The sequence below is a fragment of the Copadichromis virginalis genome, linkage group LG12, assembly GCF_057382275.1.
Source record: "Copadichromis virginalis isolate Kocher_CV1m ecotype Utaka linkage group LG12, C_Virginalis_male_GT1.1, whole genome shotgun sequence".
NCBI classification, from domain to species: Eukaryota; Metazoa; Chordata; class Actinopteri; order Cichliformes; family Cichlidae; genus Copadichromis; species Copadichromis virginalis.
The window spans coordinates 30,895,297-31,039,475 of NC_140629.1; the positions used below are offsets into that span (position 1 = coordinate 30,895,297).

At 38.4% G+C, this 144,179-nt stretch overlaps 3 protein-coding genes across 6 annotated transcripts; all 3 read left to right on the forward strand.

Moving 5' to 3' along the window:
- The first annotated feature begins 7,118 nt into the window (after window positions 1–7,118).
- Window positions 7,119–50,802, forward strand: LOC146697346 (transducin-like enhancer protein 4). Of its 2 annotated transcripts, none has more exons than XM_085476038.1 (20): window positions 7,119–7,623; window positions 7,954–8,051; window positions 10,185–10,248; window positions 10,421–10,465; window positions 24,316–24,378; window positions 29,109–29,183; window positions 29,688–29,889; window positions 34,460–34,476; window positions 39,134–39,256; window positions 41,091–41,144; window positions 41,234–41,386; window positions 41,728–41,860; window positions 42,101–42,288; window positions 43,627–43,703; window positions 43,849–44,098; window positions 44,210–44,457; window positions 44,664–44,811; window positions 45,690–45,840; window positions 46,058–46,134; window positions 46,936–50,802. In XM_085476038.1, exons 1-20 carry the CDS (start codon window positions 7,579–7,581, stop codon window positions 47,041–47,043), a joined length of 2,319 nt encoding a protein of 772 aa, XP_085332164.1. In that variant the 5' UTR covers window positions 7,119–7,578; the 3' UTR covers window positions 47,044–50,802. The 2 variants fall into 2 exon arrangements, with proteins under 2 accessions (XP_085332164.1, XP_085332165.1); XM_085476039.1 differs by having other exon boundaries at window positions 29,691–29,889.
- A 7,566-nt stretch (window positions 50,803–58,368) lies between these two features.
- On the forward strand, window positions 58,369–76,596 carry mccc2 (methylcrotonyl-CoA carboxylase subunit 2). 2 transcript variants are annotated; one of them, XM_085476040.1, is made up of 17 exons: window positions 58,369–58,603; window positions 60,504–60,570; window positions 61,630–61,714; window positions 62,000–62,101; window positions 62,359–62,486; window positions 63,290–63,402; window positions 64,773–64,886; window positions 65,066–65,130; window positions 66,368–66,467; window positions 66,561–66,656; window positions 68,661–68,733; window positions 68,850–68,926; window positions 72,059–72,125; window positions 72,422–72,578; window positions 73,494–73,608; window positions 74,944–75,029; window positions 76,185–76,596. In XM_085476040.1, the coding sequence occupies exons 1-17, from the start codon at window positions 58,472–58,474 to the stop codon at window positions 76,300–76,302; spliced, it is 1,695 nt and encodes a 564-aa protein (XP_085332166.1). In that variant the 5' UTR covers window positions 58,369–58,471; the 3' UTR covers window positions 76,303–76,596. The 2 variants fall into 2 exon arrangements, with proteins under 2 accessions (XP_085332166.1, XP_085332168.1); XM_085476042.1 differs by lacking the exon at window positions 58,369–58,603 and adding an exon at window positions 58,715–58,835.
- A 4,728-nt stretch (window positions 76,597–81,324) lies between these two features.
- Window positions 81,325–117,194, forward strand: tmem8b (transmembrane protein 8B). 2 transcript variants are annotated; one of them, XM_085476043.1, is made up of 13 exons: window positions 81,325–81,515; window positions 85,964–86,153; window positions 86,889–87,096; window positions 90,368–90,501; window positions 91,097–91,365; window positions 95,993–96,375; window positions 102,286–102,382; window positions 102,574–102,697; window positions 105,127–105,269; window positions 106,595–106,773; window positions 109,762–109,908; window positions 113,116–113,232; window positions 116,083–117,194. In XM_085476043.1, exons 1-13 carry the CDS (start codon window positions 81,431–81,433, stop codon window positions 116,416–116,418), a joined length of 2,412 nt encoding a protein of 803 aa, XP_085332169.1. In that variant the 5' UTR covers window positions 81,325–81,430; the 3' UTR covers window positions 116,419–117,194. The 2 variants fall into 2 exon arrangements, with proteins under 2 accessions (XP_085332169.1, XP_085332170.1); XM_085476044.1 differs by lacking the exon at window positions 81,325–81,515 and adding an exon at window positions 81,559–81,957.
- The last annotated feature ends 26,985 nt before the right edge of the window (window positions 117,195–144,179 follow it).

The following is a 144,179-nucleotide window of genomic DNA, read 5'->3' on the forward strand; positions in this document are numbered from 1 at the left end:
ACAGGCCCCTGCACGGTATGTACCACCGGCAGATAGAGGAGGTGGCTGATATCCAGAAATCCTACCAGTGGCTGGACAAAGCTGGACTGAAAGACAGCACAGAGGCACTAATCATGGCAGCACAAGAACAAGCTCTGAGTACAAGATCCATAGAGGCTGGGGTCTATCACACCAGGCAAGACCCCAGGTGCAGGCTGTGTAAAGATGCCCCAGAGACAATCCAGCACATAACAGCAGGGTGCAAGATGCTAGCAGGCAAGGCATACATGGAACGCCATAACCAAGTGGCCGGCATAGTGTACAGGAACATCTGTGCCGAGTATAACCTAGAAGTCCCGAGGTCAAAATGGGAGATGCCCCCAAGGGTGGTGGAGAATGACCGAGCTAAGATCCTGTGGGACTTCCAGATACAGACGGACAAAATGGTGGTGGCTAACCAACCGGACATAGTGGTGGTAGACAAACAGAAGAAGACGGCCGTAGTGATCGATGTAGCGGTTCCGAATGACAGCAATATCAGGAAGAAGGAACACGAGAAGCTGGAGAAATACCAAGGGCTCAGAGAAGAGCTCGAGAGGATGTGGAGGGTGAAGGTAACGGTGGTCCCCGTGGTAATCGGAGCACTAGGTGCGGTGACTCCCAAGCTAGGCGAGTGGCTCCAGCAGATCCCGGGAATAACATCGGAGATCTCTGTCCAGAAGAGCGCAGTCCTGGGAACAGCTAAGATACTGCGCAGGACCCTCAAGCTCCCAGGCCTCTGGTAGAGGACCCGAGCTTGAAGGATAAACCGCCCGCAGGGGCGCGCTGGGTGTTTTTTTTTTTATATATATATATGTGTATATATATATATATATATATGTGTATATATATATATATGTATATATATATATATACACATATATATATATGTATATATATATATGTGTATATATGTGTGTATATACACCCACACACTTGTTTACAGTTACTATGCTGCATGTAAATACTAAATGGTTATCCACTCCTACAATGTCTGCCACAATCTACTGTTATGCACGTTTTGGGATGCTGTAGCTCTGATGAGCCCTGTGCATTGTCTGGACCCTCAGGATTTCTGTTTCAGATGTTCTCGATGTCACCACTTCCCAGTAATTAATTATTCTTCATCTACGTCTGCCTCTTTTTTTTTTTCCTGCTTTCACTGTCTTGGTCTGTTTGTCATCTGGTCGCTCCGTGCCATTTCAGTTTTTATCAGCACAAACACTTGCATCCATCCATTTGTAATCTAATAAAGAAATGGCAGCAATCTGTATGTTCCTTTCGGGGGACTGGATGACTTTGAGCACCAGATGCTGATGTTCCCCCAGAGTCGTTACCGAGATGGAGCCGATCTTTAACTGTCTCCAATAAAGACACGCACACACACATACAGACACACTCACACACACTGCCTCCAGTCACTCACTCAGCGTGGAGGCAGGATTAACCTGCTGGTAGCAGAGTAAATCCAGCTCCGCGTTGCCTCTGCCTTGTTCTCTCTCTGTCTGAGGAGGCCTGGTTATCCCTCCCTGTTCAAAGGGGCGGCCGCCGGGGATTAATGACGTGTTAAAGGGGCAACCATGGGGGATTTAGACACGGCTTGTTGTAAGGACAGGAGATTTGAGAACACGGACCAGTGGTTAGTGCTTATTGAAGTATGATTAGTTAGACTCTGGAACCCCAACATACACATACACCAATGAGAAGCGAGATACCATATTAACCTTCTATGGACCTAGAGGATGCCATTGTGGTGGCGAGACAATGTGCTTGTCTAATAGTAAATATACCTAGATAGCCCCGATGACCTGTGGGATAAGAGCAGGTTGTTGTTAGAGGCATGGCCACAATTAAAAGTCAGCCGTGAATGTATAAGATTAATTTTTTAGTTTTATGATTAGATAAAAAATTATTACCATGCTATTTATTACCAGGTGAAGAGCTTTTAATTCCCTTGTCATGAGCTTTATAAACATCTTCCCTTGTTGTCTGTCTGTGAAATCAATTCCTTGGATATTTGAAGTGTTTCAAACTTTAACTGGCACGTCATGATGTAAGCGACATTACCGCCTGCCTGGACTCACTTCTTCACCTCTCTTCTGCACTGTCTGTTGCTTTGGATGGTTGTAATGTTGACCCCTGGTATTTATTTAAATTCATCCACCTCTATCTCTGCTCTTTGGATCTTCAGGAGTAAACTTGCCGTCCTCTCATTCACATACATTCACACGCTGTCTTTCTTCTGCTGATTTTCATTCCTCTTCTCTCCATCAGATTCCTCCACCTGCCATTGCTCCCATCTTCCATCTGCTCCCTACTCTCACTACAGATCACAATGTCAGCTGCCAACATCATACTCCACAGACCCCTGCCTGACCTTTATCAGCCAATTTGTCCATCATCACAGCCAACAAGAAGTGGCTCAGAGCAGATCCCTGATGTAATCCCACCCCCATCTTGAATACATCTGTCACTTCTATCACACACATCACCACTGTCTGGCTGTCCTGATACATGTACTGCACCAGCCTCACATACTTTTCTGCTCTCTTGACATCCTCATGCAGTACCACAGTTCTTCTCTTGGCACTCTATCATGTGCGCGCTCTCGATCCACAGAGAGACAGAGCAACTCCTTCTGACCTTCTCTGTACTTCTCCATCAACACTCTCCAAGCAGACATCGTTTCTGTAGTGCTTTTTATCACCTCTCTTCTCAGCCTAACTTCAACAACTCTTTACCATATATTCATGTCATGGCTCATCAGCTTTATCCCTCTGTAGTTACTGATGAGTGATAAAGCTTGTTTTTGAAAATTGGTACCAGTACTCTTCCTCCTCAGACATCCTGTCACTCTCCAAGATTGCATTAAACAATCTGGTCAAAAACTCCTCTCTCCTAGACATCTCCATATCTCCACAGGTATGTCATCTTGACCAACTTCCTTTCTACTCTTTAGCCTCTTCACAACTGCCTTCACTTACTCCTTACAAATATTCTGCTCTTCCTGATTCATTTTCTATTTGCATATCCACAATGTTAACCAAACAAGTTAGGAATAAAAGTATAACTAAAAGCGAACAAATTCAGCTGACCATTGAACACACCCGGAGGCTTTGTGACAGCTATTTCAGTTTAAAAAACAAATAAAATTGCAAAAAAAAGTAACAAACAGGACATGAGAATAAAAAACAAAATACAAATATAATAGAAAGACATGAAGATAAATCAAAACTGGAACAGCTCCATACATCTTTGTTCTTCTTGGGGGAACATTTAGAGACCAAAATTACAAGTTCGTGCAAATCTAGAACTAATGAACAAACCAGATAAATAGTTAGGAGATAGTCCATTAGGCTTTTGTATATGAGCACTAAAATAAGCCCACATTTCCTTAGCACCAATGACGAGTATACATCGTTTTCTTCTCTGCTGAGCTAGAAAATATTTTGTGACTTTTACTTGTTAATTTCATTGATGCAACAAAACACTATTAGTCGTATATAACATTAAATCATTAGCTCGGGTATGAAAATCTGTGTTGTTTGTGTTTTAATTTGCAGTTGCACAAAACTTTGGTGTCCAGAGAAACACACTGAAGCAGCTATCATAATGAGCCCATGCTGGTGCTGCCATGTTATGTGGAGTTTACAGCAATCGATGTAGCCTGACTGATAATTAGTTTTTTAATGCGCTTGCTGAGGAGTCTCGCCTAAACGACACCTTCTGCACCATTTAAAGTTGATGTGGCACACATTATTAAACGTAAATAGCAGTAAAGTGAAAACCAATTTCTGTCCCTATGGGAAGATTTTCCTGTTTCTTTAAGTTAAATTAAAAGCATTCAATAAATTCTTACATTTGCCATTCTGTATCTTTCTTGTATCTTGTATTGAGCTTTGTTCTATTTGTGCCTGTTTAGTTTTCTCTGGCTTCCTCACACAGGCAACCACCTTAATTAGCGATTATTTGTCTACAATAACTTCATGGACAACCGTGTCAGGGTTATTGATGGATCAGCCCGAGGACGTATAAAATTAAAGATGCACCCTTTTTAAACGTTCCGTTTTTGTACCCTGATATAAAAGATTGGTTTCCTTAAGGTACAAACTACAAGCTTACAATGGCAGTACTTTAAAGGGTAAAGCTATGGTGATCAGCTGGTATATTCCCAAATGTAGTGGAAGATACTTTATTTTCTGAGTGTACACAAAGATCTCATCTAGTCTTTATATGCTGCATGGAAAGCTAAACAAGGATATGCTATCCTCGGCCAGTGGTCTGTGTTTGTAAGAGCACGATGTTGAAAAGTAATAGTGAGGGAGTATAATATTAAAGATAAGCAGAAGCAGTAGGCAGTGATGTGTGTGCATCTGCGTGTGTGCAACAGTGAGAAGGAGGGAGGGACATATGTACAGGTACTGATAGTTGGGATCAGTGCACTGAGCAAGATGTTAAGGTCGGGTTTCCTCGCCACCCACTCCCCACCACAGACCACGTCAAGCCTCCCCCTTAATCCCCCCTCCCTGTATAAGCCACTCTCCATACACACACAGACATCCAGCATCCAGCTTGCTACCCATCTACGCTCAAAATCCGTTCCTGTGCAATCTCCTGTGAATCAGCTGCCAAATGAAGTTCCTCTTTAGAAAAAAAAAAAAGAGAGAGCCTTGGCTGTCGAATCGTCTGAGGCATCGTGCCTGGCGGCATAGGCAGCCCTTGTGTTGAAGCCAATAATCCGGCGTCAGAGCTTCAGGTGCGCAGAGGGTCGTGATTGACAGGACTCGATATGAGGCCCTCGCCTCACTTGACATTTGGGTTTCATAAGGTCTGGAACAAAAGGCAGGGGCAAAATAATCAGAGAGGGGCACAGGCAAATAAATCTGTTTATTCCTCCTCACCCGCTCCCCTCCCTCACCTCTGCACCTCCTCTGCTCGTCCACATCATGGCTCAACCCTTGGAGGAGAAAAGAGGGAGGGCATGATATTACCTTTTCACAGCCTTGGTGGATTCACGCACCGCGACAGCAGGTCACTTTAGGCTCTGTGCTTACCTGAGATATTAGTTTGTATGTGTGGTAGATAGAGATGTGTATTTGAATGGCTGAGGCGATGTGTGTGTGTCTCTGTGCGCACAATCCCATGTATGTTTGAGGGAGGGGCAGAGACAACAGACAAGACAGAAGCAGACAGACTGACAAGGAAAGTGGATTGATGTGGTGTCACATTGTGGATAGTAATTCATACACCTGTTAGTATGTTTGAACAAATATTATTATTATTAATCATAGAAGTAACATTACAACATATACTACTGAAGCACTGAAATGTATTTTATTGTGTCGTGTGAAGCAGACACACAGATTATAACAAACGTGATCCTAAATAGCTTTAATGGGTAATGATAAATTCAGAGAAAGGGACATGAAATATAAAGTGTAATGCAGCACAAAATGATTAAGATTTCTGGACACAGTCAGTTAGTTGTGCTAAATGACCGAAGGCAGCAGTGAAGAGAGCTGCTGACCCAGCAACAGTGTGTTTCATCTACCCACACTGAACATCTTCTCACAGCCACAAATGCAGGCTGACAGACTATATGCACTTGTTCGCTCAAAATGAATGGTGTCAACTCTGTGTGTGTGTGTGTGTGTGTGTGTGTGTGTGTGTGTGTGTGTGTGTGCGTGCGTGCGTGCGTGCGTGCGTGCGTGCGTGTGTGTGTGTGTGTGTGTGAGAAAGAGAGTCTTAGTCATAATATTTCAATTTACTTAGCAAGAGGTGTTCCATTTGGGTTGTACTACGTAAAGGGCAGAGAAATTAGGCAAATGATTCAAGCTCTTTTAGGCGGCATTTATCTGAGCAGTGCACACGTATGGAATACATAAAATGCATTCACCCTGCTTGTACTTATAAAAAAAGGATAATGTCACATGTGTGCTGTATATTAGAGTGTATGCTGAAATATGAACAGCAGGATTAGCATTTAGGATTAGGAATTTGTCTGAGACATGAGATCACAAAAAAGAGACTGAGAAAACGAAAGAATGGTGGGAGCCTAAATGTGTATTAGCAGCATTTTCCAGCCATAATCAGAAGCCAAAGACAACTTAAGTACATAAAGTACTGACATCATAATTTCACTTCACCAGATTTCGTTTGCCTGCGGTATATTTTAGCTGGCAGTCACAGATGCTACTCACTTTTCAAGTTGAGATCTGAGGGATTTCTAAAATTTGTTAAATGTTTAAATGCAGAAGAAGTTAAAAACAGCCCGACCATAACCAACCAGATTGTTATTATGTCGTTAAAAACTTAATTTAAAAGAAAAAAACATAAAATTAGAAATTTGTGTAAATGTTTTTCCAACTAGACATGAATAAATAGAACTGGCTGAATCGCTAATTGACATCCAGCCTGATATTGATGCCACCTTTGTGGCTCTAACATAATCAGTTTTTTATTTGTCCACCCTCTGTATGATTTACATAATGTGAAGTGAGAGATGAGGGGGCTGCATGAGAATTTAATTGCAGGGTTATAGGTGCAATCTGCGGACATGATAGCAGACTGTTTAATAGGTGATTCAATTAGGAAACAGGAGAAAAACATGAGACCAAGGGGCCATATGTTCACTTCTGCCCCAAAGTCTCTGGAAAAAAAGAAAGAAAAAAAAGAACACATAAGTCAACAGATAGTTTTCAGATTAATCCCTGTGACATCCTTTTGTACCAGAGCAGCCCCCACGTGGGGGTCTGCATAAATCGCGTCTTGCTGGATGTGATTGGATAGTTTATAGATGATTGGCAGGGGGGTGCAACGGAGCGTGTATACTTTTCTGTCGCTATTGGCTGGCTTTAATGGCCGCTCCTCCCTCGGACCACACACCATTGGCTTTGGGGGTTTCGCGAAGGAGCTGGGAAGTTGTAGTTCTTTACAGCAGACGCACATCTGTAGGGCTTATTATCGACTAATATGAATTAAACTACACGTCCCGACGTCGTGCTACGGGTCCTTATAATTGTAGTGAATATGTAATTGAGCTCGTACGACTGGTTGCTTCTAAATTTGGCGTCGCGGAGGCAGGCTGCTGTAGTCGGAGAGGTGGTCGGTCGGCGGGTGCTGAATGAGGATGCAAACCTTTAACGGAGACTGTAGGAAATAAACCAATGAACGCGTGACAACGGGACGCTGTGGAGAAGCGTACTCGCAGACAAGTAGGGTCATGGTGTGCGAGATTTTAATGTTTTCTGTGAGAAATCTGAGAAGATAGAGGATTTGTTGTTAGTTCAGAAGGAGAGCGTTAAGCGCTTAGAATAAGGTGCTGAAGATTTTGGAAAAGACTGAGAAAATTTTTGCTTTTATTATTACGCTGAATGGACTTTTGAATTACTGTCTTGCTGTCTCTGGTCAGCCAAAGGTCCGAGGATGTCTCCACTCTTCGCGGAACCTGCATTTAGCCCGCAAACCAGCCACTGACTGACTTTTTACGCACGGAGAAAGCTCGGTTCTCACACACTTTGTTTTCGTGTTTTTCTGGATGAACATTGCAATACATTTTCAATGATTCGAGATCTGAGCAAGATGTACCCCCCGGCGCGGCATCCGGTAAGTACAGAACAGTAGCGGTAAGAGCAGTGTGTCAAAACAGCGCAGATTAACAGTCGCGCCTGATGCGTAATCAGTTTAGATCAAGTTTCCGTGCCACTGCGCGCTCTCACGGACAATTGCGCTCATTGTCAAACTGCCACAGCTGCATGTGTGTCTCTGAGTGTGCGTGAGTTAACGTGTAAGGAGACTGAGTGAAACCAAAAAGGCCATCCTTATCACAGAGGCCTATTGTCAGCTACAGTCCTGCCTGTGTGTGTGTCGTGACGCTGAACTTTGGTGGCTCAGTTCTTCCTTTCTTCCTTCGCACGCTGTTTGCTTTGGATTGAGGTCCCTCATCAGCCGGGACAGCCGTTCAAGTTCACTGTCACCGAGTCCTGCGACCGGATCAAGGAGGAGTTCCAGTTCCTGCAGGCGCAGTATCACAGGTAGGATTTCCGATACGAGCATGACATTTGGGCTGCACTGAAACATCAGCTCGTCAGCCAGAACGGCAGTAAACTTACGAACCGTTCTGCATTCCCCACAATAGAAGCGATTGCGAATTTGATCCCTGTTGTTCTGAGTGCGCATTAGAAGTAATTAGTGGGTTAATTAATCACTTTAATAGCTGGAATTAAAAAAAAAATTAAATGTTAAAAAATGTTTACATGTAAAATGCACAATTAATAATTAATACATACGTTTGGTTTTAGATTATTAAATGTTACCTATAATATTTTTTTTCTTCGTAATTACCTTTTGGTTCTTGCACTTTTGGTCAGTTGAAACCAGTTTTCCTAAGTCACCTTGGATATCAGGAGCTTATACTAGTGACCCCCCCCCCCATCCACACACAGAAAATGCTAACTAAAGAAATAATAAATCTAAAAGAATTAATTGATTGATTGACTGTGGATTGACTCACTGTAAAACGAAAAACCCGAGATAGTGTTAAAGAAATGGTCGAGTTCTGTGCTGCTGTGTACTAGTCATGTATGAGTCACGAAGTATGACCAAATTATTAGGGAAATGTGTGATGCAAGAACATGAAATACAAGACAGAAATGTATTTTTTTAATTTAAGTTTCTATTAAGAAATACAGTATGTTGAGTTTGACATTTATATTCAGGGATGTTATATTGCTATTCCTCTCAAATGCACCATATGCAGCTAAAACAGTGGTAGCCTCTATTTGTCCAAGGTCCATCTATTACTAGTGACTAACCACGGGTAAACCCCCATCAACCTTTGCATGCATGCACATCTCTCTCTCTCTCTCTCTCTCTCTCTCTCTCTCTCTCTGCAAGTGCAAGTGGTGTGAAATACTTTTTTACCTGACATGATGAAGTGTGAAATACATTGCTCAGGGCTGAACCACAGGCACAATACCAATGCATAATAATCACCCACTTCTGGCCACCTCATAATTATTACCCAATCACCTGGTGAGATGAACCAGTGGTCCAGTTTGTTGGCCAGTCCTGAGGCTGAACTGGCTGAATGGTGCGCTGCATGCTTAATGCTACAGCCGCACAGATCAAACTCTTTCGTTCCACTGAAATCCAAAACGAGGGTGGCGCTGATCAGATTTTATTTATTCATTTTTTAAAATAGCAGTGAGTCAGACATACTCTGGGAATACGCTACAATAAGAATTACTGTGGTCCCACATGTTTCATGTTTTTTAAGGATGAATTTATTAGTATTTATTATTACGGTAGTTCTTATTTAGAAGAAATGTAAACATGTTATGGACCTTACTAAAACAATGAATCTCTTTGAGAATATTCCCCAACCTTAGAGTACAAATAAAGAAGAGGACACCGTCATCATCAAACTTAAATAAAGTTGAGGTATTAAACATTTAAAGTCTGGCAATGCCCCAGATTTTCAGCTGATTTCAGCATTTATATTTAAGCAAATGTTGAAATTTCTCATTTCTTTTCATGTTTTACATTGCTGTGATTGACGTGTACACGCAAAGGTTTTGATGATGATATAAACCCGATGAGTTCCTTCTTAAAAGATGCACAAAAACTTCATGAGGAGCGACACACTGGCAGACACAAAAGAGTTAAGCTTTTCCGCAAAATGGATCCTAATGTTATGGTTGCTTTTTTTTGTTGATGTTGCAGTTTAGGCTTTTACTCGCACTATAAGAATATATGATGAGGTTTGTGTGGTTGTCCATCGATCCATTAATTACTGCACTACACCTGCTGAGTAAGTGCCTGTGTCTGCAGAGGAAATTGCTGCATTCCAAACAACTTATTTGTCTTTCTTTTGTAGCTCTCATATTTAGAAATGCAAATTTAAAGTGGCAGGATGCAGTGACTTGCCTGCGCAGTATAGTGCAAGTATCATCTCTGCTTTCAGTTTGCTAAAGTCTTGTTTCATTCTCGCTCATCCTCTTTTATCCACTCCCTACAAAATAAGTCAGTTAGAAGTCAGAAGTCAGAAAAGATTTTTGGTCTTTTGGTTTTACTTTTGATCATGTGTTTGCGTGTGGCATGGATGCAGCTTGCTGTGTGTTTGATGGTGACACGTGCTAACAAAACATTTTCTATCTGTCTCGCAGTCTGAAATTGGAATGTGAGAAACTGGCCAGTGAGAAAACTGAGATGCAGAGGCACTATGTCATGGTGAGACAGCTTACTTCATGTGTTGCCATTAGTATTTTATTAGTGTGTGTGTGTGTGTGTGTGTGTGTGTGTGTGTGTGTGTGTGTGTGTGTGTGTGTCTGTGTGTGTGTGTGAGAGAGAAAAAAGAGGAACAGAGAAGACATGTTTGATCGACCTTGCTTTTATCTTTCAGTACTACGAAATGTCATACGGGCTGAACATCGAGATGCACAAGCAGGTAAGAGATGTTTTTACTCAAATGATGAAAAGGAAAAAAAACCCCAACAAAACAAAACATCTGATGTAAACCACGCTGTACTGTGTGACAAAAGGAATGCAAATGGAAATGGGACTTTTATTCCAATTTGTAAGTGCTTTTAAATTCTAAATATCTCACTGGGCAAAGTCCAGGAAACTTGGAGGCACTTTAATTTATTCACGCCATTACATAGGACGGCTTTTAAGCAAGGGACTGACATATCTCAGTTTTCAAAATGTCCCAGCATGCTGGTAATATTCTGGAAGAATATTTTTGAGGTCTTTACCTTTTCTCTTTCACCATTTTCTTTGACAGCGAAGGGTCATGTGCTTCCATAATACAGATAACGCAGCTGATTTTCCGAAGTATAGTTATTGCTTTTTCTGGATGTCAAAGACTGCTATCAGTTTACAAAGTGCTCTGAAAAAGTGGCATTTCCAACATAAAACAAGTTACATTATCAATATGTTGATATTTACACACAAAATGATGTTATTCTTATTGCTTGGGATTTTCTAAAATAGGATTAGAATTCCCAACTTGAGAAATGAGTTACACATTAAAAAAAACTCCCTTCACGGCACACATTTAGCAACTTTCTGAATCATTGTAAAGAGTCATAGTGAAACGGGAGCAGCCCAGGATGAGGCCAGAACATCAGCCACCAACATTTAAGAATTTGATCCATTTGTCCCCTGTTCTATTTTCGAGCGGTCGGTTGCCTCGTGAGGTTGAATAGTCATGTCACATGCGAATAATAATTTCATCAGTTTAATTGAACAAGAAAATGGGCTGAAAAATGACTCAAGCGAACGAGGATTTGGCCTTTAACGAGCCTTTACATTATTGCTGCCTTTTTTAAACACGGAAGGTCATTAGCATAAATGTCTCTGTTAACCACACATCAGCTGCCAGGATAAATGAACCACAGCTAACCAGCTACACATTCATTTCCAGACAAATGGTGTGTGTAGTGTGTGTGGCTGTGTGTGCGTGCGTATGTGTGTGTGTGAGAGAGAATGGAAGTGATAAATTGTTGGCCTTTGTCTTTCTGTGTGTGTGTGTGTGTTTTCTGTATCTATACCATGTGTTTGCTTTGCTGTGTGTGTGTGTGCATGCGCGCGTGTGTGTGTATGTTTAACAGCCTGTACATACTGTACATGTTTACTCTGTGTGTGTGTGTGTGTGTGCACACGTGTGTGATTGTGTGTGTTGGTCTGTGTTTGTCTGTAGGCACACTTTCGTTGTTTATTTAGTTTTGTGTGCACTATTTGTGTATTTGTTCACATTGTGCGTGTGCTCCTACAATGTAGACATTTACTTGTGTGTGCTCTAGTGTTTGTTTCTGTCAGTACGCGTGTGTATTTCTGCGTGCAAATGTTGGACACACGTGCAGCTTTTTACTGCCACACTAATCAGACTCGTCTGATAAAATATGGGATCCCTACTATAAATTCCTGCTGGCTGCTGCTGTTTGTGTGTGCGTGTGCTGTGTTTATATGGGCAAGGCAGGCAAAATAAAAAGCGGTTAAATGTGGCCTGTAGCTCCGTGTGGTGCCCAATGATTTCTCTCAGAAGAGTGAATCCCTCATCTCTGCCAGCAGTGTGCGGTGCACGTTTTGTCCTTGTGTGAGGGAGAGACTTTTGGAAGCAAATGATTTTGAGTATTACACCAACATGCCCAGGCTTAAATATGTGTTTTCTATCCATGGCATTCAATATGATGATACAAAGTATGTGGCTTGTTGAGTGGATGCTGAGATTGAAGAGAGGGGGGCTGGTGGTGGTGATGCTGAGGGTCGGAAGGGGAGGGCGGAGGACATTAAGGCCTCCACCACCAAGCGAGTCGCTAATTTTGCTTGTTTAGCATTTTCGGAGGGTAATAGGCCCATTGATTTTTGACTCTGCTCTGTGTTTTATTTACACAGAAGGGCCCCGGTGCCCGGGGAGTGAAATGTACCAATGCTTGTTAAAGAGAAATTGACTCGCGGATGGAAGAGAGGATAGGCTGTGAGGCAAGGGGAAGGGGGGCGAGGGATAAGGAGGGAGGAGGGTACGAGGGATGTCGAGCATGGGACTGAGCTGACTGAGAGGACAGCTAATCAATTGCAAATTAACAAAGCTGAAAGAGAAATAAAGAAAGTGAAGGACGAGGAGAAAATGGGTAGGAGAAGGGATGAGAAAGTGGTAAAAGAAGGAAGTAATAAGACGTTTTGATACTGAAGACTGGCAGCGATTTCAATGAGGTCTGACAGCTCATTTTACTGGTGCAGACAGGGAGCCATTTATTTCGATTTGAGGATTTTGGTCACATAGTGTTCCAGTGGTACTTTGAATTTGGGATTTTAGAAATGCATTGAGAACAACATTAAGTTAGTAATATAAAACTACAGTAAAGCTACTCCCTTATTCACAAGGTGTTGCCACAGCAGGTTGTTCCACGTGTTTGATTTTGCAGATTTTCATGCCAGGTTGTGTCAGAAAGGACATCGAGCCTGGCTCAAACCAGGGATCTTTTGCCTTATTAGACAAATGTGTAAACCACTACAGGATGGCAGCACTGTAATACAAAGTGACAGTATTTGCAATTTAAATCAGTAAGTATTTATAAAGTGTAAAACTTTCATATACATAGTTAAAAAGATCATCTGTTCAATCCTCAATTTCACTATGTAACAGTATTTTTACAGTAAAATTCATATTTGATGGTGAAAAAGTGTAGTACCACAGTAACCACAGGAGCTGCACAAGATGCAAAGTTGGGTTTCAACCAGAAAAGCAGGAAGACCTGGTGTTGGTGAGGTTAACAGTTCACTTCAGGTTCATGTCATGACATTATCTGCTGCTAGTGTGAGGAGAGAGGAGAGGCAAATGATTTAGTCTGCCATGCTTAAGTAACATAAACACAAGTTAAATTAAACTCTTTTCTTTACCTTTTTAATCTTTACTAATGCTGTGGGGATGGTTTTTCAATTGTGAAAAATAATTAATGATAATAGTTGATTTATTACATGCATTAGCTAAAAACTTATTAAAAATACAACAGTCCCTAGTGCATGGGTCCCAGGGTGGGAGGGTGTCGAATTTAAGGCCTAGAAACAATAACTGTGTGGTAATAACAGCAGAGAGTTCACAATCCAAGTCAGCTCCAGAATAAGCCATTTTCACTTCCATTCCCTCTTTTATGTTGAGGAATGAACGATTGTTGTTCCATGTTTTTCAGTATATAGCTTGTTCAGGGCTTCCATTCTGTAAAAGTTGACCTGAATTTTTTTGTGTGAGTATTTTTATTATGTGTAGGTATGTCAATCTTATAACACCTACACAATTCATCTGAAACTAGGCTGCATGTAGACATTATTTTACGGCAACAGAGAAAGCCACGTAATTGGGGGGAACAAAAAGATTTATACATGTGGCAATGAGCCTTGTCAGTATTGGTCTGGTGAAAATTAATCAGGCTTTTGAATGTTTGGTTCTCTTCTCTATTGTAAGGCAGGGTCTTAGTTTGTGTGTATGAAAGAAACCTGTATCCCACCACCACTGCCATAATCTCTGAGAGAGAGAGAGGTTGCTCTACAAAATCATAAATGTCTCAAACGAATTGCACTTAAGAAATTAAGTTTTTTAGTTATGTTATCACACACGTGCTGCTGCTATTCGGGACATTCTGCAAAACAGGCATGCATTTAGTGAGCTGGACAAAATACAGTCAGGCAGAGACATGCACTGCTGTGAGTTTGTGCATATCCTGATTTCACGCAGTTCAGACTTGAAAGTAATATGTAAATGTTAATTGGCCAAACCCAGTAAGTAAAGCAAATATGACCGGGGTGCTCATTCAAACATGAAGCTGAGACATTTTTATGCTGTCAGTTAAAGGGAGGAGTGCACGAAAGGGGCGCACATGTCAGACTGAAAGATGGAAGGAAAACTTTACATTAAGTGCTCCTTTCCTTTGAACTGTTTGTAACCTGTCTGTATAGCACCCTTTGTTTTTCTTCTCTGTTTTTCTCCACTGATCTAGCTGTTTCTTACACACACCCACCCACCCACATACACACACATACAGAGTCACAAGAGAGAGTAGCCTTTATATGGTGGGGTCCATTAGGTGTATTAGCTGGTGGTGAAAAGTGGTGCTGATGTGGTGCTTACAAAGCTCCACAGGGGAGATGGACATTTGATCTTCTTTCTGACCCAATCTGACTCCAGGGCTCTTGCCTGATCTAATTTCTTTTTTGTTAGGAGTTAAAGTGGGGCTTATGGGGCTGTTTTTCCTCTCATATTCTTCTTCTTCTTATTACTCTTTTGGATAACAATTCAACTAAAAAAACAAAACAGAACACGTTTTCTCTGTCACGAGCTTAGTTACCACCCCATTATCACAAAGAGATTTTTTTTAAAGAAAACCGATAACAAGTGGATTATTTCTGGCAAATAATGAAATAATAAGTAAGAATTTCTGCAGAAGTCAATTTTTGTGGTCATGAAATTCAATAGCTCAGGAAGATCACACCATTAGTTGCATTTTCTCTGTATTGTTGAAGTTTGATGTTGCAAAGCTACTGATGAAAGATATTTTCTCTTTTTTTTTTTAACTGGTAGAACATTTCTGCAGCGACTCACATACAGGTTCAAAGAAAAATCCAGTACCCATGATCTCAGGGGTTGCTGCTGTTTTATGTGACTGCAGACTCTTAACTAGCAAAAGGCTCCATAGATTGACTTAGTTTGAGTCCCAACCTCAGTGCAATCTCTGGCCAGTTGTTTCTTATTTTTGTCAACAAGGTGAATACTGCGTGTTAGAGCTGGGCCCTGATCATTGCAGAAACAAATTCTCCAGGTTTGCACGAACTGCAGGACATTTTTTTGGGGAAAAAAGGGAGCCTTGCTTTTTTTGCTTTGGTCTCTTCAGGGTGAAAAGACGTGTTGGCCGAACGGCCTGACATCCCTGCACTCTGGCCGGCAGACACAATATTTTGCCATTGATGTAAAATGTCACCTGAAATTGGTTGTGTTGCCTCATGGAAAAACACCTCCATTTCCTTTTCCGCTCTGGTGCTTTTGTTTCTGTTCGGATGCCAATATCTTTGGGTCAGTTCTTCCAGATGTTGCTTGGAGTTGTTAGGGAAGATCTGCATCTTTACAAGTGATGTTGTAACTTTGAAATCTTTCAAAATAAATGCTTATACACAGTTACATCTATAAGCTTTTGGACAGTGGCATTTTTTTGTGTCATTTTTGCATCTCTACATCACCACATTGGATTCTAAATCAGACAATGTATTTACAGTGCAGCGCTTCAGCTTTAAGTCGTGGAATTGACTAAATTCCACTTTTTGTAGCTTTGCACGAATTGAGGTCCAAACGGTTGTGATGGAGGTAAAGGTGACCATAATTAGGGTGAAAAAACAAAATAAACCTATTAGAGAGATAATAATGTTATGAGTGTCAAAAGAACAATCTGGTACTTTCTTAAAAAGCAGAAATCCACTGGCCAGCTTAGCAACATCAAAAAGCCCCAGAGTCCTCGTAAGCCAGTTAAAATGGATGATCACAGATTCTTTGCTTGGTTGAGAAAAACCCCTAATAACATCTCTCCAAGTCAAAAACACTTTTGAGGAGGTGTTGTTTTGGTGTTTTACTGTCACACTCCAAAAGCAAGGGACACCTTAAGTAGTATAACTGTCTACAGTGCAAATCACTTGTTGTGTTTAAGAAGAAGAAGGTCAGATTAGACTTTTCCAGAAAACATTGAAATGACCCTGCACAGCTGTGGACAGTAATCTCTGGACAGATGAAGTCAAGATTAATTCAAGCAAGGCTCCCCTAAACTAAAGACCGAAAGACCCACAAACAAGCAGCAGCTGAAGGCAGTTATATAAAAGGCCTTGCAGAGCATCTCAAAGGTGGAAAAACAGCATTTGATGATTACTTTGGCTTCTAGAATTCAAGGGGTTGTGAGTGACTGTTAAAAACAATTCTCAAGTTTGAAATTATGTTAGTTTGTCCAATTTCTTTTGAGCCTCTCAAAACTGGGGACTGTGGATTAAAATTACTCTAATTTTTAAACCAGTAATAAAGTACTTTTGTTAAACTCCTTGAATTAAAGCTGAAACAGTCACATCTTGATTATTTGATTTGAAATCCGTGTCGGTGATGGACAGAGAAAAAAAAAACTTGAGAGAAAACATTTTGCTTTCTTACCTACAACAGTTTTTCTCTGCAGTTCTCAAACACTTTACATTTTACACTGCTGTAAAAAGAAGAGATGATGAAACAAAGTGGTAAACATGTCCCTGATCCAACTTTGAAGAAATGTGTCTGAAGCATCAATAAGTATATATTTAAACAAATGTGAGTTTTACACTATGTGATGTCTTTGTTCTTCAACAAAGAACAAAGACATCACATCAAATGTTGTCTTTGTTCTTTGATACACAAATCATTGTATACACAACTTTTTGGGGGTTTGTAGCATGTCGTAGCCTTAGGCATTTTCTCTGTTTACTAAGAAACAAAAATGCCCAACAGTTTCAATAATCAAATTCAATTGTAGCCTTATAGAGAATTGCCAAATAACTTCCTGGCTGTAAAAAAAAAAAAGAATGTCTTCCTTTCCTGCTTTCATTTTCAGCACTAAAATTTAAGGCGCCCTTTAGTAAGGCAGTTGAACATCAACTAGCTTGGGTCTGATACACACTGAGCAGCTCCCCAGTGCGTGAATGTGAAGAAGAGTCTAGCTGAGAAAGGGCATGTGTGCTCAGCAAGTTTTTCCTGTATAAACATTAAATATAAAATTAAAATGTCAGTGTTTTAGGTCCTCTATGCCATCTTGTTATGCATTAGAAGGTAATTTGAGGTGTACATGACACTAAATGGTTTCCTTTGTGTACTTCCTTTGCCATCCTAAAGATTACTGCAGGCTCTTAATTTACATCGTCTAAAGCAGGGATGTCAAACCCATTTTACATTGTGGGCCTCGTATAACCCACTTTGATGTTAAGTGGGTTGGAGCAGTGAAACTCTGCTTTCTGTCAGTGTAAGGAAGTTTAACTATACATTTAATCCCTGAGATATTTTAATATAAGAAAACAAATGTCAGTTTCAAAACGACATCTTAGTGTTTCTATATGATAAAGAAATGCTCAAATTATAACAAACAAAGGTGTAAAATTACAGAAAAAGGTTTGTTAGCTTCTTGCACAGATTGCCTCTTAATTATAAGAATGGACTGCTTGTCTAGAGCTTGTTTGCTTTGATGTAGTTTGCCATTGATAGGTGGGGGGGGGGCATACAGTAAATACGGTTACAGTATGTCCTCTTCACAAAGCCGTTGGATTAGTCTTTGGAAAGCCAGTTGTGGCCCCTGAGCCTTTTGTTTGACACTTCAGCTCTAAAGTTTAGCACTACTGATGAAAAAATGATAAAAAGTTGAGTGTCAAATATGTTTAAAGGTATTTTCTAACACAGTGTCATAATTTGTGAGATATTTGTAAGTGAATCATCAAGAGTAAACACTGAAGAAGTTATTCTGAATCCCCTTGAGTTAATAACCCCTCAGGTCTCCTAGTCTCAAGAGTGAATAGGCTCGCTTTGAAGCAGTCCTTCTGTTTTTTTCATATGGTTTTATATATCCACGCTGCCTGGTTGAGTACTTTAAAAAAATATATATTTTCTAGATAAATGCCTTTTCTGTGACTTCTACTCTAAACTTGTAAAATCTTCACTTGAGCTAGTGCTGCTTCTTTGCCATTATATTTCTTCATACTTCAGCCTTGGTTGAAATAATGTGAAAGTCAGCTTCCAGCCAGTGGCAGATTTAGATATGTGATGGGCAAGTCCACCTCCTTTAGACCTTGCACTGGCAATTTTGCGATTTTTACTGAGTCCTAGCTTATTTTTTTAGTCATCACCTGGCATGTAGGGCTTTTATAGACTTTTGTTTGACTAGACGATTGAGACGAGACACAGCTGCTGCCTGCTAAATGGTGACTTTGGGAGAAATGGGGGAAACTATTTCAAGCTCCTGCATTAAGTATTCTTTAAAAAATCCAAATAACATAGCCTCTGCACATGGATACGTTAAAAGGCTTTTACACACTGCCTCCAGATAGTCAAGATCTCTGCTTACTTAGTGCTTACATTTATTCACCTTGATCCACAGGTCTTGTGGCACTTTCGCCTTTGCTTGCACCTTTCCTCTTTACACTTTGCTAGAGCTTGTTGTAATAATTCGTTCAGATTGCAGAATTGCATATATGCACTGAAAAAAGAGCATATAGGATTTACTTAATTCAATAGTGGACATTGGTTGCACACAGATGTTTTGCTTTGGCAGCAACTTAAACAACTGAGTTAAATCAACACAACTTATTCATAAAATGCACAATAAACCTGTGCTGTGCTGTGTTGATAAAATGTGCTTGAAACATGTTTAGACGAAGTAAGTTGAGCTCTTGGAATATTTTAATCCTTCACAATTTTCTCACTTTATTCCAACACTATTTAATAACTTTTACCCCAATACTACTTGGTCACTTAAATACTACATGTTGTCTTCATATTACATAATGTTCAACAAAGTCTAGAGTCTGGCTAACATTATGTTAGGGCATAACCCAGAAGTTATGCCCCAGCCTGTATCGTAAAGTAAGAGGCAAAGTACACTTGGACAGGTCGCCAGTCTATCACAGGGCTACAACACAGAGACAAACAACCATTTGCACTCACATTCATACTTATGGGTAATTTAGAATCAACAATTTACCTATCCCCAATAACTGTATGACATTAAACTATGTGAGCAAACCAGAGTACCTAGAGAGAACCCACTGCATATATTCTTGCTGTGACATAACAGCACTAACCACTGCGCCACCGAGCTGTCAATCCAGGCTTAACAAAAGTAGGAAAGCTATTACAAGGCTTGATGCAGAATTTTCTTTACATTTGTCCTTGACACGTTAAACCACAATAAATAGCAATAGCATACACGTGGTGTGTGTATAGTTGTCTGCCTCTTATAACCCCAGTGAGTTTCCTGTGGTTTGAAATCTCATGTGATTTTGTGAGCCCAGGCAACTAACCACTCTTACTAGATTATATCATGTCTTCTCAACAAGAACAAATTAAGTTGTTGAATTTCATACAGATCCTACATGGTTTACCATAGAAACATGAAATTATTTTGTCCAAATTACAAATTAGACTTTTATAAATGTAACAACCACCCAATTTTCCTTTTTTGAGTGTGGTTTCATCCACTTTATATATGGTTTAATGGGCCAAAACGCCCTCTCGTCTATTTCTTTGCCAGTTTCCTGTCATTCGATCGTGGCTCAAGAGTTGGGAGGTCGCCTTGTAATCGGAAGGTTGCCGGTTCGAGCCCCGGCTTGGACAGTCTCGGTCGTTGTGTCCTTGGGCAAGACACTTCACCCGTTGCCTACTGGTGGTGGTCAGAGGGCCCGGTGGCGCCAGTGTCCGGCAGCCTCGCCTCTGTCAGTGCGCCCCAGGGTGGCTGTGGCTACAATGTAGCTTGCCATCACCAGTGTGTGAATGTGTGTGTGAATGGGTGGATGACTGGATATGTAAAGCGCTTTGGGGTCCTTAGGGACTAGTAAAGCGCTATATAAATACAGGCCATTTACCATTTACCATTCCATCCTGTTTGCTAGAGTGACCTAACAAACTAAATGCACAGTGTTTCTGAATGATATATACCCCATGCATCAGTTTTCTAAACTTCTGTCTTCTGAATAACTGTGATTCCCTACACTTCATAAACATCTCTACCGTCTGTTCAGGTCCATCTGACCTGTTCTGGTCAGATGGCACAGAGGTGGTTTTTCTAAAAATGACTATTTCTGCTTGTCCTTTAATGCTGAGATGAGATTGTCTCTCTCAGAACATTAAAGTGTTCTCACTAAAGTTCTGGGTCACATCATTAGTCAAATTTGAATTTGAATAGACTTGTTAGTCACTCCGTTTTGACAATCAGTTACTTGTTTTTATTCAAGTTTATGTGTCTCGTCACAAAAATAGGGCACACTTTGAGAAATAGTAATTAGGAGGAGGTTTTATTGTTCTCAGTGTTTTGTCATGGGTTAAAGATTAAAGATAAACTGATTAATCAAGTGTTCATATACTGTAAACGTTAGAGTTATTTGAATGTTTAACAATCAGTCGACTATTAATAATTGGTAGTGATTAATATTGCAACCCTAACAACCTAATGACCCAAACTGTCTCCTTATACAGGCTCTAAAACGTCTTTTATCAAAGTTAGTTGAAAGTTTATGATAAAAGTTGAAATAATGCTCAAACCAGCTATTAAATAATTAGCTAACATTATGAATTGCCATTTCTTTGTTCATTACCAGTTAAAAAATAATAAAATAACCCAAGTTTAATCGCATATAAATTCACACTGTTACTCGCCATTACCTTTGATTCAGTGCTTGATTGATTTATGTGCTTTCAAGTTTACTAAACAGAAACAGAGATATTGTTTAGGACTTAGAACTTAAATTGTCACCAGCAGGCACTTGTGAATTTGGCTTTGATGGGAACTGACTCTATAATGTTCATGGCATCACGAGAGGAAATAGTCAGTTATGTAGTTTTATGCACTTAGTGTTGCAAACAAAGAAGGTGATGTTCATCTTTGTGTAACCATTAGTATGCGGTTCTGTGTGAGTCTGAGTCTTTTGTCTGTGTTGGCGTTTGTATTTGAGGTGCACTACTAGCACTCCCTTTGGGACAGTGGATCAGGCAATTTCCTGTTAAAAAAATTCTACCTGATCTAGAAAGAGAGAGTGCTGTGTAATCTTTAAAAGCTAGCCCTTGGGCTCAGTATAAAACATCTGATGAATACAGAGAAGCTGGAGTGTGTATGTGCATGTGCATGTATTTGGGCACACGGTTGTGTTTATGTGTCTAGTACTGCCGCAGCGTTGCTTGTGCTGCTGTCTGAAGCCTATATTTGCCTCTGGGGGCTCTGTTACCACTGATGCCAGAGCAAAGTTCACCTCTGCCAAGGTTATGTACATAAAACAAGTGCTTGGCAAGGTTACGGCTGTAACTTATATATTTGTGTTGGCCTTGGAGAAATTATCTCAAACTCTGATTGCTTTTTTTCAGTAGCCAGGGTCTTAATTTAATGTGTTAAGTCAACAAAAATGTTACACTTTCCTTTATCTGTCTGCAAAGGATTACACTTTCTATACTCCACTTTCTCTCTGGGTTTATGTTTACAAATCATCCATTTAGCTTAAACTGAATAAAGCTCAAAGAGTGCAGCAGAGAATTACCTTTCAGGGATGTAGAAGGATAAGGAGTAAATCTGATAATGTAAAGTTGGACTTTTGAGGCCAATAATGAGACATTTAGCTTTAGCATAGCAGAATTTAAATGAATCAAATATAATTGCTGTAATTTATAGAAATAAATACACATCCAGTCTTTACAGATGAAAAATGGATATGTCATAGCTTTCTGATTGGCATATGATGAAATTATGATGCCTTTTAAAGTGGCCTACATCTTGTTGAAAACTCTCTCTCAGATATCTTTAAAAATCTGCAGAGGTTGTCATTACAAGTGACTCTAACACCCATTAAATGTTAAGGCACAGTTTATCAGTTTATTTCAAATTAAGTGCTGTGATCATTCCTCTGGTACTTAAAGGTTTACTCCAATTAGTTACAGACGAGAGTCACTTTAAAGGTCTTGGTGAGTATTATGGAATTGTGAGCGATAGTGCATTGTGTATGTGCTTTTCCCCATTATGTTGCAGAGCTAAGTTGGCTTGCCACTTGACCAGTGTTCTGCAGGGGTACTTTAAACTTCATCTAAGTTACTGTGTCCATCTCTGAAGCAGCACCCACGTTGGAAGCAGTGCAGCGACTAGAAATCATAGAATGTGAATAATATTTGGCTATTTCACGCGACTCCAGGTGAAACCATTGGCAAAGTAACCTGGGCAGAACCCAAGATAAACTTTTGACAACTTCCAGGCAACTGATTGAAGGGACTACCAATGAGAATGCAGTCTAATATATGACCTAGTAGTAAATTCATTAGAGGGTTATAGTTAACAGATGTCAGCTTCAAAGAGACACGCAATGAGCAACTTCCTTGAAGTGTGGCTGAAACTTTATTCATTACCCTTTGGTTTGTTTTTAACTTTCAACATGCACTTCATGAGTAGCTTTACATATTGTTTTACACCACTAATACAGATTATTCTGATTTATACTTAGTTAAACAAATCTATATTAAGTCTTTACTAGTCCATTGTTCTGGTCTGGTCATATCAAATTGGGGCTTGTTCAGGAATTAAACGCGATCTCTGTACAAAGACATGACCTAAGCACAAATCTGTATCGTGATTTGCTTTAGGCTAGCAGCAGAAGACTTCTTTCAGTGCTACTAGAACAATAATCTTAGATTAAAGCAGTGAACTGTCCATTGTTGGCGGTCGTGGCATATTTGACAAAGAAGAATTTGTAATTCTGATATTTTTTAAATAATGCACATTGTGAGTGTTACAGGAGTTCAGTGCTGAATTGGTGCACTTCCCCTTTTATAGATATATAGAAAAAGTACCAGATACCATTACACCACCAGCAGCCTGAACCACTGATACAAGGCAGGGTTGGATCCATCATATGTAACCCTGTCATCTAAATGTTACGCTGAAAATTGAGACTCATGAAAACCATGAGTGAGAAACACTCTTTCAGGCTTCTATTGTCCGCTTTTGGTGAGCCTGTTCAATCTGTAGCCTCAGTTTCCTGTTCTTAGCCGACGAGTAGTATGCAGTGTGGTCTTTTGCTGCTGTAGCTGATCTGCTTCAAGGTTTGACATGTTGCATATTCAGAGATGCTCTTTTGTATTACTGCAACAAGTGGTTATGGCAACCATGCCACATTCAAAGTAGCTTAAATCACCTTTCTTCCAAATTCTGATGCTCAGTTTGATCTTTAGCAGGACATGTTGACTGTGCTTACATGCTTATATACACTGAGCTGCTTCTGTGGTATTGGCTGATTAGAAATCTGTTTTAATGAGCAGTTGAACTGGTGTACCTAATAAGGTTACTCCTGGTAATTAGGTTTAGCAAAAAGTAGGCTTAGTAAAAAAAGTTGTTGCTGTTTAGAAAATGCTGGTTATGGGTTAGATGCTTAGTGAATTGAATATGTGATAATAGTGATGCTCTATATTTTTGCATGGAAATGTCTTCCTGTAGTTTAATGTGAATGTGAATAATGTTGTAGCTATGAAACAGAAATAAGGCACAAGCAGTGTGTGAGTTTCTTAAAGCTAAGCGGTGTGCATACACACAATGTATGAAACTTTCAGATATTATTTCTTGAATTTTCTGCTTTGGTTAGCAACACTTTTTTTAAGATTTACGGTGCTTTTCCTCATTCACACAACACTTTACAGGGATATCTTTGTCTGTCCAGTATCCTGTCATAGCATAACTTAGAGTTTGTAAGCAATCTGCTCTACCTCCTGAGTTAGAGTTAACTAAATATTCTTGACATTTAAAATACACAAGTTCCCGTGCACCCAGAGATTTGTTTTGGAGGAAACACAATAGATATTAAACACAAGTTTATGAGAGATGTTCATCAAATTATTAGTTTCATGTGACGAAGTAAACAGGTCTTGAAATGAAAGTTATGTGAGCTATTACTTTGATATAAACTGAATCAGGAATTGAAGGCTGTGTGAACAGGATGACGCCTTCTTGTCTGCTAGAGAATTTAAACAAATTAAAAAAATGATTGTGTGCTTCCCACTTCTCTGTCTTGCAGGCGGAGATCGTTAAACGGCTGAACGCAATCTGCGCCCAAGTCATCCCCTTCCTCTCTCAAGAGGTAAGACTCAAAAATGCCTGTCACTGTGAGTTAAGAAGGAGGTGGGTGAGAGAGAGTCAGAGAGCGGGAGGAAGGGAGACAGGAAAGGGGAGAACTGTGTGGTGGATTTTAAAGCAAGAGAAAGAAAATATGGGGACACGCACACACACGCAGACACACACTCGTACAGATTATCCTGGGCTAATCCCCCCTGCTCAGGATAGACAGATATGCTCTGAACTTATCAAATGTCTCCCACTAACATATGCAGGAGCCAGCGGCTGAGTGTGTGTGAGAAAATACTTTTTGTGTTAAAATACATTATAATTGTGTGCACATACAGCAGTGGGTGTGAGAAGTGTTTTTATGCAGTGTTTATTGTGAAATTTTTAGGCGTGCGTGTGTTGAGCTGATAAATCCTTCCTCTGAGGAGCTGACTGTGTGTGTGTGTGTGTGTGTGTGTGTGTGTGTGTGTGCTGAGGGGTGGGAACAGCAGGAAGGAGTGAATGTGGACTCCAAAAGCTCTCCTCCAGATTAGCCATGGATTAGGAGGGTTTAGGGTGGATTAGGAATAATGGCATTAGACTGTGGTGCTGCTACACAGCCCTGAGGCCTGCAGAGAGGGGAGGCAGGGAGAGGAAGCTGCTTTGTTTTGGTGCACAGCCTTGTTTACTGCATGTGCAAGTAAATGTAACACATTCATATTATTGTTGTGCAGCAAATCACATCGACTGTGTCTGTGTATTTCTGGTGAAAGCACTTTGTTTTCTATTTTTATTTTTGTCATTTTCTGATAATGTTTCATTGGCCTTTGGGGCCATGTAAGTATGATTGGTCCATTTACAGCAAAGGCAATAAGTTTGTGTTAAGTCAGTTGACAAAAATGTTATTTCTGACAAATTTATAAAGAAAAAATATACTTGAGTAAATAAAATCCCCCAATTAACATAACATATAAATAGAATCATTATCATGAGGCAGATTTTATGTCTCTGCCATAAAAAGGCCCCTTTTTTAAGATCACATATGCATTCCTTGATTGACATTTACATTTGCAAGTAAGGTAAGGCAACAAAAGTGCCATCTGTTTCTGAAAGTTTTGGAATAACTACGTCCTTAAAGTCTACCAGTTATACTTTTTCTTATTATAACTCTTTATCAAACAAGTATCATACATACCAGCTGGACTTATTTTGGAGTTTTGGCTGTAAAATTACAAAATAATTCTCATCTTTCACCAAGCATTTAAATTTTCTCTCTTACCTATAATGGTTGAGGAGTCACAGTAATGTGAAGCGCACATGATAGCATCTAGTTGGAGCTAATTTTTCCTGTCGGTGTTCAGACAGAAGTACTTCAGGAATACAGTGGGAAACCACGACACACAGAATATCTCCATAAATGTTGTCTTCTCTTCTTTATGAAACCATTTCAATTTTATCTCTAGCACATCGCTAACAGAGTTATGATCATTTAAAGCAGCGGTCCACAACCTTTTCTGCGCCACGGACCGGTTTATGTCCGACAATATTTTCATGGACCGGCCTTTAAGGTGTCGTGGATAAATACAACAAAATAAAACTAGTACCGGTACCAAAAAAAAGAAGATTTATTCATAAAACACGGGAAAAGACCCAAGAAAACGGAGTTAACGATAAAAACGATAAACAAATAACGATAAAAACCCTGAAAACCATAAATTTCACACACGAGCCTCAACTCTTGCGGCCCGGTACCAAACGACTCACGGACTGGTACCGGTGCGTGGCCTGGGGTGTTGGCTGATTTAAAGAGCACTTGTAAGCACTTGGGCACACCACCTGGCCGCTAGTTAAAACTATGGATCTTTGTGATGTCAAAGAGAGGAAATATTCTTAATATGCTCTTCTCAGAAGTGGTGGTTATGTACTTGGTCATGTCTGGTACACAGCTCTGGCAATGTGCATAGCAGGGACCCAGTCCACCTGCTTCTCCTACCATCTGTTTTCAAGGTGCAGTTGGGTGGGGTGAGGAATTACGCTAAGCTATTGTAGCAGTTTTCAAAAATGAAAATCTGAAACTGGAAATAAGCATAATTTGTAAAATCTGGCATTTAGTTACTCGTTATTTACATGTTCCTCGGTTGTTGCCATATCCCCAGTGAGGAATCATTCCTCTGATTTCAAGGTGTTCATGTGCTTTTGAGTTGGAAGGGACACCAAGATGTGTTTAAGTCAGTTGCTCAGAGTAAAAGAAAAAGACACGTTGTTCTCTGCGAATAACTGCTTTGCCTGACTTCTTACTTGACTTACCTCAAACAAATACCTCCATGCTTATCTAGTTCCCTCCTTGTGGTTAACAGCAACCAGATATTTACTTAAACTCACCATATTTTTATGTATGACATTAACAACTCAGCAGATCATGTATCAAAATTTTCTGAGCTGATTTCTGAGCTCTTCATTTGAACTTTCTCAGTTAGAAAGTCAGTTTTTGCTCTTGTCAAGCTACCAAATGAATGCACAATTAATTTGATATAATAATTTTAGTAAATTTTGTCTGCTTTACTGTGTTGGTTATTAACCCGAATAATTAATCACTGAATAGGTAAAATCTAAAAGTATTTTGTATGATTGTATTTGCTTTTGGCTACTCCTTTATTTCCCAAGGGGGCCACCACAGTGGATGGATCCCCATATTTTCATTTTGGCACAGATTTTATGCCAGATGCCCCTCCCAAAAGAACCATCTCATTTATCCAGTTTTACAACCAGCACTAGGAATACATTACCGTGTAACCTCCACCCCGAGGCTAGATTTTTGTCCCCTCCAAGTCCCAAAACAGGTGTAAAGTGAATATGTTAATCACTAAACAATCGAGCCACAGTTTTGCAGTGATTGCAGGTTTTGTTTCATATTTGGAGTCAGATTTTCCCTTACAGTTTTACAAGAAATCATAAGTAACCAATCCTCTTTAGGCAAATACAAAAACAATGGTGAAACATTTATTCTGTAAGAAAATCTACTTCAGTGCACTGAATCCTTCGTGCATTGTACATTGGTAAATATAGAGCCTCTAAATTCAGACGTCCTCTGTCAGAGTGCAGAGGCATTATGCAAACTATCACTGATTATCTACGTTCAGTCCTGTGCAAATTTTAACAGGCTGCTAGGATACGACCCTCTACAACTCCATCTCATTAGTATCGCGCATCATGTTGTCCTTCTCAACTTTTTTCAGTTTTCTCAGCTTTTCGTATTTACTCTTGAAATGCATCACAGTGTCTGAGGTAGACTTATTATTTTGATTTCTTTCTCTTAAATGCCCCCCTCCCTTCAATACCTCTTTGAAAATGGTTTACCTCACCAAGCCTTTAACTTATACTAGCAACATCTGCACATCTAAAACTGCTTCCCCAAGTGTGACATTCCAGTGGAGCCTATGGTGTAACAATATACAAAGAAATGAAAAGCATCTGCACAGATTGAACTCTATTGTTGATTATACGACTGATTTTGGATTGTTCTATTTTTTTTTAGAACTGTTGCATAAAAAGTGTTTGGCACAATTTATATAGTGGATCATTCCATGTGTGTGTGTGCGTGCGTGTGTGTGTGTCACATTCAGGCAGGTTAGTCTGAGCCTGCAGAGGTGTAGCTGAACTCGATGGTCAGGTTCATTTCCACACCTGATAAGCTCTTTCATCTCGGGCGTACTTTGATGTTTTGCGCTCCTGGATGAATCTCGCTGCTCTCTCACTGTCTGGATCTGTCTTCCTCGCTCTGTACCCTTTGTATGACTTTGCCCTGTTAGCTGTCTGCCTCTCTTGGTACCCATCTTTTTTCCCTATGTGTTGAACTTTTTGGAGCTGTTCAGTGTCGAGACGTGTGAGCAGACTGAGCAAAAATCAGAAAACAGTGCTGCATAAAATTTTAATAACAATCTCAAATCAGAAACATTAAACCAATCACAGAATCCACAAAATATTGTACGAGTCTGTAACTGAATTTTTGGCCACTTGTAATACACGTCTTTAACTGCTTCCTTTGGACATCCACTTGTTTGTTTGTTTTTTAATTCTCCTCCACGTAGAGGAAATCAACCAGCCTGTGCAGGTTACACTTGACTAACTAGTATACCCTAATTAGCTGCTAGCTGCTTCTTCTGCCTGATGACTTTTAATGAATGCACTGATGGGTGTCAGATTCTGAAGCGAAGCACTGAAGTGCAGTCATGATTCAATGGCCTCGGGGAATCTTGGCTGTCTGGCGTTTGACCTGATTCTGGTCAGAACCTTGAGTTTTAATAAAAAGGAAAAAATATATATCAAGTTTCAGGTGATTTTATAGCACGCTCGTGTTACTGAACATTGATATCTGTTTTAATGAAATTGACATATTTCACAGTCAGTACATTGTTAATTCTGAAGAAATTGCAGGCTGTGTGAAGTTACAGTGTGCAACTAACTGACAGCTGTGAATAAGGTTTGATAGGCAAAGCACAATGACGGATTCAGATGGAAAGCAGTTTAAAAGATATCACAGAATGCATTAGAATGATTGCTGTACGCATATGCAAGTTCAATGTGATGAAACGAGATAAGTTCCTGCTCATTTTACGTGTCCATTCCAGTCCATTTTAAATGTTGTTTGAATTTTGTAAAGATGTTGTTTGTAATAACTACAAAATTCTTTTCATATCATTCTTTTCTCCGTCTCAGCTGCTGTTTCAGTTTCAGTTTGTTTGTTTTTTGTTTCTGTGTGTCTCTCAGCATCAGCAGCAGGTGGTGCAGGCAGTAGAGAGGGCCAAGCAGGTCACCATGGCTGAACTCAACGCCATCATAGGAGTGGGTGTATTACACACACACACACGCAGACACACACAATTAAATACAAAATGCATAGATTATTTTTTTTACAGCAATGTTGGAAAATAGCTTAAGAGATTAATTGAAAAAGAATAATGTGAGGAGAAGAGTAAGTACAAAGTCAGATGTATTCATAATAATATACAATAAAACCAAAGTATTTTGTATAGTAGTAATAGCTAACTTCTTTCTGCAAGAAATTTGAATGTTTTAGCATCTTTCACAGAAATTGTCAGTTATATAAATATCACCGTTTATGTTGGCTGATAAATCAAAGGTTTTGGTGTTTTTGATCAAATTTAAAAAAAGTGTATCTGATATTTAACTATTGTAGCTGTAGTCTACATGTTTCAGTTGCTATCTTTTCCCCGCTCTATTTGAATGTGTTTGTCTTTCCTTCTCTTTCCTTTTATCACCTACTCATTTGTATTTTATCATGCATGATCTTTCAAGTCTTAATTGGTGTTTCTGTGTCTGGTTCAGCAGCAGCAACTCCAGGCTCAGCACCTCTCTCATGGCCATGCCATCCCTGTCCCACTAACACCCCACCCAGCGGGCCTTCAGCCCCCTCTGCCTCCTGGGGCCAGTACTGCCAGCCTGCTGGCTCTGTCCTCTGCCCTGAGTCACCAGCTGCCACTCAAAGATGAGAGGAAGCATCACGATAACAACAGCGAACACACACGAGGTGAGGTCTGCTCTGTGTGTGCTGTTTTTATATAGCAGGTGTTGATTTTGGTTTGTGCGTGCTTGTTTCTGTGTGAGTCTTGGTCTCTTCATGACTGAAATTACCCTTGCATTTGTTACATCTGCTTGTATGTTCAAAGTCACAATTTGAGTTTTCAAACTACTGCTTTAAGGTTTACTCTAATTATGGTTTAGTCAAAAAGCGAGTTACCTGATTATCAGGGGCAAATTCTTACACAAGGTAGATACAAAGATACGCTCTCAGTTTGTTTACTGTAAAGGCAAAAAGAAAGCACACCCTCTGTCAGTTCTAAGGTTTCCCCAATTGGGATAAACCTATCTAGTCTTTTCAGCCAAGGTGTATCAGGTCTTAAAATCAGGTAAACACAATCTCAGTTAAATAACAACAGATGATATATTGCATCATGTCATTATTTAACAAAAACTAAGCCAAAACGCAGAAGCAGCCTGTGAAAATGCTTCAATAGCTTGTAGAACCACCTTTGACAGCAATAACTTAAAGTAATGCCTTCCTTTTGACAGTCTCTCACATTATTGTGGAGGCATTTTTGCCCACTCATCTTTGCAACATTGTTTCAGTCACCTGAGATTTGAGAGCAGACCTATATCTCCTGCTCTCTAAAGGTCCTGCCATAGCATTTCAGTTGGTCTGAGATCTAACTGTGCCATTGCTGCATCTTTTTTGCTTTTGTTGCTGTTGTGGATTTGCTGTTGTATTTAGAATCATTGTCCTGTTGGATTACCCAGTTTTAACCAAGCTTAAGCGTTCAGACAGATTGCCTCACTATTATTATAAAGAGGAGTTTGTGGTTAACTCGTTGACTGCAAGGTGCCCAGATTCTGTGATTACAAATCATCAACCCTGCATTGCTGTGTTCTACAGCTGATATGAGGTGTTTGTTTGGATATGCTCTGTTTGGTTAAAGCCAGATATGGCGCTGTGCATCACGGCCAGACATCTCCACTTTGGTCTTGTATGTCCTCGGACATTGTTCCAGGAATGCTGTGGTTTGTTCAGAAGCAACTTTGCTAACTTTAGCTGTGCTGCCATGTTCTCTTTATAGAGAAAGGGCTTACTCCTGGCAAACCTTCCAAACGAGCCATATTTGTAATTGCACTGTCAGGAACTTTAACAGTTGACATGCTAACTGAGGGCTGCAGAGTCAGGAATGTAGCTCTTTCTCTGTATTGCATTGCATGGTCTGATCTTAGGTAACATTTGCTGGGATAACCACTCCTGGGAAGATTAGCAGCATTCTTTTTTTTTTCTTCTTTTTTTTTTGTGTCCCGTTTGGCTCTTTAGCCATCAGAATTGTTGTCTTAAGGCCAAGAAAGATGCCAAGCGGATTTATTTTACCAAGTGGATCATCATGGCCTTGCCATATTGGTCCATTTGATTGACCTTTATTATAATTATGAATTTATTTTATTTTCAGTTGCTACAAACGGGACAGACATGACTGGGGGATAGGACAGGGAGAAAGAATGAAAGAAAGAGAGGGAGAGAAAGAAAACCAAAGGGGAGAAGAGACGGTGAGAAGGGGGGGAAGAAAGAAAAAAAACAAACAAACAAAAAAAACAAAACACCTGGGTCACCTGTATGGAGAAAAAAAAACAGAAGAGAAAGCAAACAACAAAGAGCAACATAATAAAAAAAAACAGCACCATCACAATAAACTAGCTAGCAGTAGATATCAGTAGATACTAAATAATAAACGATATTGTGCAGCACGCAAGATAGACAGCGCACAATGTGCTTTGAGGCAGCAGCCAAGAAAGCTGTAGTCCGCGTCTGTGAATACCCGTGTGTACACCTGTGTGCATACCTGTGTGGATCAGCATGCTTGAGATTAGCAGCATTCTTGAATGTTTCCTGCTTGTGAATATTTTTTAATGATGATAATAGACTTCAGAATGTTTGGAAATGGCTTTATAAGACTTCCTTAATTAATGGGCAGCATCAATTGCTTCTCCAAGATAATTATTGATGTCTTTCCTCCTTGGCATTGTTTTAACACACCCCTGAATGTTAACGACGAGCAAACTGCCAAAGCCTCTGTTTTTATAGAGGTGCTCACACTTGCTGATGATCAGTTAATTAAATGGGTGTGCACAACCTGACTGCTACTTACTTACACACACTGCTTCTGTGTTTTGGCTTTATTTGTGTTCAACAAATAATTGCACAGTATAATATATCACATGTTGTCATTCAGCTGAGGTTTATTTCCCTCATTTAAAACCCGCTGAGGACAAGAGGTTTTGATTATGCCTTGATGTGTGCAGCCTTATAATTGGAAGAAAGTACACTTTGTTTTTATCGTGACTCTTGGTGCGATAGTTTGAAGCGGACTAAAATACTTCGCAACAACTTGGCTGTTTTATTTCACTCACAGACAGATGCTAAATATATTTGGTAAACATAAACATCAAAGCTTAAATCTTTTGTTCAGTTAATGATCCAAATCCACTTTTACATGTCAAAGTATTCACCCAGCATTACGAATTACCACTTGTAATGGCTGATGCTTAATTGTTAGTGCTCTGAATGAACAGCAGTTAAACAATTAAAAACTGATTTGTCTTTATGCCACTTTAATTGGCCTAATAGGAAGCAATACACAACCACCATGATGCCTCTTTTCTCCTGTTCACACAGAGCGCTTCTAATTCTTCTCTGAGCTGACTTTGAGCTCAAGCATTTAATTACTCTTCATTGAGACTATGTGTGTGCATGTGTGTGTACGTGTGCGTACGTGTGCGTGTAGGTTTGAAACTGTGCGCCAGCACTTAATTACTCTGTTGCAGCATGTCAGTGAGGGTTTTTACAGTGCAGCAGAGCAGTTAACCTTGCTCTGTAGCTGCAGTAAAGCTAACGGCTGCTAACTGAGGTAATACTTATCCACCTAAGGACCACAGTCACTAAGAATACAGTTCCAGCTACAGCTTGCTTCCTGAAATGACTAAGTGAACAAAGGGAATAAAAACTTTCTTTTTTCCCCTTTTAGTATTTTAAAAAGCATTTTCTCTGCAGGTTGCACTGTTGAACATTGTGTGACTGTGGTGCTAACCTCAGTGTATTTTTAACCCGTTGGACTTCTTCACCACATTTAGAAACTTCACTGGTCAGTAATAATGGTTAATATTAATGTGTTAAAAGACTGACACTGAAAATGACGGATAATGTACAAACTCTAATAAATAAAAATCTATTCACTATGTCAGCTGAGAGCAGAGTACTGAGGCAAACACAAATTAAACCAACAAATCCTCCAACATTTGTCTGAGTTGTTTTTTCTACTTTCTTGCTTTAGTTGTGTTTATCTTACTGCCCACTTTTATTTTTGTATGGTATGATTTGGTTTAGGCACCAATGCCACTTGGTTAGCATTTAGGCTACGTCCACTTTTTTCAGTTGTTTTCACAGAGTTGTGCATCCACAAACGGCCGAAAATGCTTACGTTCCACTACCGTGCATGCATGAAACACAAGAAGATTCGACCTGCCTCATTTAGTCTGTCGCTTATTTACTTTCCAGCTCTGTGAAACATCGCGGCAAAATGTTGAGGAAAAGCACCGAGTTGTTGCTGCGAGTGACACAAAAGTACAAAGTTGCAAAATCGAGTGAGAGTTAAAGAATTTGAAGAAAAGCCACCTGGAGCATATACAAACTGATACTAATCTTTAATAGGGCTGTCAAAATTCAGAGCAAACAAAACAACTGCTGTATAATGCCCTCCGCTATCTTAGTTTAACTGGTCGCATGGCTGCGACCAGTTAAACTAAGATGACTAACATGCCTCATCGTTTTAGAAAGTCTGCGTTTTTGCGACGCGAGAGCACCGTTTCCAAATGTATGCATTTTCAAGAGCGTTCTCAAAACGCTGCATTTTCCATCAGCGAAAACAGTCTCAGTGTGGACGGGTGGCAAAAACGGAGAGTGAGTGTGGACGGAGCCTTAGTGTTACCAGTGTGCTGAGTTCTGCCCCAATAAAGTTGCAAACATCAGCACACAAGTCTTAAAGCCGAAAAACGGAGGTTTCCACTTCTTACTTTATCTGAATCCTCAAAAGGTTCTCCAAAACTTTGCAATTAGGATTTAGAGCAAGTTAGGTTGATTGATTAATCTGCAGCTGCTCCTGTTCATTTGTCGAAGTGCCTTGGGCAAAATAATGAACTTAGAGTTTCCAATGTGTAGAGGTCTGCTTTCAAAGACACCCCTGTCACTATCAATGTGTGAAAGCGTGCGTGAATGGTTAATTGAGAGCAAAACTATAAGAGATTTATCTGTTAATTTGGAAAAGAGGTGTAAGTGCTATTTATTTGCAGTAGTACTCTAATAGTACCCCTCAAGATCCATAAACAGTAATGAAATTCCCCACTATCTTCATCAAAAATATCATAAATTCGCCATTAGCTCTCTTTTTGTATCTGTATGTATCTGTTATATGCAGCAGTGTGTGTGTTTGTGTGTTTGCCAGTGTGTTCTTGTGCTTCAGACATTGAATCTGTCATTCTTTTTTTCTATCTCATGCCCTCCGCCCTCTCAGACAGAGACTCAGTCAAGGTAAGTCCTTCCTTTCTTTATTCCCTTTGTTAAAAAAAGACATGTTTAGAGCATAGCTTCACTTCTGCTCGCTCAACTTCTCTGTGTCATTTTGTACTTTGAATTATTTTTTTTTTGTTGATATAAAAGGATAGACAGGTTTTGATTTTTATTCATAACGCACACAAAAAGCCTGTCTGTGATGAAATCTTGATGTTGGCTTTAAGGATGTCTATGTGCACGTCTGTGTTTATGTAAAAGAGACTGTTAGAGACTGCCATCAAACTGAAAACAGTTCTGTGACATTTCCAAGATCCTAAATATTTACACATGTAGTATTTGATTTAAAACATTACTGTAAAATGATATTGTTAATATGTTCCCACAAAGCTCCGAACATGTTGGACTGGCGACATGTTCGGGGTGCATCCTGCCGCTTGCCAAATGACAGCTGGGATAGGTTCCAGCCCCCCTGCCACCCTTAATTGGATAAGTGGTTAAGAAAAAGAATGGATGGATGTTCACACAAATGTCCTATTATGAAATTTTATTTTATGCTTGTCAATGTAATTGGAAATGAAAATGACCACACTAAGGCTTAAAGAAAACATTATAAGCTTCTGATCTTATTGTCATTTTCATATTCTTCACTTGTGCTTTGTGTGTAATAAAAATATCAGATATGGGAAACTGGTAACAGCTCGGGAAGAAAAAAACAAAACAGTGTGAAAGAGAAACCCCAAGGTGAGCAGAGAAGAAAGTGGGGGGAAAAAAGCACAGTATGGTTAGTGAAGGAAGGAGGGAGCAGAAAGAGGCAGCGCAACAGATCACTGTTCTATCCAGCGCTTGTAGTAATTAGTCCCTTAAGCGCAGCGTTTTTCCCAAGGCAAACATTTGGTTTGTTGAATACTCAATGAGCAGATTAGCATTTCTTTATACCAGCAGCCTGAGCGCACACACTTTTACACAAACATGCATGAGTTTAGAAGCCTGTGCATGTGTGTGTGTGTGTTCTTTGGTGTTTTGGAGTAGGCGGAAACAGGAGGAATGCTCTAACTGGAGGTATGTTTGTTATCTCTTGCCCCCCATGTAGTTTTCTCCTCCTCCACACACACACACATGTTCAAACACACCTGGATGCACATGCACATACGCTCAGAGGTGTAGGCACCATGATGGGAGAGATTAGCAGTGTGTGTGTGTGTGAGTGTGAGGTCACAAGAACGCTTTGATAAAGATAGAGAGAGGCCAGAATGATGGATGCCTTTCATTAGTGCCCTGTGAGAACACACACACACACACACACACACACACACATGCAGAGCTGCTCTTTGACATGGCGGCCAACAGTCACTTCATGAAACCAATAAGCCCCTTGTCAGTGGTCTGCAGTTGCCTTGGCAACAGTCCACAGAGTACAGTGTGTGTGAATTGCATGAACATCTGTGCCTTAATGTCCTTGGCGTTAGCACCTCACACACTGATAAAGCTACGTGAATGTAAACGCTACTTGTGTGTGTGCTTATGTGTGTATAGACGCCAGTACAGGCAGTCAGTTATGCAGTTACTTTATGGTGTGTTCAAGGACTACAACTTCACAGACCTGATTATGAGTACACATTAATTGCTGGATCAGTGGTCAATGACAATTTTATTTTAATTCTGTGTTTTTAGTGTTTGTGGCTTTTTTTAAAGTCATTTCTGAAATGCCAATTCTCACAAACAGGTTTTCTTTTTTTTAATCACCTTAAGTCAAATTAGACGCGTAGAATCACATAGTAACATTGTAACCATCTTTGTCTGTCTGCGGGATTGTTTTTGTCTTCTTTTTAAAAGAAACAGGAGGAATACATTTCTAATGAGGTCGCTTTCAAGTTTAGACTGACCTTTACAGTTAATCACCTGTTGAAGTATAAATGCAGTGCAGCTTGTAGTTTGTGCGATCGCTACAGTGGTCTTCTCTTTCTATGCTTTTTGTGTTGAATTTTGTCGCTGGTAAACAAGCTGTACAGATGCAGTCTGCTTGTCTTTGTTTATGCCGGGATGCTCTTTAAAAGCTCTGCATACAATGTGCAGTCTGGCTTGCCATGCTGTGTTGGCTGCAGAATAATAAGTGACAAATTGAGCTGAGCAGAGTGAGAGAACTATTTGGGGGTTTTTACAGAAATCATTTGTGCAGAGCCCCCTGTGGTCCAGCATAGAAAAGACATATTCGTTTATAAATTCGCAATTCTTCGATCTGTGCAAATTTGCTGATGACTTCAGAGAACAAGAACGTTCCTCGTAGTTTAAATAGTTTAAAACTGAAAGGCTGGTTTTGAATTTATAGCATAAATATGGACACTGTGAGGTAAATCTACCCTTAGATCTAGATAAATTGGACTTACTTGGGCAATGTGATTATCACTAAAATGTCTCTGAACAAAGAAGCTGTTTCTTTGGAGAACAATATGAGAGGATTTACACATTTACACACATTTTTCATGCTGCACATGGGGAAGTTCTGTGTTTTTGTGCATGTTAATGACACAGGATTTTCAGATAGCATACTATTTAGTATTTTCTGTGATAAAGTTTGGCAATAATTTGATTGAACAAGTGGCTCTGTGTGTAATCTCTATAAAAACACATCTTCTTATAAATATGCAGTTTGTAAGTAAAATGTATGATTTTTGGCACCTGGAACCTTTCTGGCTTCCATCTGGTCGTCTGCTTGTAGCTCTAATCCTGAGCAGGATTTGGTTGCATCTAGTTAAACAGTCTCTGTGGAGAGCAAAAGAAAAAATACATTTGCTCAAATGCAATCTTGAAAAAGCTTAGTCTTTTTATTGCCTTTACTGTACCTAAAGTCTTGTGTGTCCACTGGCTACACCAGAAACCCCTCAAAATTGACCTGTTGCTCCCAGTGGAAGACTAGAAGCGGAAGACAGACAAAGTTAGATTTTTTGGAAAAGGTGTCAGACTCGGGTGCAGCAACTTCTCAGTGTCAGACTGCATTTGAACTGGATTTGAACTCTATTTTTATAACCCTGAGATGCACCCCAAACATCCACGCTGAACATAAATTTACAATGCCTAACAACGGCATAGTAACCTCATCCTGGACGTCCGTGCTCCTAATTACCCGAGAGACACTAGGGAGCGAGACTGTTTGTAAAGCTGAAAAATACAAAACACTCGAGGTTGCAGATATCATTATCAGGACCTGCAGAATCAATTTGAAATGGGAGGCAAATATAATTATGATGTGAATGAAAATGAATACTCTCACTCAACCACACCTCAGAGGTCCTCACGTTCATAATGCTCGTGCTGTCGGCAGCGCCTTCATTTGTCTCTGCGGCAGAATTAATTTGCTTTGATGTTTTTGAAAGAGCTAATTTGCAGGCTAATTAATCTAATCAGTCTGGAAATAGAGCGACACAGAGTCAGGGGCTCAGTTTGCCTCGTCTCACTCAAGACGAGACACACACCTGTACACACACTGACTCCTTAACACTGTTTGCACATATGGAGTACTAAAATGTAAACAGGTACAAGTGCTGCCTGAGCAGCACACTCACGCACACAGACACACACACACACACAGTCAACCCCTCACTCCTCCCCCACAGAATCTTTGTCATCAACACTTGCAGCACGGCAAAGGGCAGCGGAAAGGTTACAAGCGTGAGTTAGTGGAAAGGTCGAGCTAAAGGTCCTGCTTTATTTTTCTTCTCTGTCCATCGTCTGCTGGGTAAGAAGGACCTCCCAATGAGTGAGTGAGAGAGAGAGAGAGAGAGAGAGAGAGAGAGAGAGAGATCAGCAGAGGCAGGCAGAGCTGGAGGGGAAATGTTTAACTGACCTTATTTTGATCCTTGCTTCTCAAAGAAGATTAATCCTTCAGTAATGGTATTTAAAGGATGCCATATTTGATTAAGAAAGAGAGACGTCAGCCAAGCCCTCCCCGTAAAGCTGCGATGTTGTAGTCAAACTGTCAAGGCTGCAGTGCTGCTTTTGTATTGTGTGATACAGTAAAAAGGAAATTGTTTTGACAGCCAGGGGATATTTTAAAAGCGATACAGAAATCTAGCCGCGGCGTACGTTGTGTCTGCACCGCTCAGCTTTGTCTTTTTGCTCAGATTGTTGACTGACCGCATGGCTCTCAACACATTCCAAGTTTCTTCTAGCGGTAAAAGCTGCAGCGTACATATTTCCTATCAGTCTGTCCTGGGTAAGATTAGTAATTTATCTCAACTTTTTTTGCCTTTGATAATCACATCTTCTTCAGTGGAGCTTGGATGATTCTTTCTGTGTCCATTTGGTTTGGGTTTCACATCCCAGAAAATGTAACCTAATCTTTAAATGTATGTTTTTGTTGAATACAAACAAATGTAATTTTATATTAATTTTCCTTCTGTCCGGAAGTGTGTTTTGTTGCTATTAGCACAAGTTTGAGTTATATGTGTTTCTGGAATTCAATGTCAATGGAAATGAATGATTTTCTATAGCAAAAACCGTTGCTCTAATAGCTATTTTCCACACATGTTTGAGCTAGAAAACGGGCCTGTTCTTATCTGATTCTGCCTGATTTCTGATTTTATTATGATTTTCCAGTGCAGGGTTTATGTACTTTACAAACAAAAAAGATCAGTTTTAATCAGCTTCAGTTAAGTAAATGGTTGTTTTTTTCTTCCAGAGCTCATCTGTCTCTCCATCAGCCAATTTTCGAACTGGAGAGAAGCATCGAAGTTCAAGCGATTATTCCTCTGACAGCAAAAAACAGAAGACAGATGATAAGGAGCTGACCTCCACACGCTATGTGAGTGAATATGCTAAAATGAATAGTTTTTGAGCTGCGGAGAAGATTTATTATCAAGCTCATTAGAAAGGATTAGGGACAGGGAGAGCTCAATTATTCAGTTCTCTTGTGATTACATGGCCCTGTACTGTCATATCTACAGTAACTACACTTTTTTGTCTAAATGAAGTAAACTGAGATTATTTGTTCTTTATTTCAGAGATGAAATTAGGAGAGATGCTAGAGACTTGTAGAAACATGGCGCACCAAAGGTCTTTGAACCAAGGATGATGCAGTTTATGGCCTGTAACTCAGTCAGATGACCCACTGGGATGCTTCTAGTGAATCCATTTTGACCAGTATATTTAACAAATGGCGTGTAGCCTGTGAGCTAGTTCAGGCAGGCAAGTCACATGCTGTACACATGGAACACCCCTCACTCACATCATGTTATATACCAACCATACCTGTTTCAAACCTTACCACCCCACAAATGCCACCTTTAGCCGCTTTGTTAGGTACAACTGCTCAGCTGCATGTTAATTCAAATATCTGATCTGACCAATTACAAGTCAGTAACATGCAGACATGGTCAAGATGACCCGCTGAAGTCTAAACCGGGCATGTTTGCTTGTCTTATGAGTCGCAACATTTGAATGGCAGGGTCAGAATATGGCACCAATGATGTGAAAGCATTGACCCATTCCACCTTGTATTAATGGTTCAGGCTGCTGTTAGTGTAATGGTATGTGGTTAATATTTTCTTGGCAAACTCTGCCCCTCAGTAGCAAATAGGCATTGTTTAACCCTCTAAAGCCTAACCTGTCACTGGTGTTAGACAGGTAACAGTTGCTTTCTAAAAGCAAGGACTATGCGCTTTTCAGTGATATTAGGGTCATTACGGTAATCCCACGCGTCGCAGCACCATTGAAGTTTGGTTGAAACAAGACAGAGTGAGTGGTTTGATGGTGCTCTACAGAAAACAGACATCTTATCAGGGATTTGGGTTCATTTTATTGCTTTGTTTTTCCTGTTTTCTGTGTTATTTGTGGCGCCCCGCATGGGATTACTGTAAAGCACAGAGTTGCTGCTTTCAGCAACCACTGGAATTTTCTGATTGGTTCAAGAGTTACGGTAGTTTGATCTAAAAGTTTGATGCCCCCATTGGTTTTAATGGGTTAAACAGCTTACCTTGGTATTGTTGTTGACCGTGTCTATCCATTTATGACTAGAGTGTACCCATCCTCTCGCTGCTTCCAGTAGGATAATATACCATGCCACAAAGCTCAGATCAAAGTGTTTTCTTCATGACAGTGAGTTCACTGTAATCAAATGGCCATTTGACGTGGTGGAGATTCACATCATGGACGTACAGCTAACAACTGTTTGTTGCTATCATGTCAACATTGACCCAAATCTCTGAGGAATATTTTTAGCACCTTTTTGAGTCTATTTCATGAACCATTACATCAGTTCTGAAGGCAGAAGAGTCCAACCCAGTATTAGCAATGTGTACCTAATGATGCCCATCAGCAAATATAACACATGTGGGGTGTGGCCTCAGACTTCTTCTGCTAAAATATATTATTACACTATTTTATGGTCTTCTCTCACAATGAGGGAACTACTTGCTTGTACATGAATTTGTTATTAGGTGTTGAGTTCAATTAACTGATTCTGATTTGTGTTCATATAATAAAAAGATTTAAATAAATGTAAAAAAAAAAGTGGACACAGACATGAGCACACACACTTTTCAACAAAGAATAATTTGCTTGTTGCCTATTCTCAAATCTACATTCTGGGAGGTCTATTTTATTTACCTTTGTATGGTCCTTGTTTGTGTTTGACCCAGGAAAGTGATGGAGAAAAGAGTGATGACAACTTGGTTGTCGACGTCTCCAACGAGGTACAAAATATTACCTGCACACTACCAGTCTACCATCCTGCGTGTTACCTGTTGAGAAAATGTGAATTGTTTCGGTTTAATGCTTACAGGATCCAGTGTCTCCCCGAGGAAGTCCTGCACACTCTCCTCGGGAGAATGGGTTGGACAAAAGTCGCCTGTTGAAGAAAGACCCACCACTGAGCCCTTCCTCAATTGCTTCTTCCAGCAGCACACCTTCCTCCAAGTCTAAAGATATTAATATGGTGAGTCATTTGTGTAGCCTCCTTTTCATTTAATTTCTTTCAAGAAACCCTCTAAATAAAGGGTTAAACAATGCTTATTTGCTTCTGTAAAAATGATCAAATAGTAAATCTGGCAAACTGTAAACCACATGAAAGATGTAAGATAAAATCCAAGAGATAAAGGACACTATTCGACATTTTTATAGAATATCAATTTAATGAGTCTTAGAATAAACTGACGCATGAATGCTCCTGCACTGTTATTATATTTGGAAAAAAAAGCATAAAGATTTATTTCCATGTCTTTCACCTCTGAAACCCTTCTGTATGTAGAAATCTTTCTTTTTTAATTTTTCTGGTAGAATGAGAAGTCAACAACTCCCGTGTCCAAGTCCAGCACTCCCACATCCCGCTCTGAAGCCCCCACACCCAGCAGTGCCTCCACCACAGGCCTGAGGTCTGCACCCAGTAAATCATCAGGAGTTGAGGCACTGAGTAAGTGTTGCAAGCATAACATAAAACATCTCTGCCTGCATCTGTCAGATATGACTCAGTGCAAATACATAAGTATATGTTTTTGAAAACTTAAAAAAAAGCCTATTACCATAGACTAGCTTAACAAAAATCTCTGTATTTAAGACTAAACCTTTGCTTTAAAGCAAAAAAATAACCTTTGTACACCACAGTTGAAAAAGATAGATGTTTGCGTCACAATCTGGCTGTCTTGTTTTGTAGCTCCTGGTCTTCGCACACCCCTGGCAGTGCCCTGCTCGTACCCTGGCCCATTCGGAATGGTTCCTCACCCTGGTATGAATGGAGAGCTGAGTGGAACAGGAGCAGCCTACACTGGCTTGCATAACATTTCCCCACAGATGAGTGCAGTGGCCGCGGCCGCTGTGGCAGCCTACGGACGCACACAAGTGGTACCTGAACACTCACAGATGCATGCAGACAGCAGACGTAAACATTAGCTACCTATTCTGTCAGTGTTAAAAATGTACTTTAAAGACAAAAATGATTTAGTGGAAAACAACTAATATTGTGATGTTTGGGGATTCTAATAATTAGTCAATTTTTTGCAAGTTATTCTATTTAGGTGCGTTTTTACGACTGTATTTTCAACCGTTTATGTCAGGTGTGAAATGAGAAACTGTCCTAAAATGGTAACCATGTATGAACAAATATTCTCTGTGTGATGACAATCTTTCACCAGGTAGCAGGTAAACAGAGTACCGTTAACTACCATCCCCACTGAAACTATGCAAGCGTTTTTGAGAGATTAAAAACTAAACTGAATTAGAATAAAAGCTAAAAATGGTGGTCTCACCAGGATTTTATTATTATTTTTCAGTTGACTGTTGCTTAAATCTGCTTTGAAATGCTGGCATGTATCTTGTACCAAAAATTTTGATTGGAAATTTACTTCAAGGTAATTTAGGAGTACAACTTCATTAAAAAAAAATGCATTTAGTATTTCAACTTTTAATTAGTTTTAAGATTAATCCCAATGGTATGCTTATGTTCAATTAGTAGGAAAATGCTTAAAAATATTGTGCAAAAAAAGAAATGAAAACTGTTCATGGCGATGGTTGAGGAGGTTGAAGCAGGGCAACATGTGGTATTTACTCAACTAATGAGTTGATGAGCAAAGCAAAACCTGCAGCTAAGGAGTGTGGACAAGGTAGAGCATAAAGACTGAACTGTTTCTGACGTTATTATAACCACATATCATGATTCACAAAAAAAAAGTAATCGCAGCCATTGAAAAATCTCCTGCCTCTAGAGCACACTTACCAGGATTTTCCAATAATGCAAGAACAGGCGAGGGCACTTGTTTCTAATTTGACATGCTATTTATAAAAAAAGTCCTTCTCTTAATTAATTTTAATCCTCCTGTTAATTCAAAACACCTTGATGTCTGGCAATTAATTCCTACTGGGTATCTGTAATGACCCAACATAAACAGTGGGAAAATCACTTAGGTTAAGTCTAGACTTTTCTGAGAGAGAAAATAATTTCCACATCAGAGTGTTTTTTAAAAACACCTACTTGCGCTTGGTTTCTGCTTGAGTCATAGCTGGGATTAAAACTGATCGTTTGTTAATTTTATAAATGAGGTCGCTGGATGTAAAAACACACTTCCTTTCCTGTCACGTCACTATAAATGCCTTCCTGCCCTGCACACCTGACTTCATTCGAGTCTTCTATTTGTTTAAGCATTTTTGTATATTTTAAAAACGTCTCACTCTTGTGTTCTTTAGGTAGGATTTGATCCTCACCACCACATACGTGTTCCTGGACTTCCTCCTAACCTGTCGGGCATTCCTGGTGGAAAACCGTAAGTCTTTTTTAGTCTTTCTTAAATGGCATAATCATACTGAGAAAGTTCACAGAAACACACATATATTCCCCTCTGCTTATGTTTTCTTACTTTTCTCTCATCACCCTTTATCACCTCACACGACCCTTTTATTTTGCTTCAGAGCTTATTCCTTTCATGTGAGCGCTGACGGACAAATGCAGCCTGTGCCTTTTCCTCCGGATGCACTGATCGGCCCTGGTATCCCGCGCCATGCTAGACAGATCAATACTCTCACCCACGGGGAGGTGGTGTGTGCCGTTACCATCAGTAACCCTACACGTCACGTTTATACCGGCGGCAAGGGCTGTGTCAAGGTGTGGGATATCAGTCACCCGGGCAACAAGACCCCTGTTTCCCAGCTGGACTGCCTTGTGAGTTCAACACATTGGTCCTCATGTAACATACTTTTAGAATACCACTTTTACAGCCACTAGTTGCTTGCATGTATACATTTCAATGACAGTTCTTTTTTGGCACATCAGAACAGGGATAACTATATTCGATCCTGTCGGCTACTTCCTGATGGACGAACTCTTATCGTTGGGGGAGAAGCGAGTACTTTATCAATCTGGGATTTGGCTACACCGACTCCTCGGATCAAAGCGGAATTAACTTCGTCTGCACCTGCATGTTATGCTCTGGCCATCAGCCCGGATTCCAAAGTCTGCTTTTCCTGCTGCTCTGATGGAAACATTGCCGTCTGGGATCTTAACAACCAGACTCTGGTTAGGTAAAGAACTGGGGAATGTAATTTAAGGTTATTGAATTATGCTGAAAGAAAAAAAAAAGAGAAAAAAAAAGAACCTGCTATTAAACCAAAACAGCATCACATGTTGGCTACCCATTAGTTTAGTCAAGATGCTGATCTGGTTGATGTCAAGCCAACTTGAAAGAAAAACAGTATTGTTAGTTATGGGTTTGTCTGTTTCTCTGCAGGCAGTTCCAGGGCCACACAGATGGAGCCAGCTGCATAGACATTTCTAATGATGGGACCAAGCTTTGGACCGGAGGTCTGGATAACACTGTCCGGTCCTGGGACCTGAGAGAGGGACGCCAGCTGCAACAGCACGACTTCACCTCTCAGGTACACATTTATACACGTACTGCATCACGTGACTATTGGGAGCGATCATAATGAAGCAGTGTGGAATTTGTTCCACTCCTCCGGCAGCTTTCAGGTGTGTGTTCAGGGTTCAGAAATTTGGGTTTTGCACGGACGTCTATTATTATTTGGTGGTAAAATGTCACAGATGAAAATTGTGCACCCCAGGACAAGTCACTGCCATTTGCAGTTTGTGTGATTACTGTCTCGGGTTTTGATTTATTGCAGTCATTTACAAGCTCAGTTCAGAACATTTAACCCACACTAAAAGCCCGGCTGAGCCCTGTCCTCAAATACTTTTAACACTAATAATATGTGCAGGTAGAATTTAGTTTTTCCCCCCTTGTGAGTAGAAAAGCAGCAATAATAGACCATTACTGCAATTTTCCTGAATAGAGCCATTTCAGTGTGCACATGAGGAGGTGAGTGTGCAGTAAAGAGAGCTCAGAGAGGACAGTCATGGCTGATAGAGTTCTTAGGCTTTCCAGTAATGTCAGGTCTAGCCCCACTCCCCCCTGCTACAGCTTGAGCAAATCTGGAACCATTTGACAGAGAAAAGAAGTAATGGTTTACCAGTTTTTACAGCTATCAGTTGTATCCTGTGCATGCATTTTGCTCTTCCACGGTGTAAAAAAGGGATTTTTAAAAAACAATGAGGACTTAACTATTCATCTACCTCTTTGTAATGTAAAAGGTTGAGGTATAGGACTATGACATATTTTTGGAACATCTATCTGTGCCCACCTCCAATAGACAGATGCATACCTTACCCTAATATAAGAGATATACTGAGTATTATTTACACAGAATATAGGGAGACATAGCTGTCATTAAAATGGGTATGTTGGTGTTGGCTGCAGATCTTCTCACTGGGATACTGTCCAACGGGAGAGTGGCTGGCAGTTGGGATGGAGAACAGTAATGTGGAGGTGTTGCATGTCACCAAACCTGACAAATACCAGCTCCACCTGCATGAAAGCTGTGTGCTGTCACTCAGATTTGCGCACTGTGGTAAGCATAAACAACTTTATTGAGATGATTCTGTTGTCACCAGTATTTTGCAACATGAAATGAATATATGTGCCAGGTCTTGAGATGTTAACGATGAGATAATGGTTTAGCACCTGAGCGAGCAAATTAACCTTCACTTAAATAATTTACTTTGGCTTTTAAAGATTTAAAGCGTTTTTCGTTGCCGTAGACTAATGCAGTTGTCGATCCTCTGCAGGGAAGTGGTTTGTAAGTACAGGAAAAGACAATCTGCTAAATGCATGGAGAACCCCATATGGAGCCAGCATATTCCAGGTAAGTGGGCAAGAACACAACCATGGATGAAAGGCAACTGAGAGGCCAAGTGCAGCACAGCGTAATAGCCAAGAGTTATGGATTTTAGAGAAATAACCCAGGTAGAGATATCAAACACCGCTTTTGCTCACTGATTGTAAAGTTTAGCTATCAGGGTTCTATATAGAGGACCCAAGAGTATGACACAAAAGACAGATGGTAAAAAGCAAAAGATGAGCTTTAGTCACACAAGGAGATTCAAGGTTATAAAAAAACAAGCACAAGGAGCAGCTGATGCAGAATCCTGGGCACTTACCGTTATTTCTAAAAAAAAGACATACATTGGGACTAATCTGGTGCAAAACGGAATTGAGCAGCAGAACACCAAAGAGCTAAAGCGCTAGGTAATGTGAGACTGGGAGTAGCCTGCTGATGGGGCTGATTAGATGAATGAAAACATATGAGAGGAACAGGTGATGCAGCAGGTGGGAAAGTGAAGCAGGTGAGAATCAATTATGGGAATGAATAAACTGGACTGAATGAATTACTAGATTAAAAACAAAAAACACGCAAGTGGGGGTGTTATTTCTTATTTTTAATAAAGAAAAATAAGAACTCTTAACAAGTCATTCTTGGGTATTCCTTGGATGAAATTACTTTCCTAATGAAAATACAACAGTCTGTATGACTGAACTTTTGCAGCTATTGTGAATTCAACAACCTTCTGTGTCTTTACAATAACAAGAAAGTCGTGTGTCTGCGTAGCCTTCATCTTTCTCACCCTTTTTATACATTTTCTTGCATCTTTTATTCCCCCGACAGTCAAAAGAATCATCCTCTGTGCTGAGCTGTGACATCTCCATTGATGATAAGTACATTGTGACGGGATCAGGAGATAAGAAGGCAACTGTCTATGAGGTCATCTACTAATAGCTGTGCTTGTTAAACAAGAAGGCCATCCTTCCATCCAACCGTGAGGTCTCCTTCATCTGTGTACATTTTTTTATGTGTATAGGATAAACCTAAAAGGAACAAACCAAACATTTTCTTGGACCATGACTTCCTGACCTTCTGGCTAGTCGAGGATCAAAACCAACAAGCGGACCCAAGCACAGATCTTTTTTTTTTCCTTTTAAGTGACTTTGTGTTATTGTGAGGATGAGTGAATGCTGTTGGGCTGTTAACATTCCTTTATGTTACTTTTCACTTAAGCCTCTTATATCATTTTTCTTTTTTCAGTGTGTAGACTGTAAAACAAGCATGACTGTTCACATACATACTAATCTGCCTGTGTACTTTATACATACATGGAGGCTAAAATGTATGCAAACTAGGTGGCAGATCAGAGCCGTAGTGCTTCTGGGCTACTCTGGAATATCAACAGCCAACCTGCACACAACTAATGCTGATGGTGTAAATAAAGGGGCAACAATTTGGTTACTTTTTTGCCATTTATATTGCCATGTGTTTTGAGTCTGCAGCTGAGCTTTCTTCCCATTTTGACATCCCCTCATTATTTCTGTGCTTAACTGCATCCTGCAGATGTGTCGCCTTAATTGTGACGATGGCACATTCATCCAAAGGGTGCAGGACACACAAAAATATAGCACTTGCGCACATGTGAATGGGTTTTTCAAGCAAATATATCAGAGGCTCCGTTTTTTAAATGGTATCGAAATGTGAGACAGTATATTCATCTTTAATTGGTTAGTTATGGCTTGAATTCATGTACAGTGTGTTATTTCAACACACTGATTTTTCCTTCTTTGGGCTATGAATATATACACCTTTTTATTTTTATTTTAAATAACAGTAAGAAAAAGCTTCCACCTGTGAAAAACATCAACAAATTTCATAACAATCTATCTAAAAAGGTTGTGTCAGACCCGCTTAAAATAGTATTGTCCATCAAGAATTAGTTTAGAATAGTTTCTTATTAAACATGTTCATATATTCAGTTTTTTTTTTAGAGATAAGATCAATAAGACTTTCTGAATGCTAGATGCAGCCAGGAGGACTTAAGCCTGGCTCAGATTAGTATGGATACTCAACTATGCCTACTACAAGATATCTGGTCATTGCTGTGAGATTTTCAGGCAACAAGGATTTACACCTAAAAATATCTGATAAAGGAACACTGCATATGAATATGCAAAATTTGGAGACAAGGGATGATATTTCAGGTACCACAAGCTTTCCGGTTACCATGTGTAGTTAGAATTGATCTATTACTCTGAGGAGACACTGGTTGCATATACATAAAAGTATCCTATTAAATACAATCTAGAAACTACTAACTGTAGTCTAATGAGATAATGATCATGGTTTTTGTTTTCATTGTATTTATTAGCTTCATTTGTAATTAATGGCTATACTGGATGGTCCAAACTGTTGGCTATTGTTCCATCAGGTGATAAATGAAAGGGTTCCTAGACTAACAGAGTGTAGTGCTGATCTTCTAATCCATTCATTCCCAAACTTAAAAATGTTGCCAAACGATTTGAAATCTTAAAATTTTGTGCGACCAGCCAAAAACAATAATCACAGCTCTCATCAACACATTTTCCCAACAACGATGAGTTAGAAAATACACAAAACAGGTAGAACAAGCCAGTAACTTAATTCATCAGCTTGACTTTATGAGTATATATATGAGTTCTGGTTATGTTTTAAAATGTAAATATATAAACATAAAATATGATCATAAATACTGTTTGGGGGCGTTTGGTTTAGGGCAGGCAAGCCCTTTCAAGACCCAATTGAAATACCTTTGAAGGCCACAAGGAGGCAGCCACAAACGCTTTGGGAAATCACAGCTCTGATCAAAATCTTTGCCAAAAAAAAAGAAAAAGAAGAACTGTTCCTTTAAATACCGTTGTTTGTTTACCTACAGCATCATTTTCTACCTGTGTTCCTGAATTTGTTCTTGTAGTTCAGCTTCTGAGTGAAGTAAGAGCTGTTTGTGTGTGCGCGGGTGTGTGTGTGTTGTATTTATTTCTGTATTTTCGACTCTGTGGGCACTGAACAAACTAACAGAATTGCCCTCAATGCCCTCTCTACTGACTGACTTTTGCACTGTCTCTGTCCCTTAGCTCGGACTTCTCTGGATGCTCGCTGGCTTCCTACTGATAGATTTCAGTAAAACAGATTTATTGGTGTTTGGAGGTCAGTCACTCCAGCCTGGATTTTCTGTTAAAACCTTTGGGAAAAACAAGTGGTCAGCGATGTGGTCTTGATTTGTCTTGGATTTACGTCTGTTGGCTTGTAAAAATAACACAGTGCCTTTACGCTATACTTCTGCCCTCCTTTTGTCCTGCTGCGTTCAGTTACATACGCAGAACTGAAATGTGTCTCCTCTGTTGGAAGTGTTTTTGAGTGTCTTGGAACATTTAAGGATCCTTTTTAATTACAAGGATCATTTATCAACAGTACTGCTGAAATGATCACAAATTTCCAGAACCAAACTTTATTTCAAACACTTGGAACACACTATTGACCAGTGGAGTTAACCAGAAAAAATAACTATTGGAGTTAAAAAGTGTTTATTCTTTGATATTTGTTGCTGTTTTTAAGCTTTAAAAACTTGTTTGTTGCTTGTAATTCATTTGTGTTATTACATAGTTATAACATCAGTCCCACATCACATTAATCTACAGGAATGTAAACACAACACAATAAGTTACTAGCACAGATTTATGTCACCAAGATTCTAACCTATAATCATCCAATCAGGATGGATGCCAGCTTATCCTAAACAGGCATTTTAAACTTTCTTACTAAACTGAACTATCAGGAGGCATATGTTAAACAGTAATAATTTTAAATTGAGTGCCTAAACCCAATCTCTTGGTTTAGCTACTGCCAGTAACTTTTGTTAGGTTAGTTTAGTTTGATATGAGATTTTTAGTACTTTGGAGTAATTTGGCAACAAGAAAGACTGATATAGACTTGCTTTGTGGATGTACTAGTAGTGCCTGTCAGAATGAATTTGAAGACTATGAATGAAACTGTTCTTATATTACTCAGATCCATCCTGTACTATTGCTGAATTCATCTATTTCCTTTTGAGGTAAATGACATGTTGCCAGCAATGTATTTCTGTAACTCATTGTTTACGCTTTTTGCTCTCATTTCATGAAATGGGAGGGGGGAAAAAAAGAAATGTGACCACATTTTTTTAACTACTGTAAATGACTGCTTTACTTTGAAAATTGATAAAGCACTCATGCTTAGTGTTAACCTGCCTGAGATCTACCTACCTATCTTATTTTAATAAGGTCTTGATTAGGGATGTACTGATATATCGGCAGATTGTTTTAGGAAAAGAAAAGTTTAAATTAAATACATTATATAGAAGCATGTTGGCTATGTGGCAGATTGAAAGAAAGCCTTGTAATAAATGCACTGATCTGAATACAAAAAGACATTTTACAGTATGGTATGTTGAGCTGACTGGATTTCATACAGGAGAGACTGTATTGAAAATAATTTACTGTTATGGCTGTTTTTTGTTTGTTTTTTTACACAGACACTGTACATTTCGAAGGTGGTTATAAATATGTTTTTTCACATTCCTGTTTGCTAAATTCAGCTATGCTTTCTGATCAAAATGACGATTCATTCACTTTGCTGTCTTGAGTGCTCTTTTGCGCTTTCTGCTCTTGAATGAATAAAATCTGGTGTCACCTCCTTGTACTATCTTCAGTCTTCATCTAGATAAAACATTAAAAAGGAAAAAAAAGGAAATGCTCTTTGGTTGTAGTCGCTGTCATGTCAAGAGTCAAATCTGAATGTTACTCATCTTATCTGACTGCTACATGTTAGAAGGCTAACAAGATCTGGCACAGAAATGTTGTTAAACAGTAATGATGTGTAGAGCATTTAGCTTGACTGGCTATAACTTTACTGTAAACATGTAATTATTCGAGCTTACAGCAGAAATTTCCTGTTACTAGTTGAGCTTTTTTCATTCGATACAAAATGCCTTTGCTCTCTTTTTTCTAGTCTGTGCTTGAATTTATTAAATTACTGTGTGGACTGTTTTGTCTGAGCGTCTTTTACTGTTTAAGCTAGAAGTCTGTAGGACTTGTGTATTGTTTAGGTTCTATTTTATTACCAGATAACATAGTTAATTGCAATTAAATTCCCCCCAAAAAAACACATTGTAGTTGCACTGGAAAAGCATCAGAGAAAGTGTAAGATTTATTGCTACATATTGCAGCAAACGTATTAGTGACAAGGATCTGAGAGATTTGGGTTTCTTCTGCCAATCAAGCAAGGGATCTTTCACTTGTTAGGTGAATGTCTATGGAGCTGCTATATTTAACGTATTAGGGACTATGTGAAATATAACAATAAGTAGATTTTCCCTGCAATACCTGTGTTGGTGGCACCTTGCACTTTTGTATTGCACTCAGTCTAAAAATATTTTTTTAGATAAAGCAACCTACAATAAGAAAATGTTGTAATTAGTTATACTTGTTAATACTAATGGGCATTAGTATTCCTCACCCCTAACTGTAACTATTCAGTGCAAATGTGAAACCCAGCCACCGCTTGTCTATACATATGCAATGCTGGGATAACTATTTGAGTTAAATTACTAACCCTAACCTGGAATGTCAATCAAGAAATACTGGTCTGCACTATTGTACTGTTTTTTTCTGGTGAACAATAAACAGTCAGGGAATTCCAGATGAGTGAACATCCTGTGTATTACTTTTGGTTCTCTAAATTGTTCTGATGGATGGACTGAGACTGGAGGACAGTCATTAAAATAGTTTTGGGGTTTCTTCATTTAAAATTGCAAATGTCCAATGTAGACATAATTTTTGTCCATAAATCTATTTCCTTCCATTTATCCAATTCAGGGTTGTGGTTTGAGCCTGTCCCAGCTGTTACTGGGCAACAGGCAAGGTACACCATAGATATATCTTTTAAAAGAATTAGTTGTGTAATGCACTGAGAAAGGTTAACTGATATACCCAAAGAAAGTGCACTCAAATTGTCAGTTTTGTTGAGTAGATTACATGGGATTGTTTTTATGACATGCAGGTCAATCACTTGTGTCTCATTTTAAACTGAAAATCTAAGCTGCAGTTTGCAGATTGTCTTTTGTTTAACTGATTTAACATTAAATCTACTAAAACAACCTTCCATATATTCCCATCTTTACATTTTGAAACCTGCTTCAGAATCCTCTTTGCACCGAACTGATAGAATTTAATTGAATAAACTGGTCAAATAAAGTATCCAGTGTGTCCACTGTTGCTTAGAAATCCCACATATTCACTGATTTCAAAGTATTCCTAGGACACAACCATCTATGTTCATTTTAAAGTATACTGTGTGCCCAAAAAATATATTTTACCAGAAAAGATCCCGATTTTGACTGGAGTGTGTAGCAGGCCTTCTCTACATCCATATTAAATGAGCTGCGAGAAACAAGGGTTTCGAGTGTTTTAGTGTGGCATTTTAGTGCAAACTGACAGGTCAGCGTCTCACTCTAACCTCCCATTGTGAACGTGCTGTGTTCACACAGTGCACAGCACTGGACTGCTAAAGTGGATTAAGTGATCTAAGTGAGGGCTGTGGAGGAGGACGCTCCACCATTACAGTGAATGATACTCCTGTTACAGCTCTCCAACCAGTACTTCACACAGCCAAAAGTGGGAGAGAAGGAGGAAAGGTGGGGATGCAATGTGGGAATGAGCCACCCTACTTCAACATTTTATATTAAGAGCACTTGCAGCATGCAAATTGCCCACTTTCCTGACAGACACAGAAGCTGGATTAAACAAACAGGCCACACAATAGCAACATGGTGTTAGTGTCCACGTGGTGAATCACACTGTTGCTAGATATGTCTCATAAAGCAAGATATACTTTGTAACAAAACTGCATATTTCGATATCTAAAATAGGTATGTTTGTGACCACAGATTTACATTTATTCTCCTTCCAAAAACCGTTAGGATTCCAATAATCTGGGGTAGGCTAAAGGACGGGGCTGACTTTGATCAAGCGAAGGGCCACACACGGGATAACAAAACTGTGGTTACAGGTTTTAGTCTAAACTTTACTAACATAAAAGTAAAATCTGTCTAAATTATATGTTAACATTTAATTTATCACACGTCTTTAAAGTGATATCAGTGATATCACTGCAACCGAGTTAACAAGCTGTGCAGACTCACTGTAGTCATTCACCTCGATTCTGTTTCCAGCCCTTGCACCATATTTGCCCATGTGTGTCATAGTCTGTAGGCATAATGTTCGCAGAGTACCACTTAACAGAATCATTGCAATACTCTGCTGACTTCGCACTGTCAGAATTGCTTTAATCAACTCACTGTTTTACAGCTCTGGCAGTACACTCTCGAAAATCTAGAGGATTATAGTAGCCGAGTGAATATTTACTGCAGTTCCAAACAAAGACTGTGAGGGTGTCCTTCAGGACACAGTTCACTAGAAACACTGTGCAAAAGCTCTGCGATCTACTTAGGAAAAGGGATTCTTTAAGCTAGCATCAGATAATGATGTTTAGCAGGATTAGCATTTTAGCTTTGCATGCTAAAGTTGGAGTTTTTAAACTGAAAGTATGTTGATGCTAATAAATTTTGCATATACTTTGTCAGAAACAAAGTTACTGAACATTTATTTTGTAAATTAATCACACAGTGATAAATAAAATGAAACTTAACAGGCAAGTTCTTAGTTTAGTGACAGTACAGCCAACTGTAGCAACAGTTTCCTGAAAATGAAAAGTTATGGGAGAAATTATATCTCAGTCGGGATCAATCTATTACCAGACAAATTCAGAGTTCTTCTCTGTAAAAACAAAGGACATCAAATGACTTTGCCAAAACCCCACCGAAATGAAACTGTAGATAGATATCAAATAGATAACTGACATTAGCTCAAGATATAAACAAGGTATAAACATATATGCAGACAGATATGACAATAAATGACCCATAAAATAAACTTAAACCATACTAAATCAACTACAATGTCAGCTTTAAGAATTACTCTATGGTTTATTCATTCATATTCAACAATTTATTCAGGCACAAAAGCTCTTATGGTTAACTTTAGCTTTTATTTTCATTTCTTAACAAGCCTCATCATCTGGATCATGTTAAATCTGAAAACAGGGGCAAACTTTAGCAGAAGTCCTTCAAAGTCCAGTGTGTCAGAGGTAGGTTTGGTGGGTGTGTTACGCAGTCAGCAGCAATGTGCGTGCAAACTCTACTGTTTCCATAAGACACTGCATGTGTGTCTTTAGTCTTTTATTTCTCAGAGGACACCAAGTGCACAAAGGATATAGAAATGCCAAAGTTTAGGCTTACTGGGATTATATCAGTGTTATAGTACTGTCTTTTATGGCCATGCATTTGGCCAAATCTTTGACTGTCATATCTGACTTACTAATTTTCATCTTATTCCATTTTCTGCCTTGCCTGTACCGTCACATCTATGAAAAAGATTGGATGAGACTACATAGGAGTCAGCATGTCCATTAACTTATCTGGGGAAGTAAATTTGAGAGTGATTCTGTAATGAGATGACAGATTTGTAAGAAGCTTTATACTTTTGAGCAATTCAAAAGCAGCATTTCTCACAACAGCTGATGCTGCTAACAATTTCCTGCCCTGTTACAGGGTGGACTGATGATTAATTCATATCTCTGCCATCTTAACAAGGTTGTGCTCGTTAGTGGGCGAGAGGGGTGGGCACACTCCGCAGGGCTTTGATATCCTACATTCAAGGCTGTGTCACACATTAATGACTTCTTTGAGCTATGAAACGAGCGTCATTATCTCTTTCCAAAAAGGGAAGGATGAGAGATTTCAGCTCAACTTGTATAAAGACAGGGGAGGAATCAGTCATCATGTACTGACTATGTGTGTGTATGCGTGTATGTGAGACACTTCGGCACAGGAATTGGACCTGAGTCAGAGGATGGAAAAGGTAGATTTTGGTGTGTATAGATCTACATAAACCAATCAAGTTTTGGAGGAAAAACATTTAGCTACATGAGCCGAGGGCAGCACAGTGTAGAGGTTAGCACTGTTGCCACTGTTCCCTGGGAAAGCACAGGTCCTTCTCTGTGTGTTTTCATGTTCTCCTGGTGCCTGTGTGTGTTCTTTCTAGGTAGTCTGGCTTCCTTCCGCAGTCCAAAGACATCCATGTTTGAGTCATTACTGACTTTACATCAACTGAATGTGTGAATGTACGCTATGAAATGAGTTGTCTGTTTTCAAGTGTTAGGCCTGTGACAGACTGACGGTCCATCAAGGGTGTAGCCCACCTCCTCCCTGATAACAGTTGGGATAGGACCCAACCCCCCTGTGACCCTGAATTGGATGAGCATAAGAAAATGGATGGATGGAAGATAACCTTGATATCTCTGAGGATCATATTGCATCTGCATCTTTTAGGGCTGTAATCAAAATCACACCAAAAAAAAAAAAAAATCAAAGTTCAACTTATTCAAATATCTGATTTATAACTACCTCAGAAATGATGCCGGAGCATGCTTGAGTGACCTTCCTGTTAGTTGATAAGGTGGGAGAATTTACATCTGTATCATGAGTTGGTTCATGACTTGAAGTATAATTCCAGAATAATTCATTTCAGCTGCTGCTTGAACTGCCATAGAAGTCTAATCACTCGGAAAAAATGAACTGGTCAGGACAAAGTTCAGGCAAAACAAGGATAATGGTGGCTTTTATTCAAATATACCAGTAAGCAATTTCAGTGAGTCAGCATGAGCAGAACCCTGACCCCAGCTCACCTAAATGGAACCAGCTCACCTAATGTTATTATCTGCGCTTTTCTGATTAGACTGTGAAAAAGGAAAAATACCTGTAGCTTTTATGTAAAACCAATTTGCTTGTGTATTGAAATCTTTCAGTGCCCAATCTTTGGATTTGTGCAATATGCTGCCGGCAGGAGGTTAATCATTGTGATTTTGAAATAAATAGCTCAAAAACTGGAGTATCCCTGGATCCATGAAGAGATAAGCTGCAGTACATCTGCATCTGTTTCCTTTAGATCAAAATTTCAATCTGATAGCAGATTTACCACCCAAAACTTTGTGGTTTTAGAGTATAAAACAAATATAATAAAAATATCAGTATTAAAAAATTAATCAGTTTCATGCCTTCTATTTTTTTCCTTTTCATTTGCAATTCAGTCATTTTTCTAAACCTCTCAGCTATCAAAATGTTTTAGCTTTTTCTTTTTTGCTTTACTTTAAAAGAGGCTTTTCATGCCTCTACATCTATTCTGTCACTTCACGGCTGCTGCTGTGAAGAGTTCAAGGGTCACGGAAAAGTAGAGAGAGCTGGATGAGTGAGAGGGTTTAAGTTCACACGGAGAGTGGAGGATTGTATATTCCCTAAGAAAACAGGAGCAGTCATTTGAGTGGAGGTCATGGACATTTCCATGCATACTGATAGAATAGGTGGGAGCGTTGGAGGAGAAAGGCCTCTTAAAACCAAATGAACTAAAAGCTCTTGGTTTGAATGCTCTTCAGCCCGTACTTTACTCTACCTCGAATAAAGCACTCAGGTCAGAAGGGATGCTTTTTGAAGCTTTTAGGCTAACTCCCATTCCCACTTAAAACCAACTTTAGTTCCCATTTCTAAACAAGGCAAGGCCTTTTCCCTGCATTGGTTTCAGTGTTACTTTAGCATGTTGTAAAAGACCAATTTGTGGCCACAGTTTGTGAAATGTTCAGTGCACACCTTTTTAAGAAATTAAAGATGTGCATTCTGAATATGCCATTATTCATGCACATATGAGTCCAGTTCACATTTAAACAAATGCACATTTAATACCAACAGATCAGTTACTTTCCGGCTTTTCTTAAAGAACTGTATATTTTAACCTGCATAATTGTGTGAAAGGCACAGTTCTCTAATATACTAACACTTTTTGTAAAATTACACTGACCGAATACATTTCCTAGACAATTTACCCGATTGAAACGACCACATTATTACTCTAATGATTATCCTAACAATCAGCCAATCTGAAAACGTCCAGTTTTCAACTTAAGCACCTTGAGGGACCAGTTGTTGTGATTTGGTGATATATAAATAGAAATGAATTGAGTCTTCATTTTAAAATTGGATTATTTGTTTTCACAAGGAAGACAGATCCCCAGAGTGTAACTGTGTAAATAATGTACAAGAAGAGTAAGGCAAGCACACACACTCATGTAAGTTCAGCTCAGCTGTAGTGCTTTTAAAATCCACATGATGGCAGCTTTGACGTGCGATGCTCTGCTTGCTCTCATGCTTTCAGAGGAGAAATATCAACAGAAGTTTGCAGTTCTGGCCCTTGGAGCCGATGCATAATTATTATTATTATTTTTTTATTTCCATCTGAAAATGGATCTGCAAAAATTTATTCAGAAGCCGATTTACAACCTTGAGGAATAATTTACCAATTTAGGCCTATGGACAATAGATAGTTGGGAAAATATTTAGATGGGTGTTTTTTGTTCCCATCACAAGGCTAGAGAAAGAATTTAAAAGCTACACCTAAGCTACACCACAAAAGGTTTTAGCAGCCACTCTAAATTTGATGCAACAAATATGAAACAGTGCTTACTTCAGTTACAGCAGTACTGTTTTCATAACAAGAAGAACCTGAACGGGGATCTTATGGTAAAAAAAAAAAGTGTTTAGGCTTTTAAAAAGATGCAAGATTCTTTACTTATATTTTGTTTAATTATAGCTATACCTTTACTGGTGCATACAATTCAAATAACAGATCAAGTCAAAGTCAAAGTCAAAGTCAACTTTATTTGTCAATTCTGCCACATGTACAGGACATACAGAGAATAGAAATTTCGTTACTCTCAGATTTACTAATGTGTGTGTATGTATAAATATATGTAGATATGCATAAGACTATCTATATTATATATAAATATGTGATTTTGGAGGATGTAAACAGTACAGCTTGACAAAAGAATTGCACATCAGAGCTATATATAAGTAAGTTTAAAAACTAAAGTGATAGAAAATGCTGCATTTAAAACCACTCTTTACACTATTTGTGTGAAGCTGTAGAAAAGGCTGCTATAGGGAGCTTGATTTAAATATTTCAACCATATGACATAATTGTAGGATTTAGAAGTAACAAAAAACAAGCAATATTCATAAAAAAATGTGGTGCATTTTCACAAATCTGCACATGTAAACCGTTTCTTTAATCAGAAGGTGGCGATATGGAGCTCTACTTCCCCTGCCAAAAACCACAAAAGAAGATTACCGCTAGGTTACCTAGCAGGCTAGCAGTTGCTAAATTTGATCCCGTTTAATTAGTCGAGAACATTTAAAATGATCCTGCAGTCATTCAAACCGTGGCTGCTTCGTTGCAGGAGTCTGCCGTTGGCTTGCACAAGAGCGTACCACGCAGATAAAGTCGCTCGACTCGGCTCACAGCCTGATAAACAGACTTCTGAATATCAGGTAGGTTAGCCTGTTGCTAACGCCTGCTAGTCAAACAGTAAGGTAACAGTTCGGAGAGTTCAGACGCATCCAGGTGAGGTGTTTTACACCTGACGGGCAACAGGAACTAATAACGTTCCCAGACACGAAGGAAAGTGTTTGTTTAGTCTGTCCCCTATGTTGAAGTTCACTCTAGAGGTCAGACTCCTTAAAAGCTAAGAATTTATCGACAATATCAGCGCTGAAGAATTAAGTGAGTTGTGGAGCTAAACAGCGTGCAAAAAAAGTCTACCAGTCTAACTGTGAAGGTGCAACCTCTGAAAGTGAAAGACACAAATAACAGCTTTGCATGTCATTGCAACAACAATACACTTCTTAGAATAACTGATTAGTGAGGCTTGATGTTTTATTGCTTAAAGTTGCTAGTTTGAAGCTATAATTTTGTGATTATATCAATGGCACAAAACAGTCAATTCATCCTCAGTGGCACAATCATCAGCTGTTTAAATACAACATAAAAAAATCATATGCACACAAGGACTGTAGTGCTTTCCCACTTACGCCATTAAGGGTTAGTTAGTGGAAGCCAGTTACAGGTACAGATGTCTTGTATGAATCAGACTGGTGTTAATAGCAGGTTACTGTTGGGGTTGAGTGGTGTTTTAATTCAACAGTTAATCTGTTTTTTATGACAGCGTGTTTTTGTCATTCACAATTTATATGTGAATTACAAGTTTCAAAATACAAGATGATCAACTGCCCTTGAAGGTAAACTGTGTAAAAATCTCACCATGTCACGAGGTATCAGTCGATTGCCGATTGCAGTCAACTGAATTTTTTTTCTTACATTAACCAATTCAAGTGCATAGTACTAGCTATGTTGACCACTGTAGGACAAACAACTCTGCCTGCCATTAATCTGTAGTGCGTGTAGGTGTAGTAGGTGCATGTAGTATATGTCCACGTTTATTTACTGGAGGAGGCTGCAAAACCTTGTGAAAGGAGTCTAATACAAATCGATGAAGCACTGCTGTCTTTGCTGCTGTTTTCTGCTGTTTTATCAAGTGCCTCTAACATCTCTGGACTCAGACTCTTAGCAAATAAACTCTCACTAGGTGAGAATCCAATCAAACTGTTTGTTAGAGGCAAAGTGTGATTTTTAGTACAATCAAGCATAATATTAACAGACACAATATTCGCTTATAACCAGCTGTTGCTGTTGTTTAGCTGGTTTGTAGACAGCTGTCCAGAGATCGGAGGTTCGCTTGTCCAATCTGATGACAATAAGTCACTGTGACAATATCTAAGCATGTTTCCATGTGTTAGAGCCCTGACTTCAGTTCAGGAAATAAGGCTTGAGGTGAGCAGGATGAGGATGAGTTTCTAACCACATGCCGCTTGCTCCTTCACATTTTTGGTTCTTTGGTGAACAAGATCTACTCTCAGTTTAAAAACCATAGGTATGATCCTTAAATCATATCACATCTTGAATCTGAAGGTGCAGGCATGAATTAAAATTTGCCTCCATTGTACTGCCTGTGTGTTCTCGTCTCCTCTGCCTTTGGCGTACCACGTATGCGGTCCGTCTCTGGCCACACATATAAAAGGTTATTTGGCAGAACGGTGATGCCCGTCTTGTCCATTGTATTCAGTTTGCAGAGCAACATGGGAGCTTCCACAAACTGCTGACCTCTTCTGTGTTTTTTAATAAAATTATCAATTTGTTGGAACACATAACTAAACACTAATCAGTGTATATTGTATATACAATTTTTTTTATATTAAATAAACTCAACAAATGACTGGAGAGCATTTACATCATCATCATCATTTACATTTTCTTATTTTAGTGCAAATCTCTTACAGAAATTGGATTAAGAGGAAACTCTAACAAATGAATTTCTCTCTTTTTGTTTTTTAGGAGAATTATGACCGAATGAAAGTTCTTCTTGATGAGCTGAAAAGCCGGACAGAAAATATTAAATTGGGTACGTGTTCGCACACAGCAGGTTACGCACTATCCCAGAGATAAATTCATCACTTTGTGTTTTCATTTCAGCAGTTCAAATTAGTGCCTGAGTTCAGGCAATCTGGGTGATGAAATTGTTGCCCAAACATCATTGCTTACACCTATGTGTTCTAGTAAAGTAATCAGGTTCCACTTGTAGATGATTAAGCCTTAAGGGACCTGCTCTAACACGTAAATGCATAAAAAGCACTTTTTATATGGGAGTATGTGTTAAACTGCATGCCGTTTAACACATAGTTAGCTGTTTACTTGATCTTAACATAATGTAAAAAACATAAAATAATCTACTTCCAAACTCTGTAATGAGAGGTTGCTATTATTAGAGAGGCGTAGCTGGAACTCAGGAGAAAAGTTATGTTTAAAAGCAGTAGACAAGACATATTAAAAAATGTATAAGTTATTATGATTGTGTAGTCTACTGTATAAATATATAATAAAAGTAAGAAATATAAGACTTGTGTAAGATTTTTATTGTTTATAAAACATTTGTTTTTCTCTTCTGTTTATTTGTTTTTAATTCTTTTTCTCTTTTTGGTGAAATGTAGTTAAAAAAGTACAGTATTGCTATTTAGAGCAAGTTCTGTAAAAAGTATAGGTGTAATAAGGTTTCAAATTTTTATTCTTTTGATAAATGATGACATGACTAAAATAAAATGACAAAACATTGCAACTAATTGACCCAACAAAATGAATAAATGTGCTGAAAGTGACAATAGAAATGATTTTCAGTAAAACACAGAAAGTTGTGACCCCGACCGAGGTACACGTTCGCTTATTTTTCAACCCTACTGGCACACAGAAAAACATCAGTAACTACAAAAGTCACAAAGAAATGAATAAAAGCCTGTCCCACCAGGGATTAACAATTCTTGGTAATTTTATGTTTTTATTTGTCTTACACCATCAGCACTGTCATCAATGCTACTTGCAAGAGTAGTAGTAGTACTTGCAAAATATTCTCAAATTGTTAAGTTTGTAATTTTGTTATTATTCATTTATTACTTTTTAATTAATTCAGGAGGAGGAGAAAAAGCAAGAAGACTTCATACTTCCCGTGGGAAACTGTTGCCTAGAGAGCGCATAGACAGACTGCTGGATCCAGGGTATTACTGCTTACTTCTATCTTTGTCACAGATTTAAAAGTCATGGCTGTTTCATCCCCCCTAGCTTTTGTCCTAGAATTTGTCCTTACACAAACTGTGGTATCACTAGTTTTAAATGTCTGATGGTGTCTACAGTACAGTTCTCTGTACAATGAGAAGAAGCAAAAGAGGATAATATTTCTCTAAACTAAAATGTACTATTTTAAAAGAACTTGTGCAGAAAAACATGGATGCATGGATATGAATTTGTCTTCTTTTCCCCGCTTTTATTTCATGTTATTGCAGGTCTCCATTTTTGGAATTTTCCCAATTTGCAGGATATGAGTTGTATGGAAAAGAGGAAGTCCCAGCAGGCGGTATAATTACTGGAATTGGGCGGGTTTCAGGGCAAGTGCTATAAATGTTTATGATATTCACCAGATTTGAATGTAATGCCTTTAAAAAATAGTGAAAGTGTTTCGTTCTGATGATCATATGTAAAAATGGTTCAGTTTAATAATTTGTCACAGATGAAAATTTATATTTTTAACCACAGGATCAGATCCAAAGTAATTACAGTGTAGGTTTTCCACTAGAATCTCAATTGAGTACCCCAGGTGCATAATCTAATATTTATTTATTCATTCTTTTCTAAATGTTCATAGAGTGGAGTGTATTATTGTTGCAAATGATGCTACTGTCAAAGGGGGAACATACTACCCAATTACAGTGAAGAAACACCTTCGTGCACAAGAAATAGCCCAGCAGAACCATCTGCCATGCATTTACTTGGGTGAGTATCTCCATATTTGTAAGGGTTTGTAAAACACTAATAAACGATTATCTACAGAATCAAAGAATAATAATATTATTAATAATAATTATTAGTAATAAAAAATAATAATAGTAATAATAATTTTCTACTATCCCTGTTAGAATTTAACTTTAAAATACAGTAGGACTGTTGGGTTAGGGTTTGTCAGTTCACCTGTGCAAGTAGAGCCTGACTGATATATGCAATATGTTATAATGGCTAAAAAAATAAACATTTCAAAAGTAAGAGCGAGATGGATGAAACACTTTAACTGTGTTATAAGTGATGGTGTTGCATAGTTTGTCCACCAGAGGACACTCTGCAATTTCCCTGTTGACAACACTTATTTGGTTCACCACAAACACAACAAACCAGCTTACCCGTGTTGTTGGCAGAATGTAAATGAGTAATCAATGACTTGTAACAGTAAACCAAACTACATTTTCATTATATCTTAGTAAACACTCATAAATAACTGCTGGGGAAATCTGTTTGTTTCACACATCTGAAAAAAAAAAACATTGGCCAGTATATCAGATTTTTAAATCACCAAATATTAGTATCAGTATTGGGCTTAAAACCCTATAACAGCTTCTTAAGGGACTTATGGGAAAAATCCTAATATTTGGGTTGTTTTTTTTTTTTTTTTTTTTGGTCAATATTTACACCAGAGACATCCCAGAATGCCCTGCCTGAGGATAGCAGGGAAGTCTGTCTCTGTAATCTAATTATAGTCGAGATGTTTATAATAAGTGAGTTTGTAATGTTTTTATCTCCTTCAGTGGATTCTGGCGGTGCTAACCTGCCCAGGCAGGCTGAAGTCTTTCCAGACAGAGATCATTTCGGGCGCATTTTCTACAACCAGGCCAGGTTGTCTTCAGAGGGAATAGCACAGGTGATGCATTGTATTAACTCATTTAATGGGCACAAAAGCAGAATGATAAAACCCTAACGGAGTGGCTTTATAATTTGCTTGCCTCCCCCGATTACATCTTTACTAAAGCCCATTATTGGGCTTCCACGATATATTTGTTTACCTTTTAAATAATGACTTTTGTTATTCTTTCATTCTATACGTGTAGAAGGCAATATAAATGAATATACATGAAAGTCACAGTCCTCTATTATGTATTTTTTAAATTATTTAATTTTTTTCACCATGCTGTCTTGGGGCAAAGGCCATTTTGCTGCAAGGCAAAGGCAATAAAAATACTGAGCGACAGATACACAAAAGAAATTGATTATGGCAGCAGGGGCATTCATGGCCTGTTGGAACATTGTGGGAAAAGCTTCCATGAACAGAAATTGACAGCAATCACATGATAAACTGTATTAAATTGAATTTAATATTTATTTAAGAACACAGAAGAGCCTTTATCACCAGGGTTATATCACATTATACTGCTCAGTGTCTGTATTTTTTGCAGTTCTGGTAGCTCTCTCTTTTTTCAACCATACGTGTGTTTACATCCTTGTTGAAACAAGAAAAATATCAAAGAGCAGAGGTGGTATATTCAAATGAATTCCACGCTTGAAGGCTCTTCATGTTTTGCACCTGCAGGCTACTCAAATCCATCTTATATATGATGATGAAGAGAACTGCAGCGGTTTTGCACTGTGCACGGTTTTGCACCTGTCTTGCAGTCACATCTCTATTGATTCAAGGATGATAAAAAGCAGGATATATTGCTCACCAAACCGACCTTCACTGTGTGTTAGTTAGAAAGCTGTTTTCAAATTCATCTGCAGGAAGACGAAAGTTTTTCAGAGCTATAAAATGTTTTGGCCAGTGTAATGTTCTTTTGGAATTTTTCCTTCTCTTGGCAGAATAATATATGTTCAGAATTTATTTCTGGAAGAGTGGTTTTCTTGAAAATGGAATGTTTCTATGAGCCCACCTGAAATAAGAGTTGTAGTTCCCACATCTAAATTGAATACCATTCCCTGTCCAATAGGCATCATAAAGTCTGCAGTACTCATAGCTTAAAAGTTGTTGTTCAGTGATGTAATGGCTATTTTGTTTCTAGTATTTAAACTTTTCAAGTGAAACTATAACCAGATTTTTTTTTTGGTAATGGAGTAGTCATAGGTGGCATTATAACTGCACATAAGGTTAATTGAAGTTTTAAAGAGAAAAAACCCCCTAATCATATGCAAATTATTCAAAGCAGAGTAATGAAGATATCTTTGAAAATGCCTGAAGGATATGTTTTAATATTGTACATGTCTGATATGAGACCTAACTATTTTTCTTCTCTCTTCAAGATTGCTGTCGTGATGGGCTCCTGCACTGCTGGAGGAGCGTATGTGCCAGCAATGGCAGACGAGAGCATCATCGTACGGAAGCAAGGAACCATTTTTCTTGGAGGACCTCCACTGGTTTGTTAATTTTTTATTATTTCTGTTATTATTTAACATTAAGTAACTGACAAACAGACAAATATTGTGTTTCATTTTATAGAGCTAAATGTTTGTTCATATAGCAAGCTATATATTTGAACTTGTACTGAATACAAGAGATGAAATGCATATTTCCTGGTAATATAATTCTTTAATAGGTCAAAGCTGCCACTGGGGAAGAAGTTTCTGCAGAAGATCTTGGTGGTGCTGATCTACACTGCAAGTATGAACAGATCATTTTTATGGGATATGTGGGATTCAATATTAGCTCTCATCTTGACTTTTAAATACCAAAGAGATAGCTAAATAGTTTTCGCAAAATATATACATCAGGACTTGATGTTCGAATCCCTGAAAATGACGATTTAATGTCCTCTGTGACCTTGTGTTATACGTCCAGTTTGGGTATTCAAGTGATGCTAATTACAAGCTGGGTTGATAGAAAAGTAGATTTTTCTCTTACTGAAATCATAATGTTATACAGATCCTTAAAGCAAATTCACTTTCCTTGTTTCTGTGTCAATGAGGAGGCAGTACTTCACAATGACAAAGTGTTGTTACACAAAAGAAAAAGACTAAAATATCCAAATATCCCATTTACTTAAATATCCAACTACTTATTGTTATTTTCCCTTATTGTCATGTTGGGAAAGTTCCTACAAGCTTGGAACACCATCATTTTAGACACGTGTCCCATTACTCTTGATAGTTGTTTGGTAGAAGCTTCACCAGGTTTTTTTTTTTTAGACATCTCTAGATGCTTTGTTAGGTTCAGGTCTGGACCCTGACAGAGTTTTTCCCCAAGCAACACCATTGTTTTCTTGGCAGTATGCTTCAGGTTAGTCTTGTGTGATTCTAGTTGCTTGTTTAACCGAGGTCCTTCTTCCCAGATGACTCAATTCAGTTGAGCAGCCAAATTTAGGATGACTGTTCCAGGATTAAGAATGATGGAGGTTATTGTTCTCTTGGATATTATTGTGTCTTTCCCCAGATCTGTGCTTTGAGACAATCCAATCTAGCACACCTACCAATAGTTCTCTCGACATCATGACTTGTTTTTTTCATCTACAGTCTGCTGTGTGTGCCTTTCCTGATTATTTCTATTTAATTAAGTTAGGCACAATTGGAATCCAGTCAAGTTATATAGACATCTCAAAGATCATTGCTCTGAGTGTCATAGCAAAGGATTTGATTTGACTTGGGTAATTAAAGTGTTTCTCAGTTTCTTTCTTTCTTATTTTGAACCAATTAACAAAATACATTTTGGGCTTTGTCTTTGTTTCATATAAAAATGAACTCAATCCGATTATTAACCCTTTCATCGAAAGCATGAAATGTTCAGGAAACTTTCTACCTACACTATGTACTACATAGAAAGTACTGTAGGTTTTTTTCCCCCACAGTAATGATTTATAAGGTAATATTTCCAATGACTGCCTTTGTTTTTTCTTACTTTGCAGAAAATCTGGAGTGACAGACCACTATGCTTTAGACGATAACCACGCTCTTCATTTAGCGAGAAAGACAGTGAGAAGCCTTAACTACAGAAAAAATATCGAGGTCAGTCTGTTGTTTACAGTCGACAATTTAAATCAAACTGTTCTCTCTGTAGCTTCATTGACACTGAGTCTTTTTGTTTGCTTTTTTTTTTAGGTTACTATAGAACCTCCTGAGAGTCCTCTCTATCCTGCAGATGAACTCTACGGCATAGTCGGAGATAACTTGAAACGTAACTTTGATGTCAGAGAGGTAATTGCCCAGTTTCCAGAACGATGGTTTCAAGTCGCACTTAAAAAAATTCCCTTCTATATTAAGTGATACGCTTTCACAGGAGTGTGTGTAGATCTGTGATGGACTACACCCTATTATTCACTAGCTTGTAGAACTAGAAATAACTTGGAGTAATAATGTTCAGTGTGACTTTATCAGTGTTTCACATCATTGTGGTGGATTGTTGTCCCACTATTCTAACATTTCTTCAGTTCATTGATTTCTGCAGAGCTCTCCTAACATACCTGCACAGCATTTCAATCAGTTTGAGGTCTGGGCTTTTATTGGGCTGTTGCAGCACCTTGATTCTTTTCTTTTTCAGCCAGTCTGTTGTAAATTTTCTGCTGTCCTTGAGATCGTCATCCCGTTACGCAACTCAGTTGTGCCCGTGCTTTAGCTGTCAGACAGATGGCCTCATTTGGCTTTAGAATATGCTGGTGTACAGAGGAGTTCATGCTTGACTCAGAGACTGTAAAGTGCTGCAAAACAAGCACAAATCATCTCTCTTCCACCATGCTTGATAGTTGGCGTGAGGTGTTTGTGCAGATCTGCTGGGTTTGGTTTTCACCTTACATGGTGTTGTGCATTATGACCAAACATCTCCACTTTGATTTTGTCCAAAGGACATTGTTCCAGAAGTCTTGTAGTTTGTTCAGAAGCAACTTTTTGAACCTAAGCTGTGCTGCCATGTTCTTTTCAGAGAGCAGAGGCTTTCTCCAGGCTGCACTAACAAACAAGTCCCTTGTATTTCTAATTGTATTGTCATGAATGTTAACATTTAACATGCTAACTGGACCCTGTAAAATCTGAGATGAAGTTCTTGTTTTTTTTTACGCCACAGAAATAAAAGGCTGATGGAGTATTGTTGTCACCCTCCTGGGTGAGTGGGCAGGTGGGCAGTGTGGGCACCCACAATTGTAAATACAATAACTCAAGAAAGATGCGATGCAGATTTGGAAATCTTTACCATGGGTGCAGCTGCTAGAAGCTAGAGCATTGCTGGGCCTGAACTTTGGTTCGATTTCCTGGGAAGATTGTGGCATTGTATTAACACACACCTGAATATTCCAGACTAGAAAATTTCTGTTCAGTTTTATTTATACAGCTCCAATTCACAACAAACTCTCAAAGCTTCTGCTTTTATAGGTCACACTTGCTGATGATCAGTAAATCAAATACTTCTGGTTAGCAACACCTGGCTGCTACTTATCCTGTTCCTATGGAATTCCTTTGAAGCAATAAGAGTGTACTAAGCTTTTCACAGGACTGCTTGGAAGATTTCTTTACCATTTCTGAACATTTCAGAATCTTATTTGGATATTTTGTAGGATACTGTGTTGAACCTCTTAGTAATTAGTTTAAAATGGTGAGATAAATAATACGACTTTTCTTTGCTATGATATTATTTCTTTAATGTGAGTCAAATATAATAAAATCATTCATTCATCTCATTGTTTAATACAGCCAAAAGACTGATTTACACAATGTGGAAGTGCTATGACTGCTTTAAGATTTGTAAATAAACCAATTTTGATTGGTTTATTTATAAATCTGGCTGTCAGAGGTTCAGAATGCACTTTAACAATGTTGAGTTGTCATGTTCTCCTATCAGCAGCTGAATCAATAATAAGGTGGCTGGCATCAGTCACTTTGCTTTTCTGCTGTGTGGCAGTGCTTGCCAGATATTCTCTATTGGTTTAAAGCTTGTGCCCTTTGATTCTTGATGTAGACCCGCGAGCTAGAATTACTGCTTACTCTACAGATGCCAAAGTGTTTGTAGTGTAGAATAGTATTGGCAGTCCATTTAAGGTTGTAAGATCAACTGAGTGCTGCCTCTTTACAGGAGTTTTTCAAGTGTAGCATTGCTTTTAGCAGAGTGAAAATCACTTAAATAAGTAGAAATTGTTGAAAAGTTGTCACTATCTGTGTTATTTGACATTGCATCACATTTTTTATAACTTTTGTTTACTGATTGGATTGCAGGTCATTGCCAGAATTGTAGATGGCAGTAAATTTGATGAATTCAAGGCATTCTATGGAGACACGCTTGTTACAGGTATGTGAACTAGTATTGATTTCAATTTCCAAGACATGGTTGATTTTTTTTTTCTTCTCTAAATTTAAAACCTGACCATTGTTTGAGTTCATTCTTGTGAATTTGTACCTTTTAAGGATTTTCAAGGATATTTGGTTATCCCGTTGGAATCATTGGGAACAATGGAGTCTTGTTCTCAGAGTCTGCAAAAAAGGTAAAGGCACTTTATAGCTACAGATAAATCAAACTGTAAAAACTGTCTTTTATCTGCAAAAACAATACAATACAATAAATAAATAAAACCTATACAAAGTTAAAAGCTGAATTTCCAGGAGACTGAGCTTTGTACTGTTTTTGTGCCTCTCAAAATGTCAAGGACTTTAAACACTGTGTGGAAATAGTACAGATAGCGTGCTCCACAGATATTTGCTGCTTATGAACACCAACATTTTTCTGTTTGTAGGTTATTTGCACTTCTCATTCACATTAGAGTTGTAGTGTTTCTCCTATGCAAGAAGCCTTAAAATGCACCTTTACATCCTTTCACGAGTAGTCTGATAACTATGATAGCATTTAGAAACCATGCACGGAGAACAGTAATAATTTTCATTCAGTGTAATTCACTTAATTCTCAAGCCAATTTGCTGTGCACAGAGCTGAACTTTATACAGGCTTAGGGAAGATGAGGGGCCGAATTTGTGATTATAGACTAATAAGTTTTTCTAAGCACGTTTTGAATTGGATTACAAGCTTGACCTGAACGAAGATTTCTTTCATTCATTTTTATTTTTTATTTTTTGCGAGGTCTCAACATGACATTATAAGCATTGGCTATCTCGTCACTATAATTACTTTCAAAAGGGTCTGATACAGTGCCTCAGACAAAGATGTGGAACAGACATGCTCGGGGAGCATATTCAAGAAAAATCAATACAGTACCTGCATTTCTGAGACACGCTGTCATCGCTAAAGACATGCCCAGGCTTCCATTATGCTAACTGTTAAACTGTTAAAAGCTTTTTCCAGTTTTTTCTGTTTTGATAAAAGGGAGAGGTATCAGAGATACGATTAGATTTCTGTTGTTCACACATTCAAATTCAAATTCAAATTTTATTTGTCACGTACACAGTCATACACAGTACGATATGTAGTGAAATGCTTGGACAACTGCTCGTGACCTAAAGAAAACAAAAAAGGAAAAGGCTATGAATAAGATAGGAAATAAATATGAAAAATTAAAAAGGGTAAATTTAACTAGGAAGGAATAAAATATAAATTAAGGTTAAAAATGAAATAACTGTACAACACAAATTAGAATGAAGGGTAAATTTAACTGGGAAGAATAAGATAAAATATATAAATTAAAGTTGAAAATAAAATAACTGTACAACAAAATACACAATATAGAACTATATAAGAATGTATGAAGAAATATAAATAAATATATACACAATAACAGCAGCATATACACAATAACAGCAGCGTGATTTAAGTAATGAAGTGAAACAATGTCCAGAATGTCCAGTGTGTGTAAGAACTATATGTGTGGGTCAGTACTGTGTGGTGGTGTGATTGAGAGACCGTATCGCCTGCGGGAAGAAGCTCCTCCTCAGTCTCTCTGTGTTGGTCTTCAGGGAGCGGAATCGCTTTCCTGACCTCAACAGAGAGAACAGTCTGTTGTTGGGATGGCTGAGGTCCTTCACGATCTTCCTGGCCTTGGTCCAGCACCGCCTGCTGTAGATTGAGTGCAGGTCAGGGAGCTCGGAGCGGATGGTGCGCTCAGCTGACCGCACAACCCTCTGTAGAGCTCGTCTGTCCTGCATGGTGCTGTTCCCGAACCAGGTTAAGATGTTTCCCGCCAGGATGCTCTCTATGGTGCACGAGTAAAAGTTCCTGAGCACCTTGGAGGGCAGGGTTAGGGTCAGGAGCAATGTTATAGATAACCTTATCTCATACTACCTCATGCTACCATATTATCTCAATAGAACACTTTGCTCTCAGACTGCAGGCTTACTTGTGTTTCCGAGAGTATTTAAATGTAGAACAGGAGGTTTCAGGCCCCTCTTCTACGGAACCAGGTCCCAGTTTGGGATTTGGGAGACAGAGACCCCCTCTTTTTTTAAGATTAGGCTTTTGTTCTTATAGTTAGGGCTGGATCAGGTGAACACACTCTTAGTTATACTGCCATTGGCCTAGGCTGCTGGGGGCTTCCCATAATGCACTGAGTGTTTCTTCTTCTTCACTCATCTGTTTTCACTCTTTGTGTTTATACTAATAAAGAGTGTGTTGCATTTAATCATCAGCTACTCGTCTTTTGTCCTGTCTCCCTTCCCTTACCCCCAGCTGGTGGCAGTAAATGACTGCCCCTCCCTGAGCCTGGTTCTGCTGGAGGTTTCTTCCTGTAAAAGGGAGTTTTTCCTTCTCACTGTTGCTTGCTCAAAGAAGGGTTTCTGACTGTTGGTTTGTTCTCTTTATTATCGTAGGGTCTTTACATTAAAATATAAAGCACCTGGAGGCAAATGTTGTGTTGATTTAGCGCTATATAAATAAAGTTGAATTGAAATTGAATAATTTCACAGAGAAGCAGTCATATTTCACATTGTTTCCAACTGTTGTTTGCACTTTGCAACACACAAAAAAATGCTTCACTGAAAGAGAGCCAGTGGAGGAAACTGCCAAAATAAAGAAAACACCTGAGTAATTCAGCAATACAAATATATGGAAATGAGTTGTCTCCACATAGTTCAGTCTTTTGTATGTGTTTGTCTGTTCAATATTTCCTGGCAGCTCTGTGTTATGCAGTGATTTTTTCTGACATAACTGAAGGCCATTCACCGCCTTCGTATTTAAACTAGAATACAGAAAATACAAAGTCAGTGTAGCGGCAGGTGAGCTCGCTCCCAAAGTAACTGGTTTCTGTTATTTCTGGATGGATTGAGGGGAGGCCATGAACTCTGTTGCTTGTTTTATTTATTTATTTATTGTATTAACAGGTGTAATGCAAGATTCAAAAGCATCACCTCAGGCAACATTGTGACAGTTTACATCTTCTTGTGAAAATACAAACTCCAGATGTAATCCAAACTTTTCAGTGGGTTATTACCCAGATTTCACTTCACTGGATAAACTTGTGTGCTTTGAATATATTTTCTTAAAAATTTACACATCTCTTTCCTTTGGCAGTTCATTTAAAGTTTATGGTCTCTTGGTTATTTCTTGAGAGGCCCAAAAAGTAAATCATTACCATCTTGTACTATTTTAAGGTAATACATGTTTGAACTCTGGGCAGTTGTTCTTTAGGTCTGAGAATGTACTACATGTAATGAATATCTGAAATTCTTTTCAGGGGACGCATTTCATTGAATTATGCTGCCAACGAAACATTCCACTTGTTTTCCTCCAAAACATAACAGGTCGGTGGGAATTCTTTATTTACATCGGTAATTTTGTTCTGTTGTGGGGTTTAGATGTTGTTTGTTACTCGGCAAACAATTCTGAATATTATTTACTTTAATTGCAATGTGATCTGTGATCATACAGATAATTTTATAATTTACATCATAACCAAATCTTATTATATGATGTACAAATCTGTTTCATTAATCTCCCAGTTTGACTTATTTCGTGTTTAAGATTAACACAGCCAGACTTTCCTCCTTGAAATAACAACACAGGCTTAGGCTATCTCTTGTCTTCATCTTCATCTCAGGCTTCATGGTGGGTAGGGAGTATGAAGCAGGAGGAATTGCCAAGGATGGAGCCAAGATGGTTACTGCGGTTGCCTGTGCCAGTGTACCCAAGATTACTGTTATCATTGGCGGCTCCTATGGTGCGGGAAACTATGGCATGTGTGGCAGAGCCTACAGGTATGAAGAAATTCTCTGTAGGGATTAGAGGTTTGTTGGAATAAAAACGCAGCCCTGGTAACAGCTAAAGTAAATTAATTCATTGTGAACTATTGCGAAACACATTAGCTGCTTCTCTGCGAAATTCAAGTGTACAAAATGTACAAAATGCAATTGCCTTTCATTTTGTGCATCAGATAGCCTTGGACTTCTTGCGTGTAGGTGGTAGTGACCTTTTGTAACAGTAAAAGAGACTTTCTAAGTGGAACCCTTTCAAAGCTAAGAAGTATTTTAAAATAAAAAAAATCAATTTTAATCAAAATAAAGTGACATTTATTACTTGAGGATGTATCATTATTTTGTCTTTTTAATTTTTGTCAGCTATTTTTCAAAGACTAGGAGTGATAAGAAGCTGAATTATTGATGTGTAGCATCCTTAGTGAAGAGCACTCTACAACAGAGTGCAGTGTATTTGTATAGGTAGATAGACTGATGGATAGAAGTCTTAAAATCACTTGAGGAAGTTTATCAGATTTTGCACAGCTCCCTCTGGATAGAAAAAAATGGTTTTAACAGTATTAAAATTACCATTCAAATAGCTTTAAGCATGTATGAAGTCAGTGGAATGATAATATTATTGTGGGCACACTCATGTTTAATTCCTATCAGGTTATTTGAGCTGTAATAAGCGTCCTCATGTAAATTGAAATAAGCATAAATGATTTAGTGTTTTGGAAAGTTGGAGCTGATACTCACCCTCCCTTAGTCTTTCTATGAAATATCAAAGAAGTACTTTTCCCCAGGTTAAGCCCTCCTAGTCTCTCAAATCATATTTTTGATGTTCAGGGTTTCTTTTGTTATCCTATTGGTTGTGATCTAGGTGACTATTCTGGCTCTCGAAACATACTCAAATTGACACTGTTTCTTGTCTCACAGCCCACGTTTCCTATACATGTGGCCAAATTCCCGAATCTCTGTAATGGGTGGTGAGCAAGCTGCCACTGTCTTGGCTACCATCACTAAGGATCAGAGGGCACGTGAGGGAAAGGAGGTAATGATTCATGTTAATCGCTTGACACGGCAGACTAAAATCTGTGCTCCGCTGGAAAGGCTTGAATTGACTTTAGTGGGTTTCCTGCCAACAGCATAAACATTATGAAAGACACTTTTCTTTCAATAATGGTTTGACATGGCACAGTGAAATAATTTCAGTGTTAAGTGTGACTGTGATGACTTATCCTGAATAGTGTAGCCATCAAATGGCTGTCATTAAACTGTGTCAGGTATGCTGTTATGGGGCTATTAACCCCATTAATAGCTTCAGAATGACACCTCACATCAGTGCCCTGCTGACAGCCGTTTTGATGATGTTTAAAATGTTTCAACTCAAAAAGGTTGTAAAAACTAATCATTGGGTCAATTTTTGAACAGGTATCAAATATTCTTATTTTTTTCTGCTTTTATTCTACATGTCTTCACAGTGGAACACAGGTTGAACTACCGAGAGCTTATTAAATTATACAGTATAATACAGCTTACATGTTAAACATGTATTAGGTGTACAGTCAGTACTACAGTTGTTTGCCCCATGAAAACACAATTGATAGTATTCTGAGCCTGCACCACTCATCACTTCCACCAAAATAAGAACTTCCTTTGTGATTAACCAACATAAGTCGAACTTTACGTGAGAACTCAAATATCTGGTTCAGTCGTTTAGAGCACAGGATGGTCTTTTCCTTGTCATCTTCCTAGTGCAATTGCAGTGTCCGATTGCAGCCATGTGAGTGCAGCAGGGGTAATTGTGCAGTGAATTCCCAGCAAGTATGGTGTCATGTGTCGTGCCTCCTGCAGGCTCTACACTAGGTACCCCTCAAATGAAGTGTTTCCAGTAGAGAGAATGCATCTGAAGCATTTTATCTTCGATTATGTGCTTCATGTGAGAAAGGATAACTTAGGGCGATGAGCTTATGTGTGAAAACATGTCTTCCTGGTTAAAATTAAAGCAGTCCAATATAGAGACCTTGAATTACAGTTTAATGAATTCAGTTTTTCTTCATACCATTTCTTATATTTTTGTTGCTGTTTAATTTAATTTTTCCCCCTTTTTAAAAAAAATTGTTTCTGATATTTACAACAGTTTGGCCCATTTAAATCAGTAAAGATTAGCTTTGCGTTATTTATCGAGTGTTTGATCTGTTTTTATTGTGTTCACAAAGATTGGCTTGGTGTTTTCAAGCTGGGGAAATTGACCTTCATGGCAAATGAAATGGCTGTGTGCTTTCAGCTTTACATTTCACTACACCTTCAATAATTCAGACAACCTTTAAAACGCCTCTGGCGCAGGTCCTTACCGCCTAATTCTATTTTCTCAATATATTCACAGTTCACAGCAGAGCAAGAGGCTGCCATGAAGGAGCCAATCGTGCGGCGGTTTGAAGAGGAAGGCAGTCCGTATTACTCCAGTGCTAGGTGAGATCTGCTCATCCAATATGTTGTATTTTAGGGATGTGTGTGATAAAATGAAGGACTACACATAACTGAGTCTTTGAATTTCCAAAATTGGTTTAACTACTGTTGCTAAGATAAAATGTTGTTTCTCGAATGGCAGCACTGGCCACAAATGAACTATCAGCAGGCCACCAGCATGTGTTTATAATTTATTTTTTAGACTCTTTTCAGTAATCTCACATTAGCCTTATTTTCCAAGAACTAAGAAACCACAAGACTATTCATGCAGGACCAGTGATGCTGTGATGTTTTTCTTTAGCATCAGATGTCCTGTTGTTTAAATAATAAGAGCCGTGTTCTTTTCATTTAGTCCCTGAGCTGTTTTCATTGTGTGTTTGTAAGCGTAGAGTACAAATCCTCATGTGGTGATTACATGTGCGTCTTAAAATGAGATGGATAGTATACTGTACATATTTATCTAACTGGAAACTGCCTCACTGACATTAAAAACCAATATAGTTATGAAGGTTAAACACACATTTCAGAGCATGTCGGTGCTTATTTTTGCAGTTAATTGTATAAAATATAAAGAAAGAGAAAGGCCAAGGGGCAATCAAGGCCCCATTACACACTAATTAATCACAAGCTACCCTGAAAGCACTTGTCAAATTTATGTGTGTCATTAATGCTTGAAACCTGTTGTATCAGAATTGCTTGCTGTGGAAGCATCAGTTAATGAAAAAAAAAATTAGCTAACTGCAAAAGAGTAAGAATTTTGAAAACTGATTTATCTCTTCATTTATTTACGACTTAAGCAGGAGCTGGTATTAGTTTCTTAAATATCAGGTCTTGCTTGTCTATTATAATCATTTATCTGATGATACGCTTATGATATACATATACTATATTATATTAACAACAGCCATATTGTTTGCTCTTTAATGAAATATAGGTCCGACTCTGAAAAAAATACAAATCTGATACCGTGCAGAAAGGAAAAAAATGCAAATCTTTAAGCCTAGACTATAAGGGGAGTCATCCAAAGAGAGGAAGACAAAACCTTGACACTCTATTAAAGTAATTGATTATAGTCCTGCACAAGCACCGCAAGAAGTATCGCATGAGTGAGGAGTAATGTGCCATCTAATAATGTGGAGCACTTTATTATTTTTACAGGCTGTGGGATGACGGGATTATTGATCCTGCTGAAACTCGTATGGTTTTGGGTCTGAGCCTCAGTGCAGCACTCAATGCACCAACAACGAAGACACGTTTTGGAGTTTTCCGGATGTAATGCTCATTTAGTTTGTACATATAGAGACACGAGACTTAGTATAGATTTACTGTTTATATAGTATTTCTCGTAGTTTACCAGATTGAGTAAAAACTCTCACAGAGTTGGGATCGCTCGACTTTGGATACCTTGAGCTGTGACTGGATGATGGAACTGTTGTGAGACACTTCCCCTGTTAAGTTGTGCCTTAACTGTTTTCATTCCAGTGTAAATGCACGTTTTCTTAAATGTGTTTCATTTGTTGGCTCAAGTACTGTAAATGCAAACAATTAAAAAAAATGTGAAAAGTTCAAATTGCTGCCTTTTCATCAATCGTGCATGGCCAGAACGAAAGAAATCTTCATAAGGGGGCACTGTTTAGCTATAAATATCTGAGGTAGTGTAGAGGAAGCATACAAGCACGCACAGAAGGACCTGCGTATATAAAAGGAGAAAAAGTATTTTGAAGATTTCCAAGTTTAGTGTAATTATTTATTATTTAGAGACACTGGAGAGTTTATTCTTGTCTGGCTTTCTGGGGCTTCTGCTTGTTTATTCTTTTATTGTAAAGCACTTTGTGATGTCTGCTGTGGAAAGGTGCTGTGCTACTATTGTGTCAAAGGCACAAATAGGATGTGGTCTTATATCTCATGCTGCAGACAGAGTGTGCTGTGTGCCGAAGCTAAGCCTCAGAACGAGTTCTTCACTTTACCAGCTGGCCAGCCTCTCTTTCCCGCCCTCCCGGTTTTTCATTTTGTCAATTTATCTTTTTAATTGAACATGTTGCACACAGTTGATATGTTCACATATTGGTATAGACCATCTGAATTCCCCCTTGCAACAAGTTAGGTTTTCCTCCGAAGGATTTTCAGAACCCAGGGATTTGGTGCAGGAGTAGATTTGAATGTTTGTATGAAGCCAGGTGGTTAAAATGCTTAACTGGAAGCCCTTCATGCTCCTCTGTGTATGACTGTGTGCCTGGTATACTGAGGCTGTGAGAGCCTCACTTTGGGGAGAGCAAAAATACTCAGGCCATGATATGTGTGGAAGGTGTGTGTGTATGCATGTGTATGCCACCCACACACACACTTTTTAAAACTGGTTTGCTGGTTATTTCTTCCTTCGTGTTCCACCAAATGTCACTGTAGGAGGACTTACCGAGCACAATGGACCCTTCTTCAAAGTTTTTACTGAAGTAAAAAAGCCATAATGATTCAGAAAAGTCCTATTTTAAGAATGTTTTAACATAGAGTATACATCAGAGAGTGAAATATCACTTAAATGTCAAATTTACTTTTGTTCCATTTTTTTTTTTTAACCAGGAGATATGCACGTGAGATCTAGAATCCTTTTTGGAAGAGCGTCCTCCACAAGATAGAAATCAACAGTCACAGAACAACACACGCATAATACATTAAAGAAATGAAGTATTGAGATTAAAAATATCACTATAGAAATACCTGAAAAATGTGTTTCACTGTAGGTCAATGTCTAGTTAGACAGGTGTGACAGCCTTCAAGTCATTTCAGATTAGTCATATTTAGTGAGCTCAGCTTCCTAAGATTTAGTTGGTTTTGCAGCAGATTTCAAGCAGATGGAGCAGCATATTTGAAAACACTTTTTTCTCTCTCTCAAATTCAGTAGAGGCTTTGGGGATGGATAAAAGAACTAAGTCTTGGGAGGGAAGACAGTAACTTCCTACGCATTTTTGACTGATGTAGGTCAGTAAGTAAGATGGGAGCAGACCAAGAATAGTTAAATAACAGGATGCCAGCAGATGAGTCTACAGGACAACAAAGCACTAATCCAGCTGAAGCACAGATACAAACAATTCAAAGAAATTGATTCAAACAATCAAAAGCATACACTGTAGAAGAACTCTACTGAAAGTAGATCCGGCAAAGGAGAAATGCAATGCAACAAAAGTGACTATCCTTGCAATCGCCGACACAAACGTTAAAAAGAAAATACTGAAATGAAGGTGAGTACTCATGTGTAAGTCGACTCTTGGACATATCCTTTGTCTATCTCCATGTCTGCACCATGGTTCCTCATGGGAAGAACCACCTGATGGAATTTTAAAAATCTGATTCAGTGACCAACTAAAAATCAGTTGAAACACAGTTGTGACAGTAATCAGGAAGATAAGAGTGGGGCATAATAACTCTAATCAGAGGTGCAGTAGCTGTCATCCTAGAATGATTCCACAGATTCCACAGATTCCACTTACAATCTAGCACTGAAGCACAGATGGTCAAGTGCTTCAGCCTTGGCACAGGGGTTTTCAATGGAAATCTGTCTCCATTGAAAAGCTTAGTACAAAGGACACAAGACTGCAATATAAAACTTTGCTATAGAGCATAAAGAGTAGCTTGAATATTGGCAGCAAATTCTTTAGTCACATGAGACCTAGAGAGCTTTGTTTGGCTCAGATCGATTCCGGCATGTTTGGCCTGATGTTGGCCTGGAACAATGACTGAAATCATTGTCCTGACAGTGAAGCAAAGTTTGATGTTATTGGTGAGTGCAAAAGGTGTTGGAGAGGTGACATTTGTAGATTGCACCATGAATTCTCGTGAACTAGATAATTCCCTGTCTCCAGAAGCCTGCCAGAAGAAGAATAGTGTAACATGACAACAATTCAAAGCGCACAGCAAAAGAGTTTCACACAAGTGTTCTTAAAAAATAAAAACTATGAAATGCTCAAGCATGTGCCTGGCCTGGATCAGAATACCTCTGTAGTAGAAAGTAGAGAAATGTAGAATAACAATTCTCTCTGGAAAAGACAGACTCAACTATTTCTCTCCAGGAGCTTCTATAATGTTTGTGTCTTTCACAATAAAAAGGATTGAGAGTGTTATTAGAAAATAAATAAGTATTAGCTTTAAATTTCCACAATGAAAGGTGTAGTGACTTTTGTTGGATTGAATTCATCCTGTGAGGTCTGTTAATGCAGTTACTGCAAGGTGATCCAGTTTTGACTCACTTCACATGTAAGTGATACATAAGTGGTACAGGTGTGCACTCGCTTTTGTTGAAGCTGTTTATTTACAGCCTTAGTGATCTTTCCTACTGACTTGAACTACTTTTAATTACAGTAGCAATTAAACTTATGAAACGTTTTGCCTCTGAGGATGTGAGCTTCTCCTAGGATTCAAAGGAATAAGAGGTAGTTGGGATAATTTCCAAGACAGAGGCAGATTTTTCATGACCTGGCCACTGGCAGCACTGATTTAGATAACCATAAGCATATACTTTCCTGTGTCTCTTTTGTGTGAGTGCTGTGCATCTTGTCTGTGCCCGTGTGCTAAATCGAGTCTGTGTATAGAGCGCCTTCACAAACAAAATGCATTGAAAGAGCTAAAGAAGAAAAGGCCGGCTTTAAAAGAGGCAGTTTCAGTCAGTCGCAGTGAAACAGAACAGTACCTTAGTTGAATATTGTGGTACCTCATAGAGAGGCCGGCCATACACAGTGGGTTGCCATGCGTGGGTCGTGGTATCTAGGGAGTCTGGCAATCTTTCGAACTTTGAGGAAGGCTTCAGAGTAAACTATGGCTGCTGCAGACACTGCACTGAATCATAGCAATAAACCAAAGATTTAAATTTTATTTTTTATTTATTATTTGCTGCATTGTTCCATCGCCACATGAAAGTAATTATAAGAAACCACATTTGCATAGCATATCTTACACCTCTGCACTCAGTTTTTACTTAGATTGTAGTTTGAATACAATCTTCAACTAAAGAATATGTAACTATTTAGCTCTCTGCTCCTCCACAATCACTATTACTTCAGGTTCCAGTGTTGAATTTGTTTGTTTCTCGCCCACCTTGTTCTGTAACATAGTCAAACCTTTGACTTTTATTTGGTCAAGGATAAGAAGAAAGTGGATTTCTCTGTTTTAGATCAGTGAAATGTCAAACTATGCCAGCTACCTGATGTAAAAAAGCAAATATTTGTTTTGTGTACTAGTCATAAATGAATTTAGACAAAATTCAGCTACTCTGTACTCTATAGTTTGCTGCTTAAATTAAACCCTAGGCAATTTAACTGGCACCCATCCTGTGTGTTGGATTTATTAAAGTCTTTGTGAGTTAGTGTTAGATGAGTAGAGTTACATCTTGTTGGGCACATCAGTAACATTCTTTTGACATTCTTACCCTCCACACATTTTCTTTTAGCTCAGCTCTAGTGCTTTAGTTTAATGTTTCATTGATGACAGATCAATTATACTCAATCCCAATAAATCAGCTGGGACACTTATGATTCATGTCACCCCATGGCCTAGAAATAAAAATCTGAGTCATTCTTAATGGCAGTGTCCTGGTGGTAGCATGATGATTGTCTGACAGACACGTCACCCGATGACCAGGTGATCCTTAAAATGAAAAATTCAAACTCCTCAAGTATATTTTGTGTATTCATTCACTTTTAAATATTTTTCACTGGATAAATGTAATGACTCATTGTCCACTTGTGCTTTGTTAACTGTGGTTTGACTGCTTTTATATTTGAGGCCCAAATTGAGCCCACTATGAATCATTAAAATAAATCCTTTTAGCCTTTCATTTTATTTATGCTCACGTAATATGTTATATTTTAAGGAGTATGTATATTGCTAGTTTTTTAAAACTAGACTGACACGTGGAATTGCTGCACTTTTACTTTTTTTTTAGTCTAACAGAAACCCAAATTAGTTGCTTTGAATTTATTAATCGCTGGAAATCGTATTTTATTAGTTTTGAGGCTTGTGCACGACCACATAAGATGAAGTCTTCCATTCCTCCAAAGTACCAACTTTGTGTCCTGGGTCCTGGCAGAAGAGGCTGCAGGCTCGAGGGGCAGCTGCAGCCTCACACCTCACTCGTGCCCGTGTCGGGTGGCCAGGACGGCGAAGTGTGAATCCTTGTGGTGCAATCTACGTCTGCACTATCGCCGGACTGACAGGGCCGGAGGTCCAATGAAATAAGTCGACATATTGAGGTTGTCAAATCAAAGCCAAAGAGGAGGCGCTGTCCCGTCGTCGTCTGAATGACGTCATGCACAAACAGCTGGTCGTTGGCAAATATCTGAAAAAATGTAGACCAGCAGAGCGTCTGAGAACTGCACTCGGGCTGGAGCCCCTCACAAAATATTCTGCTTTTAACGATGTGGCAACTGGAGCGCCTGGGCTCAGGATGTAGCCCTCCGAGGCTCCTCTTGCTTGTTTACACCTATCTCTGCGCTGTTGGAGGTGAGTTTCCATTCAGTGAGTGTTTGATTCGCGGAGCTGTTCCTTTTGTCGGGGTGCTGAAATCCTCCCAGCAGCGGCGGCAGCATCTCATCCTGTCTCTGGCTTCAATTCAGTCTCCGAAACATCCACAGCTGCTGCTTTCAGTCTCGGCCACTGACAAAACGGTTTTCCTGAACACGGACCTGCTTCGGTTACGTTACGTATGGGGAAGGATGCTGCTAATTATGGCTCACAATGCACTGAGTGAAGCTCCTATAGGTTGTAGGCTACGATACGGAGGTCTAAATGCGGTCACAAGAAAACCGATCAGTCCGGACGTGTTGACTCTTGTTACCTTTCATTTGTTCTCGTTTTGCGGAGACGTGAAGGCTCAAAGCCAAGTTAGTGCACGCTGGCACGGCTGACTACAAAATGTGACCATAGTAATGGGATAAAGGGAAAGGTTAAGTCAAACCTTCTTGTTTCCCGTCTTAAATTTAACCTGCTTTGATAGGAGATGAGGACTAAACTGGTTTAACTGGATAATGGGACAATTTTGAAGTTGACTTTTGTAAAATCAAGTTGTTTTTAGGTTTTTAAATGTATGAAAAGTGCAGCATGCTCTCATTATTTCTCTCTATCTGTTTCCTTAAAAAAGAAGAACCTAAGCGTATCCTCCTTGATTTGTTTTCTTTTTTTAAATGTCTATCCATGAAAATTTATTTGCTGCTTCAAGACTGAGGTGTGCAACAAAAATCTCCCTGTGTGATAACAATGAATCCATACCTACAGCACAGACTGTACTGGCTGTGGCCATTAAGGACCATACAGGTCTGTCTGACTTGTTGCTGTTTTGCTTTATCAATTCTAGTAACTCATTCGACATATTTGGCTTTAGACAGAAAGCCCAGTTTACCCACTTTACCCTTCCCCCCTGCTTTCTTGGATATATCTCAGTAAAACAGAGACAACAGAGAATTAGAGCTTATTCTTTACCATAAAATAATTTATGTTAACCCACTTGATTGCCAGGCAGATTGTGCATGTTTAGATGTGTATGAATTGTTAATGTTTAATATCTCTGGTGTCTGCATCTCCCATTGTGGAAGTGGAAGGTCCAGTAATCTTTACGGCTGCGTGTTATCTTCGAGGCGTTTGTTTCTGTAGGTGGATGTGAGGAGGATGGAGGAGAGAATAGTGTTGACTCAAAATTTGACTTTATCGCTGGCCAGTATTAAATTTGGTGTCATTTAGTGGCTCTTGTTCCAGATGGTTGATCTTTAGCAGCTGTTTTTTTTTTGAGAGAGATTTTAAAATCTGCTAGAGGAGGAGGAATTTCGAAAAGCAGCAATTACTTTTTGCTGTTCCAAAAAATAAAGTTTAAAGACAGCCCAGCTAAGTATTAATGGATAAATCCCATGTTGAGATGACAAAAAGCAGGATTATGTCTATATTAAGCCTCTAACAGAGTAAAACAGTGGTAGGGAGGTGCTCATTGAAGAGATTATTGAATCCAGAACCACACTATGAGAAAGCCTGTAAGCACTCGGCTGCCTTTATCTTCAAATGAAACGTCTTTATTTGGCTGGCAAACAAACAAGCATATTTAGATATTTTGGCATGTTTACACCTTCAGACTTAAGTGAAGTCTCTGTGCGTGGCTGCTGGAGTGTCACCGAGCTTTTCACGCGTAGCTTGAAAATAGATATGTCAGTTCATTATTCTAATTTTCTGTATTCATTTTATCACAACAACCTCAGATCTTGAGATCTCGACGTGTTTGACACGTAGCCTGTCTTGTCAATTAAGTGTGACGGTAACCACCTCTGTATAGCTTGCACATTAGAGAGCATTGGAAATCACAACTATAAAAATGTAAACGCGAGGCTGTGACAGTTGCCAAAGAAACGCACCCTGTTTCAGGATATTCAGTACTTGCAAGACACGGATGCAATTAACACGTGTAAGCAAAATCAAGCCTTAAATATTAACTTGTGATAAAAATGATGATTAAAAGCTATGCTTAGGAAAAACGATTTTTTAAAATCCTTTGGCTATAAACCCCTCTAAGATTTTAGTTTGTGCCAGTAAAGAGGCAAAATGACAATAAGCAAAGGTTTTTAAAAAGGAAGAGTTTGATTTTCTTAGTTCCCTCTACCATCTCTTGACCCACTGTGACAGCCCTGACCCTCTGTTAGTGATCTAGAGACTGTGTGAAGGTGTATTTTTGATGATGAATGGTGGCTTTCATGTACCTTAGATTATGACACCTGGAAAAAGTGACGATTAGCAATTAATTCTGATTTAAGGATTCCTCTTGAATAGCGTAATCACCATTCACAGTCCTACTTCTAGATGTGCTTCTTTTTTTAAACCTCTTTCTGTAACTACACTTTTTGTGGGCTTAGCTGCAATCTGTAAATGGAAAGAAAAAATCATGTCTGTTTCTTTCTAATCAGCCAAGCAGTGACTGTAGGCTTACTGCAGACTCCAGCACTGTTAGCGCCAAACTCACCCTTTTGAGTTATAGCACTTCAGGCTGTGACCCCAGTCACAGTCTGTTAATGAAAGGGCAAAGAAGAATCTTAATGTAAAGAAGGCTCACATATACCAGAGATAACAGTCCAGCAAAAGGCTGGAATGAGGCTCAAATAAAGACCTGGAGCTTTGTATGGGATTAGGATTTCACTCTTGACAGCAAACCACTTCATTCTTCTCAGTTTCGGCTTCCGTAGTACATCTTTAGTATTCAAGGTTGCCTCCATAGGTGAGTGGATAATGTCGTGGGGGGAGAAAAGAACAGAAAAGAGCTGTTTTGCTCCTTTTACGCAAACATAAGAAAGTATTGCGCATTCAAGACAACCTATTTCTTTACACGTCTGCACCTCATTGCCTTTTCTCTCGTTTTATTTATCATTTTTTGTTTTGTTTTGTTATTTTACTGTCATCATTTTTAGATTCACTGTATTCTGAAAACAGTGGTGTGAAATTATTTATATTTTTGTACAAATTGTAGGTGAGACAAAAAGAAAACCCAAACAATGTCCCCACAGGTATTGCAATTTTAATGGCTGACACGCAGAAAGCGAATGCGCCACAAGTGGAAGCATTTTCCTCCAGTGAAACATCAAAGTGCCACCGCATTATTGCCGTAATAATCTGCTGCCTTCTTTTCTACCTACTTGAGTTTATATTTATGATAACGCCTCGCCTAAAAGACACTTTATGTTCTAGTGTAGCAATTAAGTGACTTGCACACAATTTCCCCCATTTTTTGCCCACCCGCTGGCTGTGCTTGATGCCAGCCCAGCTCATGTAGGTAATGTGGCAGATTACACCTGCTGCTTGTCTGCTGCATTTATATGGAGAGGCTTTGGTGGGTGTAATCCAAGGATTTGACATTATGCAGGACGCGAGTGAGCCTGCATTTATCCGTCTCCCGCAGCTTCTTTTGAAGGAGTTAAAAGTCTTTGAGCACATATTTTGATTATTTACCTCTTAAAGAAATAATTTGCTGCCTCTGAGGTGAAACTCTGTAAGTCATTACAGCGAGTCACCTTAAAACTGCTCTCTCGTCACAGCAGTGATAGTACAGGCATATTGGGAAATGTTCATAATTAAATATTTATTCTTTGTAAGCAACAGCTTTAATCATGATTCAATGCTTTCAACAATGTTGATATTGGTCTGTTAGTGAGATGGTTGTTCCAAGCACACAGCTTTCCTAATTGAGATGTGCTGACAGTTATTTCATGGGCTACCATAAATGTCCGTGGAGCTATAGATACACTGAATACATGAACATACAAATAAATCCAGGGTTGTTTCCAGCTTAGCGGTCATACTACACTGTGCAACACATTTAATAGATTATAATAGTACACTCTGCAGTCCTTCTGTAGTATGTAGCATGCAGTATGGATGTCATTTTTAGTTTTAAGTTTCCCAGCTACAACCATGAGTCAAAGCATATGGGATGTTCAGTCAGTTGAGTCAAAGTTTCTCTTCCTCAAACCAACTACTGCACTTCAGAGTAAAGCAAAGCACCCGCCTGTCTTGTCTATCTTTTCATTGCAACTTTGCTTCAAGATTTATAGGACGTTGTTACTTTAAAGTAATAGTGGCAGTAAAACTGTTTTCCACCCTGTGATATAGTGCCCTGCATTGGACACTACATCACTTTGATCACCTGACTTTTCATATAATACCATTATTAGGTCACGTTTTTATTTTCTTGCAACTTCCATTAACCTCAGCTATAGTTTGTATGCATTGAAAAGAAATGTTACCAGATCAAATTGGTAACATTCTAAACTAATCTGGTAACATGCCAAACATGATGCGTACATCAGTATGTTGAAAGTGACTTTTAGTTGTGACAAAGCAGAGTAATGGCTCGATAAGGCTTAAAGGCTATCCACCATCACAAATATTTTTGGGACACATTCCTCTTATTCTCTTCCCTGCAGATTGCCTTTTTGTGACTGAATACTTCACCCGTACGCCTCGTAAGCTGAGTGCTTTCAACTCCTTCGCCAGTGTGGAACTGTTCCACTTCAATGTGCCTGACGACACCATGATGGCCGTATGGAATCTCATCACCTTCAAGGAGCAAGGGGGCACGTTTGGAGACAGCTGCCCGAACCGCAATGTGACTGTGTAAGACACCGAGTTTGGCTTAACACTGTTCTGTTGTTGTTCTCCAACTGAAGTGTTCTTCTTCTCCATCTGATTATAAGCATCTTAAATACATTTAGAAAAATAAGGGGTTATAGCCTACACGCTAGGAGAAACTGTGAAGCCGTTAGCTGTATGAAGCTTTATGTATTTTTGTCAGTCTCCTGTGTCTCAGTGATATAGCGTCTGAAATAATGGACGCGTTTGTTCCATTCAGATATGAAGAGCTTATTATTAATGTTCTGTATCTGAAACGGTACCAGCTGTGAGTGTGTGTGTGTGTTTGTCATACAGAAACATGGCCTTGGAATCACTTGCTCTAGCAGAAACCAGAACAAAGACCATTTTGAGTGCTTTGGCAGATGTTTATATGCCTGTCTGTCTGGATTGTCAGTGTGGTGGTGTCATAACTGTGCGCGATACAGTCAATGCTCTACAGGTGCATAGCTGAGATCAAAAGAAAGGTCAAAGATGGATATGTGCTGAATAAATTAACTCCTTGCTTGAAACATCTTTGTCTGGTGTATAAATATATAATATTTTTGAAGACGTGTGGTCTGAGAACTTGTTGCTGTGATTCTTATTTGTGTATAGGACGCCAGCTGTACTTCTGCTGTTAGCTGTTCCCATGGATAACTTTAATATTTAGCAGATGTTCTTGTTGTTTATGACAGTATTAGGCCTAAGGAGGCTGAACTGTGGCTTTGTGATTAATAGGTACTTCAGGTCCGGGGCTCCTCCAGTAATCAACCCCCTGTTCACCCGCTTCCCTCGGGATACAGTCATCCCAGGGTCCTTTGCTGTGACTCTGACCTGGACTCTTCCAAACCGTACAACAGGAGCATTCAACGTGACCAGCCCTCTCCCTGGAGACTGGTTCCTGGCGGCACATTTACCTAAGGATGAAGGCAAGATCTCAGTCAAGGTGAGCCTGCACATTTATCACAAATAAACACCAGAATTCCTACAGCTTTACTGAAAACAAATACTCCGAATGAATCTCTCTTACTACTGAACCACTAGACCAATATTGCCAGCGTTACATCCACGCTGTGAAAAATAGAAACCCCTCTGCACCCAGCATCAGTTGTTTAGAGCTGTAAATGAAAAGACTGCATCATGTTTGTGTTACACATCATTCACCACTTATGACTGGTAAAATGTAAGCTTATTTGTGTCAGAGTGTTATGTATCATAACTCTAATGATATCTAAATCATTTTCTTCATGCTTGCTTAACTCCCCTTTGTGACGGGAAAAAAAATTAATTAAATAAAAATGATTTAAGTGATCCTTGGCATTAGTATTCCAGTATGTACTGCAGAACCTAAAGAGGCTGAACAGTGTCAGAGAGTTTTTCTTCATCTCATCGTGTTCTCCTATTTGGCTGCATAAACACCTGCTGATTTCCATTTCAGGGAATTTATGTGTCACTGGCATGGTGTTCACTTGTGCTTTGTGGTTTCCACTGACTGGCAAAAGTGCACCTGAAATACACAACAATCAAAAATATAATCAGAACTTGCCAGCAGCATCACATATACAGAAGAATTGGTTTGTTTTGGGGGATTTGGGGATATAAGCCACCATGGCTCAAATGTGACCAGCTTCCAATGACACACTCTGTAGATGGAAATAACAAACCTTTTAAAATTTTGCTTTCTGAAGCAATTTTCTAGCAACTAAGATGTTTTTCCTTTAGAAAATAGACACAATTGGAAGCAATGCAAGCAGAAAAGGGAGATGTGCGACGCATTTATAACTATCTCAGTTTAATACCAATCTTAAGAGTAAGTAAGGATTTAGCAACTGAAAACAGAGTCAAAGAGAATAACTGCATTTGCTGAAATGTCCTTTATTGCAAATAGAATATGCTACTCTTTACAGAGCAAAATTGGAGTTCTGTAATACCCTTTTTATATGTCTCTGTAGAGCGCACTGGATGCCCTTGAGCATTTTTATAAACGAAGGGCTAATATTGTGAAGAGGTACATTTGTAAAACGTTCTTTTAAACTTAAACAGGTAGTTGTGGTACCTATACAAGATAAAACCGTGAGTGCAAATGAAAAAAAATGAAAAGAAAACAAGTCAGTAAAAGTTCCCTAATAAGGTACAAGCCACGGTCTACTTGCTAACAAACCTCTAGTACTCTAGGCCAATGCTACACCTTTTCCAAGGAAAGGGGACAGCTTTCTGCTTATCTCTGTGATGCCAGTGGCAAACCGTTGTATTTGACACCTTGGGATGAGAATGTGTTGACAGGTACTATGTCCTGTCAATTCAGTGCAGCAGCAATACAACAATACTTACTGCTGACTTGGTGTGCAGACAACAACCTGGACCTCAATAACAAAAACAAAAACAAAAGAACTGGTAGTTGACTTCAGAAGGAGGAAGTCCGAGCTGCAGCCTGTCAGCATCAACGGGGAGTGCGTGGAAAGGGTCTCCAGTTTCAAGTTTCTGGGTGTGCACATAGACACAGACCTCCAATGGAGCTCTAACACCTCTGCGGTCTTAAAGAAGGCCCAACAGCGTCTCCACTTTCTGAGAATCCTCAGAAAAATGGACCTGAAGAAGGAGCTGCTGACCGTCTTCTACCGCTGCTCCATTGAAAGTGTGCTGACATATTGCATCGGTGTGTGGTTCTCCAGCTGCACCACAGCACACAGAAAGACACTCCAGAGGGTCATCAACACGGCCCAAAAAATCATTGGACATCCTCTTCCCTCCCTGAAGGACCTGTACAGCACTCGCTGTCTCAAGAGGGCACGCAGCATCCTACGGGACTGCACACACCCAGGACACCGGGTGTTTAAGCTGCTGCCGTCTGGCAGGAGGTTCAGGCTGCTGAGGTCCCGAACAAATAGACTCAAGGACAGCTTTTACAACAGGGCAATAGCCCTGATCAATGTAAATAGCTGACCTGACTGGATACCTCCCTGGACTTTTTAGGGGGAGGTAACAATGTTTAAAACGATAACAATAATATTTATATTTATAACAAGGTGCAATAATAATTAATGTGCAATAATAACAGTGTGCAATACACATACACTTATTCTTCTTTTTTATACTAAGTTAATATACTGTGTTGTGTTGTTTGTTACGTTGTGATGTGTCATATCGTGTCGTGTTGTGTTATATGTAGTGCCGACGTAGGACAGTTTTTCCAATTTCATTGTACTACTGTACTATGTATGACTGTGCAATGACAATAAAGAGTTATCTTATCTTATCTTATCTTATCTTAAATACAATAGCATACAATTGAACAGAGTTGAGAACACAAGCTCTAAAAGGTTTTTGTTTTTTTGCAGCTCTCCATGTATACCTGATAAACTTTGACATACTGTATATTCCAAAGCGAACCTTAAAATTACATCGTCTCGGTGGGCAGCTGTGACTGAAGGAGCTAAAATAATGCATTTAGACAGGGTTTCATTAGGGAGGTTTAGTGCTTTATGGCTCTAATGGAGTTTTAGAGGCTTTAACATCTTGCCAAGAGTGAAATTCTGTGGAAAATGAATGGATGCCCACATCGCTTTTGGTATGAAGAAGGTCAAATGTAAAGCTATTGAACATCAAAACCGTTTGGGCTCACAGTGTAAAACCATTTGCTCTCAAAAGCCCACGTTGGTTGAGCTTTTATTCAAGCACAAGGTGCATGTGCATGTCCAAGCGACAGGCTGTAATAAATCAAAGAGTCACCCCAGCAGCTTCCAGACTAATGACATGCCACAGTAATTGTGACTCGAGAGCAGGAGGGGTCAATGATCAGTTGACAGAAACGAAGGGCCTAATTTGGCATTCACACCTGTCCTGTTGAATCAGGTGCAAAAGGCTTCTCTTCATTTTACAAACAAATTTTACAGCACATCATGTGTAGAAACTAATGCACGGTCTCTTGGCTCTAAATCAGTCTGTCTACTCGGCTCATCTCACAAAGTAATGCACATCAAGCATTAATGGTTCAGAACAACACAAGTGAAATAGTGGGTGCATGTTACGCTGTGTGGCAGGGAGGGGGAGGACGGAATGATATTAATCCAGGAGGCTGACAGGCTTAATGCACACAGTCCATTAGGAATTTTCAGTCGGTCTGAATGATATCTAATCTCCTCTTTACCAGCTTTTAAAAAAATTGGTGAGTTAACCACAAAAATACAATCTGAACAACTGCTGCTTTATCTTTGTAGGGTCTGTCTGAGGAATGCCAGTATCTGTTCCAGCCTCAGCTCATTGTTCAGAGGCTGATTGGGATTTCAGTACTTTACCCTGGATACTTCATTGACCAGATGATCCCAGTCCATAATAGATCTGCACTTTATAAGTAAGTCACCTACGTGGGCTCCTAGAAACCTGACAGGGGCTTGACTTTGAGAAAAGACACCAGGAGAAAATTGCGTTTTATTTTTATTTTTTGCAGCATAACACTTCCCCAGCCTAATCCTTCATCTGCCTCTTAAGTTATGTTTTTTTAATGTATCTTGCAATTTCATTTTAAAAGGTGCAATTCCTGTGTGTGATTAGTTTGCACACCTTTATCAACTTCACCTACTTTGAGTCTTTTGAGTGGAATAATACGATTTTGCTTCCAAGGTTAATCTTCATTTTTTTCATGGTCTTCGCGATGGAGCCTAAAGGAAGGAGAACTGCTATTATGAGTGCTGCATAAATGATGTGAAGGGACTATAATACTACATATATTTTTATTGAAGCCTTATCTTAATTTTCTCATGATAAAATATATAGTATATAGATTTAACATAGAAGCCTTTGCAGAATAGATGTGATACACAACATTCAACAAATCTAAAAGACAATTATTTCAATGAAGCTGACTTACATTATGTTTACTCAGTAGAGGTCTACATTTTATTGTGTGGTATAATGCCTAAAACATGTGTTTATGTGTGCCTGTGCAGAGTGTTCATCCCCAATTATATATCAAAGGTGAAGCTTCAGCTGGTAAACTGCAGCACCAAGAACAAGAGTAGTGACAGTTGTCCCGTGGTGCTGAAGATAAGAGCGCGGGCACCGCCAGTGCATAACTCAAGTGCCCTCGACTGCAGGGAGGGGAACCCTTGTGAATTAGTCACCCTTGTACCTGCCTGGGAGCAATGGTATTATATCCTGGTGGAGAGATATCTAAGTAACTCTGACGTCTACTTCCGCATCGGGGTGCAGGTCACAGGTGAGTGTGATGCTTTTTTGCCATATTTTCTGGCTAATGTTAATTTCAGTTGTTTGTAGCAAATTTGTGTTCTTTATTTATATCAGAATAAACACATTATAAACACATAAATAATCATTTCAATTACAATTACAATGATTTCAATAAGCTTCAGACCTGAAGTTAAAAAGTCATAAAGTCAGAATATGGACTTTGTTGGTTAATATTACATAACTTTCACTGCTATTTGCTTCTGGTCATTCAGATAGATCAGTAAAGCCTGATTTAGACTTCTGCAGGAAATCTGTTGTAACTTACAACATAGCTGGAAACCCCTTTTAATCTTATGAAAAATGTAACTACATGTGTATATTATGGTACAGGTCAATACATCTCACAACAACTAAATGGCTTGGTAGGTTACATCGCAAGGTTAAGAAGCGTTTCCTGTTACGTCATAAGTTACAAGGCAGATTTCCCACAGACGTCTGGGGGAAATCTGCCTTTAGACAGTGACCATTTATAATGTTGCAACTGAGGTTTGACTGAGATTAGACTTTTCGTTTTAAATCAGGGGTTTTAATAATAACACTGCATTAACCATAAACGAATTACCATATAGACATTTTTTAAATTAATATTCCTTTGCGTAGTCACTCCTTTTTATGGATTTAAAAATAATTGGACAGCTGACTGATAAGGAGTGTCATGGCCAGGTAAAACCCAAATCCGCATTAATTCCCTGTAAATTAAGAAGATACAAGGTCTGTACTTGAATTGGTATTTGCACTTGGTAGATGCTCACAGAGCTCCTTATGTGATCCAAAGACATGTTGAAGTAGTCAGCAACTTCAGTGAGGCGATCGTGGCTCAAGAGTTGGGCGTTCGCCTTGTAATCGGAAGGTTGCCGGTTCGAGCCCCGGCTTGGACAGTCTCGGTCGTTGTGTCCTTGGGCAAGACACTTCACCCGTTGCCTACTGGTGGTGGTCAGAGGGCCCGGTGGCGCCAGTGTCCGGCAGCCTCACCTCTGTCAGTGCGCCCCAGGGTGGCTGTGGCTACAATGTAGCTTGCCATCACCAGTGTGTGAATGTGTGTGTGAATGGGTGGCTGACTGGATATGTAAAGCGCTTTGGGGTCCTTAGGGACTAGTAAAGCGCTATATAAATACAGACCATTTACCACTACTAGCGGAGTGATGGCAGGAGAAGAGTATGGAGAAGGAAAGGGAGCGCTTATGATCAAAGCATGCCGCATCATCTGTCAAGTATGGTAGAGCCAATTTGATGGCATAGGCATGCATGGGTACCAGTGGAACTGGGTCAGTGCAGTATTTTGATGATGAGAAGTAGTCGAGCAAATTCTGAAGTGTATAGTGATATAGCCTTTGTTTTGTTTTTTCATGGGATTCAGTCAAATGCTGCAAAACTGAAGTGATCCACAGAGGGATATTGACTCAGAACATACTGCAAACTAACCCAAGAGCTTCTAAAAACAAAGAAATGTAATGTTCTTAAATAGCCGTAACATTCCCCTGATTTCAGCCCAGTTGAACATGCTTTTAAGTAAAGACAACAGATGGCAGAAAGGACTACAAAAGCAGCTCTAATGAAGCATCTGAAGATGGGGATGGTGCTCTGCTGTGAATGGAGACACAGACAGCTGCAGACAGAGTAGTTGTTCCTGTTATACCTTTTTCAGGTCCACTTAAGAGGGAACATGCACAGGTGTAACATAGTTCCTCCTCGGTTTCAGATTCAGTACATTCATCAATGATAAATTATTTCCATCTAAATTTGAATAAAGTCTTTAATGTCTGTCATTATATTAATTTAGATATTAAAAGATCAAAAAATTTATAAAATGGTTATAACAAAACACATATATTCTTTCTTCTTTTAGAGAATTTCATCATTAAGCTGTATTTTTTATCTGGATTTTAAACTTATGAAAGTAAAATATTGCAAACCAATATTAGTTTTATATTTAATAACCTGGTTTATCTATTGTGTTTAATTGGACAAGTGCTGGAAAAGCAATTGCAAAGAATAAAAAAAGTGCGCTGTAAATGACATAAAAAAATATTGAGTTAGATTAAACTAAAAATTGAGATGCTGATTTAAAAACAAAAACAAAAAAACAAACCCCTTACCTTCTGTTTTGCCTAAATTTCATGATTTGACCTTTATAGATATGGAGATTTAAAATTAATAAATAAAAAATGTATTCTGTTTAAATTTACATTTACATTTTAAAGTGAAGACATCTTTGTGCATTAGTGTTATAGATTGATTTAAATTACCCTTTAATGTTTAATGACACGGCATATTCAGCGCCTGTTGTGATTGTGATTTGGAGATCTATAAATGAACTGAAGGTTTTTCACACTGTGAGGTTTTTGAATTAAACTATTTTACCAATTTTGCCAATTAAAGTATTTTACTGCTTTACTAGATGTTTATCTGTTGGATTTCTCTTTTTTCTTATTATCTGCAGATAAATTGCGGTGTTTATCCATGAGCAGTTTGTCTGCAATTTTATTTATTTTTCTTCCTGCTGCTTTAAAAGACCAAGCTTGGGTGGTTTACCTCATAAATTAGGCCAAACAAAAGCTCAGAGTGGATCTCTGCAGCATGCCATATCAAGTATTCAAAGGTATGCAGTCAAAGTATAGAGGATTATGGCTTTCAGATGCACATAAAAGACTAAATCTTGGCTGTTCTACTCTTATCTAAGCACAAATCAGAAAATGTTTTTCAAAGACTGTCCAAAATGCTCATGCATCTGACAGTTTATGTTTGATGGGATAAGGGATGCCAGACACAGTCAGATCATCAAGAGGCTTCTTCAAGAAAAGACTGGAACCCAAACTGAGGTGATTCATGCAGGATTGCTAAGAGGCAAATGATACCATCCTTAAGTGCTACATGCTGTTTTTGGGTTGTGGAGAACCGAGATACTCTTTATGCTCCCTCAATGGGGATAGCTCACAAATCTGTGGGACGTCCACTTCCATGTAGCGATCCCCTCCCTTTGCTCGGCACTGTACAGTGCACTTTGTTACTATGGCAACACAGACACTAATTATTCACACTCTGTCTCTCCTCCTGTCTGCCAGGCAGATCTTACTTGACCTTTTGTGGATTTAAATTGGAGAACAGCTCAGGTTGAGGGAGGAGACCATCTGGAGTCCTCACCTTTCTTTCTGTTATTGGTTATTGTTGTTATGAGCTGTCTCAGAAATATGTGCCCATAGTTGAATTTGGTCCAATTTACAGGTGTCACGGTCGCTAGTAATACAAAGTGTGATAAAACTAGGTTGCACTTTATTATTTATTGTTGCTGTTTATAAAGCATTTCATCACTGCAGCTTTTCTGTCCTCAGCAGACAACTGAACAGGGTTCATGTGTTATGCTCTAAATCAAAGGGGGGAAAGCCGCCCACACAAATACAGTACAGTACTTATTGTGTATATACATTTAGTCTTGCCTCTCAGCAGCCATTTTTGTTGGATAAGAGCAACTGCCCATCTAAATGAATGAAAAGAGACTTTAATAAGAGACTTTTACTTTAATTGTAGTGGTCACCAAGACCTAAATATACATCAATATGGAAGGTTTACAGCTTAATTTAAAAACCTACTCGATTTCAGGACTGAATAAATACAATGCGAATACACATCTTAGATACAGAAAGCCAAGAAAAACAAAAGGTGGACTTATCTATATCATCACAGAAATAAGTTAATATGTCTGCCACCACACAGCCGAACGTATCATGATCTGTATTGTGTATGATGTGATTGGTTAACATGTCTTCTGGTTTAATTACTGGTTGGCTCTTTTTGAGACAGATGGGTGACATTTGCCTCTTCTTCTATAGATTTTTCTATAGACTTTTTTCAGGATTCTTCAAGTGCTCCATCTTTGTCCTCCGTCTACGAGGCTTTACAGATTTTACACAAATGTTACCTGCAGCTGCAGTATTCAGTATTTTTAGGCGTTCTCCACCTGCCTGTACGGACATCAAAATACTTCAAACCCTTTCGAGACAATAATATGCAAACGAGGTTGAGCTAAAAAGCCTTTGAAATCCTTTCCCCTTGGGGACTGTTGGTATTGGATGATACTTTGCCATTCGACATCAGTGACCATTTTGCATTGATTTTCTATGTGTTGGTGGAAAACATACAGTCTACAATCAAGTTAGAGGCAATCCACAGCACTGAATCTTGTTGTATATGTTCTGGAAGCCAGCTGAACTAAATAATTAGGTTTCAGTTCCATTAATATAGTGCCAAACAACAACATGGTTTACTCTGGGTGCTTTACATATATGTCAAGACCTTAAAGAAAACCCATTAATCCCCATTAATGAAATGCTTTCTGTGAGAAAAAAAAACACCTTCTAACAGACAGAGTTTTTAACAGCAGGGTGGGCGGCTGCCTTGGTGATCAGTCGGGGGTCACAAGAGAGCAGAGAGAGAATAAATGATATTGAGGAACAATAGCAAACAATAAACACTGCCTGTAAGCACGGATCTAAAACACAGAGCTCCAGCTCAAACATTTATAGAGACTCTGTTGCTTATAGTGCATATAAGTGCAAATTAAATAACAGCATTGTTTTGACTTTTTTTTTCCTGAACAGATTGCTCCAAACCCAGTTTGTTGAAAGACCAAGCACAACCCAGCTCCTCGATGAACATGCCTCAGTCTTTTGGAACAGCGATGGGTTTCTCCTTATCTGATACACTGTTAATGGCAGCCCTGCCAAGCCTGTCCCAGAACAGCAGTCACCTGCACACCTCAGAAGACAGCATCATTTACCTTGCACCGACTGCAGACACTAACAAGTGCTGGCCGATCCGTCCTACTCTGCGCAATGAGCTGGACACTTTTTCTGTGCACTTCTACGTCTTCTTCGGTCCAAATATATCGATTCCACCGGACAGGGCAGCCGTGTTCGCCGTCAACCTAATGCCCGTTTTAGACAGTGGAGGAGTCCTAAACATGGAGCTCAAACTCAACATGGTGAGGTTTACAGATGATACAACTATTGTTTCTTTCATAATTTCTCGCAGTATTTGTAAAATTGCGAGGCACTGTTAGCTCATCAAATCAGTATTATCATCCTGGTCCAAGGAAGGGATTTGGCCCAAGATGCTGGACAGTGCTCTGGCACCACTCTCACCCTTCGCTTGCTGTATCCTGTGCAGGGATCAGATTGTTATCAGAAAAGTAAATTTGCAACAGTCATAGAGGAGAAAATCAGCAGCTAGCAAGGGTGAATAACTGGGCTCACAAAGTGCCTGGCTGAGCGCGCCTGCTAAATATGGATGCACGTATGGTCATAGACTTTGCTGTGGGAACTGAAAAAGTTCACAATGAAACAGGCGCCAGTGTTTGGGCTTGTGGCATATGTCTCTAATTGAGAGCAAACAAAATGCAAAAATCAGCCAAGCAGGATTTAATATGTCTGTGTTGATCTGTCCTTCAGATAGTAATGGCATTAGGAATGCACCTGCATTGGCTCTGGAGGTCTACAGGGAGCCAGAAACTGGAGAGCTACAGGCTGGCAGATGGACTTTTAAACATTTTACTTCTAATGGAGAGAAAGCCAGCCAGTGTTGAGACAGCAACAAGATGAAGCACAAAACACTAACAGATAGCTTTGATTGTTTACTTCTAAGGAACATCCTGACAGTTTGGGAAGTATTGCTTAAAATATCGGGTCTATCTCCCCACATTTAAAGATAGAGTAAAAATACTGGTAAATGAAATTTGTTTCCCACAGTACCAGTGATTTAGCACAAAAGATATAAACAGTAGGAAATGTCAGACATTAAAAAAGATGAAAAAGAGCATTTGCAGCAGCAGACTTGAATTTAACACTAAATCTATTACGCTCTAGGTTTAATAGACAAGATAAGTCAATTAATGAGGAAATTAATGTCAGATTAATCATAAATGAAAGTAAACCCTATGTGTAGTGCCCCCTCCCCCCCGTACAATCCTGTCCTCACAGGTTTGAAATTGTCCAAATGCAGCTTATATACTGTTTCTCACCGCTTCAAGACTTTATAATAAGCCAGACTACACATCCATCATCTCTACTGAACACACGCACACACAGATGAAATTAATGATCGATCTTCTCATCTAACCCCCGGTAAGAAAGCAAACAGCCTTCTTTCCAAGATTGTCAGAGAAAATTTTTAAAGGAAATGAAAATAATTGACGGTAATTCATTTAACAGTGTATCAATGGAGTTTGGGATTGCTGTGGCTGCTGTCACCACCCACAAAGGCTACGTGAGCCCCTTGGCTTTCTCCATGGTGTGCCCATTTTCACCTGTTTACTGTATCTGTCCTTTATCTTGCAGCAGAACCTCTCTTTGTATTTATCGGTGCTATCTTTGCAGTAGCAAAGTGTTTTCCCTGACCCCTTTCACCCTCCATTCAACACCCCGGTATACTCCCAAGTGTGTGCTGTTGGTTAATTTTAACTGGGTGCGCACTGCAGATGTCACAAAGACAGTATCCTGGGATGAAACCTGGTTGGTGTGATAGTTGTATGAGCCGTTAGATGTATTCTTCAGAGAGACTGTCATGCTATATTATTCTATGAACAGATTTAACCCCCCTCGGCGATGATCTGTCACTTGCTTGTCACAGGCGCAGAATCCAGTCAGCCGCTGCCTGTGGGGGACTCTGGCAGATTTGCAGGGCTTTAGGAGACAATAGCTGGACCTGCTTGTCTGCCTTGCATCACTCTCTGTGCAAAAGTGTGAAAGGAATGCATATGGCTTTTATTCCCACTGATGCCTCACCTGGCAGTTGATCAGTTTAAGTTTACCTTTGGTAAGGCTCACGCAGAAAAGAAATTAGAAACAGTGTAATGAGCGCATATTCATGAATGCTTTGGCTAACCCTTATGCACTAGTACTTTTGTCACAGTAATAAACTGTTTTGGCAGCATAAAAGTGTTTGGGGGAGTAGATTAAAAAATAAATAAGTGTGATACATGAAAAATAATGCTTACATATTATACTAGGTCCTAATAGCTAAACAGCCAGGGACAAACAATAAATATGTTTTTTTAAAACTATATTAATTTCTTATGTTCATTTTTCTATCTGTAAGTTTATGTTCACATCCAGTATTTCCACGGCCATTTATTTTCATATTTTTAATCAGCCAGTGAAAACTAGGCGCTTTTATGGCAGAGTTGTGCAACACCATCTGTCATTATCACACAGGAGAGGTGTGATATTGAATGCTAAAATAAATATTGATTAAAACAATCATTTTAAAAATCTTCATAAATATATAATTAAACATATGCACAATAAATAATGAATCTAAAGAAATGTAATATTTTTCACATCTTAATTGTGCACTACGTGTATCTTTTATTTAAAATAATAAACTTGGATTGATACCAATAAATAAATTACAAAAAACCCCCCAAACTAATAAAACTTCTGTTGCTTTTGCTAAGCAGCATTCATGTGGTCAGAGGCTGAAACATGTGCTTTAAAAGATATCCAGATAGCAGATATATTATTGATTAAAATTAAAACCCATCACAGAGATTGGAGTTTGGTTTAATTAGTTTGGGCACTGGAATATGGAGGCAGTATATACAGCACATGACAGCTTGTCCATGTTCTTGCATCAGTTGGCATTATCTACTGCCTGGCACGTGTCATCAGCATAACTTCTATTAAACTCAGCAAAGCAAAAACATGTCAGTATACAACATAGACAAACTGGCATTCATCAAACCTTTTTTTTCTCCTCTATTTTAGCAATCAGAGTTGATGCATCAGGGCTGTCGAAGTGATCCTTTTAAAGATTTTCCACAGTAGTTTTCTTCAGTCTTTAACCTTGAGCCTTACTTTGCTGGTAGATAGCACCCCTGATTGAATTATGGGTCTGCCACTCACATTCACCAATCATAACTAACATCTGCATAATGGATCGGGCATATAAATCCTAACATTAAACATGATTAATATAGCAATGCTCACAATCATATTACAAAAGGCTTTACGAGTAAAGCCAGTAAATAAAAAAAACATACAAAATCAACATTAGAATTCCAGACATGAATGTGTTCTTAAAGCAGAACAAGAATAGAATATTATTAACAACACATCACATAATGCCCTGACAGCTAAAGCTATTTTAAGAAGTGATTGAAATCGTTTTAGAAATTCTGGGTTCTGGACAGAAATGATGCAGTGTGCTGAGAAAGCCAGCATCCACGCTGAAGGGAAATTATTTCAGACAGATTTGAGAGACAGAATGAGCCTCAAAAGTTATCAGTAAAATATCAAAGAAGCAAGGGAATATCGTTGTTTCGAGTGCATGAACGGTTTGGATGATAGATTTGAGAGTGATCACATATATCACATCTCTGTATCTTGAGATAATCTTTCTTCCTTAATTGCATGTGTTTCCTGGGGAACCAGGATGTTTATGGGCAGATAATGAAATGAATAAATGAATCACTGAGATTCATTACTGGTGGAATAATAAATCATATTTAAAAAGTGCATTGATTCTGAAATAGTCTTATAGTTTTTTATATTTTAAAAGGGGATATAATTTCTAAAAAATGAAAACAAGCTACACATGCTCCATTGATTTTTGAACATCTTTAGCTTTCTTGGCTAACCAGGTTGGGTGCACTTATATTATAGATGTGCTTTTTTAACTTGCAAATAATTTACACACATGTGTCTGTCATGTTATTTTGAGTAAATACACCAAAAACAGGATGGACATCGTCACATTTTGGCTTCATGTAAGCTTTAACCCTGTAACAATTTTCATAGCAGCTTGAATTGCAGGCTGGGGTAGGTCGAGCACTCCATAGTGGGATTTGTTATTTCATATGCGACAGCATACAGTTGAATCCTCGCTAAACCTTGACAAAGTATATTTTGTGTGACAGTGCAAAACCTCACGATTCTGTCAGTTTAAACCGCTTTAATACTGCAGTATTACTGAATCAACAGATGCTCAGGAATGCATATGAGGCCAGCAAAAAAGGAAGTTAAGATTGGTAACTTGTTTTTTAAGAGTGAATTCCAAAAAAGTTAACTTTGAGAAAAGACTGGGACTGTAATCACAACAGTTCAAGATGCTAAGAATTTACAGTTACCTCTAGTATGTCTTTTTTTTTTTGGTTTGTGATGCCGTAATTTCCCATACATGCTTAAAATAATAATAAAGTAATATGGATGTTTATTTATTTATTTTAATTCCTCTATCTTAATTGCCCTAATTAAAAAACAAATGTCTAATAATTAAAGTATGTTTTCTGTTATTTCCTTTGCATCATTAACGCTTCACACACTCTCATTTTGCTCAATTAAAAAATATGTTTCTTTTGACTTTTACACTGAGCTTTGTGGAGCTTTCTAGTGTACAAGAACAGCCGACAGCTTTGTTGTTCTGAATGAAAAGTTAGGAAATCAGTGTCACTGAAATGTGTCCTCATTAAGGTATCAGACTATACCGAACTTTTTGCTTATCCATCTATCCTTCCATCAGTCCATCCTCAATTCAGGGTGAGGGGGAGATCCTATTCCAGCTGTCACAGGGTGAGAGGTGGGGGTACAGCCTGGACAAGTTGCCAGTTTATCACAGGGTATACATCACAGTAAAAGTATAAATTTAACCATTTAGTGGTGTTTAAGAGCAAGGGAGAAGATTATCGAATAAGATTCACCAGGAATCATCCTTTGCTGACATGAATGGCTGGATAAACCTTTGTTACAAAAGAAAAAGTCAGAGGAAAGAAATCACAAAAAAATTAATGTGTACATACTTGTACTTTTATAATAATCCCTCTAATAGTGCTTGACTGGTCAATTGGCACACCAACCTTGCCATCTAGCTACATTGACTACAAACATCTCTACTTTGATGGAGCTCTTTGACCTGCCAATTAGAATCATATTATCTGGCTTTGGGGTGGCTCTTGCCTGCTTTGCTCTCCCCGTGTTTGCATCTGGTGAGCCACTTTGATATTTGTTGCTTAATCCTTTATCCTCAAACTGTAGAGGAGAGCCAGGATGAAGGAGGGGGAGGGTGTGGGGCTCTCTCAAAATGCCACTGGGTGTGATTTAGTCTTCCCACCAAGAGAATAGAGGCCAGATGGTGAGTTTAGGAAGCCTGAAATCTCAGCACCTGGCAAAGTGTTTGTTAGTCATTGCATTAATCAACAACTTTGCCAACTCCCTATATATACATTATGCCCATTTTTTGCTAAGAGGGTGATAGAAATCTTATGTATTTAAGAAATAATTGTCTAAAGTTATCCCACAAATGTATATAATGTGGTGAATTTCTGAATGTAAAGTTTTCGTCAGAAAGTCTTCTGATTTTTAGCATACTTTGTGGTTTAGTAACTGACCCATCGCTGTACCCACCCACACACACAGAAACAAAAGATGGAGACTGGGTAAATAATGGAGGGGCATTTTAAAACTAATAAAGTGTCAAGTTTGGTGCTTGAGTGCAAATTGACACATCCAGTTTGCTGCTATTTATTGTTTACCAATAGACCAATTTGGACAGCTGTGGCCTCCCTTCACCTCTCTGCAGAATGAACCAATTTGTATAAGCATATGCAGTTCCCGACGCTTGAATAATTCTCCTGGATTTCTTTCAATGCATGAGCATGTTAATGTATAATTGATGCTTCAAGGCGATAAACTGCCAACATCTTCACTTACTGTAGGTGCCTCTGGCAGACAGAGAGAGAGCACTTTACTTGATTTGTTAGTTTTAAAGTTTACTATCTCGTGGCTGTGCAGAAAATAGACCTAAAGGTAATCATGAACAGTGTTAGCTCACCAGAATGATAGCAGCAGATGGTTGATGGTTGGACGGATGAATGACGTTTGATTATGTGTTTTTCCTGCAGTCTACGCTGAAAGGAGCTAATCTCACAGTGTTTGGCTGCCTCAACCACGGGATGCCACTTTTCTTACGCGAAAACACATCACTGAAATGTGAATCAGGTATGCCAAATTTTGCTTAAACAAAACAGCCACATAGTGTGTGATTTTGAATCTAAGCAAGTTTATTAGTAGAATTGTGAGAACAGCACAAGTAATCGATATTTTTGCCTTGTATGCACAAAGCTTATCTAGTTATGAACCTTCTCTGTCACAGCTTGGACTGTGTTTTATTGTGTTACCTTTTTCTTCAGAATCAGTGGCAGGGTTTTTCCTCTCTGTGAACACCTCCACTAATATCACCAAACTGAGGATTCCCTACCCACAAACAGGCACCTGGTACCTCAGTCTGCGCTCTCTGTGTGCTACTGAACATGGGTAAGACAGAAAGCACTGCTTCCCTTGAGAACTTTACCTGTTTGTTGGTTATGTATTCTATTTTATAGAGTTTCATACCAGTCTCCATATTTGCTATATATTATCTGTGCTTTACATATAGTGTTGTAACTGCTGTAACTTTCTCATCTCATCTTATCCTAAATATATATAAATTAAACCAGCGGTCCCCAACCCCCAGGGTGTGAAATTTCTGGTTTTCAGGGGTTTTATCGTTTTTATCGTTTTTTTTTTTTTTTTTAATCGTTTTTATCGTTAAGTCCGTGGCGCAAAAAAGGTTGGGGACCGCTGAATTAAACCAAGTTTTAGTATGTGTTTTTATGCCTATAAAGAGACATTATTACAGTTTTGGAAATTAATATTTGCTCTGTTAAAATTGTGATAGTTGCTTTTATGGTTATACACTAAATATGAACCTCCTGTCAAACAGGAGGTTGAAAAACTTGGCAAAAAGGCTTGATAAATTGGGTCCAATGGTAAGAATCCTTATAGCTATGCCTTCTTTAAACTATTCTTTAAAATTGTGTAAACTATAATCTCCTGAGTGCTCAACCTAGAAAGTCTCAAAAACATCTTTTACAAGCAGGAATTCAACAAAACAAGCTGAACGTCATACATTTTGACATAAATTTATGACATTCTCATAATCAGTTCTTCGGCCAGGTCCCAATGCTCCACAGCAACCTCTACGAGACAATATTTGCTGTCAATTACACAAAGACAATTGCAAAATAGGACATTCATATCTTCTGAATTTGTCAGCATAACACAATCACTAGTTTGTTTACCAAAATAAATAATTCATTGCCATAATGAAGACACCATGCTTTCTGTTTGAATGACGAAGCCTCCCTCATTGAACCACATCCTCTGCCATCTGTCACCCAGCAGACTGATTTGGCACTGGCTTCATAAATGTGTGTATGGTGCACACCAAGCATATGACATAAAGGAGGGGTAGATTTTGAGGTTTATCCATATTTTCACACTTACCAATTAAGAAATGTTTTTTTTGCACACGTCATAGTGAATTTTAAATCAAACAATCAAGTTGTAATCGAAATGCACACATCCAGTTTTAATTCAAGGGGTCCAAGAAAAGTTTGCAAAAAGCTTTTTTAAAAAAATGCTATTGCAACGCTGTTTTATTGGTAGTGGTATTTGGATATTAATAGTATACTTTGTAGGTACCAATAAGGCTTTGGCCTACTGCAAAGGCCACACCAGTGTCCCTCTCTTTCTGTTTTTCTCTCCATGTTTATGTAGGTGTTACTTAACTTGTGAATTCAAGAAGTAAAGTATTTTTCTCTGAGGGTTATTTAAAGTCGGTGCGAATCATGTCAGAGAGAGAAGTTAGAGCGAATGTTTTCATTAAGTTTTGTTGTTGTAATGTTATATACGAGTTCGTAAGTATTAGCAATTCAGCAGATTGAGCTGTTCTGGCGAAGCCTTTATGGCACAAAAATGTGAACAGAATGAAATTAAGCAGATTTTTCCCGTCCCACTTGGGAGTTCCAATTGAATTTGAATAACAGATAATAACAGATGGTGTGGGACGTGGACTCATCCTCACACGAACACTTAGCTGATGTATGAAAATGCAGACAAAGATCAGAGTGTTATGTGCTAGATTTCCACGCATTTGCATATACTAAACCAATCAGGTGTCATTAGATGGTAAATGACAGGTGCCCTTCAAATATACAGTTAAGCTGATGTATACAACTAAATAAAAACAAAATAAATAAAATGTTGCAGAAACACATAAAGAAACATATTTGAAGTTTTATTCTCTTTAACTGATTGATTAGCAGTTTTTGTTTTTGTAGTGTTAAAGATGAGCAAATTAAGTAAGTAACCTCTGTCTGTGAATATGCAGTCACCTGTAGACTTAGAGTTTTGTGAGAAATTACAGCTGAGTTATCTATTCAAAATAATTAATGACGGTTAAACTAGAACCCTTGGTGGAATAGACATAATTTACAGAAAATTAGTTTTGTAATTGCGTTATAAAGCTGGAGATTTCCGAGGCCTAATAGAATGAAGTTGTCTGACATCTAGCAATGCCGAAACAACCTTTTGATCTCCAGTGTTTTGTGGTGATGAGGGCTTCTGGAGGACACAAGAAAACTAGACAAAACCCTGCAGGCGCCTGAGCGGCTTTGTGAGACAAAGCTCTAAAAGAGCTTGGAGTGATATCTGAATGTCAGCTGATAACATGCTCACAATAACAATGCTGTTATATTTGTATTTAGTAAGTATAATGTTTACCAGCTTAATTTGGAATGCTAAAAAGTGTGCACAGCTATGCAGTCTATAGATCTGACACATTTGGCCATAAACAAAAGTCATTATGCAGATGAAAAACAGTGAAGGCATCACCTGCAATCATATATTTTTGCCTTTTCCAGATTTGAGCAATGCAGCAATGTAACTGCAGAGGTTTATATGCGTGCATACCTGACTCCGTGCATCAATGACTGTGGGACGTATGGACAGTGCAAGCTTCTGCGCACCAACAATTACCTTTATGCTGCATGTGAATGCAAAGCAGGTAACATTTTACTTTAAAAATCTATTGCAGTCCATCACAGTGTCTTACTTTTTCCAGCTTAAATGGACAGCTTTGTTAAATCCTTGTTTATTTATTTGAACTTGTAGTGCACACTGTCAATTAAATTGAAACGAGGTGGTCCGGTAAAGTCTTTTTTGATTCTGTTTTAATATCTAAGTCATGCAGTTATTAATAAAAGAGCGGAAGTTGTTTTATGTAAGGGAAAAATAATTAGTACTGTATATATTTAACAACCTCCTTAAATATTTATCAGTAATTAATTAGTAATTAATAAACAGCAAGCAAGTGCAACCCTGAATGTATAATTACACTTGTCTGTCAAAAGATTCTTTCGCATATGAAAGATAAGACAGAACTTTTCTTTGAGAAAATAGGTCATCACTGCTGCAAAGAATTCCTAATTTGTTGGAAAATACATCATGCGGAGTGACAAGAAAATGAGAGCGAGCCAGGTGGGATGGCACAGGTCATTTTCCAAAATTGAGCTGACAATTCTGCAATTAAATTGTATGTGCCACTTTTCAGTGACTCATTCAGTGGCCTGGTATTAATCTTCTAATATAAGGCATTTTGATAAGACAATAAAACACAGTCTTAATTACCAACAGCTTTTCAATAAAAGATGAGCTTATGAAACTAAACAAAGCATGTCCTCTGAGGCTTTTTTAAATCCTGCCTTTGATCTTCTTTTATCAGAGTTGGTTTCTCCTCAGTTAAATTCATTGTCATACTTCACATGTGTGACTACTTCCTGGCAGACGCTTTGCATTCAGCACTTGCCCTTGGCCCATCTCAGACTGCAAAACCTCTGTTCAACAGTGCTCACGAATATTTAATTCACACTGTCTTATTCAATCAACCACTTGATAAAGATCCAATGTACCAAAGCGGGGGTGTTTTAAAATAGAAGTGAGTTCACACCAGGAGGCTCTATTATGCAGGATAAACAACTTCACACATATCTGTTTTTGATTATTTTTGCAGAGAAATGTCTGTTCATAGCAAAAGGCTGCTAAGGCATTATTCTTGTCAAGAGATAATAAATATTTCATACATTTTAAGAGATTAAGGGTTTGAAACAAACAGTTTCACCTGCTGGGGAAACTCTTCTCATTCATAAACCAAAACCACGTTTTTCCTGGAATTGATTGAGGGTTTAAGGAAGTCAGGCACCATTTATGCTTTTCCCAACATGTAAAGCCTGTTAAAAAACAAAAACAAAACAAAAACCTGTCTCAGAGCTTTAGTTTTTTAGGTGAAAGTACCAGATTTACTAAGGTGGTCTGTGTGTATTGGTATTTTAGGCTGGGATGGATGGGGGTGCACAGACAACTCAGAAGCCTATTCGTACAGTTTCCAGCTCCTCTCCACCCTGCTACTCTGTCTCAGTAACCTGATGTTTGTCCCGCCCGTGGCCATCGCCATCCGAAGCCACTACCTCCTGGAGGCTTCGGTCTACATCTTCACCATGTTTTTCTCCACTGTGAGTGAAAAGTGATAACCTAAAGTATATTTTCCTTTTATTTAAGCATGGTACTTTGCTAATAAACAGTTGGTATCAGTAATGCACAAAAGTAAGCATAAAGAAAGAAAGAATCACAAAAGCAGATGTTTTCCGAAAGTCATCAGATTGTGGCAAGGCGAGCTTTAATAGGAAACACATTCTGCACCAAATTCCCGTGTATGCAGATGACATACTCCTATTTCTGAGTAAGTCATTCCAAACTACACCACAGTCAGAAATACTTATGCTTACAATTCTATTCTGCTTTGGAAGCATTAAAATGAATGTCCTTCATTAAAACAAAAATGCTCCAGTATCTCTACTATGATCCCCTGCTCAGAGCCATAACTTTATTACTTTTCCACTACGGGAACTTCCCCCAGGCAACAGCGAATTTTAGAAAACATTTTCACTGCAAAAATGACGACAAAATTAAGTTTGGGTAAATTATTTCACCCCCACCAAAAGTACCGTTTGGCAACTAGAACTGTTAGAATCAAATGAAGTTTTTTGTTTTTGTTTTGTTTCTTTCAGCTACAGTACCTTTTAAAAAGCTACATCTAGTATATTAGCACAGAATTACAATTAAGAAATACTGACAATAAACGTTACTATTGATGCTAAGGATGAAATCTTGCTGGAGCCAGAAACAATGCTCGGTATGGCATCATTATTTTTTAATAATCTGCTGCATTTTATCCGCCTCCTAACCAAGAAGAGTGCGTTTTATAGAGTGAAAGAAAACTACATTTAAAAGCAGATCATGCTTTTTCATATCTCAGGGGACTAATTTAATATTTCTCCTTGAAGAAAAGGTTTCACATGCTTTTGCTGAGAAAGTGCCTATTGTGTAATTTTTTGAAATATTATTTAACAAAAGAAATCCTCCTTTATAAAATGATAAAAACCCCAGTTCTCCTTAAAATGAATGATGTCTCACTACGATAATGTGATATACAGTGGGGCAAAAAAGTATTTAGTCAGCCACCGATTGTGCAAGTTCCCCCACCTAAAATGATGACAGAGGTCAGTAATTTGCACCAGAGGTACACTTCAACTGTGAGAGACAGAATGTGAAAAAAAAAAATCCATGAATCCACATGGTAGGATTTGTAAAGAATTTATTCGTAAATCAGGGTGGAAAATAAGTATTTGGTCAATAACAAAAATACAACTCAATACTTTGTAACATAACCTTTGTTGGCAATAACAGAGGTCAAACGTTTACTATAGGTCTTTACCAGGTTTGCACACACAGTAGCTGGTATTTTGGCCCATTCCTCCATGCAGATCTTCTCGAGAGCAGTGATGCTTTGGGGCTGTCGCCGAGCAACACGGACTTTCAACTCCCGCCACAGATTTTCTATGGGGTTGAGGTCTGGAGACTGGCTAGGCCACTCCAGGACTTTCAAATGCTTCTTACGGAGCCACTCCTTTGTTGCCCGGGCGGTGTGTTTTGGATCATTGTCATGTTGGAAGACCCAGCCTCGTTTCATCTTCAAAGTTCTCACTGATGGAAGGAGGTTTTGGCTCAAAATCTCACGATACATGGCCCCATTCATTCTGTCCTTAACACGGATCAGTCGTCCTGTCCCCTTGGCAGAAAAACAGCCCCATAGCATGATGTTTCCACCCCCATGCTTCACAGTAGGTATGGTGTTCTTGGGATGCAACTCAGTATTCTTCTTCCTCCAAACACGACGAGTTGAGTTTATACCAAAAAGTTCTACTTTGGTTTCATCTGACCACATGACATTCTCCCAATCCTCTGCTGTATCATCCATGTGCTCTCTGGCAAACTTCAGACGGGCCTGGACATGCACTGGCTTCAGCAGCGGGACACGTCTGGCACTGCGGGATTTGATTCCCTGCCGTTGTAGTGTGTTACTGATGGTGACCTTTGTTACTTTGGTCCCAGCTCTCTGCAGGTCATTCACCAGGTCCCCCCGTGTGGTTCTGGGATCTTTGCTCACCGTTCTCATGATCATTTTGACCCCACGGGATGAGATCTTGCGTGGAGCCCCAGATCGAGTGAGATTATCAGTGGTCTTGTATGTCTTCCATTTTCTGATGATTGCTCCCACAGTTGATTTTTTCACACCAAGCTGCTTGCCTATTGTAGATTCACTCTTCCAAGTCTGGTGCAGGTCTACAATACTTTTCCTGGTGTCCTTCGAAAGCTCTTTGGTCTTGGCCATGGCGGAGTTTGGAGTCAGACTGTTTGAGGCTGTGGACAGGTGTCTTTTATACAGATGATGAGTTCAAACAGGTGCCATTCATACAGGTAACGAGTGGGGGACAGAAAAGCTTCTTACAGAAGACGTTACAGGTCTGTGAGAGCCAGAGATTTTCCTTGTTTGAGGTGACCAAATACTTATTTTCCACCCTAATTTACGAATAAATTATTTACAAATCCTACCATGTGGATTCATGGATTTTTTTTTCACATTCTGTCTCTCACAGTTGAAGTGTACCTCTGGTGCAAATTACTGACCTCTGTCATCATTTTAAGTGGGGGAACTTGCACAATCGGTGGCTGACTAAATACTTTTTTGCCCCACTGTATATAATCATTTATTGATAGTGTATACAGTAGTGAGTAGACATTTTATAGATAATGTATTCATACCGGAATTTTTTTTTCTTCTTTCAACAAAGCTGTAAAAATAAAATTGCAAGAAATATAGCTGCAAACATATGCTAGTGGGATTTCATACATAAATAGAGTCGGCCAGTATGTGCATGCCACTGTGTTGCAATGAATCTGAGATGAGTTTGTAAAAGAATGGTCTGTATAGCTTCTTTGTCAGTAACCAGCAATAACCTGGGTATTGCTTATTTTATTCAGCTTATCATTCAGCTCAAGCTTTTTACAGAATCAATACTTTTGTGCTGTTGTGCCGTCTATTGTTCTGACACATCTGCGTGTTTTTGTAACCTTTGTGCCTTTCTCTTCTTTTCTCACAGTTCTACCATGCATGCGACCAGCCAGGTATTGTGGTGTTTTGCATCATGGAGTATGATGTTCTGCAGTTTTGTGACTTCCTCGGGTCACTCATGTCAGTGTGGGTCACCGTCATTGCAATGGCTAGGCTAAAATCCATCATCAAACAGGTATGTGTAATTCTGAGCGAAGCCTGTTTCTACTGATACTCAGACTGGATATTTGTTTTCTTTCTATAAAACTGAAAAGTCCTGTTGTAATAGAAACTTTTCCCTTTATAAAGATAAAGATGAAAATGTAAGGCTTGCATAGTGATATCAACAGTTCTTCGATACATTGATCTCAACACAAATGAACTGAGAAAATGCATGTCATCATTAACAGTGCATATTTATAAACACACTAATTTTCCCCACTCTAGCTGCAAAGCAATAAGCGGCACTTCAGCCTGGACACATGAAGTGCAGCTTAGGTCATACCCTTTTATGTGGAGATTATGTTTCTAAATGGATAAACAGCCATTTAGAAAAACAACTCAGCCTGTCACATTTGCTACTTAATAAAATGTTAGTCGTAGGTAGATGTCAGTAGATTCAGACATCCGGAAACAGACGTTTTCAGACCCTGATGCCTTTGCACTCTCCCAGACCATGAACAAAGAGAGATTAGATTAGATTAGATTAAAGTACTGAGAGGCTGTAGCGCTATAAACGAGCACCTCATATGCCTCAATTTTCAGTCATAAATGAAAAGATCAATGTGTTAAAATCAGCATTGCATGGCACTAAATTCTCTGGTTGCTGACATATTGCGTGGGTAATGGTAAACACTAACAGGTGCACCTTCTCCATGGGTCACTCCCTGGCTGCATACCAAGATGGAGCAGTCTGAGGGAAAGTGTGTGCGTATGTGTAAATGTGTGTCCATGTCCATAAATGAGACAGAGAGAGGGGGGAGAGTGGAGAGAGGGTGTGAGGTAGGAGGAGGGTGGGGAGTGCATGAACATCTGCTGTCCTCTAGAGTTTTCATTTTTGCTTAGCGCTGCAGTACGCAGTCACTAATCAAATCGCACATGTCAGGACTGGCAAGTGGGACTTTGTGCGTTTGTGTACTTGAAAGAGACACTGAGTGTGTGTATGTGTGTGTTTGTTTGTATGTTACACTAGTACTAGAGGATAAAGGACCTAAGAGCATGGAATATTGTTTGTCTCGCTGTGTAGTATGCGACTTTTGGACCCGCAAAGCTCTTAATGTCTCACAAAAATGTTGGCTGAAAATCATTTTATGCTAGTTCACATAAAGATTGAGCACCAGGAGGCATGTTAGTCTCAACTTGGTGAAAGTTCTGGATCACAATTATGAAGATAATTACACTTCATCACATCTTTGTAATTTTGCCCCTTCCTTACTGAACAGTTCTGAAAACATTGTTCTCACCAATGTAATTGCACTGTAGGACATCAAACATGTTTGTTCAGTCAATCAGAAAAAAATAGCCACATGATTTTAATTACTAGTAGCTAAATAGGTATGCCTGAAATATCTGCTGCAAATAGAAGCGCTGTTTTCTGTTTCAGTGTTTGATGCTCCAAATTTTCTGTTTCCGTTTGCTTTTCATGATATGAAATTAAACCGATATTATTCCTAATATTTGTAAAGTGACTTCACAAATAATTTGAAAATTTGAAAATATACTATAGAATGAATGAGTATGTAACCTTGCTAATAATTTAGCAGTTATTAGCAGTAATCCACAGGAATCTTAGTACATCAAATGTCTGTACAACCTTGTAAAAATGTTTTATATAGGCATATGTTAATATATTACTGGTTCCAGCATTATTTAATTATGAAATTTTTATTTAAAAGATGATAAGTTGACCTTTACTTAGCTCCACTTCGTCACATACTGTTTCCTTGGCCGTTATATGACACCTCAGTGTGGTACGGTCATTAGACATGCACCAATACTATATACATTAAATCTGACACACTATATATCTTATTAAGCATGAAAATATAAGTTGCAGATAAAAATAGATTGTTATTGTTTTTTTAGAATTCCTGCAGGCTCATTTGTCACTATGCATTCATGCCTGCATGCAATGCATGCTTGTTTCTGTGCCACTGTGTGATCCACCAGAGCAGCATGACTGATGACTGTTGCTGCAAAGAGTCCTCAGGCTGCACCATGCTGCTCCTTTCCTCCTTGGTGTGTGCCAATTAGTTCTATTCTCCTGCAGACAGGTCATCTCTTACCAGCTCAAAAATCCCCGATTCCTCCTCACATTGCCTACTAGACCCTAGGCATTCTGGATGGGCTCAAGTTCTCCCCGAGCATGTGTAGCACAGCTTATTGATTTTTTTCATTCTCACTTTATCTCTTTTATATCCTGTGGCTTTATGTCCAGTTGTGAGCTTGGCAATGAAATAAAATAAAATAACTGATTTTATATATCATGTGGCTCTATTGTTAGCATTTTGTTTTCACTGTTTTATTGGGGCTTTCAGCTGTTTCAAAAGAGGTCTAGTGTATTTTTCTATAAGCACCCATTTTGAGTTCACCTGAACTCTGCAGTTATTTTCCCTACGGGTACATTAAAGTGCTTATATATTTACATAATGAGAGGCTTTTACCTTTTGGAGCACAGACTTGCATGCTGTGTGCTAAAGGTAGCTTGTTGTGGCAGTTAACAATGCAGTAAATAGCTGCCATTATTTTATATTTTCTTGTTTTGAATAGATAACATGAACAAATACTTCTATAGTGCCTCAAAACCATCTGTCAATACTGTCAAACTGTCTATGATTCTCAACTGCGAACCTGTTTGTTCTTTCATAACATGGACATCTTTAATAATAGCTCAATGTTACACGTAAACATGCAACAGCAGACTATTAACTGAAAACTAAAATTTGTAATATATTATTGTGGTGACTAGTAGAAAATAACAACATCCAAAGCCTTGTTGAACTTGTTGACAAAGCACAACAACATTTCTTTTAGTAAGGCACTTATTTCTGTGGAGCATCACAGCTATGATCTCCAATAGAACTTGATGGCAAAAAAACACGTGTGTTAAGAAAAGTATAACTCTGAAAGCCAAATAACAGGATGTCAGCTCAAAACAGAGAAAACGTGAAAGTATAGTCCACACATGAATCACCTGATGGTTTAGAGATTTGATGCAAAGCCATTTTTCCTATATGTATGGAAAAAAGATTACAGCTTTGCCACACTGACAATAGTCTTTACCTCTCCAAAGGTAGAGTTGTGCTATTGCCTGACCGCACAAATATGTTCTTGCTTGTACATGTAACAATGCTGACTGTGTTTATGGAGGGCAGTTATTGATCCATGGTTTTTTTTTTGTCAGGTTCTGTATCTGCTGGGGGCGATGTCTCTGTCCATGGCACTGCAGCTGGATCGTCATGGTCTGTGGAACCTGCTGGGACCCAGCCTGTTTGCTCTGGGCATCATGGCCGTGGCATGGGTAAGAGAAAAATGATCTCCTTATTTATAGGAACTGTAGAGAAACAGTCTAAAGCGATAAATAAGTAAAAATAAAAATATGATATGATATGATATAAGGTAAGAACATATAAAGTAAAATAAAAATGTGGATATTACAAGTATCACACTAAAAATCTTTATCCAATATATAAATAACCTTTGAAAATTTATAGTGGGCTGGGTAAAAAAAATTTTCTTGTGCCAAAATGTATTTTATCACATTATATGTATGCTTATTAAAATTAAATTAAACCTGTATTAATCAGGTGTAAAAGCATTTCTGCTTGTATTTATAGGGTGTAAAATTATTGTGCAATAGGAGATATTTTATTTTATATTTATGCACAACATGAAACTGTTACTTTAATACATAATTTGTGTTTAACATTCACGCTGGTTCAGACATGCAAATAAAATGCGTCTCCACAGTCCCTCGAGTCCCTGATGATAGTAAGTATAAAAGGATTAAATCTGTCATGTAAGCTAACATAGGCTTGGAACATGTGCATGCATAAAAAACTGGTGGTTTTCTGACCAATGAAGCTATTTTACATTAGTATTGAAGGGGCTTTAAAAGTTTTGCAGCCTGTGGGTATTAGTCATGGGTTGTAGTTCCATTATAACTCAGCTTGTACTTTCACTGACTCTTCTTCGAGTCATAATGTGCTCCCTGAACTGAGAAGATAAAAAATAATAGTCTTTCAGGCAAGGTTCTTGTGGAAAAAAAAGCCTTTAACACCAAACCTCTGACATGAGTTTGAAAACAAGGTTTGTGGTTTCCTTGGAGAAAGCTTTGTGCTGAATAAAGTGTGGGAGTTGTAGCTCTGAGAGTTATCTATCTGCGAGCTGGAGGATCCTACAGAAATATTGGAAGACGAAGTACTGTTTAATTCCACCATGTAAACCCTGCAGCTTTAGCACAATAAGTAGGAAAGTGTATTTTTTACTATTGTCAAAAATATCTTCTTTCTAAATGCTTTAAAATAAATCACTGCAAATGTATGTAAAGCTACCGGCTTTCAATATTTGGCTGATTTTCTTTAGTCTTTGGCTGATTTGTAATTCAATTATAGATGGTTTGTTGACATATGTTATTTGACGAGTGGCAAATGATATACTGTGACAGTGTCTACGGACTGGAAGTATAAACAGAGACAGATAATCTCATCCTCCCTTGGCAAACGAAACAACAGACTGCATAGGAATAAACTCCTCGCAGCAACCTTTCCATAAAAGGCAGTTGAATCTCATGCTAATGTTGCAGTTTTTAAAGATAAACCCGGGATTCTGCTTTGATTACCTGACACTTAATAATTTATCAGCGGTTCAACAGCGTATGTCTGCATTTCAACATTCTCCGCTCCGTACTCCAACTCCGAGTCTGAGCACTGCACATTTTCTACAAGAGCCCTTTCATTTCAGCTTGTCATGTTTCTGCAAAGCTTGGCATTCTGAATGTTCTCAGACACAACCGAATTAGATCAGTCAAGCGGAGGGCACAGAGCGTCTGCTGCTGTGCAGGGGTGTCATTAGCAGCAAGAGGAAGGGGGGGAAGTTCAACTCTGTCAATGCCAAATATCCCTAATTCTTCAAACTAAATGAGGTCCCTGCCTCATACATAAAAACACAATCCTGGTCTAGAATTATTTGGCTTAACCACAAAAGTATGCAAGGATTTTGCATTCTTCATTGTTAAATGCATACAGAGCCGTTTCGTGCATGTAATTACTTTTGTCATTCACGACCAGCTTACGTTTCCCCTTATATTGTGTCAAATTCTTCATAATAACCTTTTGAGAAAGAAAAAAAATCATTCAAGCAATCAGTGTTTATGAAGCGATGAAAATAGAGACTGAATGAAATTAAATGTTCATTTCTCTTTGCGCTGTAATAGAGGCAATCATGGGACACTTACAGAAAGCATTAGCACATATTCTCAAAAATAGATTTCATATCCAGCTCCAGCAAAGAAACATAAAAAAGCAGATAAAGCATTGACAGGCACGTCACTAATCCATCAGCTGATCCAGATGATAGACTTTTTCTGCGGCGCTAGGCATGAATACAAAATTTCATACAATAAAACCACAAGAGATTCACAGAGAATACCATCCCTCTCCACCTGCAATAAAATAGAGATGTCTAGTGGTCCCTCGCTGAAATCCCACTGGTCTCAGTTCTTTAATGACTCTCCCTGTGTGATCTCCCACTTCAATATGCTCTTTCTACATAAAAAAGTTCATTAAATTAAATTAGTAAGACCGTTAAACACAAGGCCTTGGAGATCAATTCATGTGGAAAACAAACTATGATCTATGAAAATAAACTTCACTATATAAAACACTTTGTGGTTTGCTACGCGAGACTCTGCTGCCTTTGACACACATCATGCTGTTAACATGTGAGCATAAAAGAAACACACATGACAATGTGTTCAAACACGTGTTTACACACAGCCCTGGGAAGCGCACATTATAACTCTGCTTTCTAGTCTGTGGCGATGAGGTCAGATACACATGAATACAAAAATAGATTTTTTCAGGTTCTTAGTGGTTGTTGCTAGGGTTATATTGGTTGCAGGCACCACAGCACATATGGGAATAAATTAAGTCTTTTTCTTGGTCTGTAAATGGATCTCAGTAAAGGATTGGCGCTGTGTTTTTCTTTTCATGGAATTTCTTTTGGAAGCTGTCATTTCCTGTATGAAATTATGAGTGGGTATTAAACTGTTCCCATTGGAAAATGTTACTTTGTGAGCTTTCAGAAAAAAACAGGTGTAAATAGTGATATTGATAATCTTTTTTTTTTATGTGTCTGTGGACCTTGTCAGACTGTGCGCACCATCCGGCGTCGACGTTGCTACCCGCCCACCTGGAAGCGCTGGGTGTTCTTCCTTTTCCCGGGCACCATGATTGCCACATCTGCCGTGGCACTCTACGCCTTTGTGGAGACAGAGGAGAACTACTTCTACATACACAGCATCTGGCACATGCTGATTGCAGGGAGTGTGGGCTTTCTCCTGCCACCTCGAGCCAAGCCTGATGCCAAGGTGACCCCACTGAAGCGTAGGCGGGGCTGTGGCTATCAGCTGTGTGTGAATGAGCATGAGGAGCTTGGCCTGGTGGACCCAGGCATCATTTCCATCAATAGCATCTGCACCAGCTGATAAACTCCCCACTGTCAACCTTTTACCTTAGAGACACTTCATTGCCTTCTTTTACTTGGGAAATTCACACACGGGAAATTAAGCCACAGAACTTGAAAAAGCAATGTAAATACTTTAATGCCGATGTGACACTATGTATTTCTTTTTTTCTGTTGTTATTGTCATGGTAATTACTATCAATACAAATGTAATTATTATTATTATTATCTATAGTTAAAGTTCTGATGAATTGTGGGTGTACAGTGACACACTGTTGTTTGTGAATATGTATTTAAAGTCTAAGCTGAAACACTGCTGCTACCTGACAGTGACTGTAAAACTGCTTCTGTTAGTTATTTATTGGTGGTCTTGTACAGTAAACAGGCCAATTATACTATTGTAGGGGTACAGATAAGGGGAGGGATATGGACGGACATTTAACAAGGGCACGGCTTTTCTGAAATTCTTTTGGAATATATATCTTTTGCACTGAGACACAAAAAATGTTATTCTGTAAATTTTTATAAGGATATAAATTACAGTGGGCATCACAAATGTAAAACCTAGCTGTCATGTGGAATGTTAGACTGTCTTTTGCAATGTACTGCTTTTACACGAATGTGCTGATTGTTCTTGAAAAAGAACAGTTCCAAAGTCCAGTTTCCTGTGCTTAGAGAAGAGGGGAGGCAGGATTACTTCAGAGACCTCAAACCAAGACCTCACCTCCCTGCTCTTTTCTGACAGGACCTGTGTGACACCACATTCATGAACAATAAATGTTTTCTTTCTTTGCCTCAGTATTGCTTTGCTTCCTTCGAAGCTTTTAAACGTAGTGCAACTGGCAAAGCCTCCCACAAAGACATCGTAGTGCAATTCCTGGCCCTAATGGATGGCAGTGGTTTTCAGACAGTGAGATGAGATGTTGTCAAAAGCATCCTCCCAGGAATAGAGCTAAAGATAAATAATTCTCCTACAGAGCGGGAGCATGAATGCCGCTTCAGTCCATACTGTTTATATGTAGACTCTCTTCTTATATAAAGAAAAGAAAAGCTGTGAAAGTTTTATTACTGTTTGCTGTATTCCTTTTAGGCATGATCCATCAGTCGTTCTTCAATATTTATCGTTCTGGGTGGTTTCAGGTTTTTGTTCTTTTTATTTCAGAATAGATTAAATAATTTATTGTTTTGGCAGGTGTACAAGTGAAAATTGTACCTGGGCTTGATAGCCCTCCAATAAGATATGATCACAGTGCTCAGAGTGAGAGACATTTTGAAAGTACGCTCATTTAATCCTTTGACTGATACAGAATCCCTGTAGCTGTTAGCTACAGCAAAAAAGACAGAAAACCTGGAATAACAGTTTTACATCATATTAAATAACCAAATATAAGAGTTCTTTGAGTCTTAGCTTGATAACCTACAGTATCAGATGTTTTTTACATGTAAATGCAGTCAGCTGAGAGTTTAAAAGCAAAGCAGTTATATAGTATATTAGGTTATTCTCACTGCTGTTGCCCTCATACATAATATCTATTTACCGTTATACACTTTCATGTCTTTGGACCTTAGACTTTATATAAAGATAAATATAGCCTCTGGGGAGGCAGAGAGCTAGCTGTATAAAAACACAAGTCCAATTGTAAAGAAGTCTATAAGAAAATGATCCTAGTTTTCACTTGATTTGTGGCCTCAGTAAACACTTTTCCTGATGAGTTTATAATCACCATTGCCAGTTTCAAGGCTTCATCAGTGCCTGATCCTCATTTTGTACATTATGATCCTCATTTAGAATAAAATATATGATAAAGAAGGGAATGCTTTAGAGTGAAGGCTATCTCATGATTATGAGCCTGTTACTCAGTCAGAAGACATTGTGAGACCATGCAGTTATCAGTTCAGTTTCTCCACTGATTGCATTTTCCTTATGTGATGTTTCCCTTATGTGATGTTCACATTTTGATACCTGGCCAACTTTAGCATTTTGGGTCTTTTTTATTCAATTTAGTCATAACAGTCTGTAAAAATACTTAACATATGTTTACTTTGTCCCAATTCCAAACAATTCATCTCAGTCTGTAGTTCAGCTCCCATTAAATAAATAGCCTGTTGGTGCCAGCATATAAACCACACAAGGGACAGAGTTTTGCTCTGTGTGTTGCATACTTAGTTCATGCACTTTATCTATCTTTCTGTCTATCTTGGGCCCACACACCTCTTACATGCTTCTGTTGCTCCTTGATAAGGAGGAGAATTTATATCAAGGAACATCTCACAGTCAGGATGATTTTCTAGATGCCATCTAGGATATAAAGTTAAAGATTTCACGTCACACCATTTGCGCTGGCCCTGGTTGCATCGTGGTGGCAGTCATGCGGGATGGCTTATTTCTTGGGCATGAGGACCATTCGCTCTCACCATTTTTGACATCCATTTCCCCCCCTTGATGGCTGCTGATGGGACTGTTTGGGAGCAAAATGATGGTCAGTCTCATCGGTGTTTTCAAACTCACTGTTATACTCCGAATTAATGATCCTGCTGTAGCTCACTTGATTGAGTAGGTGAGCCATATATTGAACATTAGAGTCCTTACCACAGGACGAGTTTGAGTTTGCCCCAGACTGTTTCCTGTATTTTAAACCCCTCCTCTCCCAACCCTGCTGTCCAATAAAGAAGGGTTGGGATCCAACAAAGGCAAAAGGACTCTGTACTGAAAAATCTTCTTCCAGACTTTCTCTTTTGTCTGAAATCACAAAGTTCTCTTAGAGAATATTTTCACCATTTTGATTGAAAAGCAGGCACAGGCACAGCTACTTGTTGTTTCCTGTCCCTGATTTACAGTTGTGACAGAATGTGAAACAATACAGAGTAGTTCTCACAAAACAGAGTGTAAAATGTGCAGGAATGCAGGAGCAGAGAGTTGGAGGGTTGGAACACAGACACACAAGAAAAACACACGTTGTATATGTGCTTATATTATAATTTATATGTCCTTTTCCATAAATGCGACAAGGTGTCTGAGGTTGAAATGATATCAAATCACATAATGTTTCTTTTGGTAAGCATTGGAAACAGGTCCAACACCTGAACACCAAACAAGATTAAGACTGTTATTGGGCATCTAAAACATTTATCATCAGTCAACAGAGTCACACGTTAGATTTTTGGAAACTAAGCTAGTACTAGCATTAGCTCCTCGGTACTATCTCGTGATCCAAATATGGTTATGTTGAATTTTTAGAAAACAAACAAACAAATGCCAACAGCCAAAATGTCAAAGAAAAGGTTTCAAAAGAATCTCTGAAGTCTATTAGATGATGTCACTGTGGAAATGTCCATCTTTTATGTACAGTACATGTGCCCGGCATGCAAAATGTATGAGATGAATTCTATAAGCATGCCTGTCTCTGTTGTTTAACTCCACCTACAGTATGTGTGAACGGAGGATTACCAGAGCTTACCAAAGGAGACTTTCATAGCAACTGGAAACTAATATTTCTAAAGAAAACCTGCCACCTGATGTTTTCTTTTTGGTTATTTTTTAAGGCTACTTCCTACACATGACCTCTTCTATTGTTTTAAAATGTTAACTCGCCTTATTAACAACACTTATAATTGAATAACAACTCTTTTTTTAAATTCTACCTTTAAAAGCAAAGTCTTTATTTACAGCTGAAGATAGAAGATTCTACTAAAGCCTCAAACTACTGCAGCTAATTATTTCTCAAGGTCCATGCAGAATTTCATGGCATACAGTTACATTATTCTCTCACAAACTGAGGCACGATTGTGTCAGGATATGTCCAAATAAGACCTCCAAAAAATCATAAAAACACATGTTTGTGTGTTTGTGTCTGAGAGAGACTATTGAGCTTTAAAATATAACAGAATGAGGTCTCTGAAGGCTATATAAAGTCCTTACATTGAATTTTCTTCTCTTTGTTTGAAGGGAAAGGCGCAGGAGCCCGATGTCTACACTGTGTTGCTACGGTGCTATTAAATAAGAAACAGTATCAAAATGACTCATACAGTTATTTATGCTTAAAATGTTTGTTGAATCATATTTATATTCATATTCTTTATATAGAATTTCATTAGGGATTTTTAAATGCACAAAGGTACAGCCCACATATTCCACACAACCTAGACAACCTATAGCCTTTGCTGCACTCGACATCTCATCAAAACATCAAAGCATCCTTTTTTTTTCTTTTTCTGTATTATTATTATTTTAAGAATTTAAGAGGCACTATTCTTAAAAAATCTTGTTGGTACTGAACAGGAAAATAAAGTGCCTTTAAAATTCAAAATGAAAGAATGGTTAAGTTAACACAAAACTTTGTGAAGCTGTGTATATTTCAGGGCATTTTCTCAGTCACTCCCTTGCCACATCAATGAAAAGCCAAGAAATGGAAATTCATGTAATAAGAGACTCAATATTCCAAGTGCAGAGTGCACCCCTTGGCAGGAATAAAAAGCCTCAGACTGTACTTAATGAGACAAATTAGACCAAAATGACAAGGTCTTAGATATTGAAATTTCAAACACTGGATATTCTTTTACTTCCATCACACATGAAATCAAAGCTGCAAGAGGCATCTTTGTATTCATAGATTCTTGGCTAACATAACAGGGTTTTTATTACTTTAAAACATCTCCATAACCTACAGTGGGAGAGCTATTTAGTCTTCACTTATTTACATGGCTGTTCCAAGGTTAGTTTCTGCAGTTTGAGGATGCAAAGACAAAGTACTAGGAAATTTGACGAAAAAAATAAGATCTAGCGATCATGCCAAATATCTCTGCTTGCTATTTGGCTAACAGAGTCATGTTTTCAAAATGATCCATTCATTTTCTTAGCTGCTTTCTGATTCAAGGTCATGAGAGGATGGAGCCTGTCCCAGCTGTCACGGTGGAGAGGCAGGGTACACCTTGGACAGGTCTCCAGTGTACTGCGGGGCGAACGCAGAGAAGAAGACAATCTTTCATGCTCATGTTCAGTCCTACGGCCAATTTAGATTCCCCAATTAACTTGATAAGTATGTTTTTGGACTACACAGTTTTTGGAGTATATCCAGAGAGAATCTCATACAAATGATTCCAAGCAAAAATTAAATGAATAAAGTGCACATGCAGCAATCTTATGATTTGGACTGACTGAAAAATGATTGCCTGCTGTGTTATTTCATATTTTCCAAAGCAATGCAACCTAAACCCAAAGGTGCCAGTTATCTCACTTTTCCCCCAAATATACATAAACGTTTTAAAAATATGGAGTTCACAGGGTGTTTTAATTGGTAGATGATGGTGGCACAAACTGATTTTTTAACATATACCCTACGAAGCATCAGCATGTCTATAGGCTCTCCATCAGGTTCAGTTTGAACTGATTAATGTAATGACTTTTGTTATGATTCTATTGGATTTTCATTTGTAAGAAATCGACAATAGTTTCACTATAATGAGCACTTTTCCAGCTATAAATTATAACAGATGCACAAATCGTATGGAGAGCATAAATTTAAATAATGTGTTAAAACATTAAAAATAAAAATGAATCATGCAAACGGCACAGCAGTGCAGAAGATGTGAACATAAAAACATTACACAGAGCTAATAACATGAGTCAATAACACAAAGAATATGCATATTTGAAGGAACGAAGAAAAACTCCTCGGTGCCGTACAGGGAACACTGCTGAAACGATTAAACTTATTCAAAGCACATTTTTATGTGTTTTGAATGCCCCAGCAATAACAAGAGTTTAGCCTTCAACTTTACTCATGTTAGAAATTTTGACCTCGGTGTCAACAGAGCTGCACATCGTGAGCATCCCAAAGTAGGAACAGAAAGGCAGTCTGAGCACAGTTTATATACAAGGTCAACACAAAGATGCATAATGCGGTCGAAGCAGTTGAAATGCCCGAGGGCTCGTGACTAAGTAGCTTTTCGTTCGGAAGGGTTTAAATTTGAAAAAAGTCAAAAGAGCGAGTTAACCCACAACGTCATGTTGGTCAGTCTCCAGTGGTTAAGATGTCCATTGGGTAGGGGTCATTAGGTCCAGTGTCTGTTCTGCATGACTGCATAGCAACCAGGAAATGAGCCCATTTTACAGAACCAGATGCACTCTGGGGTGCAAATGCTAGCTCGTAATGATGTTAGTTTATTAATAAAGAATGTATTACATTTTGAACAGACAAATTCAATCACAGTGAAAATACACAAAGAAAATGTTATTCTTTCTCATTTTTATTCTTATTTCTATGTTTCACTGACCTTTTCATTGAGGTCAAAGCTAGTGTTCCTGTGTAACCATTGGGGGGAAACATTGACTTTTCCAGCATCCTCATCACTGTATCACTCACTTAAATTGAGCTTGAAACAGTAATGAGCTTCATTTTCCTCATGAGCCACACATTCTGCATAAAGTTGTGATTTAAATATAAATGAGAGATTAGTGTATGTCCATGAGGGAGATTAAAAGTTAGGAAAGAGAGCAGAACTAGTGATTAATTTGTTACAGCTACTGTGACTCTATCAGTTGGAGGAGGAAGAGAGCCTCTTCTTTCACTGCAGGAGCAAACAGTACGGAGACTGCAGGGAAAGTTGAGAGTCTTGAGTTTTATCTCAGCTACTGACCTCGGGGCAGCAGGTTAAATACTGAACTGGGGAACAAGTCCACAGTATTAGGTGGAGGGAAAAGAAGTCAACAGAGTTTCAGACCTCTTAAAGGAACACTGTTTGACACTATTTTGTCCAGTCCTTATTGGCAGCCCATTTTACCGCTACTGCCTACTGGCCACCTGTGTGCAGGCAATCAATATTACATATAGAAACACCCATGCCAAGTCCCAAAGTGTTTGTTTCTGCTGTATTAAATATTACATGTTGTTATTCACATACACTCACCACAATAGGAAAGAAAGCTGATTTAAGTTATATTAAACGTGGTATGGTTCTTGGTGCGAAATGCACTGGTTTGAGTATTTCAGAAACCATAGTTAATGTCAATGCTCTGAGAAAAAAAATGCCTTGTTGGTGCCAGATGTCAGAGGAGAACGGCCAGATTACTTCAGTCTGTCAGAACTCAAATAATGCCTGCATCCATGCAGAAGAGAATCTCTGAAGATGCAATGCATCAAACCATAAAGCAGATGAGCTACAGCAGCAGAACCACACCAGATGCCACTCCTTTCAGCTAAGAATAGCAAAGTAAGGCTACCGTTTGCACAGGCTTACCAAAACTTGACAAAAGAAGACTGAAAAAATGTTGCTTGGTCTGATGACAACTTCCAGGTGGTAGGGTGAGAACTGTAAACAACATGAGTCTTCTGTTGGCTGCTTCCACCAGGAAAACACAGCACATCACAAAGCTCAGATCATCTCAAACTGGTTTCCTGAACATGACAGTGAGTTCATTGTCCTCAAATGGTCTCCACGGTCACCAGATCTCAATCCAATTGAGCACCTTTGGGATGTGGGACAACAGGAGATTTGCATTGTGGATGTGCAGCAATTGTGTGATGCTATTGTGTCGATACAGACAAAAATCACTGAATGTTTGTAGGAGTTTGTTGAAACTATTCAGCACTGTAGACTAAATGGAGCTAGCAAGGTTTACCAAGGTGTACCTCGGTAACACTGGGTAGTGTCCAGTGAGTGTAGCTATATATTATTCAGTCTACAGCTTTTCCAAATTTTATGGTAGGTTGTATTACTTCCAAGCAAATGTCCATTAATTCAGTGGGGAATAACAGGAGACTCAACACATCAGATTTTTATTCTCTTGTTAGAAATCTGAATTTATTTTTGTTTTTATACAATGTAGTTATCGTGATATTACAATACCGCATGCACATACAAGTACTGCCATCTGTAATCTACAACAACTGTTTTATTACTGATATCATGCATTATAAAATATATGATTTTTGATGAGTATGATATTGTCAGTGGTTTGGTTGCCAGCCATTATTGTCATTTGCTACTGTAAATAGTTTATTACTTTATTGTAGCTTAATGTCCTCGACCATGCAGCTTGAATTCATTTCTTGTCTTGATTGAGTGTTATCAGCTTTGTAGCAGTTCCCCTGTCATGGTTATTCCCCTGCTGCTCATGGTTATAAGAGACTGCTGTATTCAACATTTTAATAAACAGCCTAAACAATGCTGGCTGGGTGTGATTGATCACTATAGGAGTCACAGTCACGGTGGCCAACTGCTAGCTAAACCATAGAACTGAAAACCACATCACACATTCAAAATAATAGTGAAGCCTGAGGAAATTATCACAATGTTACTAAATTAATAGACTAAACTTAATCCTTTAGATTCCCATGTTTCCTTGTGCTTACTCCGAAAATACTGAATTACAGTGTAACAGTTTTTCACAACATTCTCACACAGCTTTGTTCGGTCAATGCTACATCTTGAGCTACTAGTGCATTTTTTGAAACTAGTGAAAATAACATGTAATTAGTTATATGCATGTAAATAAATGTGCAAAACAAATATATGGTTTGTTTTGCAAGTAAAATTATTAGCTATTATCACCTAATATTGATAACTCTTCTGGCTTATTATAAATTATAACTATAACTTTTTTTGTATTTTAACTCTGATGGCAGAGAGTGCGTTTTTAAATATCATCATATTTCTTATCTCCAGGTAAGTCCAGTGAAGCACGCAGTGTTCTCTGAAACTTTAGGTTGAGATTTATGAAATAATTTGCTACAATAGGCGCACATGATTGTGCACACATGCAACAGTGTAAGGTAAATTTCGACTTGCATCGATTTGAATCATAGTGTGTATTCTTAATATAAACTCTACTTAATTATGTCACTGCTATGATCATACTTGGTAATATGAATTAAATCTATAAGAGAAAAAATGTGGCGTCATTATGATTTGGCATAAATGCTTTTTAAAGACCTGTTGCATATTTCCTATCATATTTTTTTAATTCCATAATCCATGATTAGCCTGGTACACAAGATTTGGAAATTGCCTGCAAGCCATCAGCCTCAAGTACTAAACTGAAATGAGACAAATTGAACATGCATGAGAGTGTGCATTCATCCATTGCTGACACTTAAAAAGGAAGTAGGGGTCTAATTATGGAGTATTTAATGACATCTATGCGCACTGAATACAGATAATCTCAAATCTGTGTCCCATGAACACTTAGGTCATGTTACCCTGAGATAAAAGTGAAAGCTGATGGATCATCATAAAGACATCTTGGGTTCCTTATAGAGTCTATGTTTCTGAGTGGTCTGAATCTTTTACATACTGATCAGTCAATGTCACTTTAAATTTAAAGCAAGGAGGATTTAAAGGGTGTCCTTAATACAGGGGTATAGAAGGGGGAGAAAACTGTCAAAACAGGGTTGCTCTGAATAAGTAGCTTCACATCTCTGATTTGGCTCCACTCTGCTCCTCCTCCAGATTCCTGTCAGCACATACTGGACCCAAACACATCAAGCAGACAGCCTGGCAGTCTGATGGGACCAGAAAGGTCATGCTACATTTCAGATGCTGTGTAGAAAGGGATCGGCTGAATGTTGGAGCTGTGAGATTTAATAAAGTCTGTTGTGGTATAGGCAATGTGCAGCCCCACACAGACGTCTGTGATAAAAAACTAAATGATGACTGTCTTTTGAAACAGTAAAAAGCCCGGGGTTGTTAGAGTCCTTATGATGCTTGTAGTTTAACAAGCAATAATATTAGGAGTTGTGAATTAGGAGTCTCAACCTTGACTGCTGCTTGTCAGAAAGAAATATAACTCTTCATTGTCAGCACTCTGTGGTTTCTGTTAAGATGCCAACTCTTTCAGTGAGTTTCAAAGTTTATCACATTTTTATCCAAATTAACAGTTAAAAATGGAGTCTTCACATAATCAGTATTCATACTTGATGTCCTATAAAACATCAAGTATGGGTTTGCAGTGGTGGAAATTATTGAGACTTTTTTAAGTAGTGGTCATCAATATTTTCATAATAACAGTGTATGAAATGACAAAGTAAAAACAATGTGCAAATGATCAATAGAGCATACTCGCTTCACTCCCTCAGCTTTATTGAGTTTTTTTTCTAGTTGTAGATTAGCTTCTAGCCTGCAAAATTACTGTTTGTCCTCTGACAAATAATTTAAATGCCAGCAGTTTATGTGACTGTGGGTTATAGCAGCCATAATAGTTAATGACAGGAAACATTACGGAATTAACATTAAAGTCTACACAGAAAAAAGAGCACGATAAATAGTTGGTTTTTAAACCATTGTAGTTGTGGTTCGTACTGTTTGGCTCCAATTTGAGCATAAATGCTGACCTTTTACCTTTAAAATACAGTTCTGGTATGCCTAAAACTAACCAAAGCCAAGTACAGATGTGCATTATATTTCAGGAAATGCTTCTCTGGATTCTATTGACAAACAATTGGCCGACAGTCATGTGAAAAATTTTGTAAATATCTTAAATTGTTTGCCCTTTCCACATTTTACAACAATGTAATACTTCCTTCGATTATTAAATTGTGCAATGCTGAACCAAACATAAGGTTGATTTCTGGTATTTTATCAAAACAAACAGTTTCAATTCAATTCAATTTTATTTATATAGCACCAAATCACAGCAACAGTCCCCCAAGGCACTTAATATTCTAAGGTCCCTACAATATGACAGAGAAATCCCAATAATCAGACTGTGCCTGTGAGCAAGCACTTAGGTCATAGTGGGAAGGAAAAGCTCCCTTTTCACAGGAGGAAACCTCCAGCTGAACCAGGCTCAGGGAGAGACAGTCATCTGCCGCAACTGTTTATGCAGAATAATATTAACAAACATATAAGAAATAATCAGACCCATTCATATATGAATTGATCATATATTCAAAGATGAAAAAATGGATAAAATGGATAAATTCATGAATTCATAGTCTGGGTTGAATAGGTGTCAAATGAATGTTTTTTTCAGGGAAAGTTTTTATTCAAAAATATTTGCAATTCTGTAAATCTGATGATTTTTTTGTTAATGGGGGCTGCCCATGTTCAAACCTTTCCATCTTATAAGTGAAATATGGAAAGATTTAATGTCGTGGTTTGCACATGGCTACATTTGGAAGAGGCTCATTTATCATTATTGATTGCGTCTTATAACAAAAACAATGGTTCAAAATCTGCATCCCGTGCAAAACATATTTTACTGTTGATGTAAACTGGAAAGTGGTAGACAGACCAAGGCAGACATCATAATTAAAGCCAACTGAGCATCTTACCAGTGGATGCAAAAATAGGGATGCAGCAAACATCAACTAAAAACAGCAGCATTTAGTAAACTTTTAGTGAAGACAGTGCACCACAGACTTGTGTTGTCATTGCATCAAGGGACAAAATATTAGACTCCATTCCTTTTTGTTTGTGTTCCTTTCATGTGTTCCCTTACTTGTGCACATCAAAAAAGAGGACATTAAAATTTCTCCTTGTGCAATGACAAACTTTGCACAAATCAATGCTGTAAAAGCGTCATCTCCCTGTCATGTTTTGATCTAAAATTTTAATATTGAAAGTAGCTGAAATTCTTTTGTGCTGTCAATGTACTTTTAGACAGCACCATTTATAGAACAGATGAAGACCTGAATGAAATCGCACCTAAATGCACAGTTTAAAATGTTCTTATGAGATACACATTACAATATAAATATCCAAAATTGCTTAGTGGACCCCTGAGCTGAGATTATTGTGTTGCACACGCCACCAAAAATGAACTTTCATTCCAAAATATATCAACCAGCTCTCACATTGCTGCAACTTTTGTACACTCTGATATCATTTAGCCCACCGCTTTCATTTCCATTTTTAAAAGCATGTTGCTGTTAGACTCTAGCTTTCCCTAAAAGTTCTCCAGTGTTATAATTGCAGTGGAGCCACAAATATCCCTCTGGTTTTTGGGAGTTATTTCATATCATGAGAGACATCTGTCCTCCCTGTAGCTTCCAGAGGTGTTATGCATTATGCTAAATAGTATCAGCACACCACATGCTGGCTGTGCCAGCTGTTGAGTGTTGTGAAATTATGAAAATCACTCTAAATTACATGATTAAAAGAACTAAACTTTGCTAACAAACTTTGTACCTGTGAGGCTGTCATTCATTAGTGCTTGTTGTACATGTTTTTTTTTTCTTTTCTTTTCAAAGTCGACAGGTGTAATTAACCCCTTCATGCTAAACTATGTCCTGTTTTTGGAAACTGTGATCACATACATCGGCATTATTTGACTCATCTTTTATTTCTCGAGTCATAGAAGACAATTTATTATTTAGTGTTTAAAATCTGGCCTGGTGGATGGGTTGACTTGTACAGGAATCATAAAAATGAGAAGATTAAAATTAGTATGACAGATATGGGGGTTTTTTTTGTCTCTCGCACCCTCAGTATTTCTGGGGGGTTTGGATTGTTTCACAGCTTTTGAAATGTGAGGTCACATTCCTTCAAATGACTTGATATTTTAGGTTTTCTTATAATTTTGTTTTTAGACTGATTTCAACAAAAGGTGGATCTTTTACACACTTTAAATCTGTCAGTTGACTGACCACTTTCGTCCAAATATCTGTATGAATTCAGTGAAATACAATTTCTGAAAACTGCAGCTTGATTGCAGTTTTCGGACTTTGTATATCCTAATGATTAAATGATTAGATTAAAGGCCAAATTAATCCAATGATGATCTCTGTCAGACTTTTAGTACAATTTCAGAATTAAGATCTTTCAACACTGACATGCATGCAAAAAAAGGATTTGGGGTTTATAGAAACTATGGATGAGGAAATACAATGACAAACAGTAAGACCAGAGATTTCTTAGCTTAAACCTATAAGGTCTGTTTACAAGTAATACATGAGTATAAAACAGGCTCTCTGGCAGAAAAAAATAGATTGGTAGTCACCGGGAAGCAAAGGGAGAGAGAGATATGAGAGAGAGAAGAAAGCCACTAGATTGGAAAAAGAGTTCCCAGACAAGATAGATGAAACCACAAAAGATATGTGAGCCTAGATGTAATGTTTTGGCTTAATTTTTGTGACTGATAAGATCCAGTCAAAAAGTGAATGTAAGTGGCTGCATCATTTCCCCCCCAAAAGTCTAAAACACAGAGTTTTCAAACTAAAACTAGGTCAGTGATGGTTCCAAAAGTCTCACTTTTACAGGCCTTTAAACACCAGAGAAGTGCAGCTGCTTAGTGTAAACACTGCATTAGCTCCATGTTTTAAAATGAAATCCCTAATTGTGCTGTTAAATGCTGCCTTCCTTTATTGTAAATCTGTCAAATCCTTGTTTGATTTGACCCCATCCTGTTCATTTGTAAGGTTGGAGAGGTAGCCTGCTATGATTAACTACAGACTCTTTCACTGTGATGTTATGTACTTTTCTCAAATGTGCCACATAAAATTTACACTCAGTGATTTTTAATGGTGTATAGACAGTGATTTGAGTAACTGTGCTGTACGTCTGGTGTGTGTTTGTGTGCTCCTGCTCCAATGTTAACAAGCTCCACAGCCAGCATGCAGTTCCACTCCTGTGGAGAAGAAGACATTCTGATTGGCTCATTCTTTGCTATAAGCCCACAGTCTTCCCAATTAGGCGCTCAGAGTATTGCAGTAGGAGGTGAGGGACAGGGAGCACAGGAGGTTGGGTCAATCACTGGGTTGAGGCTGGTCAGCTCTGTATAGCTTGTTGCTTGTTTCTGTGGGCCGCTCAGTGGAGAAGATGATGTGTTATTGTTCTACAGTAGTGTGGAAATGAAATGTGCAAGTGTTCTGTGAGGCAAATTTCATCATCTTTGACAGTGTGCAGCTGTTTTGGAAATCAAAGAGACTCACACAGTAGAGAATCGCATTTATTTTATTTTATTTTTTAGATGTGGGAAAGTGCAAATGATGGGGTAGTACCAACATCTGCTTAAGCGGCAACATGGATCTCTTTTGAAATTAAGACAGCAGTATATTAAACTCTGGCTCCATTTCCCAGTGTTATCTCACACAGGCCTCGATCATCTTGTTCACCTGGAATTAGCTCTCAGGGATATTGATGGTGTTTTTCAGCAAAGTCATTTGCTGAGAGGGTGACATCTGCTTAGGATAAGCGAGGGGAAATTAAGTCGGAAACAATCCAGAACAAGGTAAGTGGTTGGCAGGGTTAAAAATGAAGCCAGAATGTGTTCATTAATAACTGAGTGAGGTGAAGCAAACAGTAAAGTTAAACTACTGTGGGTGACAAAAGCCAAGGAAAATGTGTTAGCCACCCTGCACACAACGATTCCCTTTGGCTTCAAACACTTCGGTTTACATATGTGATCATAACACAAAACTCCCTTTTATTTAACCCGTATTTGTATCTGTAAAATCAAATCCAACAGAGTTCCTCTCTACTCAAATCCTTTGAGTTATCTACGTTTCCCAGACTGAGTCTTTTGAATACATTTTAGACTTTGTAAGATGTAAAATTATCTGGAAATCCCAACAAAGTCCTTTACAGTAATCAGCAAAATATCACTTGCAACTCCCCTTCAGCATGTTCGAATGTTGTTATCAGAATGGCACAATTTGCCATTTTTAATTTGGCATTGTTTTCAGAAGTGGTAAAAATTAACAATGAAGAATAAATCTGCACTGCGATCTGGCAGTGTGAAGATTGTATTAAATTTAAGGTTTAAGTTAGAAAAAGCACAACTAAAGATAGGGGACCTTTGCAATTATCCTTACAATAAATGTTTAAGCCTGATATGATTTATTTTAACTTGAAAGATTTTCTTTCATGCCTTTATTATACTTGTAACCCTTCAGATTAGTCTTAAGACCCCCTGGGGGCATGATGAGGCAGAAGTACTCCTCTCTGTACCAGTGGTGTGAGACAAAAAGACTCAGCATTTGAGTTGCAGGGTGGAAATTATTTAAAGGCAAGGGTCATTATTAAATATACAGACTCGTTTTTATCTTTGTCTTATTGTCAAGCTGATAAGAAAAATGCTTGATTCTATTTTTCAGTTGTGTTGGACAAAAATGTTTTACTCTGGGGTCGAAATATGTGCTTCAACAAGAAATACTGCTTTAAAAATGTGCATGTGTTTTTCCAGCGTGGACTCCTTTGGCTATAGAGACAACAATTTGATGAAAAGAAGTAGCGTCAGGTAGAGAACATTTTGGTGCTTTACTCTGATTTCCTTTGTGCAGATGCGCACATCAGCATGTTATTAAAACAGAATGAGACTCTATAAAAGGTCACGCATCCAGTACAAAACACATATTCTTCTTATTAACTGTAGCTACCAATAACAACAAAAAAACAGCCAGTACATCACAGCACGCATAAATTTTGTGACCCTGTTTTATTATAAGAGAACATGAAGTCAGAGTCGATCGTTGTACTTCATCTGCAGTGGTAATGAATGCAGGTGTGACCTAGAGATGCATTCTTATTTCCCCTCTCTATTCACATTTCACCCATGACTGCACTGAAAAATATTATAGGGACCACATCATTAAATTTGCAAGTAGCAAAACTGATTCAGGGACTTCAAGATAATGATGAGTCGCTTTTACATTGAGGAGTTTGTGTGACTCACAGGGTAGTGAAGTGAAAATAAAGCTGATTTAAATGCAAACACGATGAAGCAAATCATTACTGACTTAAAGGTAACCAGTAGAAAAGACACTTGTAAAGAGTCTTGCATGTCTTTAATGTGCAGCCACTCCAAAAAAGTTTAGAAACTGAAGAAGATGGTGCTGACAATCATTATTTCCATATCACAGCCTAGTGAGAAGATATACTGCTGAAAACAGAAGGCCTATAGAGCAGGTTGCTAAAAACAGGCGCATTAAACAGCTCTGAAACACACTTTCCATCTGTTGCTGTCATTTATGTACTGATCGAGTGATTGTGACAGATGCAAAACCACCATGATGACAGACGGATCACTCACTCTCATCAGGTAGATATTAAATCTGCAAAAGCTACTTGGAAATTGAGGTATTTTGCTCACAGCTGTCCGGGTTTCAAATTTATTTCACCTCTTTCCTTTAGTACAACAAGCTATTACCATTTATGGACAGTTTAAGCTTTTGATTCATTTTATATTTGTCTTCCTGCTTGTGTGCTTCCTAATTTCTTCTTATTTTTAAGTCAACATAAGTGTTTAGAAAGGAGCAAAAAATGTAAAGATTGAACCTTGTAAATCACACATATGTGCACATATTGCGGCTTTTTATTTCATATCATTTTATATCACTCGATATGATATATGGTATATACAGCTACAATCAGATGGTTACTCAGAAAAGTCATGTCATACACATTGTTTGTAGCTTTTTTTAAGTAATGCATTATGCTACTCAATTACTCGTAAGAAAAAGTAAATTGTTACACTACTACTGCATTTCGTTGCCCTGTACCTGTGCATGTGCAATGACAAAGTTGAATTCTATTCTATTCTATTCTATTCTACTGTTTACATTACTTTTGCAGTACTCTGTAATTTGTTACCAGTGAACCACAGAAACTTTAGCCTGAAGTCGGGCACACTGAATCCCTGATTACGCACAGTTGTGGTCAAACCTTTAAATACTCATGATCATGGACATGAATGTCGCGGAAAGTTTGGCCTTTTTTTGACATTTTAGATTTCTTTGAACTGTACTTTTTCAAGATTTCAATGCTTCCTGCAAATGAACTAAAATCATTGACTGGAGCTCAAGTCCACAGCAAGAAAAAAGAATGCTTGATGGTTCTTTCTCTCTATCCACAATTTATGAAAGAATCAATGTTCCAATGCAAGTAGTGACGTAAGTGTAACTGTAATGAGACTACTGAATTTAGTACACTATTGTTTCATCACTGTGATACCAAAAAGTATATATAGTGTATATAGTGCAGTACAATGATGTAATATAGCACTGTTTGTTGCATGTATGTACATTTTTAATTATTTTTTGTCGTTTAAAGTGAGAAGAGTTTCTTTCAGCTCATTATGTTTCACTGTGGCTGAGTCAATGGATTCAGTCCACTGTGAGCAGTTTTTAATGTGTTCCTTGCCTAAGGTGCTAAGTTGATTGTAAAACCTGAACCAGCTTCTTTCATGTAATGCTCGGTGTTGTCAGTTCAATACTGAGCTCAGATAGACTCCACTGCCCCTGAAGCCCCTGTAGAATAAGCAAAGACAGATTATGGACAGATCCCAAAATGTGAACCAGTTCACACAACCCGTTCTCACTCCCAAAGCGTAACATTTTACGCTAGGTGACAAATCGTCACCATATACCTACAATTAGGAAACATGATCAATAGTGGCAGAGCCTGTCCTTGTGCTGAAAAACATTGCATTGAAGAAATCGCTCTCAAAAAAGCAGGTTCAGCGTGTAATTTATGCAGTACATTTATTTCTTATTAGTTAGATGACTAATAAGAAGTAAACGTTGAACACTGAACCCTGATTTTTCTATGAGTCACACAGGTTTTTCACTTGAGAGGCAAACATATATCACTCACTTGAAACAAAAAACATTGCATGTTTCACAAGAAGCTGCATTACATAAGAGTAATGGAGCCAAATCAAGCTATTGTGGCTCCACAGCTCGTCATAAATAAATCAGTAAAAGTCAATCATTTTCTTCACAGGAACTAACCTTTTAAAGTGCTGCTCCAGATTTTTAGACCAAAGTACTGCTTTTCACATATATAACAACTTCAAGCTTGACAAGGTAAATGGCAGATTGGAAAGAGAACACAAGAGTGCTGGATTCATTTCAGGAATAGGGGGTTCAAAAGGCAACAAAATATTAAAGTGGCCATCAGGAGTCACTAAGGCCAGGCCTGCTTATCTTGCAAAGAAGAGGCAAATGCTCTGCTGCTTTTGCTACAGCATACAAGATACACTTGATTGTCAGGAAATTCAAGGTTATCTCTTCTCGGTGCAAAAGGTTAAAACACACTGACACAACAAAATGTCCCTAAAAGTGTTGTGCGGTCAATTTAAAGTTGTATCTTATTAGTTAATGATACGGAAACATAATTGCTGGAATAATTTCATACCCTTTAATCCAAAATGCCATTTTCCCCATTCTGCAAGAATTTACTGTAAATTAGAAGTGTCTAACACATCTCCTTTTGTTATTTGCAGGGTAACTATCTGCAGTGAAATAATGGCTGCAGCAAGTACTTACATTTATGATAGACTGTAAATTAATAGGAGACATTATTTAACAAGAATAAGCCTAATGCTGTGCTAGCAGCTCTGTGAATTCATGATCCTTTCACCAAGACAGGCACAGACCATTAACACTGGGTATTTATTCAGAAACCAAAATGTTAACAAATTTAAATTTTGACCCGCTATTGGTGCTGATTGGCTTACCAATGTTAATTACTTGTCCTGAAGTATTGGGAAGTGAGCCAGTTTTCGTCACAATGCTGCAGTTTGTAATAATTATGTTGCAGTCCAGTTTGTGTTCTACTTATTTAAAATTGTATCCCACTAAATAACTTGCATTTTCACCTTTTTGGATTCATATTCTAACTTCGACTTTGTATTATTTTTTTAGTCTTTTTTTTTTTTTCCACAGAATTGCAGACCTTCTTAAATCTCACACCAGCCAGTGGTTGTTGAGGTATTTCAGCCCTGACTAATTTAGGAAGGAATTAACAGACAAAACAACAGAGATGCTGTTAGCAGTTTGGCTGCATTATTCAAGGACAATATTATCAAACATTTTCTGTTTTTAATAATTTAAGGAATAACTCTCTGAGAAATCTGACTAATAATCCTTTCTGGCAATCACAGAGAACACCCACTGAGATATTTGGTCTAGATTATTGTTTGGCAATGCCTTTATGACAGCCATTTAGAAATTCACTCAAAGAAAATTCAATCAGTCTCAATACTATAGATTGTTTCTGATGTTTATTACCCTTGTAGAAGTCTTAGTGTGAGAGCTACATGTAGTTGGAAAAAAAAGATCAAGAGTTGGGTTACTTTGGGCAATAAAGTACCTGGTGCCTTGGAGCGTAACTGACTTCTTAAACCATCTTGGGAAAATAAGTGTGTGGATGAGTGGGAGTGACGGGACTTTCTAGGTCAAGGAAAGTGAATCCTGGGAAAGCTTTTACTTAGAGCAACGCAGCTTGCTTATCTTGAGTTGCCAAAGCCATAATCACATTGTTACTCTGCAAGGCTCCATTATTAATAGGGTTTGCTATTTATATAAACAGCAAATTACCACAAAAAGTAATCACCCTCCAAAGTCATGAAGGCCAGGCCATTAACCTTGATACTGTCCTTCTTCTTCTTCTTTCTTAAAACAGACGCTTCTCAAAGGTTTGACTTGCAGTATATGGAAAATGGAGACACAGTGACTCAATTGCTGTGCTGCATTTTAATATTTTCACTTGTGTGGATACTTTTTGGAGTTTGTCCAAACACATGCAAGCCGTTTGTACTGAAAATACAATTTGGTCCAAAAGTGAGAGTTTGAATGACTGTCTATTGTTGCCAGTCCTGTTATTAACTGGCAGCCTGCCCAGTGGTGATATACTTCAGGCCCCTGCTTAAAAACAACACGATGAATAATTTACAGTATGGAGGTTTACCACAGACATACCACTGGTATTAACGAAATAATATTACTGACGTCTTACCCCCGCCACCGTCTGATTCACTTACCATTTTGTATTGATAGAAAATATTTTTTGCATTTATTTACACACATAACCAGACTTGAAATTCTGAAAAATATACAGCGCCTCCTACACACTCTTTCATAGACAGCTTGCACATATTCCACTTCACCGTGTTTTGTTTTGAGGCCAGGATACTCCTGTTCAAGTAGTCTGTGAAAAACAATTGCAGTTGCCTTGCAGCATGTATTTGCTTTCAGAGAACAAAGAATATGTTTGCCAAAGAATAACATACACTGTATATATATGTCTGTGCTCCTCATCAGTAAACAGACAAGGTTATGCGAGCCATATAGGAAGCTGCAGTTGACGATCAGAAGAGATGTTATTTTCTCTTAAAGAAATTCAGAAAACACTTTAGTCTGAATCATGTATTTGAATATTATATGGGAAATAAGACAAGGTTAAAAATATTGTAATTGCAACTGAAGCTAGCATCGGTGGTGTGGGGCAGAGTTTCTCAAGAGGTTACAGTGAATTTAACATAATGATATGGTTTAGTAGGGTTGATGGCATAAGGGTTTCATTAGGAATCCTTTGTGCCTTTGCTCTGCAGTTTTACTACCCACCTAATAAGTTCTTTTTATGAAAAGGGATAACAAATAGGCTTTTCTCTGAGCTTATTAGGGCTTCAAAGCTCTCTTACATTAAATCAAACGGCTGTTCTTCGATTTTGAGCTGTCAAATCAGTTAGAATTGCAGGACACCTAGCATGATAACACACAGCACATAGCAAGTGTTCTTCAGATTCTCTGTTGTAGAGCTGAATGGACAGTCCGTAACCTTCTGCTTTATTGGATTTTCTAAGTGTCTGTGCCAGGCATTAGGCTAAACAACTTCTATTTCCCCCCAAACCCTGTAATAGTGTTTAAGGACCTCTGTCTGCCAAAGGTCAATGGCTGTCAAAGACAATGGCAGTTAAATTAGAAACACGCCATTCTTTCACTCACTTGACCGCCCATGGTAGTAGTCCCATCAGGTATATTAGCCAAAAAGCAGTCACAGACTATGTCCCTCAAAAGTGGTTCAGCGTGTAATAGCATTTTGCTTTATACATCAGGGGTCTATTGTGGACAAAGATTGTGACCTTGTCTCAAGTCCACAGAAACAAGACAGTATATAGCAAAAAAAAAAGTTTTTCTGTTTTCTGCATTATGTGGTGCAAGCAAGAAATATAATTTTTCATACTTTATGTCTTATACTTGAGGGTCTTTACAGAAGGGCACTCCACAATTTCTCCGAAGAAAGAAATATCTCAAAATGAGAAATGGAGGATGGAGAAATTTTCTATCAAGGCAAATAATGATGATGTGTTACCAGCTACAAGAGAAGGTTGGAGTAGAGGACAGAAGAGAAGGTGAGACTCCAGGGAGCATTGGAGGTCTGGGCCTTTAGGGTGCAGAAAATTCCAATTTTCCAACTGACAATTTTAACATTGAGGCAAAATTGTCATTATTGTCATTACCAAACTATAAATGGTAGAGTAAAATAAATAAAACGTGACATACAGTCAGTATTGAAGTATTAAATCCAAAGGTATGCATGGCACAAATAAAACAACAGTATTATGTGCTGTACTGCAATGCAAACATTTGTAAAGGAGCATTTTACAATGCCAGGGTGGCTAAGATAGAAAACTGGATCATGGGGTTGGTGGTTGAAACCCTGCTTCTTCTGCACTTAGGTAAAAATGTTAATGATAAGTGATTCGTCTAATAGTTTACTGTTTAATTTCTGTCACAGTTTTTGAACTTGTCACAGATTATCAGTATCCATTGTTTTTGCCTTTTTAATTTTAGAAGCTATGCTTAAAAAAAATAAGATTTCTTCAAGGGAAGCTTCGAGAATTCAAGAATACCACGGTTTAGCATGTCAAAATACACCTCCTCTGGCCGCACCTTGACCAAGTGTTTTCTGCCATGCTTTGAATGGTTAAATATAACTGGGAAACATTTTATTAGATTACTCACATTAAAATAATGACAAATTAAATTTTGACTAAATTAATGTTACAGTGACAGGCTGTATAAACAACATATTGACTCTGCATTTGTGATATACATAATCCAGCATCTGTAATGTTACTTTGTTTTTCCAGAAACACAAACTGAAAAAAGGAGGGCAGTGTTTTATATTTTTTTTGCACTTCCTGCTTGTGCTGGAAAAATAATTCTGTTTCAGTAGTGATGCAAATGGATCTTTTTACTGGCCCACTGAAAGCTATTTGCTATATTCAAAAGATGTTCAAACATAGCTCCTTACGTGTGCCAGTTTCCTCTTACAAATACATGAATGAATTGCTCTTCTTGTCGTGCTCGGCTTGGCTGAGCTGATATGTCAAAGTTGTTTGTTGCCGAGAACACAAGCACAGAAAAGAAAGCGCTCATACATTGCCAATTTCTATCTTCCAGATTGAACTGTCACAGAAATCAGCATCTGTCCATGGGATTTACTGAAAAGAGGCAATTGCAGCAATGGGCCCTGCTACCTTTTTCCCCCCCATAATTTAAGAGCCAGTGATTGTTATTGTAAATGTATTCATCTGCCATGAACCATTTTATCCAGTTAGTATGTGACTGGGGTCCCACTGAATGGTTGCTGCGTCACAGCATTGAACACTTCAAATGTCTTCTCATAGCCTCCCTCAATGGAGAGAAGTTAATATTTGGTTACACAAATAATGCAGAATGCCAACATTTATCTTCTCCGTCAGTTTGTTTATCATAAACTGATGTTTAAGAATACCACCTGACATTAAATTACAGTTGTTGAAGCTTTCACCGTGACCTCATTAGTGTTTTCCAATATGATTTGTGTGATTCAGGTGGCATCATATTTACATATTTGTAAAGGACTAATAAGTAAATAAAATTTGACAAATCTGAGCGCCATAACTGGCTACACATATACAGCAAAGGCTGCTTTTAGCACAAACTTTTTACTTCCCTAAACCGCATACAGTATGCTATAATACTACTTTCAAACTAACTAAAAGTAACTTGCAAATGTACTTTCATAAAGGTGTTCTTTGATCTGCTGCAGCTGTCTAACTGGTTATCAGACAATGGTGTCACAAGAACGGAAAGCTCTAAGGTAATCTTTGTTATTCTGCTAGAAGTAGTGTTGCCCACAGGGAGAGGATTCCCAGACTGTTTAATCAGCCATATTAATCATACATTATTTATTACAATTACAAGAGCTGTTCTGTGTGCAGCAGTAGCCCTTGAAGGCAACAGCATGAAAAAAGAGTGTGTGAATAGATTAAACCAAGCCTTTGGCACTTCTCAAAGAACAAAATGTATCATTCAAGACTGAGTGAAAAGACATCTTTCTATCAGCCCTACACGTTGTCAGTCCAGAGGCAAAAAGGAACGACGCTACATTTGTAGTATATCAGACAAAATGTCAGAAATGCCCCAAACACCTGCACTTCGTGGCTTTGACTGTTCTTCAAGACACCAGGTTGGAGCTTTAAAGTTGATTATCTCCCCCAGATACAACATACTGTGGTAGAATGCAAAAATTAAGAGGTGGGGGAAAGGCTTGAATATGTAAAAGAACATGACTCCATGGTCTGTAGTTCTCCTTCGGTTCTCTACCATATTTTTTGAGTGAACACCTGCTATGCCAAACAGAAAACATTGCACAGAGCTTGCCATTACAGGTATTTCTCCAGGCAATCCATCATTTTGGCATAGCGGTGCTGAGGTATGCTTAGGTGAGCCTGATTAAAGCCAAGGATGCCTCCTGACCTGCTCCAAAGGAAATAAGGAGGGAGGGAGGCCTTTAAGCCCCGCTCCATCTATCTCCCTACTGCTTTATTCATGCGCTTTCTGGTTCACTGGCTTTTGGTTCGTGTTCCCCTTCCATTACTAGGATTCTGCAGCAGGTGCTGGTGAATTGTCCATGTCTCATTTTATGTTCCACAATACCTTCCTCGCTGCTCTTTGTGAATAGATTATTGTGCCCTGGAAGATCTGTTTCATAAAGTAAGAACAGAAAAAAAAGCATCAAGTTTTGGTTTAGTTATCTGGGAGACAAATACCACAGCTGCTATCATGCTGTTCCTATTTAGAAAATAAAAGTGTCATGTTTTTTTTAAAAAACAAACAAAACTGAAATAGTTATTTTTTTAGGAAATACAAAACTTACTACCACTTTAATAATATTAATAATGTTGATAATATTAAATATTGTACTGATCCATATGGATCTGAGTTTTGCTTATTCTAACTCTTATTCTGGATATTATTATAGATAAAATATCTTTCTTCAGCTTATTGTTGATTATAAATTGCTACCATGAGCAGTACTTCACTCTACTATTGTATAGTCATGCATTCATTTTTTTATTAATCCAAACATAGTTGAAGAACCCTAAGAAAAAAAAGCACCCATGCAGCATGAAAAAATACTGTACACCATTCTGTTAAATTAAACAGAAATTATTGTGCACTTCACTTTAATGCTGCAGCTGTTAAAGGTCAAGCTAATTATGCTATGTACTGGTGGGTAGCCTATGAAATTACCCCAAGGATCAGTGAAGTCTAATTTTAATACACAAATGATTATAGTTAATAAAAAATACAATAGGAAATTCTTAGAATAAAGCAATGCATGTAATAAATGTCCTTAAGTACAGTACTTTAATGAATGGGCTATCACAATTAATTTTAACTGCTAATTTTAACCTGATGGGGAGAGGGCTTGGGAGGGTTGAATCTATAGGGTGGGTACATAGGTCACTAGTCTATCACGGGGCTAATTTGTATTTAATAACAAAAGAAATATGCAGTTTTTTTTAAATGGAGAATGGAAAAGGCATCTTGAGTTTTGACATCTGAGGCAGTTGCTAGGGACTAACAGAGGGTTCAAGAGGCTTGCTTGATTAAAATGTCTACTGTGTGCCTCAGGACAAGATTAAAGTGTGCATTAAAAGTAATCAATTCTAAGTGGTCTCCATGAGGAAATGGCTAAATTTGAATGGTGGGATTTGATCTTCTTTCACAAATTAGAAACTGAAGTGGGGCACGCGGGGAAAAGATGGAAACAGAACAGAAAACCTGAGAAATGTAAAAAAAAAAAAAAAAAAAAAGGAATTATATTAGCATGGCCTGCATTGTGAACTAAATTAGCAAAAGGTTTTTGCCAAAGTACTGCATTTTACTTTCTTTAAAAAAAGAGAAGGAGACAGCTTTGCACTGGTGTTAACATCATCCTTGATTGCTATATTTTGTGGTAAATTCAAAGCATTTAGCAGCTGTTTACATGCATATCATATTTGTTGATATCCAGGGGTTTGTAACTAGAGGAATTCCCTGAGATTGTATTTAACATGGAAGGCTGTAAACAAAGCGATGAATGATATGAATTACAACACCCACTGCTACCTTATTTTATTTTAATGTGCCTGCTCTGTTATGAGCAGGTGTAAAAAGAAAAATGGTAAACTTTTCATTTTCAGTTTGTGAGTGAATTGTTTCAGATTGTAGTGCATTACTTCAAAACATTGTTTTTTGTTTTCATTATGAAATGAAAAACAAACAACTGTCCAGCCGCAGTCTGGAGGTGCAATGATGGAAGGAGCTTTTCACTGCTGACGTGAAGTGTTGGCAGTCATGACAGACAGCTTTTCACATTGATACATCATCTGTGAGCCAGTCAGCTGGAAGATATTTAGTCACATTTGTGATTGACTGCCTGCAGTGGATCAGGGATGGATTGTGCTGCAGGAAACTCGCCAGGAGAGAAAATTCTGCATTCTCAAATGGAATCTGAGATAGATAGATAGATAGATAGATAGATAGATAGATAGATAGATAGATAGATAGATAGATAGATAGATAGATAGATAGATAGATAGATAGATAGATAGATAGATAGATAGATAGATAGATAGATATCTGAGGCAAGCTTTCTTGTAATTTCTTTAAGTAGTTTTCAGGAATAGTTCAGGCTACAGGTTACAAGTAATGTGTTGCTGTAATCCAATTACTTTTTTCAAGTAACGAGTAAAGTAAGGGATTACTATTGCAAAAACGGTAATTAGATCACCGTTACTTTCCCGTAGGAACGCTGCGTTACTGCGTTACTAAAACCGTGATTTTTTTTTGCAAGAATGTCTCATGACAGTGACGTAAGCGAGTGCAATGTTCATGACAACAGCTGTGTGCAGATCAACAGTGGATAATATATCGAGTGCGGGAGAGAGTATGAGCGTGCAGCATTTAAAGCGTGGAAGTACTGACCTTACTTTAAGTTTGATTCCATAAAAAGTGACAAAAACATTAGTGTCCGTTGTGGGAAGAAAAATTCTTTTTACAGCGAAAAAAACCCCCTAAACTTCCAAGCAAGTACCGAGTGCGCTATGACATGATGGGAAATTCACGGATTCCTCCACTGACCGCTGCGGCACACCTGCACCAGGGTATACCTCTGCCTACCCCACTCCTGCTTTACAGGTGAAAATAGAGCAAAAGGACCGCTGAGTCTTTGATTTTATTGATTTTCTGCTGTGTTTTACTTGCATCTATTTGAAAGAGTGAGTGTAAACACACACACAAAAAAAAAAATGTGCTGGAATGTGCAGAAAATAGGTTTAAAAATATTAAACAAATTTCTTCCAGTCAGAGAATGTTGCATATAATTAAATTTTTGCTTGATGCATAAAGTTAAAAGATTAAAACTAATAAAACAAGTTTTAAAAAGGGACCTTTCCATTTGATTACATTTTGTATGATGGATTATGTAGAAAAAGTAGAATTGGGCTGAAAGATCTATCGCTTTATCACCTATTCAGGTTGTAAATCATGTTTTTAATAAGTAACTAAGTAATTAATTACTTTTAAAAATAAATAATCAATAAAGTAACGGGATTACTTTTTGGGGGAAGTAATCAGTAATTAGTTACTGATTACTTTCTTCAAGTAACTTGACCAACACTGGCTATAATAATAATCATTTGAAAAAGTATCACTCTCCTGACCTCCACTATATATATATATATATATATATATATATATATATATATATATATATATATATATATATATATATATATATAATGACAATTATTTGAAGCAAAAATTTAAAAATTATATTTTTTAAATGTCATGTTCTTGTGTAGTTTGACATACGTTAGCCTTTTCTCCCTCCCTCTCTTCCTTAAGAATGGCTTCTTGACTTTCATCTGATGTGGCTTCAGTAAAACCATGAATCAGCTGAAACACCAGGGGTATTGCTTAATTCCTGTTTCAGGGTTTTGCTGATTTTTTTTCCTATGGCTTTGAGATATTTCCTATCTGCTTTTTTTTTTATTTATTTATTTTTTTAGACCTGCCACTTTTCCAGTTTACTCAAATTTTTCAAGGACACACTGTACACCAAGATATGCCACGTTTTCAGCTAATAGCTGTTTGGAAATCATCTTGTTGTTTGATTGTTGGTCAGACTGTAGTTTTGGTATTTTCCATATATAGGTGATGTGCTTTTATAAGTGCCTAAAGATACAGTTTAACATTGGTTCTTTGCTCATTTGTCTGTTATTTGTAGAAACAAATCACTTGTTCATTCCTTGAATTGTGTGTCTTTTTTTTGTTTGAATGAAGCTTGAATAGGTCAGTCACCAATTTCAGAGGAACCGCTCATCTGAAAATGGTCAAGTTCAAGGACTTGAATTTAGGCAATTCAGTGAATTTGTCCAGTGAATTAGAACTAGTGAAAGGAATTTGTAAGAGGAGAAGTCACATTGTCACATTGTTTTTAAAACTGACATTTTATATATTGTTAATATAAAAAGTATCTGTTATAGCCATCTTAAATCGATGGCTTTGAGTTTCAGGTTATATTTTACAGTAATTCCCATTTAGACAGGGTCATTTTAAATCAAAGTTTCCATCGGCAAGGAGAACGATTGCATATTTTTGCTGCACCCATGGGGAAGAAAATAAAATATTCCATTTCATACTCTTTATAAGAATGTATGAGCTTTCTGGATTTTGTTGGGTGCTTTTCAATTTGTTAAATGAAATGAGAACTTGTGTGATTATCACTTCTTACCTGTGTGGATCA

Coding starts and splice junctions, on each gene's coding strand:
- tmem8b (XM_085476043.1), top strand. CDS start 81,431: ATGTGGCAACTGGAGCGCCTGGGCTCAGGATGTAGCCCTCCGAGGCTC. Junction 102,698..105,126: donor CTGTGTGCTACTGAACATGG/GTAAGACAGAAA, acceptor TGCCTTTTCCAG/ATTTGAGCAATGCAGCAATG. Junction 113,233..116,082: donor GCATCATGGCCGTGGCATGG/GTAAGAGAAAAA, acceptor GGACCTTGTCAG/ACTGTGCGCACCATCCGGCG.
- mccc2 (XM_085476040.1), top strand. CDS start 58,472: ATGATCCTGCAGTCATTCAAACCGTGGCTGCTTCGTTGCAGGAGTCTG. Junction 72,126..72,421: donor TTTCCTCCAAAACATAACAG/GTCGGTGGGAAT, acceptor TCTTCATCTCAG/GCTTCATGGTGGGTAGGGAG. Junction 73,609..74,943: donor GGGCACGTGAGGGAAAGGAG/GTAATGATTCAT, acceptor ATATATTCACAG/TTCACAGCAGAGCAAGAGGC.
- LOC146697346 (XM_085476038.1), top strand. CDS start 7,579: ATGATTCGAGATCTGAGCAAGATGTACCCCCCGGCGCGGCATCCG. Junction 24,379..29,108: donor TCCCCTTCCTCTCTCAAGAG/GTAAGACTCAAA, acceptor TGTGTCTCTCAG/CATCAGCAGCAGGTGGTGCA. Junction 41,145..41,233: donor TTGTCGACGTCTCCAACGAG/GTACAAAATATT, acceptor TAATGCTTACAG/GATCCAGTGTCTCCCCGAGG.